Genomic DNA, 130,399 nt, shown 5'->3' with positions numbered 1-130,399 from the left:
TAAACCACTATTAAACTGGTGTTTAAATGTGTCAGTTAAACATCACTGGATACAATTACTTCTTAACAAATCATAAGACCTGATTTGTACCAAAGGAAAAAATTCTTGTGAGAGTCTGGTCGGATCACTGCAAGTGTTTGGGGTCTCTTGGATGTTTCACATTACTGAACTCTATATAGACTGCTGTCCAATACAGATGTAATGAGCCATATGTAATTAAAGGTTTTTTAGTGGCCGCGTTAAAGAGTAAAAGGAAACAGTTGAAATATTTTTAATATATTCTGCCTAACCTACCCCAAATATCTCAGCATGTGATTAGTATAAAGATTAATGAGACATTTTATGTTTTCTCATACCAAGTCTTTGAAATCCAGTGTATAAATTTACAGTACATCTCAATTTGGACTCAACACATTTCAAATGCTCAGATAGTTATCTGTGGATGGTAGCCATTATGTTAGGATCTAGATAGCTGGCCTACATAACCTTCAAGAGCAAAGTTTTCTTGTTAGTACATTCCCTCATCAGACGTTTGCTTAGCCCTTTCAGGATTCACAGCAATTTGAAAGATTATTTGCCAGTCAGAGTTGGGCAGTCTGAAGGACTGGGAGCAGGAAACTTCCAACCCACCCTGAGATGATGGGGTAGATTCCTATCGAGGTTGCCCCATAGTGCATATGCTCTTAACCTCTTTCATGTGGCTCTCTCTACCTCCCAAGATGGCAAGCAGGAAATGCAGGAATAAGAAAGAAAAATAAGCCAATGACAGCCAGGGATACTGAATGTCACCTTACAGTCTGAAGTCTGAAAATGTGCTGTAGAGTCAGTATGAATGTTTTCCTACTATAGAGGAAGTGAATGGAAGTGAATTGTTCGGTAAAAAGGAACCCATGTTCCCTTCAAGCCTCTGATTCTTGGTCTACACATGGAAGCAGTACAGTGGCTGGCTAATAAGACCTACAGCTAATACCCAATATCTGCCAGAACCCATCACCATGTACAGTAAACTTATTCAGAAGCTGCTTTCGTAGCCTCCCTTTCCCCACAGACCCTCCGTAAACTTAGAGATTTGCAATGTGGTGGCCTCTTTCTTCCCATTACCACAACCCTTTCGTGTTTGTATTATCCAACCTTATTGGTAGTTAATACTTCTAATAAAGAAGGGTTCTATAAATGTGGTAAGATACACTTCTGACAGTGTAAACTTTATCCTAGTAAAGATAGACACTTCTGTTGACAGTGCAAGTATATGATATCCATGTGTTCTAGTTGGTTCTTTTTCTCCCCTTCTGCTTTTGGACATGTTAATACTGGAATTAAGCTAAGTCAGAGGAAAATGACCTTGACCCTTGTACCAAAATAAGGCCAGCCTTCTAAAGAAAAAATTTAAACTATTTGGTGATTCAGGCTCAGACTGCCCTGGTTTTGATACCAGCGTGGAGGAAAATAGATGCATTTATTCTAATTCCAGAATTTCTAAAAGAAGGTTGGACCATTCTTGTAATCCAGACTGCTAGACTTTAGTTGGGGAAACAAGTCAGGAAGAAAAAGTGATGGGGCTCCTGCTGGCTCAGCTGGTAGAGCATGTGACTCTTGATCTCAGGGTCATGAGTTGAAGCCCCATGTTGGGTGTAGAGCTTTCTTTAAAAACAACAAAAACAATGGAAAAAGTGAGTTCAAAGTCAATTTCTTTTCCTTACAAAATGAGAGATTCGTCTTTCCTAAGGCGTGTTCACAGCCCCAAGGATGTGCTGTAAAGCTTCAATAGAGCACCAGTTTATGCCAGGCAGTTTCAGAATTGGGAGTTCATGTATTTAAAGTTTGTTTTTTTTTTTAATGTTTGTTCATTTTTCAGAGACAGTGTGAGCGGGAGAGGAGCAGAGAGAGAGGGAGACACAGAATCCAAAGCAGGCTCCAGGCTCTAAGCTGTCAGCACAGAGCTTGATGCAGGGCTCGAACTCACAGACCATGAGATTATGACCTGAGCCAAAGTTGGACGCTTAACCGACTGAGCCATCCAGTTACCCCAGGAGTTTTCAGGTATTTAGGGTTAGTTTCCTAGGACTACCAAAACAAATTACCACAAATTTGGTGGCTTAAAACAAATTCTCTCACCATTATGGAGGCCGGAAGTCTAAAGTCAGGGTGTTGGCAAGGTTGGTTTTCTCTGGACGCTGTGAGGGGCAATCACATGTGTCTCCGTGGAGTTTTTTGGCCTGTAGATACATAGCTCCACAATCTCTGTCTGTCTCTGCACGTGAGTCTTCACATTTCCTCCCTTGTGTCTGTCTCTCTGTGTTCTCAACTGAATGGAAGGCTCTGTGGCCCCACTTGGTCAGCTGTATGGGTACCTTAAGAAAAGCCAGATTTGTCTCATCTCAGGAAATTATTTGAATCTGCTCCAACAAATGAACTCAGAACTCCAGAATTGATTATCAAACATGGCCAAAATAATTTCGACCTGGAAAATGTCAAAGGCAAACTATTCCTTAACCTTCAACACTCAAACCACAGTGGCTGTCACAAATTGATTCAGAGTAGTTCGGCTTCCTAGTATATCCATGAAAATGTGTAAACTATGAAAGTTAACTATAAATATATCGTCAGGTAAGTGAGCAATTGGCACTGTCTTTTAAAGGGGAATGTTTACACTTTGACCATGATGGTTTCTCTGCTGAATCAAAATCTGATGAATCATGAAAACATGGTAAGTGAAAGAAGTCAGACAAAAGGCCACATATTGTGTGATTCCACTTATGTGAAATGTCAAAGGCAAATCTGTAGCAATAGATTATTTGTTGACCAGGGCTGAGGGGATGAAGGGGTCGGGGGTGACAGCTAAGGAGGCGTGGGGTTTCTTTTTGGAGTAATGAAAATATTCTGAAATTGTAACGGGTGTGCAATTGTGGGAATATATTGAAACAAATGCATGCACCAAAATGCATGTATGAGAATATTCATAGCAAACTATAATAGCCTCAAACTGGCAACAACCCAAATTTTTATCAATTATTGAAATGACAAACTATGGTTGAGCTTTACAGTGGTATTGTTATATAGCAAAGACAATGAACTACAACTACGCAGAGCAACGCGGATGGATCTTGTCAAATACACTAAATAAGACACAAAAGGATACATACTGATTATTCCAGTCATATCATACTCCAATTATAGTACGTTCAAAAACAAGCAAAATGGATCTATGCTATGAAAAATTACAACAGTGGTCATCCTTGGCCCTAGAGGTTGTAGTGAATAAAGGAGCCGAGGGCATAAGCAGGGGTCCATCTAGGCTGTCTGTAATTTTGTTTGTTGATCTATGTGCTTGATTACCCAAGTGCTTCAGTTTGAGAAATTTGCTGTGCTTTATGATTTGTTTAATTCTCTGTATATATAATTTTGTAAACTTTATTTAAAAAAAAAAAGGGTAGGTCCCCCTCTGTGACCCATTTGGTAGAAGCACATCTATACAAAACACATGGGCAAGTGAGTTTTTAACCAATTTAAAGGAGCCCTACTAGCTACATCAATATCCCTCCCCAATGTTGCATGTTGCATCCCACAAAACCTAAATAAGCTAAAACCTAAATCAGTCCCCCCCCCCCCCCCCCCCCCTGTGTAAGAGCAGGAATAATGTTTTGAGAGGATTGCCTTCTTGCTAATAAAAGATAAGTTTTTATGCATGACATCCACACCAGGGGGCACTGTTGTACATAGCCAAGTTCCAAATAAAAGCCTTTAAAATACAGGTCAGGATCGATGCGGTTATAAACATCCAAAATGTACCTTAATGTTGCTTTCACCTAGAAAGCATACATAGAAAATCTTTTCTCAGAATAGTACAGGATCACAAGAACTCAGAGACTCATTCCTTTCTGAGTAACACTGTTCCATACGAAGTGGGGTTTCTCACAGTGTAAATTTTTTTTTTAAGTTTTTTTTTAATGTTTATTTTTGAGAGAAAGACAGCAGGGGAAGTGCAGAGACAAGGAGACACAGAATCCTAAGCAGGCTCCAGGCTCTGAGCTGTCAGCACAGAGCCCGATGCGGGGCTTGAACTCACAGATGGCGAGATCATGACCTGAGCCGAAGTCAGAGGCTTAACTGACTGAGACACCCAGGTGCCCCTAAATGTTTTTAACGTTCAGTCTACCACTGGTTGGTTGGTTGGTTGGGGCTGTATTCTAAAATGTTTAAAATCAGGCTCCCTTTTATATTGATCCAGATCAATTCATAGGTATGAACTCCACTCCCATACTCCTTCCACATGCACACAGGTGAGACAGAGGCTACTGTATCTGCTAAGACCAGTCCCAAGTTTACCAGCAGCTTCTTAAATGTCAAGTCCAGTGAACACTGTCCAGTCTTAGTCTTGCTGGACTTCTCTCTGGTGTATGACACCGCTCATTTCTTAGAGCTGTGTGCCTTTGGCTTTTGTGATGCTCCTCCCACTCCGACCTTCTCTCGGTATCTCTTCTCTCCCGGCTCTCTTAGTTTCTTTTCTTTGGCCCGCCCCTTTCCTTTCCAGGCTCCCTAGGATGGTCTTCACCCTCTGGTTTCCCTACTCTGCACACTCTCCCTGCATACATTCCTCCTGTTGATTCAACGGTTGTCTCTCGGTTCTCGTGACTCACAGATTCACATCTCTTATCCCAGCTTCTCCCCTGCAGAGCTTCTGCCTGTGTTCCAGCTTCCTGCTGACCTCCCCTCCCTAATATCCCTCAGGCACTCAAACTGAGTGCCTCCAAATATAAACTCATCACATTTCCCCCCCAGGCTTGTTTCTCCTTCTGTGTTCTGTTTCCATTGCTGACCCCACCAACCACCCAAACACCCCAGCCAGAACCGAGAAATCATTTTAACTCACTCATCTCCCATCTCCCCCAAATTTAATCAGTTGTTCCTTTGTCTCCCCTTCCTCCTCCCCTGTCTCCCCTGGGTCAGTTTCCATCATCTGCCTTCTCAAGATCTTGCTTCCAGCTTTGCATCCCTCCCACCCACCCTCTTATTCAAACCTCTCCACAGCTTCCACTGTGAGCCATTCAAAATGCAAATCGGATTTCCTTCACCACCCACCTCCCCCACGAAGTCCCAAACCCTCAAATGGCTCTCCATTGCCTGCAGAGCTAAGTCCAGTCTTACTCTCCAACAAAAGCCCTCCTAAGTCGGCTCCTAATCATGGTTCCAGTCTCAATGCTCAAGACGCCTCCTCTCCTCCACTCTCTTCTCTCCTGACTCAATGCAGGCATCACCTCTTCCAGGAAACCTTTCCTGATCCCTGTGCGCTGGGTTAGACACTGCACTCCTCCTCCTGAACAACCCGATGTGTCACACTCGTTCTTGTGGTTTCCCCACTGGCCTCTGAGCGTCTAGAGCCTGTTCTGATGCCTGTCTTTACCTTTAGGGCCTGGCACAGAGTCTGGCACTGGGTAGTGGTTCAAGAAAGGTTTCTTGAGAGGAGGAATGGAGAATGACTCCTCAGCTTGAATGGTTAGGCGGCTGGAGGGAACAATCGCCCAAGGAATGAATCTTGCAGGAGGAGCAGGTTTTGACAAAAATGAGGACAGGAGAGGAGAGTGTGTGTAAAAGATGAGGACCTGGCCTTTAGACACCCTCTGAGGTGAACACGCAGGGGCGGATGGATACCCAGTACCCAGGTCTGGAGCACCAGAGAGAAGCTCCGGCCACTGAGTGTTAGAAACATTTAATCGTGTCAGCTAAGAAAAGGCGGACTTCAGGAGGCCTCATCAGGAAGTCTCCTCAGGGCTGACTGCGGAGCCAACGGCACCTTCTCCCAGATCTGGGCCAGGTTCCACATGGCTCTGGATGGTAGAAAATAAACACACTCTTTTTTTTTTTTTTTTAATTTTTTTTTTCAACGTTTATTTATTTTTGGAACAGAGAGAGACAGAGCATGAACGGGGGAGGGGCAGAGAGAGAGGGAGACACAGAATCGGAAACAGGCTCCAGGCTCTGAGCTGTCAGCCCAGAGCCTGACGCGGGGCTCGAACACCCAGACCGCGAGATCGTGACCTGGCTGAAGTCGGACGCTTAACCGACTGCGCCACCCAGGCGCCCCAAAAAATAAACACACTCTTTTGCTGACACGTGCCAGAGAGAGGCCGCCATGACTGTACCAGTTGCGGTACAGTGAACTGCCCTTCCTGGATTTGGGTAATGAATGACTTCAGGTCACCATTATCCCAGGCAGGACGAGAGCCACATCCCACTCGCCCAATACAGGTGGAGACCACAATCAGGAGGAAGACCTGGCCTGTGCGCGGAACCCAAATGCCATCGGCTCCTTGCCTACCCAGGGTCCAGCATTTGTCTAGAAAGGGCCTTGCTTGTCCCCACCCCGGGCTGGCTTTCATGACTCTTCTAGGAATCCACTGCCCACACCCAACCTGGAACCAAAGTCCACGCTGGAGGGAATGCCCCAGAATCGCATTGCACAGCAATGTGGCGGGAAACTCAGCTTCCAAGCGACCATTTCAATGAGGGTTCTCAATCCACTCTGAATTGCACGATAAACTGCTGTAGGGGTTTGGACAACAGGCCTGCGGAGAAAATAAAGAAGTGGGCTCAAAACTCGTTTTGCAGCAACCCACCTGCTGCTGTAAGCCCCTGACTGAGCACACAGAGGTTTGCTACCTGTTGCTGGTCCACAAAGAAAATACCGCTCCTGGGTTATGCACTCCACTCATCATGACCTTAGCTAGGGGGGCAGAGGAGTAGCCATTTTGTATAATGTCATCTATCCCCTGTGCCCATGTGTGTGCCACCTCCAGGATTTGGGAATTGAAGGAGAAAGAAGAGGACGGTGACATTAGTGGCATAGATGTCCCTGGCACAATGTGGAAGGGCGGGGGGTCCTCAAGGGTGTGGATGCCGGGAGGCCAGGATCACTGGGGGCTGTCTTGGAGGCTGGCTACCAGAGCAGTGCATGGAAAGATGTCCCTGGGTGCAGAGGACGATGGCTGTGCATCTCCTGGAGGTCTGGCACCAAAGTCCTAAACAGCTCACTACAAAGGAGAAATGTTCTTGACACCTCCTGACTTATCTCTCTTGTATTAAGTACTGAATCATTATGTTACATCCCCTTTTCGCCAAAACTTTTAAATGAATGTGACGCTGTCGTAGCCCCATGGCATACATTGGGTGTGTCCAGTGGTAAGCTTCTCCCAACTTGAGAAGCAGGGCAGGGGGTTAGATGGTGACAAAATGACAAATGTTTATAAGAATCAGCAGCTAATATGGCACCTGGGTGGCTCAGTCGGTTAAGCGGCCGACTTCGGCTCAGGTCATGATCTCACGGTTTGTGAGTTGGAGCCCCATGTCAGGCTCTGTGCTGACAGCTCGGAGCCTGGAGCCTGCTTCTGATTCTGTGTCTCCCCCTCCCCTGCCCATGCTGCATCTCTCTCTATCTCTCAAAATTAAATAAATAAGTATTAAAAAAGAAAGAAAGCAAGCAAGCATCAGCAGCTAATTTAAAAACCTGCCTGAGGTAACTTGTGAGCACACACACAAAACAACCCAATGTCCATCATGAAATAAATAAACGATGGCATCTGTGACTGGATATTAAGGCGGGATTCTTTGTGTCTATGTTTCAGCTGAGACCCCAAAGGCCAAGACTACATACACAATGGATGCTTAGTTCCCCTACATCCCAAGGGAAGGACTGCACCACATATGTGGATCATGCTAAGACATCATGAAACACTCTGCTGGCATCAGTGCTCACTCCCAGCCAGCCTGTGGAGTGCCAAGGCCTCCCCTCCCCTCTCCATCACCCAGTGGGGAGGAGAGATGCTTTCCCCTCCCCTGAAGCTGTGCCCCTGGACTTCGGGGGACAGAAGGGATGACATCTGATGCCTACCAGAGAAGTGGGGAGGCAGAGGGTACGGGAGACTGAACAGGGCTGCAATGGCAACAGTGACTTCTCACTGGCCAGGGCTGGATAGCAGGTGTTGGGGTAGCAAGCTACCTGCACTTGAGTGTCTAGAAGGATCAGAACCAGAATATTAACAGTGACTGTCTGCAGAGGGGAGTGGAATTCAGGGTTGAAAGGAGTGGAAGGGAAGGAAGGCTCTGATGTTTTAATCCAAACACTTTTACACTGGTCAAATAAAATGTGCTTGTATGCTACAAGGACCAAAAAAAAAAAAAAAAAAAAAAAAAAAAAAAAAAAAAAAGAGAGAGAGAGAGAAAAGAAAAGGAAGACAAAGGAATAAAAAAGTGCATACAATAAATACAAGACAGTAAATTGTTTCTCCTAGGAGGCAGTTCTGGGAAAACACTTGAAGCGATTTTAGATTTTCATTGTGTTTGAAATTTTTACAATGAACACATTTTATTCTTAGAAACAGAAACATATCCAAAGACAGAACTTAATAAATGAGTGAGTGAGTGAATGCATGCATGCATGAATGAATGAATGGAATAAAAGCCACCACACTGGCCAGTTGCGTCCCTCTTCTCTTCATTTCAACACACAACTCAGACCGGCTGGGTGGGGCTGCCGGTCCCCTGTCGTGGAGGCCGTTGGCACCTGTAGAACATTCTCTCCTTTTCTCAGACTGCCCACACCCAGGGTGGGGGCGTCCAGCCAGGACTGCGGGTGGGTTTGTGTTTAAGAGCAGCAGTGGTTAACTTTCCGATATGGGGAAACCGAGGCCCACTGGGAAAAGGAAGTCAAGCAGAAGGTTAGAGAGAGGCAGGGCCAGGGCTGGGACCCAGCTGTCCTAGTAGCTAGTATCATGTTCTTTCCATGAGTGGTGTTTGTGTGGGTGGTGGTGAGCATGGCGACTTTTTTCCTCCTTCGCCCTCTCCCAACCGGCAGCGCAACAACTCACCTATTTGCTCTTTGGCAAGTAAATGAGATTGGCTAGGTTTTTTGTTTGTCGTTGGTTTTTTATCTGTACAGCACTGGATTCCTAGGAAAAACAGAGCATGCTTTGCTTACCGTGCCTGCCCCTGCAGAAAGCTCAGCATTGCCGGATAAGAAACCTGGAGGCTCTGCGGTGACTGCAATTACCTTCCCACACTCTCACCTCTCCTTACCTACACCTTAGCTGGGGCTAACCAGGGACATATTTCTGGGGCAGTCACTCTAATAACCCTCCACAGCCTAGAGCTTTGCTATCCCCAGAGGCTGCTGCTTAAGCCACCCATACCAGTTCCCACAGAGCCTTTCTCCTCCCTGGTCAGAACCCCTTCCTTTTGGCTCCTGGCCATGCCCCTCCATCCCCGGGGACTGACTTGGAGAAATGGGCTGTCCCCAGAGTTAATGTGTCCTTGACGCATGGCCAGACTCTAAAATAGCCTCCTTAATGAAACAGAAAAATTAAGTTCAAGTGGGTGTTTAGCACTGAACTTTGGCTCGTACACTCAGTGACCAAATGGCAGCAGAGTCACCAAACAAAAGACCATAAAGTCCATCTTGACCTTCTTGAGGCAAGATGTTTGGAGTCTGAGAGTTCTTCAATAGGCAGGGCAGCTGGCCAGCAGGTGTTAGGAGCCAGCTGGGAGTTTTAAGCAGACAGTTGCTGAGTCTGTAAGGAGCCAGCTGATGCCGCAGAGTAAGAGACACTTAAGGGGCCAGGGGCCCCAAGCCTCTGCTGATTTCCGCTCTAACTTAGGTGCTTAGGCTCCGTCGTACAGTGTGTTGGGGGATGGCGGTGGGGAATGTCAGCCGTGACTTTCCTTTCCTTCGTGTCTCCGGGGGCCTCCGCCCATTTTCTCCCACGTCTCCATCCTGTTCTCTGTTTGCCCTTGATCAACTTTCCAGGGCACGAGCAACAAAGAGCTTTGTGTCTTCTGAAAAGGATGTTGAAACGGAACTAAACACTTCTGTATTTTCAGAACCTCCCCTTTGCTGGCTGCTGTTCTGAGTTCTTAACCTTTCTGTGTGCCATGAGCTCACGCCTTTGGCAGGCTGGCGAACTCTGGACTGCTTTTCAGAATGCTGTTTCTTAGAATTAATTAATTAATTTTAATTTTAGAGACAGCGTGTAAGTGGGGGAGAGGGGATGAGCCAATCTCATTTACTTGCCAAAGAGCAAATAGGTGAGTTGTTGCGCTGCTGGTTGGGAGACGGTGAAGGAGGAAAAAAGTCACTATGCTCACCACCACCCACACAAACACCACTCTTTCCCCCTCTTTCCCCTTCTCTCAGAGAGAGAGAGAGAGAGAGAGAGAGAGAGAGAGGACCGTAAGCAGGATCCATGATCAACGTGGAGGCCAATGCAGGGCTCAGTCTCACAACCATGAGATTATGACCTGAACCAAAATCAAGAGTCGGAGGCTCAACTGACTGAGCCACCCAGCTGCCTCTCAGAATGCTGTTTCTAGCTAAAATAACTGTGAAGGGAACTGATCATATTGAAATATAGTTACCAAAATATAAACAAACTTGTGATGTGGAAAATAAATGTTACTTTATTAACGCATTGAAGGACAAAATCTAGGGGCGCCTGGGTGGCTCAATAGGTTAAGCGTCTGGCTCTTGATCTTGGCTCAGGTCACGATCTCATGCTTCATGAGATCCAGCCTCATGTCAGGCTTGATGCTGACAGTACAGAGCCTGCTTGGGATTCTCTCTCTGCCCCTCCCCTGCTCGTGTGTGCTCTTCCTCTCTCTCTCAAAATAAATAAATAAACTTAAAAAAAAAAAAAGGACAAGATCTAGCAGTAGGTCTAATAACGATTATGCTTTTGAAGAAGTGATGAATGGGGGCACATGAGTGGCTCAGTTGGTTGGGCATCCGACTTTGGCTCAGGTCATGATCTAATGGTTCATGGGTTCAGGCCCCACATTGGGCTGTATGCTGACAGCCTGGAGCCTGCTTCAGATTCTGTGTCTCCCTCTCTGCCCCTTCCCCACTTGCACTCCTCTCTCTCTCTTTCTTGCTCTCTCTCAAAAATAAATAAGCATTAAAAAAAATTGAAGAGGTAATGAATGTAAGTGCTATTTCAAGGTCTCTGCAGCAATCATGTGACAGTGAAAACATATGTAAGCCTAGCTGGGGCAAATGCCATGGTTTGTTGGCTACATTCTTAACTGAAGGCAAGTCTAAATTGTAGTTAGAGGTTAGTGAAAATCAGAGTGTAATTGCTTCCTTACTGATTGTACAGATGCTCTCAGTTCTATCTGTGGACATCTGGGAGCCCCCAAGTCAAGGCTTCTGCCTGTAACAGGCTCTTTGGTAGTGCTGGCCGGGGTCTTGCAGCCAGGCTCCCACCTTTATTCTCACCCTGTCCTTAGCCCCCCATCCCCTTCAGCCTCTCCTCAGCACTCTTTCCTCAGGGCTAGGAGTTAACATTTTCAGATTTAGATCCATTCGGCAAGAGCCAGGCGTTGTATCCCCCAGTGAACCAGCTGATAGGCAGGTAATATCAACCTCAAAATCCAGGTCTGCCAGTGCTCAAAATAATGTTTTTTCCCACTAGGTCTGTGGCTTTCCCAGTCATCCATGAGTGTTGCCCCCCGAAAAGCAATGACTGTCTCTGCTTCCCTTTAACTCTGCAATGGTTCCCATAAATAAAGGGCAGCCAGTCAGACCTGCAATAAGAGAACTTTCAAATGCTCCCATGCACAGTGGGGCAGGAGAGCACTCATCTGGTTTTGCCTGCCTGTTCTTCAAGGGCTCCGGCCTGTGCACCCCAACATGATGGTGTTTCAAAATGTTGTTCGGTAAATGGGGCGCCTGGGTGGCTCAGTCGGTTAAGCATCCGACTTTGGCTCAGGTCATGATCCCGCGGTTTGTGGGCTCAAGCCCTGTGTCGGGTTGTGTGCTGACAGCTCGGAGCCCGGAGCCTGCTTCAGATTCGGTGTCTCCCTCTCTCTCTCTCTGCCTCTCCCCTGCTCACACTCTGTCTCTGTCTCTCTCTTTCTCTCTCAAAAATGAACATTAAAAAAAATGTTTTAATGTTGTTTGGTAAAGATCTCCCTTTATAGTCTCTATTAAAACTGGGGAAAAGGATCCAACCCCAAACCTCTCCCTGCCAAAGCCAGATACTTGTTTGTGTTTACTGCCTCTGTGTCCTACAGACGTGAATCAGAAAGCCTCTTTGACTGGACACAGGGGAAATGAAGGTCACACTACCCCCTGCACACATTGCTCTGAGGCTGAACAAAGGCTTGCCCACAAAAGGCAAGTGTCTGCTTCTGCTTTCTTTGCAAAGGATTTAAAGAGCTGTCTACCAGTCAGACCTCTTTTTGAATGGCTCATCTGTCCCCCCAACTCACACTCTGTCCCCCTCTTCCATTCCCTTGATGGAATCAAGACAGCCTTGCATATTTCATCCATTTATTTATTCACCCATTCACTAGTCATCACTTGATGAATATACAGATAGGTGCCTGAAGCCAGTCTCACCAAGCTCACGATCATTGGATTAAATTCCCTCTTAAAATGGATGTAACACCGTGTTCTTACATTGCTTTTTATTTTTTCTAGAAACACGTTCAAAAAGAGGATAGTGGTATCCGAAAGCAATTTGTACATAAGCCTATGGATTATGGCTGGTTGTTAGAAATACAGAAGAGACAGAGCTTTAGTTCTGACCTGAAGGCCTAAAGGATGGACATCTGTCCTCCCTCCTCTGATAGCCAGAACCCTCTGGATGGCCATAGGGACGGTCCTAACCTATCTTCTCAGCACCATCCTGCGTAAACCCTTGGCTCTAGGAGCTCTGGTCAGGCTTAGATGCTTCCACAAAGCATCTCCCTGTCCCTGCTTTGGCCCTGAGACCTTCTGTCCTCCCTTGAGGCCCCGTGGGTACCACACGTCCTCTGCGGGGGGCCTTTCCTGTTCCCATGAAGTGAATGCCTCTCCTCCAAACGGACACGCTGCTGTCTGTGCTTCTTACCTGATGCTGGCCACGTGAGTTCTAGGACCTCGCGTGCATGTCATGTTTCTGTGTTACGATCAGCCGTGTGGCACCTTCCCCTCCAAGTTCTCGAGATGCTGCTTCATCGTGTTCCTTACGTCTGAACCTTTTTGTCAGTTACCTCCAGCCCTTGTCACTTCATCCTGAATATAACCTTTTATTTAGCGTCAGGTGCCTACTTGAGGCCACGCTCTGTTCTTTTTTTCAGTTTTATTGAGGTGACAAATACAATCGTAAGGTATTTAAATGTACATGATGAGTTGATATATTCACATTGTGAAAGGAGTCCCACCACCGAGTTAATTAACACACACATTATTACCTCACATTTACCGGTCTTCTCTCTTTCTTTCCCTTCCTCCCTTCCTCCCTCCTTTCCTTTATTCCTTCCTTCATTTCTTTCTTGTGAGAACATTTAAGTTCTACTCTCACAAAGGGCAGAAGTCTGCTTCTGCTTTCTTCACAACTGATTTAATGTGGGGTCTGTCCTTTGGGGGGCAGCTGCGAAAGTTGGGGCCCTTGATGTGTGGACAAGCTCCTTCTAGGAAGATAAGTGACTGGGGGTTACTGTTGGAACAGGCTGGAGGGAGAAGGCAGGAGGATTTGAAGGACAGCAGCCAGTCCCTAGCTTAGAAGCCAGGCCCTCAGACAGCATCTTGAGTAGTGTCTGCAACCAAACCTCTGTCAGGGAGGGGCGTCTGGGTGGCTCAGTCCGTTAAGTGTCCGACTTCTGCTCAGGTCATGATCTCGTGGTTCGTGAGTTCGAGCCCCGCGTCGGGTTCTGCGCTGACAGCTTGGAGCCTGGAGCCTGCTTCGGATTCTGTGTCTCCCTCTCTCTCTGCCCCTCCCCCACTCATGCTCTGTCTCTCTCTCTCTCTCTCTCTCTCTGAAAAATAAATAAATGACATTTTAAAAAATTAAAAAAAACAACCCAGCTTTGTCAGGGAAAGACAGGGCATTCTGGCCTTCTCTCCCTGTGCTGAGCCCTGGGGAGATAGCAGCAGTGCTGAGCACCCATTGATAACTGTTTCTTTGTTAGCTACAGTCCTGTGAGTCTTTTGAAAGCCAGTTTTTCACGTGGGAGTCTTTTGTTGTTTGTTTGTTTGTTTGTTTGTTTTTACATCCAAGTTAGTTAGCATCTAGTGCAATAATGATTTCAGGAGTAGAATCCAGTGATTCATGCCGTATGTATAACACCCAGTGCTCATCCCAACAAGTGTCTTCCTCAATGCCCCTTACCCATTTAGCCCATTCCCCCCACCCACAATCCTTCCAGAAACCCTCAGTTTGTTCTCTGTGTTTAAGAGTCTCTTTTGTTTTGTCCCTCTCCCTGTTTTTATATTATTTTTGCTTCCCTTCCCGTATATTCATCTGTTTTGCATCTTAAATTCCACATGAGTGAAGTCATATGATATTTGTTTTTCTCTGACTAATTTTGTTTAGCATAATACCCTTTAGTTCCATCCATGTTGTTGCAAATGGCAAGATTTCATTCATTTAAAAAAATCTATTTATTTATTTTTGAGAGACAGAGACAGAACATGAGCCGGGGAGGGGCAGAGAGAGGGAGACACAGAATCCGAAGCAGCCTCCAGGCTACGCGGGGCTCGAACTCACAAACCGCAAGATCATGACCTGAGCTGAAGTTGGACACTTAACCGACTGAGCTACCCAGGCGCCCCTAGATTTCATTCTTTTTGATTGCCGAGTAATACTCCATTGTGTGTGTGTGTATTTATTTTCTCTGAGTGAGAGATAGAGAGTGGGGGGAGGGGCAGAGGGAGAGAGAGAATCTCAAGCAGGCTCCACACTGTCAGCATAGACCCTGACAAGTGGCTCAATCTCACGCTTCAGGAGATTATGATACGAGCCGAAATCAAGAGTTGACACTGGGCCAAATGAGCTACCCAGGTGCCCCTATTCTAACACTCTCTATCTCTTCAATCAATATTTATTTAACATCTAATTAAACGCCTGTTTAAACACCTAATTTAAGACCCATTAAATATATATTTAACATCTAGTATTGGGTGGTGGTAGAGGGGAATAAGTTTCAGCTATCAAAGAAGTACAACTTAATTGAAGACACAAGAAGTAACAATTTCTAAAACTGTAGACAAGTTAAATGATATGATACAAGATAGTACATGATAGTTCCAAGGTGATACATGATGAATTGTTTGCCAAACCACACAGTTTTGCAAAATTCAGGATGTATTGATTCTCTCTGGCTTGGCTTGAGAGCTTGCAAGGGCAAAGTAGGAGCGTGGCATGGGAAGCCTGTTGGGGCAGCAAGTGGATGGAGGTCTTAAAGAATGGAGCTGCACATACAGCTAACCCCTGGGCTACCAGCTGGAGGAACAAAATGGTGGGTTTTGGAACTGGCTGTCCAGGCACACTGTCTCTAATCCCCATCATGCCCCAGAGAGAGCAGGATTCCTGTCGTCAGTGACTGGGAATAAGGAGTTGGCTATGGCAAGGGCCTGCCTATCTCGATCTAGGCTGTTCTCAGCTGACTTTGTGGTCCCACAGTTCAGAGTGAGAAAATGGCAAAGCCTCCCTCCCCGGCCACATCCTAAATTAGGTGTAGGTTCTGTTAGGAAAAACTGTCCAAGATGGAAATAGGCAAAAGTGATTACATACTAGGTTTCCTTTCATTAGAATGCTTAGGGGCGCCTGGGTGACTCAGTGGGTTGAGTGTCCGACTTCCACTCAGGTCATGATCTCCCAGTTTGTGGGTTCAAGCTCCATGTCGGGCTCTGTGCTGACAGCTCAGACCCTGGAGTCCACTTTGGAATCTGTGTCTCCTTCTCTCTCTGCCCCTCCCATGCTCATGCTCTATCTCTCTGTCTCAAAAAATAAATAAACATTAAAAAAATTTTTTTAAAGAATGCTTATCACCACCTCTTAGAATCTCTGTCATTTTCTTTTTTTTTTTTTTAATTTTTTTAAATGGTTATTTATTTTTGAGAGAGAGAGACAGAGCATGAGCAGGGGAGGGGCAGAGAGAGAGGGAGATGCAGAATCCAAAGCAGGCTCCAGGCTCAGGGCTGTCAGCACAGGGCCTGATGCGGGGCTCGAACTCATGAACTGGGAGATCATGACCTGAACTGAAACTGGACGCTCAACCAAGTGAGCCACCCAGGCACCCCAGAATCTCTGTCATTTTCTGTTTCTATAGATTTGTGCAGCTTGACTGATTTCTTGGTGGTTGAGCTATTTTCCAACTCTGTAGGAATTGAAGCAAACCTGTGAAAAATGGCTCAGTCAGTTTAGTGTCTGACTCTTGATTTTACCTTAGGTCATGATCCCAGGGTTGGGATCAAGTCCCAAGTTGGGCCCTAAGCTGAGCACTGAGCATGGTGCCTGCTTAGGATTCTCTTTCTCTCTCTCTCTCTCTCTCTCTCTCTCTCTGCCCCTCTCCCCCACTCCAATACTCTCTGTCTCTCTCTTTCTAAAAAACAAAACAAAAAAACCCACAAAAAAACAACCTAAAAAAAACAAAACAAAACAAAACAAAACCCAAATTGTTAGTAATGCAAGTAGTTCTTATCCATAGCAATACAAATGAATGTTGTCTGGTAAAGATACAAGCGATTTGTTCTCTGCAGAAAAGATAATCCCAAACATGACATTCTATTGCACTAGGATATTAATTAGTTTTGCATGTATTAGCAAAACCATTTTATCTTTCCTCATTGCCTCTCTGTTCCTCACATTCTCCTTTGAAACAGTCTTAACATCTTACTGGTACCCTTATGAACTGATGGGTTTGATTAAAATCTTTGACCCCTGTTCGTGTTATATTTGCCCGGGAGTCAGATTTTTACATTTTTGAAAACATCATACTTGAACACTGTTAATTCCTGCAGGTTAATCAGAAGAAAAGATCTGCCACAATTTCCATTAATGAACCAGAAGTAGTTTCCAGAAATTCTAACTGTGGAGCTTATTGGCAACACTTTGAGAATGCTAAGCAGAGTTTTAAACAGATGCTTTATGAGCAATTAGAAAAGAAGGGGAAAAAACATTTACTTCGTATATTGCCAATTGCCACGCTAGGTGATTTACATATATTATCTCACTTAATCCCCAGCAAATCTCTGAAAGAGGTATTATTGTCCTAATTTTGCAGGTGAATGAGCAGGAAATATTTGAGTAAGTATGGTAACACCCATCGGCAGATCATGTTATGTAAGTGGAAAATTACAGTAATGGTTCATGAACCCCAGTGGTTAAAAGGGAACACCATAGGGACGCCTGGGTGGCTGCATTGGTTAAGCATTCAACTCTTGATTTTGGCTCAAGTCATGATCTCAACAGTTCGTGGGTTTGAGCCCTCTGTTGGGCTCTAGATGGACAGTGTAGAGCCTGCTTGGGATTCTTTCTCTCTCCCTCTCTCTGCCCCTGCTCTTTCTCTCTCAAAAATAAACTTTTTTTAAAAAGGGTATACCATAAATAAGGGTGCAAATGCAATAAATATGTGAGTGAGCGGATAACCAGCAAGATTAAAGTCATGAATGAGTAAAACCGGTGCCAATGCTCAGCTGTGCTCTTAGTGACGCGGGTAGAGATATTTACACATCCTGTTTCTTTACACCTCAGTTAACAACAGATCTTCCCACATATCCACCTTCTGCTGTCTGCTTCCCCTTCTGAGCAGGAAAGAGCGAATTTAGGGTCTACTTCAGTGCCTGCCTTCGAGTACCAAGGGACGTGTGCTCCTCTGCCAGAAGGCATCTCCCCCGACAAGAAGCTGAAGGAAATGGAGTCGCCCCTTAGAAACAGGAAGGGCGGACCCCTCTGTGATATTATCTGTGATATTAATCTCATTACAAGACTTACTGCAAAATGGCACAATGCCAACATTGAAAAGCTAGGCAGTTACATTTTTCTCTTTTCCTGCCTCTGTATTTCATTAAAAAAAAAAAAAAGTTTATTGTTAAGAGGGAAAAACATCAGGCGGGAAAAGGTTTAAATTATTCATTTTGATTCTGGCCCACCCTCTAACAGCAGAGAGATGAGGGGGCCGAGGCAAGGCGGGGATGAAGCCTGGTGTTCTCAACACCCCTGGGGCCCCTGTTCTACCCCTGCTGCTCCCAGGCCATGGGCTCTTCCTGTCCGTGTCCGACCTCCCTGGTCCATAGTCCTCTCTGTCTTCCACGTGATAGATGCCTCTTCCTCTGGGACACCATCTCTTGGAAAACGCAGGCCAGCGCTGGGAGATCCCACACTTACAAGATCTGCTGGCGGAGGCCGTGAGCGTCTGTGGGTCTCATGCCTCCCCTGGCTCCAGTCTCCTGGCTTCAGTTCTCACCCAGCCCCGCCCTCTGAATCTTCTGCTCCTCCTCTCTGTATCTGTGTCTTTTATTTTATACTCTCATCAATATATCCCCCATCCAACACACACACACACACACACACACACACACACACACACACACACACACACAGGCCCAGACCAGTGCGTTACAGGTGCTGCAACTTCACAACAAACACCTGTTGATAATAAATCAGAGCCTGGGGGGTGGGTTCCTGCCTAGTTTTGCCTGAAGCCGACCCGTCCGCTCTGACTCTGGGAACCACTGCTGTAATGGGGTGGACGGGGTGGCCCGCCCGCTTCTTCTTGTTTTTTTTAATTTTTTTTAATGTTTATTTTATTTTTGACAGAGAGAGACAGAGTATGAGCAGGGGAGGGGCAGAGAGAGAGGGAGACACAGAATCTGAAGCAGGCTCCAGGCTCCGAGCTGTCAGCACAGAGCCCGACGCTGGGCTCAAACTCACGGACCGCGAGATCGTGACCTGAGCCGAAGTCGGACACTCAACGGACTGAGCCATCCAGGCGCCCCAATCCCCTCATTACACTCTGGCAGCTCTGCCCAAGTCATTGGGAGGACCTGGGGCTCACATTCCAGCAACACGTGAGTACAGCTCTAGGAAAACACCTGTCACCCCTCCCCAGGACACCTGTTTCCCCGCTGGCAGAGAAGCCGCTGATGTTTTTGAAAGAGGTTTCTGCCACCGTCTGATAAAAAGGAGTGCGTGTAAGGGCCTCCAGGTCTCGGCAGAGAGCACTAGGTGGGCTACGGGGTGCTGAAGGAGCCTGGAATCGCAGCAGGGGAGGGGGCTGCCCCCGGGCTGTCACAGGAACACTCCTCAGGCCTTTGTTTTCCTGACCTTACCTGAGTCTCCGGTCGCTCTGACACGGTCACGGTGCCTCAGGGGCTTTTCCTTCTCCCTAAGTCCCACCCACAAGTCTTTACGGTAAATGGTCTTACTTCACTCTCACCTGACCCCCGGGTCTCCCTCATGACAGTAAGTCTATCCTGACCAGCTCAGACTGACACCCATGTGGAACCAGGGGCCCCTGTCTACACAGTGCCCCAGGCAGCTGACTAGTTTGCTTCCTGTCAACAGAAAGCAAGGCGGCTGGTCTGCTATGTCTCATTCGTTATGAATCTTCTTGTTCTTCTGAACCACCTGACTCCCCGTGGATCATGCTTCCTTTCTGAAACCCCGGGTTTTTCCTAATGACCTTCTCAGAGGCCTTGTCACGTGGCTTTCAACATTTCTATTTTTAGTTCTGGGCTCTGAGGGGACATGAGAATGGAACGTGAGAGAGAAAATGTCTCATGAAGGCTGAAGGTACACTGTGTGGAAGGGCACCTCGGCCAGAGCTGCTCTGAGAGGGTTGATGAGTGCAGGGAGACAGGGAAAGAGACCAGAAAACAGCCCCCTGGCTGCCCTCATCCGGGAGGGGGGGGGGCAGAAGATGAGTCAGGAAAAGCCTTGAAAAGGAGCCACACAAGGCCCCCCCGGTGCCACAGCCAAAGGAGGGTCAATGCGCCATCATAGGCTGCCGAGGTGGACAAGGGTGCTGACTTTTCAGATGGCGGTTTCAGGAGAGCGGTGGGGCCTGAAGGCAGACTGGACAAGTTAAGGAAGAGCGGGTGGCTGGCGAGTGGAAACCCTAAGTGTAACCTGTTCTCACAATATTATGTCACGAGAGGAAGGAAGGAGATGCCCCTCCCCCCATGCAAAGTGGCTACAGTATCGAGAACTGGTTTGGGTTGATTGTGTTTGTTTTTGTCCTAGAGGGACACGTTGGTACACAGACAGGAAGGCCTGTCGGGAGAGGAGGGGACTGAAAAGGCAAAAGACGAGGGGGATGATTGAGCAAGGCCCAGTCCCAGTGAAGGAGGAGCCTTGAAAAATCAGACTGAGGTGAGAGTCTGTTGTGTTGAAGCAGCACACACATCTGACAGACAAAGCCGGGTGGAGCTCTTGGCCTAGCATAGAGCTAGCATCTCCCAAACCACCCCCATATCCGAACCTTGGCATCTCAGCGCATGGACCTGGAGCCCCAAGCAATGTTATGAGAAGGATGTAGGACCCTGAGGAAAAGATAAGAGGATAAGTGTGGCTGGCTTACCCAGTCGCCGTGGCCCTGAGCCAATTTACTCTGCAACGGCCCCGAAAGAGGAACTGAAGGCAAAGAGAGAGAGAGAGGAACACACACACCCAGAAGATGGCCAAACCCACACAGCAGGCTTGAGTCGACTGTTTGTGGCACTTACCTATAAGGAAGACTTAGATGAGAAAGTAAGAACAAGATGCTAAGGCCTTCAAATAGACCTTCCAGCCCCCAGCCCTTTCAACTTCCCTCCGTTCCACTGCATCGAGGCAGTGGAAGGGCAAAAGAAAGCCTCCCAGGGGCGCCTGGCTGGCTCTGTCAGTAGAGCGTGCAACTCTTGATCTCAGGGTTGTGGGTTGGAGCCCCACATGGGGTGTCGTGATTCCTTTAAAAAATAATAACAATAAATAAACTTGAATGCAAGAAAGCCTCCCACCCAAGGCCTGGGATCGAGTGCACTCTGCCTGGGCTTCTTGGTAAACACATAACAGACCCTCCTAACCAGTGTGGCAAGTCATGGATCTTAGTCCCAGGAACAAGGGGGGTCTGGGGCCGACTGCCTCAGCATGGGTCCTTGAGGGCCTAGATTTGTGCCAGGCTGTTCTAACTCTACTATCTGCTAAATGAATGGCTACATGTATTCATTATCATTTGTATTGGAAAAAAAATCTATTAACTGGCATGGTAATCTATGGAAAGCATAAAAGTCACTCCATATCTTTAAATTTTTTTTTTCAACGTTTATTTATTTTTGGGACAGAGAGAGACAGAGCATGAACGGGGGAGGGGCAGAGAGAGAGGGAGACACAGAATCGGAAACAGGCTCCAGGCTCTGAGCCATCAGCCCAGAGCCCGACGCGGGGCTCGAATTCACGGACTGCGAGATCGTGACCTGGCTGAAGTCGGACGCTTAACCGACTGCGCCACCCAGGCGCCCCACTCCATATCTTTTAAAGATCTGTGCGTTGGAAAAATATATAATTAGTCAGTTAAACCCATGATGTCACAAATATTATTCGCTAGTACAAGGTTAAGTAAAGAAAAACAAAGAGTCGATTAAAGTTGATTTCAGGAAAAATAAAAGTAAAACAATATTACAAGCAGATAGGGCAGTCATCAGACTGAGACACGCGGTCTCTCCCATTGCCCTCCGCCCACGAGCGCCTGTGTCCCATTCTGCCCGGGCCTGGGGAGAGGAAGGAGCTCACTGGGTGACACTCAGTGTCACTGAATGTCAGGTGCTGGGTGTGCATTTTGCATAGAGGTCCCCTTCGACCTGGCAACAGTCTTCTGAATATTCTCCCTTCGGAAGTATCATCAACCTTAGAAAAGCCCAAGGTCAAGCAACTACAAATGGCAGAGGCAGAATTCAAACACAGCTCTGGCTGACTCCTCCGCCTGGCTCCTTTTGCTCTCTGCCAGGCACGGAGAAGAGGGTGAGTCAGTGTTTAGAAAACATTCAGCTTAGGGGAGGAAGCATGAGGGAGTTTCCTTGGGAGGTTCTCTGTCTCCACGAAGTCGTTGGTGAGGCCACTGTGGGGGATGTGATAAGAAATCACGCTGACTGAAACTTTCATCTTGATATGATCGAAAATTAAAAGAAATACAAGCCCTGGAAAAGGAAAGCCTTCAGTAAGTTTGCAACCACCCATGGCTCCTCATGCTGGGAACTACTTAGGGATTTACCTGTGGCAAGATACTTTTACACTCATCCCCATATTTGAAGGGCCTCAAAGTTTCACAGTCCCCCCTTCACAGGGATCTCTAGCTCCTTACTGTGCGGTCCGTTGGACCAGTATTAGGGTCGTCAACCAACTCGGTTGGCTTGGGGCTGAGGGACAAGGGGACAAGGACATTTCAGCGCTAAAACTGGGATAGTCCTGGGACACATTGGTCACCCTGACCGGTAGCACCCGGAAGCTTGTTAGAAATGGGCAATCCTGGGCCTCATTCCACATCTACTGAATCAGAATCTGCACTTGAGCAAAATCACGTGCCTATTCAGGTCTGAGAAGCAGTGTCACAGAAGGGATATTGGTATAGTAGATCTAGTGATGGTCGCCTGGATTAGTCAGGGTTCTCCAGAGAAACAGAGCCGATACACAATATATGGATAGATAATAAAGAGGTTTATTTTCATGAATTGGATCACATGATCGTGGAGGCTTGGCAAGTCCAAAACCTCCCAGATGGAAGGGGCTGAGAGGCTGGAGACTCAGTAAAGAGTTGTTGTTTGAGTCCAAAGGCAGTTAGGCTGGAGGCCCAGGAAGAGCCAATATTGTAGATGAAGTCTAAAGGTCATCTGCTGGCAGAATTCCCTCCTGCTTGGTGGAAGTCAGCCTTTTGTTCCATTCAGACCTTCAACTGATCGGACGAGGCCCACCCACATCGTGGAAGACAGTCTGCTTTACTCAAAGTCCACTGATTTAAATGTAAATCTCATGCAAAAACACCCTCACAGAAATATCCAGAATAATTTTTGGCCACATATCTGGGCACCATGGCCCAGCCAGGCTGACACATGAAATTAACCATCACACCCCCTCAAAAGATATGTCCACGTCAAACCCTGGGAACCAGTGAGTAAGTGTTACCTTACTGATAAAAAAAGAACCTTTGCAGGTGTAATTATGTATCTTGGGATGAGAACATCCTGGATCCTCCGGCATAAACCCTTAATCCAATGACAAGCATCCTTACGAAAGACGGAAGAAGAAAAGGTCATGTGAAGATGCACAAGAGGTGAGCGTGACGTGGCCACAGCCAAAGAAACCAAGGCACATCTACAGCCCCCAGAAGCTGGAAGAGGCAAAGGAATCTCCCCTCGAATCTCCGGAGGGGGCGTGGCCCTGCCGGCACCTCCATTTTGGACTCCTGACCTCCAGAACTGTGAGGGAATACTTGTCGTCGTTTTAAGCCCCCAGTTTGTGGTAACTTGTTGGCTGCCATAGGAAACGAATGCCACCGGGAAATAGCCAGAGGCTCCCTCTCGCCCACCTCTCTGCTGTGGTCCATCACCTGCACATTTGCCCACCTGTGAGAAAAGGCTAGAAGCAGTCCTTCCCTCCTACTCCCGGCTTCTGCTACTTGGGTGGTTTGAGTCCAGGCCCCCATTCCACGTCAGGACCCTTCGCCTCTAGTGCCCTCGAACCTCCTGCCCACCCAGCCCTGCAAGCCTGCCCGCCTCAGGCCTCACAGACTGCCCGTCTGTGAGGATGCGCGGATGGTGTCTTTCAGGCTCTCTGCTCGGCCTTGGGCCCCCACGCTGTCACCGTCTCAAGTCAGCAAGCGTGTGTTGTGTGTCTGCTCCTGATGCCCCCAGAAGTCCTACCCTCCATAGGTTTACTGTCAGCTCAGTCATTTCCCACCCTCTCACCTCTCCGGATACGTGGCCCGCGGCCACCAAGGCCCAGGAATCCTCGAGGTGCCTGCTCCTCGGTCTCCCTGGGTACGAGCACACCCCACACCCCCGTGTGGGGCAGCGGGACCGAGGGAACTGTGGAGCCTCTTTGGAATGTGCACTTCACCTGTTGGCCTTTGCTGGGGAAGAAGCCAGGTACCAAACGAAAGGAGGGTGTGGACTGACTTCGACCCATGGAGTCAGAGATTGTTCTTTCATGAAAGCCTCAGACCCGATGCTCAGGCATGTTTGTATAAGAAAAGATAGGGAACAATGAGGGTATGTTTTCCAAACTAGAATAGTTAAAATTTACATAACCGTTACCACAGCCGCTGGAAAAATGTAAGGGCAGGCCTCATTTCAAATCCTGCATCATGAAAAGAACTTCACACTGTAAAATCCACTCACTTCAATAATCAAGATATTTCATCAGTAGAGATTTGTATTTATTTATCAATTTATTATACTCTTTGAGGATGGGAGCATATACTCTCTCCACATCTGATTTTCTTTAAAAAAAAAATCTCTTTCATATCTTTGATATAGTTGTCACTTTAAATAATCCAAAATGTGTTTAATTACTTAAAAGTTTTTGTTTAATGTTTTATTTATTTTTGAGAGACAAAGAGAGACAGAGCGTGAGCAGGGGAGGGGCAGAGAGAGAGGGAAACACAGAATCTGAAGCAGGCTCCAGGCTCTGAGCTGTCAGCACAGAGCTGGACGCGGGTCTCAAACCAGGAACCGTGAGATCATGACCTGAGCTGAAGTTGGACGCTCAACCGATTGAGCCACCCAGGCACCCCATGTTTATTTACTTTTAATCGATCAAATAATCTACTCTAGACATAAAATCATGAAGATTAAGACTGAACTGACCTTCAGCACCAAAGAGACCATTCTTGTCTTTCTCAGCATTTTTTTTTTTTTTTAGCGCTCTTACCCCCATTTATATCAGAAATCATGGGGGTAATTATAGCAGAAATTATCTCACTTTCATTGAACTATTTACTTATTTGCTGAGTGTCTACTATGTGCCTGGCATTATACAAGATTTTGGAAGCACAAAGATGAAGAAAACGGCTGTGGCCAACCCTAATGGAGTTTAGTCTACCGGAAGTGCCATAGCATACACCGAGCGGTGGTTCTCAAAGTATGGTCTGGGGACCCTGGGGAAGGGAGAGGGGCCCTGAGACATTTGCCAGGGCTGTGTGTGAAGCCCCAACTATACCCCTATATTCACAATAATGTAGCCTGTTCTCGTTACTTGCAGTAGTTATGTTCTATGAGGTGGCTGGGGATACTGAATCAGTGAATACTATTGCTCCCAAGGGAAATGTAAGGTTATGTTCCTGCACATCTCTGGTCACAACGTTTTTGTCAATGGATCAATAGAAAACCTTGTTTTATGTGTGTTTATGTTTAAAGGCACCTTAACATGAGGGGATGGGAGGCTTGTGGGCCATCTCTCCCCTCCCCAACTTCTCTGGGAGGATATCTTGACATGATTTCTTTTTTTTTTTTAAGCTTTATTTATTTATTTTGAGAGAGACAGAGACAGCGTGAGTGGAGGAGGGGCAGAGAGAGAGAGAGAGAGAGAGGGAGAGAGAGGATCCCAAGCAGTTTCCACACTGCCAGCACAGAGCCCGATGCCGGGCCCAAGCCCACGATACTCTGAGATCATGACCTGAGCCGAAACCAAGAGTGGGACGCTTAACCGACTGAGCCACTCAGGCGCCCCTGGTGACATGATTTCTTAAGACCTTCTAGGTTCTGATGCGGTGAGGGGCCTTCTGCCTCAGTCCCCTCAAAATAGACCTTCAGAGCATTAAACTGCTCAGCTGCAGCCCAGAATGGGCTCTTCAAAAGCGGGTGTCCTACCTCTCCACAGAAGCAGCCAGCTGGCTTCTGTATTGTCCTTTCTGGTGTGTGGGACGAAGACCAGGGGAGCTGGCCCCCCAAAAGTGGCTTGTTGTATCTTTACCCAGTCGGGCTCATCCTCAGCCTTGTGTGTACTTGATAATCAGGGAGACCAAAGGGAGGATGTAGGAGAGTTACTCTGTTCACAGCTGAGTCATCTGACTCGCAGACCCCAGCCTGCAAGCCAGCGATGAGAACATTCTTTCAGTTTTAGCCCTCACGGCTGAACCTTCGTGACAGAGACTGGAAAAGGAGGGAGGGGAGAGGAGGACTTTTTTTCCCCGAGAGGTTTTAGGTAAGTGAAGAGGAACAGACTGGATGTGAGGAAATAGTTGGGAACGAAGTGTGGAGATTTAACGCAAGAGTGTTGCTGAGGGTTTTGTATACCCTTAGTCATTTTTGGCAAATGTAAGAAAAAAAAATTGAGTTATTTAAAAATCCTCTTTGGTGGCCCAGCTGGTTTCTCTGATTGCAACACTGCTTTTAAATTCAAACCATGGCTTGCTTCATAATCTGTCAATATATAATGGTTAACTAGGAATTTCTGTGCCCGGGGGCAGGAGACTCATGAGGCATGACACCCTTGAATGTCCCGACGAAATGGCAGAAGACATTTCTATTATTTTCTGTATAAGTACAAATTCCTTAAGCTTTCTACGTGTGGTGAAAACAGAGTGGGCGTAACACTTCAGCAGAATTTCCCAGTGGGAATGGTCCTGCCTTTTGGGACAGGAGAATTTCTTGTTGGGCAAGAGAGTTTCTGGCATTGACAAAAGTTCTCACCCAGTGAAAACCAAAAGCACCCACTCCCCCTTGTGACAGTGGAAAATAACACCCCTCCTCCACACACATTGTTTTAAGTTTATTTATTTATTTTGAGAGAGACGGAGAGAGGGAGAGAGTGTGTGCAAGCATGCACAGCAGGGGAGGGGCAGAGAGAGGGAGAAAGAGAATCCCAAGCAGGCTCCACACGGTCAGCGTGGAGCCCGACATGAGCCTCAATCCCATGAACCATAAGATCATGACCTGAGCCCAAACCAAGAGTCAGATGCTTAACTGAATGAGCCACCCAGGCCCTCCCCGCTCCATTTAAAAATATACCCCCTTGGGGATGGAACTGCATCCCTTGAGAACGAACGTGAGTCAAGAGTAGATGAGAAAGATGAGAACTTCAGGCACTGGGTTAGGTGCTAGGAGCGCAGTGAGAACAAGACAGACATGGCCTCTTTTCATCAAAGAGCTTGAGAAATTTCATCAAAGAAATCTTTGATGAATTCTTTGATGAACTTCTGAGAAATTCAGCTCCAGCCTTCTTCTGCCTAACTGTGCCATATCATTTATTTCACTCCTGTAGCCTCCCCATGTTGATGGGGCAAGGGAGAAGGGGGCCCATCTTATGAGGCATTCTTGGAGACCAAATGTTTGTGTCTCCCCCAAAACTCATATGTTGAAACCATCCCCCCCCCCAAACGTGATGGTAGGAGATGGGACCTTTGGGAGGTAGTTCGGATTAGATGAGATCATGAGGGTGGAGCCCTCAGGGATTAGAAGAATTAGCACAGTGCTGGCTTTCACCAGAACGTAGCTATATTGGTACCCTGAGCTCAGACTTTCAGTCCCAGAATTGTGAGAAGTACATTTCTCTTGTTTACAAACCAGTAAATTATTTAACTATAGACTAAAACTTCTTCCTGTAATTAACTATACAGTGAAGATAAAAATTTAAACTCCCACAAAACATTTTATGTTGAGTAATTATGCTATTATAGGTCATTCATTCATTCATTCATTCATCCATCCAAGCATTCTACAAATATTTATTGAGTACTTACTGTACTTCAGGCACTGGGTTAGGTGCTAGGAGCACAGTGAGAACAAGACAAACATGGCCTCTTTTCATCAAAGAGCTTTCAGTATACAGGGACAGAAAAAACTTAAAAATTAATTAAACCAATAAAAATCCCAGTTGGGTTTCTCATGAAACTTCACAAGTTGATCCTAAAATTTATATGGAAAAGCAAAAAAGAGAAGAAAAAGAATAGTCGAGTGTATCATAATACTAAAATAATTAAATAGTAAAGACTATATATCTGAATTTTATAAATCTATAATAGGTTTAAGTGAAGACTGGAAATCCTATTTGAATTGTGCTTTTTTGAATGTTACATTGCTTTGGAAATAAAATGTGATTTCGTGACTACAATAGTTATTGACATATGTATACATAACTATCAAGTGTATAGAATATAGTTTAGATTTCTTTTTTACATACATGGGATCATACTATTCATATAGTTTTGATGTTCCTTTTTCTTTTCTTTCCTTATCTTTACTTTCCTTTTCTTTTCAAGTAGGCTCCATGCCCGGTATGGAGCCTAATTTCGGGCTTGAACTCATGCCCCTGAGATAAAGACCTGAGCTGAGATCGAAAGTCTAATGCTTATCCAACTGAGCTACCCAGGCATCCCTGATACTCCTTTTTCATTTAACAGTGTGTCCTAGAAGTGTTCCACGTGTGTTCCTTTTTTTTTTTTCAGATTAATTAATTTATTTTTTAATTTACATCCAAGTTAGCATGTAGTACAACAATGATTTCAGGAGTAGATTCCCTAATGCCCCTTACCCATTTAGTCCATCCCCCCTCCCACACCCCTCCAGTAACCCTCTGTTTGTTCTCCATATTTAAGTGTCTCTTATGTTTTGTTCCCCTCTCTGTTTTTATATTATTTTTGCTTCCCTTCCCTTATGTTCATCTGTTTTGTCTCTTAAAGTCCTCATGAGTGAAGTCATATGATATTTGTCTTTCTCTGATTGACTAATTTCGTTTAGCATGATACCCTCTAGTTCCATCCACATAGTCGCAAATGGCAAGATTTCATTCTTTATGATTGCCAAGCAATACTCCATATATATATATATATATATATATATATATATATATATATTCCATGATATATATATATTCCATGATATATATATACTCCATGATATATATATATCACATCTTCTTTATCCATTCATCCATGATGGACATTTGGGCTCTTTCCATACTTTGGCTATTGTTGATAGCGCTGCTATAAACATTGGGGTGCATGTATCCCTTCGAAATAGCACACCTGTATCCCTTGGATAAATACCTAGTAGTTCAATTGTTGGGTCGTAGGGAAGTTCTATTTTTAATTTTTTGAGGAACCTCCATATTGTTTTCCAGAGTGGCTGCATTCCCATCAGCAGTGCAAAAGAGCTCCTCTTTCTCCTCACCCTCGCCAACATCTATTGTTGCCTGAGTTGTTAATGTTAGCCATTCTGACAGGTGTGAGGTGTATCTCAGTGTGGTTTTGATTTGTATTTCCCTGATGATGAGTGATGTTGAGCATTTTTTCATGTGTTGGTTGGCCATCTGGATGTCTTCTTTGGAGAAGTGTCTATTCATGTCTTTTGCCCATTTCTTCACTGGATTATTCATTTTTTAAAAATGTTTATTTATTTTTGAGACAGAGAAAGACAGAGCATGAACAGGGGAGGGTCAGAGAGAGAGGGAGACACAGAGGCAGAAGCAGGCTCCAGGCTCTGAGCTGTCAGCACAGAGCCCGACGCAGGGCTTGAACTCACAGACCGCAAGATCATGACCTGAGCCGAAGTTGGACATTCAACTGACTGAGCCACCCAGGCGCCCCTGGATTATTCATTTTTTGGGTGTTGAGTTTGATAAGTTCTTTATAGATTTTGGATACTAACCCTTTATCTGATATGTCATTTGCAAATATCTTCTCCCATTCTGTCTGTTGCCTTTTAGTTTTGCTGATTGTTTCCTTCACTGTGCAGACATACGTGTTCCTTTTAACAATTACATGGTATTTTATAGTATGGATATTCTACATTTATTTACCTAGTCTCTTATTAGAGTTATTTAGGGTATCTCCAGTTTATTTAAAAGGTACAATGATCATGATTGTACAAGTATCTTTGTATGCATTTGCAGGTACATAGGTGTAATAGATGAGTAGAAGTGGCAGTGATTAATCAAATAGTATATATATTAAACTTAAAAATACCGCTAGATGATGAGGTGCTTAGGTAGCTCAGCTGGCTAATTGATGGACTTTTGGTTTCAGCTCAGGTCAAGATCTCATGGTTGGTGAGTTCGATCCCCTCGTCGTGCTCCACGATGACAGCAAGGAGCCTGCTTGGAATTCTCTCTCTCCTCTCTCTGCCCCTCCCCTGCTCAAGCATGCACGCATGCGCTCTCTCTCTCTTTCTCAAAATAAATAAATGAACTTAAAAAAAAAAACGGATAGATATTGCCAAATTGTTCCCCAGGAAGGATGCAACCATTTATACTCTTATCAGCAGAGAATGAAAGTTCTTGTTCTGCCAACATCATTGCCATCATTATATATTATCAAATCATTTTATTTCATTTTATTTTTTATTTTAGAGAGAGCACACGAGTAGAGAAGAGGGGCAGAAGGAGAGAGAAAGAATCTTATGCAGGCTCCATGCTCAGCCCGGAGCCTGATGGGGTGCTCAATCCCAAGCCCTTGGAACCATGACTTGAGCTGAAATCAAGAGTTGAATGATCCACTAACTAAGCCACTTAGGTGTCCCCAAATCAATTTAGCTTTGGAAGATTTGATAGGCAAAAGATAATTACTCTGTCTTTGTTTTCATTTATGTTTCCCTGAGAACTAGTGAGGTTGAAGATCTTGTCAAGTATTTACTTGAATATTTGTGGGTTTTGTTAGTTTTTTTTTTTTAAGTTTTTTCAATTATTTTTATTCTTTTAATTTTATTTCGGAGAGAGAGAGAGAGTACAAGCAGGGGAAAAGGGCAGAGGGAGAGAGAAGGAATCTTAAGTAGGGTCAACATGAAGCCTGACTTGGGGATGGATCCCATGACCCTGGGATCACAACCTCAGACAAAATCAAGAGTTGGAAGCTTAACTGACCAAACCACTTAGGTACCCCATCAAATATTTACTGGAATATTTGTGTTTCTTCTTCTAAGAATTATCTGTGTTTCTACTCTTTTTTGTCTATTAGCCTTATTTTTAATCCTGTATTTATAGAAATTCTATATATTACAGTTAAGCATTGTCTATGGTATATGTTGCAAATATGTTTTCTAGTCATTTACTATGAGGAGTTTTGAATTTCTATTTAATAAAATCTGTTTTTGCTTATGAATACTGATTCTTTTTCATCCCATGGTTATAAAGATACTGCCCTGTGTTTTCTTTTAGTGCTTTCATAATGTAGGTCTTGAATCAGTCTGGATTTATTTCTGAGTATGGTATGGGGTAGGAATTCACTTCATTTTTTGTTCTTGTGGCTCTTTTATTGTGCCAGTACTATTTCTTTCTTTCTTTTTTTAATGTTTATTTTTGAGAGAGACAGACAGACAGTGTGAGCAGGGGAGGGGCAGAGAGAGAGGAAGATGCACAGAATCCAAAGCAGGCTCCAGGCTCTGAGCTGTCAGCACAAAGCCTGATGTGGGGCTCGAACTCATGAACCCCGAGATCATGACCTGAGCCAAAGTTGGATGCTTAACCAACTGAGCCACCCAGGTGCTCCTCTTTCTGAATACTCTTTCATTTTCCTACTATTTAGAAATTCTGCCTTTACCATATGCTAAAATCCCATGAGTACACAGATAAATTTTTGGACTCTATCCTCTTTCATTAATTTATTAGACAAATAAATTCCCACTCCAGTACTGCATTGTTATAATTACTGTAGTTTTATAGATTGTTTTCATATCTGTAAGTTCTTCACCTCATTTTTTTCTGCAAACTTTTTTTCATTAATTTTGTTGGCCCCACCGGCTTGCATTCCCACCAATAGTGCACAAGGGTTCGTTTATCTCCACATCCTCGCCAACACTTGCTATTTCTTGTGTTTTTGATTTTAGCCATTCTGACAGATGTGAGATATTGGATTGTGGTTTTGACTTGCATTTCCCTGATGATGAGTGATGTTGAGCATCTTTTCATGTGTCTATTGGCCATCTGTATGTCTTTGGAAAAATGTCTACTGTTAGTGTCTCCTGCCCATTTTTAATTGGATTATTTGGATTTTTTTTTTTTTTTGGTGTTGTGTAAGTTCTTCCTATTTTTTGAATATTAACCCCTTATTGGATATAGCATTTGTAAACATTTTCTCCCATTCAGTAGGTTGCCTTTTTGTTTTATTGATAGTTTCCTTCACTGCACAAAAGCTTTCTACTTTGGTGTAGTCCCAACAGTTTAATTTTGCTTTTGTTTCCCTTGCCAAAGGAGACATATCTAGAAAAATGTTTCTATTGCCAATGTCGAAGAGATTACTCCCTATGTTTTCTTCTAGAAATTTTATGGTTTCAAGTTTCATATTTAGGTCCTTAATCCATTTTGAGTTTATTTTTGTGTGTGGTATAAGAAAGTGGTAGTTTCATTCTTTTGCTTGTAGCTGTCCAGTTTTCTAGCACTATTTGTTGGAGGACTACCTTTTCCCCATTGTTTATTCTTGCCTCCTTTGTCATAGATCAATTGGCCATATAATCACGGGTTTATTTCTGGACTCTCTATTCTGGTCCATTGATTTATGTGTCTATTTTTGTGCCAATACATACTGTTGTGCTTACTACAGCTTTGTAGTGTATCTTGAAATCTGGGATTGTGTTGCTTACAGTTCTGTTCTTTTACATGATTGCTTTAGCTATTTGGGGTCTTTTGTGGTTCCATACAAATTTTAAGATTATTTGTTCTAGTTTTGTGAACAGTGGTTATTTTGATAGGCATTGCATTAAACGTGTAGATTGCCTGGGATAATATCGACATTGCAACATTATTTGTTCTTCCAACTCGTGAGCATGGAAGGTCTTTCCATTTCTTTGCATTGTCTTGCATTTCTTTCATCAGTGTTACTATAGTTTTCAGAGTATAGGTCTTTCACCTCTTTTGTTAAGTTTATTCCTAGATATTTTTATTGTTTTTGGTTCAATTGTAAATGGGACTGTTTTCTTAATTTCACTTTCTGCTGCTTCATCATTAGTGTGTAGGAATGCAACACATTTCTTTTTTTTTTAATTTTTAAAAAATGTTTATTTATTTTTGAGAGTGGTGGGGGAGGGCCAGAACAAGAGGGAGACACAGAATCTGAGGCAGGCTCCAGCCTCTGAGCTGTCAGCACAGAGCCCGACACGGGGCTCAAACTCACGACCCGTGAGATCATGACCTGAGCCGAAGTCTGACGCTCAACCTACTGAGCCACCCAGGCACCCCGAATGCAACACATTTCTTACGGTGATTTTGTATCCTGCAATTTCACTGAATTCATTTACCAGTTCTAGTGGTTTTTGGTGGCATCTTCAGGATTTTCCATATATGGTATCATGTCATCTGCAAATAGTGAGAGCTTTACTTCTTCCTCACCAATTTGGATGCCTTTTATTTCTTTTTGTTGTCTGATTACTCTGACTAGGATTTTCAGTACTGTGCTGAATAAAAGTGGTAAGAGTGGATATCCTTGTCTTGTTCCTGATCTTAGGGGGAAAGTTCTGTTGTTACCCACTGAGGATGATGTTAGCTGTGGGTCTTTCATATATGGCCTTTATTATGTTGAGCTATGTTCTCTCTAATCCTACTTTGTTGCGAGTTTTTCTTATGGTAGATATTGTACTTTGTCAAAGGCTTTTTCTGCATCTACTGAAATGGTTATATGGTTTTTATTCTTCCTCTTGTTAATGTGGTGTATCACATTGGTTGATTTGTGAATATTGAACCAGCCTTGCATCCTGGGAATAAATCCCACTCGATCATGGTGAATGATTTGTTTAATGTATCATTGGATTCAGTTTGCTAATATTTTGATGAGGACTTTTGCATCTGTGTTCATCTATAGTTTTCTTTTTTTGTAGTGTCTTCGTCTGGTTTTGCTATTAAGGTAATGCCAGCCTTGTAGAATGAATTTGGGACCTTTCCTTTCTCTCTATCTTTTGGAATCGTTTGGGAAGAAAAGGTATTAACTCTTCTTTAAATGTTTGGTAGAATTCATGTCTGAAGCCATCTGGTCATGGACTTTAGTTTGTTGATAGTTTTTTGATTACTAATTCTATTTCATTGCTAATTGATCTGTTTGGATTTTTGGTGTCTTCCTGATTCAGTTTTGGGAGGTTATATGTTTCTAGGGATTTCTGCATTTCTTCTAGATTTTCCAATTTGTTGGTGTATAATTTTTCGTAATAGTCTCTCTAAAAAAGTTTTTTTTTTAATAGTCTCTTATAATCTTTTGTAGTTCTGTGGTATTGGTTGTTATTTCTTCTCTTTCATTTCTGATCTTATTTGTTTGATTGGGAGTCTTTAAACCAATTTCTTTTAAAAAAAATTTTTTTTTTACATTTATTTAATTTTGAGAGACAGAGAGAGACAGAACACAAGTGGGGGAGGGGCAGAGAGAGAAGGAGACACAGAATCCGAAGCAGGCTCCAGGCTCCGAGCTGACAGCACAGAGCCCGACGCGGGGCTCGAACTCACAAACCGTGAGATCATGACCTGAGCCGAAGTCGGAGGCTTAACCGACTGAGCCACCCAGGCGCCCTAAAACCAATTTCATTTTTGATTTGTGCTAGCTTGCGCTGGTTCAGTAAATGTGCTAGCCTATGCTAGTGTATATGCTTCCCGCTGTTCATTGTTTTTTAAAAAATTTTTTTTAAATGTTTATTTTTAAAATTTTTTAAATGTTTATTATTTTTGGGAGAGAGAGAGACAGAGACAGAGAGCAAGCAGGGGAGGGCCAGAGAGAGAGGGAGACACAGAATTGGAAGCAGGCTCCAGGCTCTGTGCTGATGCAGGGCTCGAACTCACAGACTGCGAGATCATGACCTGAGCTGAAGTCAGCCGCTTAACCGACTGAACCAACTAAAAATAAATGCTTATTTATTTTTGAGAGAGACAGAGTATGAGCAGGGGAAGGACAGAGAGAGAGGAAGACACAGAGTCTGAAGCAGGCTCCAGGCTCTGAGTTGTCAGCACAGAGTCTGACACAAGGCTCGAACTCACAAACCATGAGATCATGGCCTGAGCTGAAGTTGGAAGCCCAGTTGGCTGAGCCACCCAGGCACCCCTGTTCATTGGTTTTAAAAACAGCGATATAAAGTATTCCAAAGTAGAATGTAAAGTTGTGTAGTAGATAAGGCTAGGCTGGTGATGTGTTCAAATGAACACACACCAATGAGATGGAAATAAGCAGATGATCAGCCTATACCCTTTGCCACCAATCTGGCTGCAAGGGTCCCTGAGCACCAAAAGTGCAAGGTACATCCTTGCTAAAATGTTGCAATAATTTTCTATTCTACCTAGCTTAAGTAAAATGTAACAGTACTGATTTTTCCTTCAATCTCACGAAACTAAGGATTCTAAATCTGTTGAGGTCTGTGACTATTAAAAACCTTGAAACCCTCCTTGAATTTTAGTTTAATGTTTCAATTATTTTAGTTTTAATTTAATTTTAGTTTAAGTTCTTTGCTTTATTCCTTTGCTCAAGTAGTACATCAGTTGGGATTCTGATAGATTTTTGTTTCTACCTTCAATAAACTCAGAAGAAAATACTTTTTCTAGTGGAACCTAGAATCAAGTGGTAGAAACAGAGAAGTAACAGACACTGACTGTTCTCATACTTTCAAGCTACTGTCCAGGAATACAGGAAGAATTTAGAATCTTTTTTTTTTTTTTTTTTTTTGGTCTTCCTTTTCAGAGAGGCGGGGCTCCAGATTTAGTCTGGAGTTCAGATGCCTATTAATGACTGCTCTGTGGCAGCTAAGCCAAGAGAACAGACAGCTGCCCTGTTCATTAATTTGAACAACACCAGGTCCAGAGCTTGTGCTACAAAGCTTTTTGCTCCGGGATGGAAATCAACGTGCATCCTCACTGGAAGTTATGTTTTCAAGGACCTCATGTAAGTAATTTGGCAATTCGGTAGAGCTTCATCATGAAAATTGCAGTTAGAAAAAATGAGGACATTACAAGGAAGAAGAGGAAAGCTTTGGTTTTAAGTCTGTCCCAGCCATGTTTTTTTTTTTTTTTTCTAATGTCTTCTTTTTACTGCTAACTCAGGTTAGTCATTCTGTGGTTCCTATTTATTTCTCAGTTACTGTGCTGAAATCCCCAGTCTCCTTAGCATTTCTCAACTGAGCTGAAAATGAACTCTTTCCCTCAGATTCCTAATGTCTTCATCAGATAAAGTGGGTTTGCTTTTACTTTATGAAACTCTGCTTCATAAATGCAGTTTATTCCCCAAAGTGTGATGTTTGTTGCAACTATTTTTACTTTCTCCTTTGTTTTTGGTACATGATGCATAGAGGGGCCCAGCTGATACTCCTTTCTCTCCCAATTATTTAACTATTGACTAACCACATGGGGGAGAAGAGTGTGTTTACTCTGAGTTAATTAGTATCCAATGATAATGGAAATTACCATGTTTATCAAAATATATCTATGTCATATACTGTAGTATATTATAATGTAACTTATTTAACTTCAATTTTTTATTAAGGTGTATGGAAATCCAGATGTTTTAGGAATTATCACATTTCAATTTGGTGATTAAACAACAACAACAAAATATATATAGTTTGTTTTTAAGATCACATAGGGGCACCTGGATGATTGAGTCTGTAAAGCATGAGATTCTTGGTCTCAGGGCTGGCAATTCAAGCTCCACATTGGGTATAGAGATTACTTAAAAGAATAAAATATTAAAAAAAATAAAGATCATCTACAGTTAAGGAATGGTTTATGAGCAGTTTTCAATCAAATAACATCATTCTTGCAATTATTGTCCACACAGTCGACTTCCAGCTATGTATCATTAATGCCTAATTTCAATTTGCCTTCCTCACTGAGAATTTATTATCTTTATTTTTTGGTAGCAGTTGCACTTACGTTTAGGCTCAAGGTCAGATTTTCTGAGTTCTGAGTTGGAACTTCTTAGGTTTTTTTTTTTCCCCCTGTCATGTCTTCAATGAAATCTAAGAAATGGTTGTCTTTAGTTAAAAAGGTAATGGTTGTTCTGACTCCCATTTTTCGTGGGACTGATTTTTTTTTTGATGCGCCTTGAAATTACCATTTCACCCATCTGCCTAATGTCTGGTGGTTCTACAACCACATCAACTCTGAAATACTGTATGTAGTTTCTAAGCTCCCTTTCAAGATACTCTTCCCCTTAATACTACACCCATATTTTCCAGTATTCCTCAACAAAACTTCTCTCCTGTCACGCTAGTCTCCTCTACATATTATTGTCCCTCCCTTCTTATGTTCAACCACACCATGTTCTCTTCTCGAAAGATGCCCGTCTAAAATGTAAAATTAATAGGATTTCATGACAGAGTGAATTTGAGAGCTAATGGGGCAGGAGTCGAAGAAGCCTCCCAGTTACTGGGTGGAGGATGATACCCTTCACGGAGAATTAGAGTAGAGAAAGCCCAAGTTTATGGAGGAGAAGAGAATTTCTTTGGGGCAAGTGGATTTGAAGTGCCGGTGGAACACAGCCAAACGCAGATGTCCTGAAAGGAGTTGGTTATTTGGGTTTGGACTGAGAAGACCGGGCTGGAGGTTCACATTTAGCAAAAACTTAAAATGCTGGTTTGTGAGGCCATGTAGGTGGATGAGGTCACCTGAGGTGTATAGGGAAGTGAGATGAGGGTAAGCTAAGAAGGGAATTCCTAGAAAACATGAGCTTTGGGGGTTAGCGGTTTGAGGAAGGATAGCAGCCAGAGAGGTTGCGGGTGGGCAGGAAATCAGGTGTCATGGAAGCCTGGGAAGCACAAAGTTGGAAGAATGAGGCAGTGACCACAAGTGTAAAGAAGGGGTTAAGAGAAGAGCCGCCGAAGGGCAGAAAAGACTAAGAGCCCGGGCAATCGGAAAAAATGAGTGGGGAAAGAGGGAACTGGCCAGGAAAACACCACTGAATGTTTGACACAGCACGCAACACACTGAAGTCTCTGGGTCTCCACAGAGTTTTATACCCTGATAATGTCTAAGAGTCTAATCATCTAGGACTTAGAAAACTGTTATATGTAGAATATCAGAAAAAGCGTGCTGAACCGGCCAGGAGTAAAAGTATAACAAACTGGGCTGGGCATCAGGGGCATTAAAAACGTCTGGCGAAACAGGTAGAACAAGAAATGTAGTTGGGTGCCTTGGGCTAAGAGTGTGCCGGGCGGTGTATTTCAAAATAGATTTGAATTTTGTTGGATGAATTACGCGTATCACAATAGGTATCTCCGACCCATATCATTCTCCAGGTCCCCAATCAAAGGAAAATGCCCTTTAAGCACTGTAAATCAACATATCCAAATCAGAGATCCTATCTTATCACCGCCTCCAGCCCATCCCGGAACCTGTTCCTTCTCTGTTTCAGACGGCTCTGCTGGCCACCCAGCTGCTTGAAATAGAAACTTCAGTGGTTCTCCTACATCATCAGGCCTCCCATCTCATCTCTGCCATCAAGTTCGGTCCGTGCTTTCTCCACATTCTTTTGATTCCATCCTCTAAATTCCCACACCACCACCTTAATTCGGGTCCTGAAATAGGATTCCTGACTGGTCTGCCTTCTTCTAGTCCTTCCCCCTCTTCCCGACCCATCTTCCACAATTGTAATTAAGCAAATCTGTTCACGTCACTCCCCTGATTTACAAAACCTGCCCGTTCTAGCGAGGAGAAAGAAAGCCTGACCTCCTCAGCAAGACATCCTACAAAGCCCTCACTGACCTGGCTTTACCCCATATCTTAGCTGCGTCTCGTTGCTTTCTGCCTCCACATCCAGCGTATAACACCATTAAGTTTCCCCTGTTCTTCAACTCACCGTGCTTTTTTACACTGAATCCCCTGCAAAGTCCGAGCATCGGTGCTGTACTAGTAAGATCATAAGCTTGGGTGCTGGAGGAGGGGAGATGGGGAAGTTGAATCCAAGTGACCTGGACTAGCCATAGAGAAAGGAACAGGGACTTTTTTTTTTTTTAAGATTTTCTTTCAAGTAATCGTTACACCCAACATAGGGCTCAAACTTACAACTCTGAGATCAAGAGTCACATGCTGTACCGACTGAGCCAGCCAGCTGACTGGCAATGACTCTTTGATAAGAGATAGGATCCCCCCCATTTCACTCAATGCTTATTAGATTGTATTTCTTTTTTAAAATGTTTATTTCTTTATTTTGTGAGAGGGAGAAAGAGTGCGTGTGTGGGTGCACCCACGAGTGGAGGAGGGGCAGAGAGAGAGGGAGAGAGAATCCCAAGAAGGCTTCATGTCATCACCGCACAGCCTGATGACTGTGAGATCATGACCTGAGCCTAAATCAAGAGTTGGCCACCTAACTGACTGAGCCATCCAGGCGCCCCAGATTGTATTTCTTTTAAAAGGTTTTTTTTGTTGTTGTTGTTAATGTTTATGTATTTTTGAAAGAGAGAGAGAAATAGTGCAAGGTGGGGAGGGGCAGAGAGAGGGAGACTCACAGAATCTGAAGCAGGCTCCAGGCTCCGAGCTGTAAGCACAGAGCCCGATGCGGGGCTTGAACTCACGAACCAGGAGATCATGACCTGAGCTGAAGTCGGAAGCTCACCCAGGCACCCCCCAGATTGCATTTCTTACATAAGTCATGGTTCAAGGAACTATCAGGGAGACAAATATACCCAACAGAACAAACTTCAAGGAATTTCTGATCTGATGAGAAAAATGGGACATAGAGAGTGAGTAACTAAAGTGACCGATTTTCTTAGGTTCCTTATAAAAGATCAGATCCATTATTTTACAGTCATAAATATATACATTCAAAGATACCAGGTAATTAAGTGTGAAATGAGTAATCAAGACAAATGCTACAGGCATTTAGAAGAAGAGATTATTTTGGGATAGGGTGTTCCGATTAGGTTTTAAAACAGAGATAGGACCTGAAGCATGAGTAGGCATGTAAGTAGCTGGAGGGATGATGGCCTTCTCATTGTGGGCAACGACACAAAGTGAGGCAGAGAAGGATCTGTTCAGGACAAAAGGATTTGGGTAGGACAAAATGTGGGTGACAGGAAGAGGTCAGGGTGTGACTCTGGGGGACCTTCAAAGCCAAAGTTGATGTCCTAGGCATACCTTGCCTAGCAGGGAATGGGGAGCCACTGAAGTTTTTCTTAAGCAAAGAAATGACTTCATGAAAGCAGTCCTTTAAGGGGGGATTGACCAGGCGGTAATGTGCAGGACAGATTACAAAAGCAAGGGAACACAGGCTGGGTGAGCAGGTAGAGGCACAGTAATTTAGGTCTAAGATGCCATGTTTTCCTAATTCCAAGACACTATTGACATAACAGAGTTTGTAATAAAAATAACTCTACATGAAATGCACACATTGATTGTAAGATAAATCTTGATTTTAGGTATGAAACATCATAAAAATGTAGGCAATTTGGAATTAAGGAAATAAAGGCACCTAGGTGGCTCAGTCAGTTAAGCATCAGACTCTTAATTTCTGCTCAGGTCGTGATCTCACAGATCATGGGATCGGGCCCCATGTGGGCTCTGTGCTAGGCGTGAAGCCTGCTTGGGATTCTCTCTCTCCCTCTCTCTCTCTCTCTGCCCTTCCTCTGCTCTTTTTCTCTCAAAAAAGAAAAAAAGAATTAAGGAAATAACAGGATGAACTAAGATGGTGATGGTAGGAATAGGAAGGAAAGAGTAGATGCAAAAAAAAGCAGGGGTGGGGGTGCCTGGGTATCTCAGTTGGTTAAGCGTCCGACTCTTGATCTTGGCTCAGGTCATAATCTCACAGTTCGTAAGATTGAGCCCCATGTGGGCTCCACGCAGACAGCATGGAACCTGTTTGAGATTCATTCTCTCTCTCTCTCTCTCTCTCTCTCTCTCTCTCTCTTTCCTCCTCTGCCTCCCCCCCACCAAACACAAACACCCATGCTTGCTGTCTCTCTCTCTCTCTCAAGATAAATAAATAAACTTTAAAAAACAAATCCAAAACCATTTTGAAGAAGTTGAGACACTGGATGTTAAAAGTCAGAGAGAAGATTACAATGACACTGTGCTTTTGAGTCTGAATGCAAGTGGCAAGTTGGTACCATTAAAAGACATGGGGAAGTCAAGAGGAAAAATAATGAACCAAATTTTATATATTGAGTTTGAGGTAAGGAAATACCTAGCAGGCAATTGGGACATGGGCCTAGAACTAGGAAGAAAGGTCAGGCTAGAGTGTGCATCCACAGAATTATCTACACAGAAGTCAAAATGGAAGACTTGAAAGTGAATAAAACTGAAGGATGGAGTATGTAGAGGACAGGGGGCAGAGGTGTAATCCTTAGGAAATACCCACATTTGGAGACAGGAAGCAGGGCAGGGAAGAAACACAGAATGATATGAAAGGTTGGATTGGATTCGTTCCAGGGTAGGGGCATGAAAGTCATGAGAAGGGAAAGGTTGAGGCTTTATGCTCATGCTTAGGATTTATAGACGTTAATTATGTGTACTTGGATGTGTCTCAAGCATTCACACAAGTATGAAGAAGCCCACTTCAGTCCAACGGAATGTCCATGTGGGACCCACCTTCATCCTTAGCTGCAGGCTCACTACCAGGTGGGGGCTATTCCTCAGCTCCAGGGGGTTTGGACCAGTATCTTGGCTGGTTCCTCAGCCTATGCTGAGAAATCATGAAGTTTCCCCAAAGGCTTGTTGCTGGTATTGAGCGCTGTTGATTTTAGCCAGCTCCTCTTAGGTCCAAAAGAATATCCTTCTCTCAGAAGTCTTTAATAAGCAGGTATTTTAGAATATAATTTTGTTGATCTAACTTTTTATAACGGAGCCAAAGTTAAAGACAAACTAGTTTTTAACACTTTTCCAGTTCTTCTGGAAGAGCTGTGCAAATTAAACTTTGTGAACTCCGATTGGTCAGGGATGGCTGAGCTGTCTCTGGCTTACCACATTCCCTGAGCAGACAAATAAAATTATTTACTGGTTTGAAATATGATCCTTTCATAGCTCATAAAGAAAGGTACATTTAGGGCACCTGAGTGGCTCAGTCGGTTGAGCATCCGACTTTGGCTCAGGTCATGATCTCACAGTTTGTGAGTTTGAGCCCCAAACCAGGCTCTCTGCTATCAGCGCAGAACCCCGCTTCGGATCCTCTGTCCCCTCTCTCTCTGCCCCTCCCCTCCTCGTGCACTCTCTCTGTCTCTACTCTCCTTCTCTCAAAAATAAGTATTAAAAAAAAAAATAAAGATAGACTTAAAGATCCCAAAAAAGGGCAACATTTCACAAAAGCAAACACATGGTCATTGCATTTATTTGTACTTTTCTTCTATAATTGGGAAAACTGGCCCAGGGATGGCTCACAACCACAGGTGCTCTAAAAAGCTGATTGGCTGACATAATACACTGATTAGCCATTGGGGATATGAATAGTGATTAATGAATAGTCATGAATACTGAAATATGAATTTCAAAAGGCCTCTCTTCTTGTTATGAATACCTTAATCAGTACCTTTGTAAGCATATCTTTCCAGCTCATGCCCTTGCAAACCTGAAGTTGGCATACAGTTTAGGACGTTACTGAATTATTTTCAGTCAATGTAACCTTAATCCTTATGTGATTTTCCTAAAGGGAAAAGAATTGTTTTTCCCCCTATGTAGTGTGGCCTCGTCAGAGCAGTAAGAGAAATCCTCTCTGTTCTATGAAGGTGCCTATATGACTTGGTTAGGCTATAAACAATCTTACACAGTGATATCTGGTTTGTAAGATGTGTTTTATCTCTTTTATATCCTCAAGAGATTCCGGCAATTAAAAGTGTTGTGCCTGAGATACAGAGTAGGGTGAGGGGAACGGTTAACGAAAGGATATTTATTAAAGGGGAAATATCCAGCGTAATATGGTGATTAGTTGCTCAATTTTTTCCACGTCTTGATTTCTTCATGACACTGGCTGAGGGCAGGAATGGCAAGTACGTGGCACCGTCCCTGCCTTCCTCCCATCCTACCCCAAAACAACATAACAGATACCAGAAGACTCTTTTCCATTGAACACAGTCTTTTCCATTTTCCACGCAGTTTTCTCAGCAGCCACTACCAAGTGGTCAGAGTTGGGAACTGAAGTGATGGGGTTGGGGATTCTTCCCGGTTTACGATTTTGACGTGAGTATCTTCTGATTGCAAGGAAACAGGGCACCTTAAGAAAAAGAGGATTTATTTTACGGACACACATGGATTGAAGTTGTTCAGGATCCAAGGCAAGTCAGGGACTGGATTCTCTCCCTATGGCCCACCTGTCCTACCTTTTATAACATGTCTGCTGTGACTATGATTTGTGCCTCATTTTCCAATCCACTACAAACTGGCCAATCCTCCCAGTATTCCACAGTCTAAGTGCTTCCAAGAGCTAGTATAGCATGCTTAATCAGTACCCTAGTGTCTATTAGTAAGCATAGCCTTGGTGCTAGGTCTTTTCATAGGCCATGGACAGGCAGTCCTTGGGTACACAGCCCACAGACACCGGCGATGTTTTCTTTCTTTATTTGAGTGGTAGTTATCCAGGTATACTCACTTTATGAAAGTTCAGAATTCAACACATACTTATTATGTGCAAGTTTCCTTGTTATATTTCAATAAAAAGTTGATTTTTTTTAAAAAAGGGCCAAGCCAATCTCATTTTCTTTTTTGAAGGCTTTATAAAACTTGAATGGCAGAAGACTGTCATAGACATTGTATATCTTGATTTTAAAGGAGATATCTTTAAAAGTCTCTCAAGACATTTACGTATGCAATTCAGAGAGATGTGGCTGGATAATAGAAGAGTTATGTGAATTCTTTTTTTTTAAGTTTATTTATTTAAGAGAGCAAGAGAAAGGGAGAACATGGGAGGGGCAGAGAGAGAGGGACTGATAGAGAATACCAAGCAGGTTCCACACTGTCAGCGCAGAGCCCTATGCAGGGCTCGAACTCACGAACTGTGAGATCATGACCTGAACTGAAATCAAGAGTCAGATGCTTCACCGACTGAGCCACCCAGGCACCCCAAGAGTTATGTAATTCTTAACTAGTGGAACAGCATACCCAAAGATTGATGAGCAAGTTCAACCTGAAGATAGGTTTCTGTCATAAGAAGGACTCTGTTTAGTATAAAGAGAAAATATAGGGTAGTGGCTAAATATGTGGGATCAAGGCCTGGGTTCTTCTGTATAACAACTGTGTGACCATAGGCAACTTTCCCTTTTGTGGTTTCCCCCATCTATAAAATGGGGGCGATGAAATCTACAATTTTGTTGTTAGGAGTACTGAGGGAATGTAAATAAAGTCTTTAGAATAGTAGAGTACTAATACATGGGCAGAATTTATAGAGAAGCAGAGTACTTTTTTAATTAAACCACCAAATAAAAGAGGAAAATAAGTCCCTATTAGAAGAAATGTTCCCAAAGTCAGATGAACGTCTGTCGGGGATGATTTAGAGAGGTCTCCTCCTTCAATGAAAAGGGTGGGTTAGATAATCTTTTAATATTAAGGATACTTGTGGTGCCTGGGTGGCTCAGTTGGTTAAACATCTCTGACTCTTGACTTGGGCTCAGGTCATGATCCCAGGGTTGTGGGATCCAGCCCCACTATCGGGATCTATGCTGGGTGTGGAGCCTGCTTAAGATTCTCTCTCTCTCTCTCTCTCTCTCTCTCTCTCTCTCTCTCTCCCTCCCTCCCTCCCTCTGTCCCTACCCCGCTCAAGGTCACTCACTCTCTTTATCTCAAAGGAAAAAAGATTTAGGATTCTCTGATAACCTAATTATGCCATAAATGCTTAAAGTTATTCTGTTTATGGAGTAATCTATAGAAAAATATGATTTTATTGTATTATAAAGCCATAAAAGTACTTTTTTATAGCTTGTAGAGCCCTCAGATTAAAGCCAAAGGAAGCCAAACCAAGCATACAGAATGTAATGACTTGGGAAGATTTTTGATATGTTAATTCACTCTGTTAAATAGCAAAGTAACAGAGATCCAGAATTATAATATTACCTATAGAAATGTGATCTCAAAAAGCCAGAGGGAAATGCTCCTACAGCTCCTTGCTACAACTACATCTTAAGAGAATATAGGGGAAAATTCTAAAAAGAGGGCCATTTCATTCATTTCATTTTCATTTCAAGGTGAAATGATTCCATGAACACAGAACTACTAGACTGTATATGGAAATATACAGTTCTCAATATTGGTCAAGCAAACATAAAATCTACAAGTGGCTTAATAAGGCACAAATTCTCAAAATTGTATTATCTTTACAAAATGTATTTATATTTCTAGTTACATTTTTTCCTAGCTATCATCTTTTTTTTAATGTTTATTTATTTTTGAGATACACACACACACACACACACACACACACACACACACACATTTCGAGTAGGGTAGGGGCAGAAAGAGAGGGAGACAGACTCTGAAGCAGGCTCCAGGCTCTCAGCTGTAAGTGCAGAGCCTGAGGTGGGGCTTGAACTCATGAACCACGAGATCATGACTTGAGCCGAAGTCGGACACTTAACCAACTGAACCACCCAGGTGCCCCTGCATTAAGTATTTTAAAAAAACATTGTACTTGGGAGTACTTCGTAGCTCAGTTAAGCATTGACTCTTGATTTCAGCTCAGGTCAAGATCTCACGGTTTGTGCATTCAAGCCCTGCATGGGGCTCTGTGCTGACAGCGCGGAGCCTGCTTGGAATTCTCCGCCTCCTTCTCTCTCTGCCCCTCCCCTGCTCTCTCTCTCTCTCTCTCTCAAAATAAATAAACATTTAAAAATTATATTGTATTTATACATAGAAAAAAGTGCAGATATCTTAAGTGTACAGTTTGAGTTCTAATAAACTAAACACACCCATGTAATAAGCACCCAGATTTTTAAAAACTGAACATTTACATTGTTTTTTAAAAATAATTTTTTGTAACTTTCAAAAGAAAAAAATTAGTGTTCTTTTCTGGATATTTGCTGCTGTGGCGTGTAACTTTATTTATTTTAAAATGTTTTATTTTTAAGTAATCTTTACACCCAACATGGGGTGAACTCACAAACCCGAGATCAAGAGTCACATGCTCCACCAGCTGAGCCAGCCAGGTGCCCCTGGCATGTAACTTTAAAAGCAATATGCCCATCTTGAACATCTCCTGGGAGTTTCAATAGCACTTGTGGTAGGCAACATAATAGTTTCCCAAAGACAGCCATGATCATCTAGCCATGATCCCTAGAATTTGTGAATGTTTCCTAATACAGCAAAAGAGATTTTGCAGATGTGATTAAGGATTTTGAGGGGCGCCTGGGTGGCGCAGTCGGTAAAGCGTCCGACTTCAGCCAGGTCACGATCTCGCGGTCCGTGAGTTCGAGCCCCGCGTCAGGCTCTGGGCTGATGGCTCGGAGCCTGGAGCCTGCTTCTGATTCTGTGTCTCCCTCTCTCTCTGCCCCTCCCCCGTTCATGCTCTCTCTCTCTCTCTCTCTCTGTCCCAAAAATAAATAAAAGTTGAAAGGATTTTGAGATGGGAAGATTATCCTGGACTATTTAAGTGGGCACAATGTAATCACAAGAGTCTTTTTAAGTGAAAGAGGAGGAGAATCCAAGGAGATGTGACAAGGAAAGCAGAGGTCAGAGGGCCACAAATCAAGGAATTCAGCCCTATGTAGAAGCTGGAAAAGGCCAGGAAACGTTGTTACTTGCTCCCTAGGGAAGGTAGACCCACTGAAAGTTTTTGTTTTTTCCTAATTATTTTATTTTTGAGAGAGACAGAGACAGCATGAGCTGGGGGCTAGAGTGGGGGGCGCAGACACAGAGAGAGAAAATCCCAAGTAGGTTCCGTGCCGTCAGCACAGAGCCCGACGTGGGGCTCAAACTCACAAAACTATGAGATCATGACCTGAGCCAAAACCAAGAGTCAGCTGCTTAACTGACTGAGCCACCAGGTACCCCCCACGGATACCTTTAAAAAAAATTGACATATATATTATATTTTATATATATATTACATTAGTTTCAAGGGTACACCATAAACATTTGGTATATGTATATACTGTGAAGTGATCACCACAATGTCTAGCTAACATCCATCCCCGAACATAGTTATAATTTTTTTCTTATGATGATACCAACATTGCTACTTTGATTTTAGCTGGGTGAAACCCATTTCAGACTCCTAACTTCCAGAACTGTCAAGATAATATATTTGTTTTTAGTCATTAAGTTTGATGTGATTTGTTATAGCAGCAATAGGAAACTAAGACACCCTCTGGTGAATCCGTGTCCAGACTCATGTATCTTACTGCTCACTTAGTAGCTTCATCTGGCTACTTCATAGGCATCTCAAACATATACCAAATTAAAGCTTCCCTTTTAACTCCCCAAACCTGGTTCCTGCCTCAGCTTTTCTCTCATCTTGGTAAATGGCACCCATCAACCAATTACTAATGCCAGATACCTGGAAGTCACCCTTGTTTCTTTTCCTTCCTTTTCTCTCATTCCCTCATAGCCAATCCCGAATTTTCAGTTCTACTTCCAAACTCAACCTCATAGCCATCTGCTTCAGTTGAGTTTCACTGCCACCATTATTTTTTTTTTTACAATTAATTGTATTCTCTTTAATATGAAATATGTATATATATTGCAAAATACACAAGATATTATAAATAGGTATTCCCTGGAAAAGTCCATCCCCTTGCAGCCTGTCGGTGTTACCAGTTTTTTACGCATCCTTTCAGTAATTTTTTTTTTTTACACTGCCACTATTCTTTAAATGCTAATCCATTCTCTCCATAGTAGCCCAAGTGATATTTTAAAAAGAAATCTGATGGCACTTCCTTACACAAATCCCCTTAAGATCTCTCCTTTTGTGTCTGATATGACCTTCTAGTAGCTCCAAGCTAGTTGCAGGGTAACTGATAGTACATTGAGTACTCTGCAAATTAGAGCTTCATTATTAATGTTTATTTTTGAGAGAGAGAGAGAGAGAGAGAGAGAGAAAGCGCGAGCACAAGCAGGGGAGGGGCAGACAGAGAGGGAGACACAGAATCCAAAGCAAGCTCCAGGCTCTGAGCTGTCAGCACAGAGCCCCAATGTGGGGCTCTATCTCCCAAACTGTAACATCATGACCTGAGCTGAAATTGGACGCTTAACCAACTGAGCCACCCAGGCACCCCTAGAACTTCATCATGAATTGAAATACACGATGTGCAAAAGTTTGATTAGATTTGAAAAAAAATTTTTTAAGTGTTTATTTATATTTGAAGAGATAGTGAATGAGCAGGGGAGGGGCAGAGAAAGATTGAGACAGAATCTGAAGCAGGCTCCAGGCTCTAAGCTGTCAGCACAGAGCCCTAGCTGGGGCTTGAGCTCAGGAGCTGTGAAATCATGACCTGAACACTTAGCCAGCTGAGCCACTCAGGTGCCCCTGAAATTTGCTTTATAGCAACAACTCTGGATGGGTTGTTAGATTATTTAAATAGTTTTACCTGTGGTAAATTACTTAAGGATTGTAAAAAAAAAAAAATGTTTTACTGTTTTGTAACACCAACTCATTCAACGTTTGTCACTGGTGCCTTAGCAATTTGAAAAGATCACTAAAAAGTCTTTATTAGGAGCTGTGGGAGCCTTTTCCCTGACACCTTTTCTGCTGCTGCCAAGTTCCCTGACCGACGTCCCTGGGGCAGGGCTGGTGGGAAGTTTCCTAAAGAGGAGGCCTAGGCTGAGCGTCTTATAAGGATCAGCCGGTGTGTGGCTTGTTTGGGTCATCAACACTCCATCAGAGCCTTCGAGGAGACACGGTCCTGGAGCGACAAGGGTTTCACTCAAGAGATGGCTCTGTGGCTGACCGGCTGCACGGCAGAATTGTTTTGGTGACAGCCTATAAAATGCCCGAGGGAATACAAGGCCTAATTCCCCCTGGGTGCAAGGCCAAAACCACTACCCTGGGTGAGGACCCGGGCTCCCGAGCGTGCGTAGCGGCGCAAGAGAAGGCGTCGGGGCGGGAACAGAGCGAGACCAGCAAGACCCCGACCGCCACGACAACGGAAGGCACCCGGCGCCCCCGCACCGGCCCCCTCCAAAGACCGTTTGGCCAGGGGGTGGGGCACGGGAAGGCGCAGCCAATCACAGGGTCGCTCTCAGGTTACGTAAGGGCGCGTTCGCCGATTCGGCGCTCGGGGTGGGCGTGCAGGGGAGTGCGTGGCTGGGATCTAGACCCGAGTCGTCCGCGCGCTCGGCCGACGTGCGGAAGGCGCGGGGGCGGTCTTGGGCCGGCCCGCTTGCTGGTGCTGCGTTCGGCTCTGCCCGCGAGGCGGGGCGGCGGCGGCGTGCGAGGGAGCTGCGCGCCAGCGTGTGGTGAGAGCCCCGCGTCGGCCGGGACTCGGGAGACGGGCCGGGGAGAGCATCCTTCGGACCCCCACGGCCTCTTCCCCCGGCCCCCGCCTCGTGGCCCCCGCAGCCCGGCGGCCGCCCGGTACCTCTCCGCGTCCCCAGGCCCGCACAGACCCTGGCCTCGCCCGGTCTTCGCAGGCCTACGTGCCAGGGCCCCTCCGTATTCCTGTTACGGGCTCCGTCTTGTGGCCCGCGGAGCAGACCGCTTCATTGCGGGCCCCGGGCGGGTAGCCGGAGGCCTGGCATGATTCCATCCCCCGGGCAGCGCTGCCCAGTAAGGAAAGGGGCTGTCCTGGGAGATAGTGAGGGTTCTGTTACGGGGGTGTGCAAAAGAGGGCGGAGAGCTCCTTGACAGACAAGTTGCCCTGGGGTGTAAAGGGTTGGATTAAAAGATGAGTTTGAAGGTCGGCGCCCAACCCTGCCATTCTGAGTCTGGGCTTCCGTAGTAGTTTGATGCGCGTTTATTTTCCTCTCCAATCTTGAGCACACCTGTAAAATTGTTAGAGCACGAACAAGTATTCTGGGCTCCTCGGAAAGAGAGGAGTGCCGTGTAGCAGTCTAGATAATTGGCTAACCCAGCTAGAGAAGCTCTGGAAGAGGCCAAACCAAACTACAGCTCGGGAATAGGCTTCAGAAATTTCAGGCCGCTTTTACATAGCTCCTTCCGTCTTAATTGTAAGTCGCATCCCCGCTGCACCGAGGGAAGAGTGGTGTGTCATGTTCTCTTAATTGCTATGGAGCCTGGCAAGACCTGCCACGAAGAAGGCCCGTGGATGTTAAGGAACAGACACTAGGCAAACACTCGATGTGTAATATCCTGCGTGCTGGGTCTGATTTTTAGTTCTGGCAACAAACTGTACTTTGGGGCAGGTAAATTATTTTGTCTGTACCTCAGTGTCCCCGTCTGTAAAATGGGATTGGTGAGAGGGCTCTCAGGATGAGATGGTTAATGTAAAGCTCTGAATATAGTTAGTGCTTAGCACCTCAGAAGTACTTAGCAGATGCTTACTGTCACTGTTTCCTCTGCTCAGTGACTACTTGAGCCAAGTGCTGGTGAGTCTTTTTCCAGCAGTTCAGTTGAGAGGTCCAGAGGAATATTTTTCTGGGAAGTGTTGATCATGTTGATCACCTTTTGTTAGTATGTAAAATGGTCACTCTTGAGAGAATGCAGGAAGTGGGCTTTAAGAATTGGGTTTCTCAGAGACTGCCAGTGAATTCGAGATGAAAGCATACTTCTCTGAAATTTAGCTATATTTTAGTTACAGTTCTGGAATTAATAGGTGAAATGGGTGTAAATATCCAGCCCCTCCTGACTTTCTGAGCCTTAGGCTTGAGGGAAATGTGGACAACATACCTACTTCACAGTGTCTATTTAAAAGATTCTTAAAAAAAAAAAAAAGATTTCTTGTTTTGATAGTGACAATTTCAAGTATGCTGAAAAGGACAGAAGACAATATGACACCCTCTACCAGTCACCAGGATTTAACACATATTAATATGTTACCGTGTTTGTTTCACATCTCTGCCTGTGGTATGATTTAAAAAAATAAATGTTACCTAAGCCTTTTCAGCCCCATTTTTCTTTCCCTTCTCTCCCTCTCCAGAGATAATAACTACTTTCCTGAGTTGGTGTGTAACTTTCCTGTAGAGAAATAAACAACATATAATGTTTTATACATTTAAACAGTACATTATACATTAAGACATTTACAAAAAAATGGTACCTTATGTATCTAAGATTTTAGAATTTGTTGTTGTCCTCTAATGTTCTGTTGCTGAGATTCATAAGTGTGGACAAATATAGACATAGTCCATTCTTTTTAATTGCTGTCTGGCATTCCAGAGTGTAAACGAGTTTTATCTTGTTTCCTTTACATCGCACTTTATGCAACTTAAATCATGCTGGTATAGTTTAAGTCCATTTTGCCACATTTACTCATTCTATACTGGTTACGGGGACTCTGGTCACAGTTCTCAGTATAAAAATGTATCTTTGGGTATGACCTCTTATGCAGGATAAATGTAATGTATACTGGGCTGAAAAAAAATGTATTTTGTTTCTGGTGCTCCTATTTGGGAAAGTGAACTAGTTAAGATCTATTATGTGGCCTGGTGTCAGGTATTAGATTTAAGTTTCTAAAAATCAGAGACTAGGTCTTTCTCAGCTCTGTGTCTGTCTCAGCTCTCTTCATATAAGTTCATATAACAACTGTTCTCAGTTCTCTGCACATAAATGTGACATTGATTATTTTTACTTTTGGGGTTCTCATACCCTTCATATATTTGAAGAGTTGATGGTGCAATTTTTAAAACTTTTTGCACCTTTAGGTTTAATATTTCCAGTGCCTTTTAAGTTTTCCAATTTCCCCATTCAATTCAGAAACAAAATTAAAAGCATTTTATTTTTTTAAATTAAAAAAATGTTTTTATTTATTTTTGAGACAGAGAGAAACAGAGCATGAGCAGGGGAGGGGCAGAGAGAGAGGGAGACTAATCTGAAACAGGCTCCAGGCTCTGAGCTGTCAGCACAGAGCCCGACGCGGGGCTCGAACTCACGGACCATGAGATCATGACCTGAGCTGAAGTGGGATGCTCAACCGACTGAGCCACTCAGATGCCCCCAAATTAAAAGCATTTTAAAAAGCAAGGTATGAATATCAGTTTGTAGAATGTTACCAGTTGCATAATATGTGCTGTATGTATTTGTAAGCAAATACATCTGTATTTATATATGCATATAGTTTACTTATAGAAGTATAGATAAGAATATAGTAACTCATAGCATCCAGTGAGAAGAACTACATGGCTGGGGAACACAGATGAGAAGAATTTTTGCTATGTAGCCTCTTGTGACTTCTCAGTTTTAAACCATGCAAATGTATTACCTAATCAAAAAATAAGTTAAAATTATATATATATATATATATATATATACACACACATATATATGTATATATATAAAACTTCTCCCCTTAAGCCATTTTACCATATTTTTAAGATTTAACTTCCTTTCCTTAAAGCTTTGGCCTTAATAACATTTTTGCCTTTTTCATTGTTGGTTTATTTAGCTAGGTTACTCTCAGTTTTGTTAGAATAACCTTTGACTTACTTGGTAAATACTAAGTATTTTAGTATTGCAAAATGGAGTTTACTGTTCTTCTAAAATGAAAACAAATTAACCAACCATGAAAGATTTGCTTTGCCCCACCCAGCAAGTTGAATATCACCAACAAGTTATTCAACTCAAATTTAATCATCAGTGAAAGAGGGATAATGCACAAGAACATTTAAAATAACCATTTTTGGAAAAATATTTTTGCCTTTAACGATATTGGTAGTGCTTAGAGCTTATGAATACAACTGTCTTGACAGATGCTTATTTCATTATTTTATAAATGATTTCTGTTGGGTGACATTAGCTTTTACCAGAGATTGTGAAGTTCAGAATGGGCCTAATGATGGGGCAGTTCGTGTGCTCACAGAAGTTCTAGCCCAAACAGAGGTGGGATGGCCACTGATGAGATTTCCAGCGGGTTTTAGGGTATCCTGGTCTAAAAGGCAGCTCCCCTTTTACTGGCACCTTTACTCAAGCTTCTCTGTATTACTGATTGCAAGTTCTAAATATTGACACACTTCCTGAAGCAAAAGTGTTGCATCCGTGAGGTGGAATTTTACATTGATATAGAGAAGTTTAAAATGCTCCATAAAACATCTCTTATCCCTTGCCACCAATTTTTACTTTTGAATGAAGGGTGCAGATGGCAGGAGGGCAGAGGAGTTGAACAAAAGTATGTATGTGTATGGTAAGGCCATACTGCTCAGAGGAAGATAGCAACTAAAAGGGGTGAGGTGGAGAGGGACCAAAGTTTATGTCAGGGTTTTCAGGAAGAGGCAACCCTGAGACCGGGTTTTGAAGAATGGGGAGGAGGCTGGGCAAGGGGAAAAGGAAGTTTTAGGTAGAGGTACTTCTATCTAGAAAGGCACAGAGATTTGAAGACTCACTGGTTGAATCGCAGGCACTTTGGTATGGCTTTGGCACCGAGTACAGGTAATTGTAGGTCGAGGAGAAGTGGTTGGAAAGATGGGCTAGGCCCAGATCAGCAATTCGTACTTCATCCATAGGTTATGTATTCTGTCGATCATGGTAATCAGATTTACAAACTTTGGACCGATCACTCTGAAAGCCTGTGCGAGGCAGGCAAAGACTGGCAACAGGCAAATTCCTGTGGCAGCTCTTAACAGTAGTTCAAACCTAAAATGAGAGGTTGGGCTAGGAGATGTCCTGGTGGGGAGGAAGAGGAGGAGCTAGATTTGAAAGCTGTTGAGGAGGCGGAATTGACAGGGCTTGGGAGGTACAAAGTAAGGAACAGAGAAGACAAGGATGTCAGAGCATTTGGATGAATGGAAGTTCATAACTGACTTACATAACAAGGAAGGAGGAACAGAAATGAGGGGAAAAAAAGTAAGTTTGGGTTGGGCTACTGACTTGAAGGTGTGTGTATAAGACAAGAGATGTCTCGTAGGCATTTGGAGTTGTCAAGTTTGTAGGCACTGGCTGTAGGTGCTAATGAGGCTTTGAAGGTAGGGGTTTTTATTTTACCGTTCTCTTCCTCAGCACGAATCACAGTGCTTTGTATATAGTGGGTATTTAGTGTGAGGGTGAATAGATCTTATCCCTTATAAAATGTCATCTTGAACCTTGAGTTAATTTCCTCTTTCAAGACCTGTGTTTCCCTTTTTGTAAAAGAGAGAGTTGAACTAGATCAGTTATTCTCAGTCACAGTTTTGTAGTAGACCGGTATGTTGGGATCAGTTGTGAGACATCGAAAGTAGTTTCTAACTAATTAAGAGCTGATGGTTGCTTGCCCTTTAAAGAGGAGTTGATTTCTATCACTGTTTCTTAATGGCATTCCAGTGTGTTTTCTTAAGTGTCACAGAAAGAGGTGGAATTAGTCAGCTGGAATTTCTTAGCTCTGGGTGTACCAGTGGGTGTGTCACACAGGAGTGGGGGTGGAAAAAAGGTTAAGAAGCACTGTGTTAAATGTTGGTTAAAGGCTTATTAGAACTGCAGGATTCTGTGTTTATATCTAGGACCTTCATTCTGGTTATAAATAATTTGTTTTTGCAACTTTAGGAACTCTATTTTAAGAATCTCTCAAAGCAAAAGAAACAAGTCATGGAGAAGAATGGGAATAACCGAAAGCTTCGGGTTTGTGTTGCGACTTGCAACCGTGCTGATTATTCGAAACTTGCCCCGATCATGTTTGGCATTAAAATGGAACCTGAGTTCTTTGAACTTGATGTGGTGGTACTTGGCTCTCACCTGATAGATGATTATGGGTAAGATGAAAGCATTTTCTTATGATATTCTTAATTGCAACAAGGTGTGCAGAGAGCTTGGCTCTTGGCCTCATGTGGACCTAGCTTCAAATCCCAGTTGTGCCATTTAGTTTTTATATGGCTTGGAGAAGTTGCATCTTCAGGTTCCTCAGTTATAAAATGGAATGAAAACGTATGTTGCACGTTACTGTGGAGAACGGAGATTGTGCTGTAAAGCGTCCATCACAGTGTTGCTGCTTAATAGGTGCTTGATAAATGAAAGCCATAAATATTTTTATTGTTACATTCAGGAGAAATGCTACTTATAAATCTATATTGTGTGACTACAATAATGTAACTACCTGTAATGTATTTTGTGACTTGTAATGGTACTTTGTTAAAACTCATGTATAGATTGACAGCATCCCAAGTAGTAGATATGGAATAAGATTTTAAAAATCTAATTGATCTACAACATAAGGTAGAATGTTACATTACCATTGGTATTTATTTTGGTGATATTAGGTTTATTATTGATCACAGTCTAAATTTGAAAAAATGACAGTTGGGAAATCTTGGAATAGAATGTCTAAACCAGAGATAAACATTCATTGTGTTCTGTGTAATAAAGTGGCATTTAGTGCACTCTTGTGGCATAAAAATATTAATGCAGTTTCCAAAGATATCAATAATACACTATTACATGTGAGAGAACCTTGTGTTAAAGTACAATTGCCTTTTTCAGACTATTCTTTAAAAGCAAGACAACAACAGCAAAAGCAAACAAAAACCTGTCTCTCAAAACCAGTCCGCTCTAGGTAAATACATAAAGTAGAGAAGAAACTTATGGCTAGCTCAAAAATTCATAGGTTTTAAACATGTCAAATGAATTCTGGCTATCTAAGAAAATCCACTGGGTTTTCGTATGTACATAGAGCAAAGTAGAAGAGAAATTTTAGCCAGAGCCTAAGATGAAAGTCTAAGTGGTTCTTTTACTTCTGTGAGAAGAATTTGACAGGAAGACTAGTGGAAGAGAGGCTGTGAAGGAACTTGTGCTAGGTTTCTTATCTGCCAGCCACTATAAGGTTAGAAAGGCAGTATTTGTTTGGTGAGACTGATAGATAGGAAACTTGACTGGTACTTAATGGAAATGTTGTATGAAGTACACTGACATAAGTTTCTGGGAGAGGAACTGGATGACTGGGAAACAAAAGTGAGAAGGTAGCCTTTTCCCTGTAGAACCTTTTGTATCTTAAATTTTAAACCATTCGAATGTATTATATTAAAAGACATTAAAACAACAGAAAAATAAGCTACCTTCTATTTCAACTACCTGGGTACTTTTTTTAAAAACAGCATTTTTAGGGGTGTCTGGGTGGCTCAGTTGGTTAAGTATTTGACTCTTGATTTCGGCTCAGGTCATGATCCCATGGTTCACGGGTTTGAGCCCTGCATGGGGCTCTTTGCTGACAGCATGGAGCCTGCTTGGGATTCTCTCTCTCTACCCACCCCCTCGCCCCCCCCCCCCCCATCTCTCTGCCTCTCTTGCTTGTACCCACGTGTGTGTTCTCTCTCTGTCAAATAAATAAACATTTTTTAAAAACATAGTATTTTTATACTCCTAAGAATTGGGTGAAAAAGAAAATCAAATAAGTAACAACAGACTACTTAGAAATTCATTTGTTCATTCATTTCCTAGGAGTTGGTAATAAAAAATTTTTTTAAACTTTAGAGCAGTTTTGGGTCTACAGCAAAATTGAGCAGAGGGGTCTGCCTCCACACATGCATAGCCTTTCTCATTTTCAACATCAGCTCTCCATCCCTAGTGGTACATTTGTTACAGTTGAACTTAAATTGGTACTTCATTATTATCGGAAGTCCATAGTTTACATTAGGGCTCACCGTGGTGGTTTAAATCCTATATGTTTGGGCAAATGTATAATGACACACATCTACCATTATAGTATCAGAGTCGTTTCCTTTCACTGCCCTAAAAATCTGTTCTTTAACCACTGTTCCTTTTACCATCTCCATAGATTTGCCTTTTCCACAATGTCATAGTTGGAATCATAAAGTACACAGTCATTTCAGATTGGTTTCTTTCACTTAGTAATATGCATTTAAGTCTCCATGCATTTTCATGGTTTGATATTCCTTTCTTTTTAGCACTGAATAATATTCCATTATCTGGATGTACCATAGTTTATTGATTGATTCACCTACTGAAGGGCATCTTAGTTACTTCCAAGTTGAGGCATTTATGAATAAAGCTGCTGTAAATATCCGTTTTGCAGATTTTTGTGTGGACATAAGTTTTCAGCTCCTTTGGGAAATACCAAGGAGCATGATTGCTGGATTGTGTGGTAAGAATATGTTTAGTTTTGTAGGAAACTACTGAGCTGTCATCCAAAGTGGCTGTATCATTTTGTTTTCCCACCATCAGTGGGTGAGTGTACCTGTTGTTCCACTTCCTTGTCAGCATTTGGTGTTGTCAGTGTTCTGATTTTGGCCATTCTAATAGGTTTGTAGCAGTATCTCGTTTTAATTTGCATTTCTGTGTTCTATGATGGGGAGCAGCTTTGCATATGCTTATTTGCCAATTTTGTATCATCTGTGATGAGGTGTCTGTTAAGGTCTTTAGCTCATTTTTAAATCAGGTTGTTTTGGGGCACCAGAGTGGCTCAGTTGGTTGAGCATCCAACTCTTGATTTTGGTTCAGGCCATGATCCCCGGATCGTGGGATTGAGCCCTGTGTCAGGCTCTGGCTGAGTGTGGAGCCTGCTTAGGATTCTCTCTCTCCCTCTGCCTTTCTCCACTGCTCATGCACACTCTCTCTCAAATTAAAAAAATGAGGTTGTTTTCTCTTACTGCTGAGTTCTTCTTTTTTTTTTTTATTTTTTTATTAATGTTCGTTTAAAAAAATTTTTTTTTAAGTTTTATTTATTTTTGAGACAGGGAGACACAGAGCATGAACAGGGGAGGGTCAGAGAGAAGGAGACACAATCTGAAACAGGCTCCAGGTTGTCAGCACAGAGCCCGACGTGGGGCTCGAACTCACGGACTGCAAGATCATGACCTGAGCCGAAGTCGGCCGCTTAACCGACTGAGCCACCCAGGCGCCCCTATGTTTATTCATTTTTGAGAGAGAGAGAGAGAGCGAGAGAGCATGACAGCAAGTGAGGGAGGGGCAGAAAGGGAGACAGAGGATCCGAAGTGGGTTCCAAGCTGAGGGCAGAGAGCCTGATGCAAGGCCAAACTCACAAACTGTGAGATCATGACCTGAGCCAAAGTCAGATGCTTAACCAGCTGAACCACGCAGGCACCCCGTTCTTACTGTTGAGTTCTAAGCCTGTGGACCAAGTAAGTTTTAAGGGAAATTGGAAAATCTTCTGAACTGAATAATATTACAGTATATCAAAATTTGTGGGTACAGATGAAGGAGTGCTTGGAGGAAATTTATAGCTTTAAATACTTAGGTAACAAAGGAGAAGTTTCGAGTTAATGGTCTATTTTCACTTTCTTAAATGAGAAAAAGATGAGAAGACACCTAAGTAAGTAGAAGGGAGAAAAGAATGAAGAGTGGAATTCAATGAAACAGAAGTAGGTTAAGCAATAAAAGAATTATATTTAAAAATATTAAGTTGACAAATTCCTAGCAGAGCATAAGAAAAAGAGAACACAGAGATTACCAATTTAAGATGAGAAAGAGGATATCACTACTGATCTTCTAGCCATTAAAAGAATAAAAAAATATTAGGCCAATAAAGTTGGCAATCAGTGTATATAAAATGGACAAAGTCTTTGAAAAAAAACACTGCTTACCAAACTGACACAGAAGAAATAGAAAAATCACAATAGTCCTGTATCAAAGAAATTGAGTTCATTATTAAACACTTCCTATGAAAATAATTTCCTACAGAGATGGGGTCACTTATGAAATCTATCAAACATTTAAGCAAGAAATAACACCAGTCTTTTTAGTTTTTAATTTTAATTCCAGTATAGTTAACATACAGTGTTATATTAGTTTCAGGTATATAATATCATGATTGTATGCATTACCCAGTACTCGTCATGATAAGTATACTCTTTAATCACCATCACCTATTTCATGTATTCCTGCCCCCCCCCCCCCCACCGCCGTAACCATCAGTTTGTCCTCTACAGTTAAGAGTCTGTTTCTTGGTTTGTCTTTTTCTCTTTTTCCCCCTTTGTTTGGAAATAACACCAAAATTCTTCTATATTAAAAAAAATTTTTTAAGTTTATTTTTCAGAGAGAGAGAGAGAGCATGCACAAGTGAGGGAGGGGGCAGAGAGAGGGAGAAGAATCTTATGCAGATGATATGCTGTCAGTGCAGAGCCCGATACAAGGTTCAGACTCACAAACCGTGAGATCATGACTTGAGCCAAAATCAAGAGTCAGATACTTAACTGAGTTACCCAGGCGCCCTGGGAATAACACCAATCCTACATAAACTCTTTTAGAAAATAGAGGAGAGGGGAACTTTCCCAGATTGTTTTATAAAATCTGCATAATCTTGATAATAAAACCTGACAGAGACATTGTAAGAAAAAAAAATTACACCAGTATCCCTTATGAACATAGATATAATTTTTTTTTTTTTTTAATTTTAGAGAGCATGTGGGTGGGGGTCGCGGAGAGAAAGAGAGGGAAGACCTTAAATGATCAGCACGGAGCCCAATGCAGGGCTCGATCCTGTCACCCTATGATTCATGACCTCAGCCAAAGTCAAGAGTCAGATGCTCAACCGACTGAGCCACCCAGGTGCCCCCATAGACATGAAATTTTTAAACAAGATATTAACAAATCACATTCAGCAATATAAAAAACAGCTAATACATCATAACCAAGTAGGTGTATCTCAGGAAATCAAGACTGATAGAACATTTGAAAATCAGTGTTATTCACATATTAACAGAATAAAGGGGAAATACCTGATCATCTCAAGAGAGGTCAAAAAAGCATTTGACAAAATTAAATCAGTTATGATAAAAGCTCTTAACAGACTTTGAATAGAAGGGAAATTACTCAATCTGGTAAAGACTGTTGTTAGAGACAACATGATGGTTTGTGTAGGAAAATTCCAAGGAATCTGTAAAATGACTATTAGCACATGCACATGATGTAAAATGATGTATGTAAAGAATCTTTCATGATCAGAGAAAGTATTGTATGAAATGGATTAAATAGATTATAAAATTGTGTGTGTTCTCCCCATGTTATCATGCATAAAATGGCAAGAAAAAAGAAATAAAAATGATTACACTGATATTGCTGAGTGGTAGGTTTAGGGAGGATAATTTTCTATATTTTCCAATTTAAAAATACAGATTTTGAAAAATTATACAGAATTACATTATTATATGTTTATTAAAAACCATATTTTTTTAAATCAGCCATAACAGACAGGAAACTTTGAGGCACTGAGAATTGCTATTGTTACTAAAGCATGAAACAGACATGAAATTACATTTTATAGCCAATTTAATGCTGTAAAACCTACATTTACACCCCATTCAGAATTATGCTGCACTAATGGTACAGTACAAATTCAGAAGAGAATTTCCATCATTCAGAAATTTATAGTATAGTGACATGTCAGGGATCCTGATTGCCTATTTTTTTTTAATAAAAAATGAGCTTTTCTTTTATAAGTAACATTTTTTTAAAATTAGGTAGTGTATTGTTTTTAAAAAAAACTTATAAAAAGAGGAAAAGTCAACCACCAAAAACTTTGGTTTCTATTTTAATAAAAAAATTCTCCCCCAATACCCTGAGTGCCCAGGTATTGGCCAGGACACTAGTGAGACACTAGTGAGACACTAGTGAGACACTAGTGAGGGTGCTGGATATGTTATATCTTGATCTGGGTAGTAGCTATAGGGGTATTTATGTAAGATAATCAAGGGATCTGTACATTAATGATCTATGCTTTTTAATTTTTGTGTGTAAGTTACACCTCAGTTTGTCTATTTTAACAAGTGCATTTTATAAAATATTTCTCCCTTCAGGGTTGCTCTTAGATTGGTTTTTCATATGTTTTTATGGTCCTATGTTGAAGAACATGCTCTCATATCTTTATTTCTCTCCTGCTTTAGGAACACATATCGCATGATTGAACAAGATGACTTTGACATTAACACCAGGCTACACACGATTGTTAGGGGGGAAGATGAGGCAGCCATGGTGGAGTCAGTAGGCCTGGCCCTAGTGAAGCTACCAGATGTCCTTAATCGTTTGAAGCCTGATATCATGATTGTTCATGGAGACAGATTTGATGCCCTGGCTCTGGCTACTTCTGCTGCCTTGATGAATATCCGAATCCTTCATATTGAAGGGGGAGAAGTCAGTGGGACCATTGACGATTCTATCAGACATGCCATAACAAAACTGGCTCATTATCATGTGTGTTGCACCCGAAGTGCAGAGCAGCACCTGATATCCATGTGTGAGGACCATGATCGCATCCTTCTGGCAGGCTGCCCTTCCTATGACAAACTTCTCTCTGCCAAGAACAAAGACTACATGAGCATCATTCGGATGTGGTTAGGTACGTATCAAACTATTCACTCTGATGGTTGTTTTTGTCGGTGTTGGGTATGTTTCAGTTCTTTGAGAAACCATTGTAGGTAGAATATTCCATTAGAAATCGGAAGGCTAAAGTTTTAGTTCATAGATCTTACCTTATGGCATGACTTCACCTCTCTGAGACTTCTCAAGTTTTTATTTTTATTTTGAGAGAGAGTGCACACCCATGTGTGAGCAGGGAAGGGGCAGAGAGAGAGGGAGAGAGAGAATCCCAAGCAGGCTCCGTTCTGTCAGCACAGAGCCTGATGTGGGGCTCGAACTCATGAACCCTGAGATCATGTTTAGCTACACCTTAAAGTAATCTTGAGTTTCATCGATTCATTAAACTGCTGGTAATTTGCTAGAAACGGAGAAGATTTACATTTTTCTAATGCTTTGAAATATTTTGGATTTTATTTAATTTATTTATTTTTATATTATTTTTTAATGTTTATTTAGAGCAGAAGCAGGGGAGGGGCAGAGAGAGACGGAGAGAAAAAATCCCATGCAGGCTCCATGCTGTTAGTGCAGAGCCCAGTGTGGGGCTTGATCCCACAGACTGAGATCATGACCTGAACTGAAACTAAGAGTTGGATGCCCAACTGACTGAGCCACTCAGGTGTCCCTATTTATTTACTTTAAAGTTTATTTTGAGAGAGAGAGAGAGAGAGAGAGAGAGAGTGCAAGAGTGTGCATGTGAGCAGGAGAGGGGCAGAGAGAAGCGAGGAGAGAGAGAATCCCAAGCATGCTCCATGCTGTCAGTGCAGAGCCTGACTTGGGGCTTGATCTCATGACCTGAGTTGAAATCAAGGGTCAGATGCTTAACCAGCTGAGCCACCCAGGTGCCCCTGAACTATTTTGGGTTTTAAAACAATGGGTTCTAGTGACAGCTACTTAAAGTTAGATATTTTGTTTATGGTAGCAAGCACCTTTATAAAATTTGCTGGATTCTTGGACTTGGTGCTCTAAATTCTTTTTTATTTATTTTTTTATTTTTATTTTTTTGAGAGAGAGTGCACAGGGAGGGGCAGAGAGGGAGAGAGAATCTTAAGGTCCACATCCATTGCCAAGCCCAGCTTGGAACTTGATCTCAGGACTGTGAGATCATGACTTGAGCCAAAATCAAGAGTTGGATGCTTAACCGACTGAGCCACCCGGGTGCTCCAAGTTCTTAGTGTTTGATCCTATGTCCAGATACTCTACCTGGAATGTGACAAACTGTTTTTTCCTTAGAACTTTTGAAAACACAGACTTTGGGGTCTTACGTTTTAGAATTTGCTTCTTCCTCTTTAAGATTCTTAACTAATGAGGCAACGTGGTTTGATTTTCTTTAAACAGGTGATGATGTAAAATCTAAAGATTACATTGTTGCGCTACAGCACCCTGTGACCACTGACATTAAGCATTCCATAAAAATGTTTGAATTAACATTGGATGCGCTTATCTCATTTAACAAGCGGACCCTAGTTCTGTTTCCAAACATTGATGCAGGTAATTGGAAATGAAATTATGCCACCTCCTTTTCTGATTTTATGTTTCTATTATGTCCCCTTTTGACTGCCCCTCCTATCTTATCATTGAAGGCCACTGTATTCTGAAATGCATTCCAGTTTTTAGGGGGTCACCAATTTTGTAGTAGATTGAAGTTTGTGATGTTTTTGCCAAGTCTGATAGAAACTGGGTAGGAAAGAAAGAAATACTTAAAGTTTTCTCTAATCTCCACTGTAGTTCCAAGTTTAGTCTCTGTCCCCCAGTTTCCACCAATGAGAAAATGCAATAGCTAAAAGACAAACCTTAGAAAGTGAAAGGGTATCTCTAGGAAAGTAATGATCCGAGTGAGTGCAATAAAATAGCCCTTACTGTTATTTCTTGTTCTCTTATTTATATTAGCTATACCTTAATCTTGAGCACAGGCAGTTTAGATCCGGAGTCCCCAACCAGTTTGTCCTTAAGCCTGACCTGGTTGATCACCTACTGGTGGATGGTACTGTAGCCTTTGGTGCTAGTGAGACCTTAGGCATGTTAATGGGAATGTGAGCTATAAGTGAGAAATGCAGAGCAGGGCCTGGTGCTACAGAATTTTCAAGTACTGGTTTAGCTGACACCACTCGTTGCTGAGCTTTTAGGCATTTTTTGGTAAAGGAGGCAGGACCCTTCTCTGCAGTACCAAGATGTCAGCATCTTACTCTGAAAGTATCCTTCTTAGTGTCTCTTGAATAATCTTTTCTATTAGGGGAAACAAAGTAGGATGTTAGTTGGAAAAAAGAAGAACTCCCAACCCAGGTTTCATCCAGGTAACATATTAGTATTTCAAAAATGTTAATATTGATTCTTCTAACCCTTTAAATTTTCTATAAATATTTGGTAATGTAATTATATATCTCTGATTCAATATTCATTGTCCGCGATACTCTGTTTATAATATACTTTCCTGATTGTACACACTTTAGAATTAGAGATATTTTTCCCCAGTGAAAATAAAGGTCCCAGGAATGCCCAAATCATGTCTGCTACATGCCCCTCTCCTCCTCGCGGGGCTTTTGATAAAATTAACACAAGGAAGTTTAGGGAAGTAAGAATCACGGCATCCATTTATCATTATGAGGCTTAGTGCCCAATTCCCCAATGGAGGAGAATAGAAGTAGTGTCTGTGGTTTAGGCTTAAGGCCAGAGAAAGCCTTCAGTGAGCCTAAATCTGAATCTCAGAATAGTACTACCTTCTGGCGTACTAAATACTACAATAATTATAGTTGATGACTGACGTGCTCTGGCAGAACTGGATATAGAGAGGGGTGGCCAGGTCTGCAGTAGGGATTAAACCTTGAGTCTGTCACCTACCTTGCCACATAGAGAAAGTTAAAAAGAGAGAAAGCACATGTGTGCCCAACTTCTGTTACGTCAATGGCTCCGCCCACCATGAAATATGGTGTGCTAACACAGTTTGGTGCTCACGGTCTTGTCTAAGTAATAAGATTAGCAACCTTATCTCCCTTGTTAGATGCTGGTTAGGAAAGGGTGAGTAAAGAGGCAAGCAGAGAGGCATTAATTATTGCCTCCCCCTTCATACACCTGTACCATTTTAAATAATCCTGCATTTAATATAAAATACCAGCCACAATATCAGGTTCTACATGCATTTTGTTGGAGTTTAGTCCATGTAATCAGGGATGCTATCCAGTTGAGCAGTTGTTAGGGTAAATATGAGCATAGCTAAGGCAGAGGCTCTCTAATCAGCTTAGTGTGTGGAGCCCGAGACCTTTCAATTTAGGAACTCCCAGCTTAAGAGAGAGAGACTGTTGGCCGGTCTTGCTTCTTAGTTGTTGTTTAATGTAAAGGCTTTTATTGGGGCATTAGTAAGAGGTATTTACTTTGATGAATGCTGTTTAATGTTCCTAGATGAGTTGAAGCAGAGAGCTGACCAGACATTTTAAATATTCATCATTCCTGGAAAGATCAGTAATTAAAATTATTATCTCCCTAATAACCATTGTGCATCTGCATAGAACAATTTCCTTAAGTGGGGCTATACTTGCCAGTGAAAATGGTTTTTTTAATCTCATAAACCATTTAACAGTTGATTTTCGTTTTCACAGGGAGCAAAGAGATGGTTCGAGTGATGCGGAAGAAGGGCATTGAGCATCATCCCAACTTCCGTGCAGTTAAACACGTCCCATTTGACCAGTTTATACAGCTGGTTGCCCATGCTGGTTGTATGATTGGGAACAGCAGCTGTGGAGTACGAGAGGTTGGAGCTTTTGGAACACCTGTGATTAATCTTGGAACACGTCAGATTGGAAGAGAAACAGGTATTTACCTTTGTCCATGTCTCAGCTATCTAGAGATATATATGAAAGCAGTGGCTCTGGCAAGCACAGTGTGGTCATTGCCCTGCTGTCTAACCAATCAGATTAGTAACTTGGCCTCCCTTGGTAGGCAGTAGCTAGGAGAAGGTGAGAGAAGAGACATTCAGTATTGGCTCCCCCTCATACATTTGTAACATCTTTAAAATTCTGTATATGAATTATTACAAGGCAGTGCTGGCATACATTTTTATGAATCAGTGAGTGAATGAGGTTAATGACCAGTTGTAGCCTAAAATCTATAAATAGCACAAAGTGATTACCAAAATTTTTTAGGGCTCTACTTTTTTTTTATTGTCTTTGTAATATCAGAGCTAAGCGTTTCTTAGCTGATTATGGTCTTTGATGGCTGTGGGTAAGTTAGAATGGTTGAATGTATTATGAGTATATGAATGCTAGTCTCATTTTTGGGTACAGTAGAGTACTTTTAGTGAGTAGTTTAGAGCATGAAAACTCTAAGATGCTCCCTTAATAACTGAAGGATAAAGAAATTTTATTATTAATTTGCTAATTGAGTTAGATCTTGTTTTTAATAGTAGTCTAAATTCTAATACTATACATGGAAATATATTTCTGTAGCTAATGGAAAAATGTATGGACTTTGTGAAAAAAGAACAAGACTAGAATCAAGGAGGTTAGTTTCAGCTCTGCTTTTTCTCTATTTGTAATTGCTACCCTAATTTTCTGTTGTCTTTAGGTCTTCTTTCCCTTACGTTATTATTATTTGTTTTTAATTTACATCCAAGTTAGCATATAGTGCAACAATGATTTCAGGGGCAGATTCCTTTATGCCCCTTACCCATTTAGCCCATCCCCCCCCCCCACAACCCCTCCAGTAACTCTCTGTTCTCTATATTTAAGAGTCTCTTATATTTTGTCCCTCTCCCTGTTTTTATATTATTTTTGCTTCCCTTGTGTTCATCTGTTCTGTGTCTTAAAGTCCTCATATGGGTCATATGGTATTTGTCTTTCTCTGACTAATTTCACTTAGCATAATACCTTCTAGTTCCATCCATGTAGTTGCAAATGGCAAGATTTCATTCTTTTTGCTTGCTGAGTAATACTCCATTGTGTATATACACCACATCTTCTTTATCCATTCATCCATCGATGGACATTTGGGCTCTTTCCATACTTTGGCTATTGTTGATAGTGCTGGTATAAACGTTGGGGTGCATATGTCCCCTTGAAACAGCACACCTGTATCCCTTGGATAAATACCTAGTAGTGCCATTGTTGGGTCGTTAGGTATTTCTGTTTTTAATTTTCTGAGGAACCTCCATACTGTTTTCCAGAGTGGCTGCACCAGTTTGCATTCCCACCAGCAGTGCAAAAGAGATCCTCTTTCTCCACATCCTTGCCAACATCTGTTGTTGCCTGAGTTGTTAATGTTAGCCCTTCTGACAGGTGTGATGAGATGGTATCTCAGTGTGGCTTTGATTTGTATTTCACTGATGATGAGTGATGTGGAGCATTTTTTCATGTGTCGGTTGGCCATCTGGTTGTCTTCTTTGGAGAAGTGTCTATTCATGTCTTTTGCCCATTTCTTCACTGGATTATTTGTTTTTTGGGTATTGAGTTTGATATCCCCTTTCATTCTTAACATATTACCTTGCTCCCCACTTCACAGAGAAAATACAAACCACTGAATGGAAATTCTTTTGACTCCATTCATTAAGAAAATATTTAATAAACACCTAGTATGTGTAGGCACTGGGATTTGTCAGTAAACCAGACTAACAAGGGCTGAGCTCTCGTGGAATTTCATTTTAGTGGGAGGGGAGATAGATGATAGACAAAAAAGAAAAAAAAAAAAGAAGACTGTCAGAATTTATGTGTGGTGTGCAGGGTGTAACCTGCAGGTGATGTGCCGGGCTACATTAGACTGCATCAGGGAAGGCCTCGTTGAGGAGATGACACTTCAGCTGAGATCTGAGTAACAGTGAATCTGCTGTGTGAGGATCAGAGAGAAGCAGAGGGAACAGTCAGTGAGAAGACCCTAAGACAGGAACAAGCTTGATGTATTTGAGCAGCAAAAGGCCAGTGTAGCAGGAGGGTACTGGGTGGGAGGAAGAGCGATACAAGATGATGTCAGAGAAGGAGGCAGACCTTTGTAAGCCAGGGTAAAAAATCTGGGGTTTTTCCCAAGTATCATGGAAAGCCATTTATGGGAGGATGACACGATGTGACTTGCATTTTGGAAAAACCACTCTGCTGCTCTATGAGAGTGGAATGTGGTGGGACAGGAGTGGAAGCAAGTAGACTACGTGAGAGGTTATTTCAGTTGATATGAGAGTTGATAGTGGCTTAGAGTACATGATAATAACAGAAATGGACAAAAGTTAGATTTGGGGATTGTTATAGGACTTGCTGCTGCTTGGATGTGAGCAGTGAAAGGAAGAAACTTGCAGATTTTTGGATTGAGCAGTGGGGGCACTCTTTGCTGACATAGGGACATCGTGGGAGGAACACATTTGGGAGGGGTGCAATTAAGAGTTCTCCAATAGCTGTGTTAAGTTCGAGATGCCTATTAGATATCAAAGTGGACATGGCAGACAAGCAGCTAGATAGTTCCAGGGAGAGTCAGAGTTGGAGATAGAAGTTTTAGAGTGATTGGCATGTGGATGTTTAGTTAGGATATTAGTTCATCTGCTGTAACAGAGAGAACCAAGATAATAGTGCCTAAGTGGGATTTTCTTTGTTTCTCATTGGTATAACTCCATGGTTATCAGAAATTTAGCTTCCATCTGTCTGCTTGAGGGATGCTAATCTTGCTATCAAGTCCACATTTTAGTCATTGGGAAGGAAGAGGAGGGAAGATGTCCTTCTTTTAAAAGCACAACCTGTAAATTTCAAATATTTCTTCATGTATCCTGTCAGAACATAGTCACAGGGTCACAGCTAGCAGTAGGGGAAGGTAAAGAATATAGTCTTGAGCTGGATTATCAGATGCCTGGCTAAAAATTCTGATGCTAGTACAGACAAAGGATATGGAGATAATGGTGCACCCTGCCAGAGATGTCTTTTTTTTTTTTAATTTTTTTTTCCAACGTTTTTATTTTTATTTTTGGGACAGAGAGAGACAGAGCATGAACGGGGGAGGGGCAGAGAGAGAGAGGGAGACACAGAATCGGAAACAGGCTCCAGGCTCTGAGCCATCAGCCCAGAGCCTGACGCGGGGCTCGAACTCCCAGACCGCGAGATCATGACCTGGCTGAAGTCGGCCGCTTAACCGACTGCGCCACCCAGGCGCCCCGAGATGTCATTTAAAATGAAGGGATTGGGGCGCCTGGGTGGCTCAGTCGGTTAAGCGGCCGACTTCAGCTCAGGTCATGATCTCGTGGTCCATGAGGGCTGTGAGTTTGAGCCCCGCATCGGGCTCTGTGCTGGCAGCTCAGAGCCTGGAGCCTGTTTCAGTTTCTGTGTCTCCCTCTCTCTGACCCTTCCCCGTTCATGCTCTGTCTCTCTCTGTCTCAAAAATAAATGTTAAAAAAATTTTTTTTAAATAAAATGAAGGGATTATAGGAGATTAACCAGGGTAACACGTAAATAGGGAAGAGAATGGAATCCACAACCAACTGCCGAAGCTAGTCAGCATTTAGAGTTCTGGTGAGGAGGAGGGGACCAGTGGGAAGACTGAAAAGGAGTTGCCAGTGAGTCCAGAGGAAACCCAGGAGTGTGATAGCATTAAAGCCCAGAATAGAAAATGTTTCCAGGAGATGGTGTTGAACGCTGCTCAGAGTTCAAGGACATTGTGAAAAAAGAATTGAACACTGGATCTGGCATCGGGTCTTTAGTCAAAGGCAGTCTTGTACTTTGTCATTTGTCACCACACTTCTATAAACACATGTCCATCCATCCTTTCCTCCATACCTCTTTACATTGGAAGGGTTGGCATCTCTTTCCTGCCCATTGCTCAGCCTTCTACCCGTGTTCTAGATCCGTACCCTTCCTGCCTTCTCAGGGACCTCAGGGGTATCCTTTCTCTACCATGATTCTTTAGCCTCCTCATCATTTAAACATGCCTTCGCCTCTCACGTCTGAAAACCAACCCCTTCCTCAACCCCATGCCTCTTTCCAGCTCTTCTCTTCTTAGCTAGGTCTGTTGAAAAATATGGCCATTTTCACTGTATTTACTCCATTGCACTGGTCAGAAAATATATGGAGAAAAAGTGACTGAACACCTGACTGGCTGATAGACTAATGGAACGACCTGGCCTGACTGCTGATGAACACCTGGCCGAGTAGATGGAAAGCAGGGTGGATTGAAAGAATGGACGCACTGAACGATTAGATGAGGGGTGGGGGGTAAGTGGGTACTAGATTAATGTACATCATTTATTTCAGTAAATCAACAAAAACTTGATTTATTCTTTTTGGGAATAAAGGATCCTAGTGTCCTTAAGTATTTGGTACATGGAAATCTTGTTGAAAGTGCTTTAAAGGTATAAAGGAGAAAAGTCGATGTTTCTCTGATAGACTCATTTGAAGTCCTCTGGGTTTCAGGGTTAATAATGAGCACAACACATTGCTAATTTCTTTATTCTTTGGATATTTCCACTTCCAAATCATTGTAATGTGTCACTGGGTTCATCTAGGGGAGAATGTCCTTCATGTCCGGGATGCTGATACCCAAGACAAAATACTACAGGCACTGCATCTTCAGTTTGGCAAACAGTACCCTTGGTGAGTATATACCCTTTCTAAAGAAGTGATTTAAAAGGGGGAGCTGTGGGCACCATTTTTAAGCTGTGATCATTCTTCAGTCACTTTAACAGAGCTTTTGTTATATATCTCTAGAGGTCCCTAGCTGTCAGGGAGACAGGGCTTGGCAATAGAACCCCTATTACTCTACCAGGGGTTCAAATGGAGGATAGCTGTTTTTTATTTGTCTCAGTTAATTAATATAGCACTTCTGCCAGGAAATACTTCCTTAACCTACTTTGACTTTTTATAAATATTAGAAAATAACTGATTTTCTTTAAAAATAGTCTAGTTCAGCATTTTAATTTAGACTGCTCACCTTTCTGTTTCAAATTAATGAGATTTTCCTTTATTTGGATGTTTGAAATGTTTGAATTCTGAAAATAACTTTTTTTTCCTCACGAATGTAAAGGTTTAAAAAGCAATAAATAAATAGATTCATTGTCCCAAATTATGTTATATTCTGAAATTGGCTTAACAAAGGTAATTTGTCTTTGATGATAGAGACATTTGTTAATGGTATCCCAGTCTCTTGTAGTTGTGTTTCAACCAACAGTGGAGTTAGACATTCCGTTGATAATACACTGAAGATATCAGATGTTATTTTAAAATGAAAAAGCACAACTTTATTACCTGAAGTCTTGGTTTCTATTAGTACCGTGTCCTCCATACCATTTCACATGTATGAGAGAAGCATTTAATTTGACTTTTTTGATACTGCAGTTCAAAGATATATGGGGATGGAAATGCTGTTCCAAGGATTTTGAAGTTTCTCAAATCTATTGATCTTCAAGAGCCACTGCAAAAGAAATTCTGCTTTCCTCCTGTGAAGGAGAATATCTCTCAAGATATTGACCATATTCTTGAAACTCTAAGTGCCTTGGCTGTTGATCTCGGTGGGACAAACCTCCGAGTTGCAATAGTCAGCATGAAGGTAAAATAATTCCTAAGTCTTAACTTCATACCTCATATAAATAATTGATCTTTTCTTTAAAGTATGGTTGGAAGGTAGGACTAGAAACATACAGTAGAGTTTATAATCATTTGCCCACAGGATTGACTTTTAGATCCATTACAATGTTTGTCTCGCAATATTTTACAAATTATTGACATTTCAGAGAAATAAAATTCTCCGGGAATCCAAGTTAGTGAGACTTGAATTAACCATGGGAGACCCCTTAGGTACCAGAGAGGGCTCTTGCCACCCAGGAGACCTGGAATTCTGTATTTGGTAACAGCATGTAGCATGTTGATTACGGTCATTATCCAGAGGACGACATCGGCAAATGGGGAAGGGAATTGCATCTCCTCTAGAACATGATTTTTAGTTGAGTACAGCATACTTCAGTCCCTTAACCAAAAAATCAGCAGTGTTGACAGAGACTGAGAGAGCATCATAAAAACACTAAATTGTTCATGTTAAAAGATCTCTGATGACTTAAGAATAAACCTACCAGAGGGGCACCTGGGTGGCTCAGTTGGTTGAGCATCTGACTTCGCCTCAGGTCGTGATCTGAAGGCTGGTGAATTCTAGCTCTGCGTTGGGTTCTATGCTGACAACTCAGAGCCTGGAGCCTGCTTCAGATTCTGTGTCTCCCTCTCTATCTGTCCCTCCCCTGCTTGTGCTCTGTTTCTCAAAAATGAGTAAAGATTTAAAAAAAAAAAAAAAAGCCTACCAGAGAAGGTTCTGAAATCTTGTGGATATATAAAATTTTAGGAGTCCATGAAAAATAGGTCTGAAAAAATAAAGTTGTTTAGGGGCGCCTGGGTGGCTCAGTCGGTTGAGCGTCTGACTTCGACTCAGGTCATGATCTCGCGGTCCGTGAGTTCGAGCCCCACGTCGGGCTCTGTGCTGACAGCCCAGAGCCTGGAGCCTGTTTCAGATTCTGTGTCTTCCTCTCTGACCCTCCCCCGTTCATGCTCTCTCTGTCTCAAAAATAAATAAACGTTAAAATAAATAAATAAATAAATAAATAAAAGTTGTTTAGATCAAATAGAGCAAAACAAAACCTAATTTTCTCAAAAGAAGTGGTGGTCTCCTTTGTAAATACTCTTTAAAAAGTATTAATAGAATGGGCACCTGGGTGGCTCAGTTGGATAAGTGTCCAACTTCGGCTCAGGTCATGATCTCACATTTGTGAGTTTGAGCCCCCCACTGGGCTGTCTGTTGTCAGTCTAGAGCCCACTTCAGATCCTCTGTCCCCCTTTCTCTCTGTCTCTCCCCCGCTTGCATTCATGCATTCTTTTCTCTCTCTGTCTCTCAAAAATAAACATTCAGAAAAATATATTAATAGAAGATTTTCTTAACCTGAAGATGATCTATTCTGTATCAGTGGTCAGCACCCTTTGTAGTGGTGAAATTCTAGAGACATCCCTATTAAAATCAAGAAGAAAAGAAATGTTTTCTGCAACATTATTTCACATAATTCTGAGGGAATCACAAAGGGATAAAGCAAGGAACAAACAGCACAATCTCTCCTCTCTCTCTCTCTCCCCTGCTTGTGCTGTCTCTCTCAAGATACATAAATAAAATTTTAAAAGATCAGTAACTTTCTACTTACATGAAATTTTAGGCAGATTTTTGAGTTTTCCTCTTGGTGAGTGTTTGTTAGCCTGACTGCCCATTAACATTACCTGGAAGCTTTAAAAAAAATACAGATGCCCAGGCTATTTGAATCTCTGCAGGTGGGGTCCAAGGCATCACTATTTGTTCACTATTTGTTGAAGGTTGAGAAACACAACTTTAGGTTTACTTTTTAAAAAAATATTTATTTACTCTTGCACATGTGTGTGCACAAGTGGAGGAGGGGCAGAGTAAGAGGGAGACAGTGAATCCCAAGCAGGCTCCTCGCTGTCAGCGCAGAGTCTGATGGTGTGGATCTCAAATCAAGTCAGATGCTTAATCAACTGAGCCACTCAGGCGCCCCACTTTGGGTGTCTTTTTTTTTTTTTTAATGTTTATTTATTTTGGGGACAGAGACAGAGCATGAATGGGGGAGGGGCAGAGAGAGAGGGAGACACAGAATCGGAAGCAGGCTCCAGGCTCTGAGCCATCAGTCCAGAGCCTGACGCGGGGCTCGAACTCACGGACCCGCGAGATCGTGACCTGAGCTGAAGTCGGACACTTAACTGACTGAGCCACCCAGGTGCCCCTTGGTGTCTTTTTAATGACAATCATTAGTGATTGCTTTAACCCTTGTAAATGGATAAAATCCATTAATAACAAACGATTGGGAAAGAGCCTATTCAGAACAACAACCAAAATTGTAAGAATCATCTAAACTAACAACTTACGCAATCTATCTATATGAAGAAAAGTATAAAACTTCAACAAGTAATGTAAAGGCTTGAAAAGTGTCCTAGATGGGAATGCTGAGTATTTTTAAAATGTCAGCACTTTTCCAAATTGAATTACAAGTTTAATACAATTCTAGTCAACATTTCAGTGGGATTTTTTTAAAGTTTGGCAACATTATTCTGAATTTACTCAAAATGATGCACAAGTGAGAAGAACAAAGAAAAAACTTAAAAACCATAATTGGGAGAGACTCTCCTTGACTGGGTTTAAAACAGATCACAAAGCACAGTAATTTAAACATTTTGGAACCATGCCATTATTGGCTTCATTTATGGGAGGTGATCAGAGCTTACCTCCCTAGGATATATATTTAGGTGCCTCAGTTTTTAAGCAAGGAAGTTTTTTCAGCCTGAAAGAGTAAACTACGACCTTTTCGTGAAGATTGTGATTAGCCAGCACTGACTTTATGCGTAAGAGGGGCGCCGTGATTTGCTGTGAGCTGTTGTTGCTTCAGTAGCCATGTGCCAGAATGGTTTCTCAGGAAACTACTTGGACATACTCCACGGCCGGCCCACATCAGAGCAGCTCCCTTCCTGAGCAGTCCTCTAAATCTACAGTACTCTCTATCCTATAGTGAATTCTGATGTATCGTGAAAAAGGTCAGAAGATTCACAGGCTGCTTCTTAGCTTAGATCAATGAGACAGGGCTTGTTTTTTTCTCTTTTAGGGTGAAATTGTCAAGAAGTATACTCAGTTCAATCCTAAAACCTATGAAGAGAGGATTAATTTAATCCTACAGATGTGTGTTGAAGCTGCAGCAGAAGCTGTAAAACTGAACTGCAGAATTTTGGGAGTAGGTGAGATTGTGAATTACATATTCAAGAAATGTTCGTTTTTTTTAATATGAAATTTATTGGCAAATTGATTTCCATACAACACCCAGTGCTTATCCCCACAGGTGCCCTCCTCAATGCCCATCGCCCACCCTCCCCTCCCTCCTACCCCCCATCAACCCTGTTTATTCTCAGTTTTTAAGAGTCTCTTATGGTTTGCCTCCTTCCCTCTCTGTAACTTTTCCCCCCCTTCCCCTCCCCCATGGTCTTCTGTTAAGTTTCTCAGGATCCACATAAGAGTGAAAACGTATGGTATCTGTCTGTCTCTGTATGACTTATTTCACTTAGCATCACACTCTCCAGTTGCATCCACGTTGCTACAAAAGGCCGTATTTCATTCTTCCTCATTGCCAAGTAGTATTCCACTATGTATATAAACCACAATTTCTTTATCCATTCATCAGTTGATGGACATTTAGGCTCTTTCCATGATTTGGCTATTGTTGAAAGTGTTGCTATAAACATTGGAGTACGCGTGCCCCTATGCATCAGCACTCCTGTATCCCTTGGGTAAATTCCTAGCAGTGCTACTGCTGGGTCATAGGGTAGGTCTATTTTTAATTTTTTGAGGAACCTCCACAGTTTTCCAGAGTGGCTGCATCAGTTTGCATTCCCACCAACAGTGCAAGAGGGTTCCCGTTTCTCCACATCCTCTCCAGTATCTATAGTCTCCTGATTTGCTAAGAAACGTTCATTTTGACATACAGAGTTTTCCAAGTTCTGATGCATGACTGACTGTCAAGTCACTGCTCTGTGTACAGATGGCTCCAGGGCCTATCTGTGGGCCCCAAGCGTGAGGACTTCCTAGAACCCCAGTAATTGTTATGGGTACATTGGTGGGGAGCTACAGATTTTGCTCAGAATTGCCTGACATTTCCTTGCAATCTTTGGTAATGCTTGTCTTAGGAGATCTTGGGTGAATTAATTTGTGTTTGAAACCCAGTAAGTTGGCATACTTTCTAAGGTTGCTTATGAGAATTATTTTCCTTGTGTGTGTGGTGGAGCTCAGGTATTTCCACGGGTGGCCGGGTAAATCCTCGGGAAGGAATTGTGCTGCATTCAACTAAACTGATTCAAGAATGGAACTCTGTGGACCTCAGGACCCCCCTGTCTGACACCTTGCATCTCCCTGTATGGGTGGACAATGATGGCAATTGTGCTGCCCTGGCGGAAAGGAAATTTGGCCAAGGAAAGGGCCTGGAAAACTTTGTGACACTTATCACAGGTACAGGTAAGAGGAGTAAGAGGTTGTTTGAGGAGCTAGAATGGGTGTTGGGGCATGCCTTCAGCACCAGCAGGCAGCTTGTGAGTCTTCTTTAGTGTTCACTTCCTGCCTGAGTAGAGCCAGGAGGTGAGCCCCACATGAGAACTTAGGGCCTTCTCAGTCTTTCCTGGGCATATGCCCTGCCCTGGGCATGTGTGTGGACCTCAGATTGCTAGGAACTTGTCAGAGCTGTTCAAAGCTCTTATTCCCCAAAGTTTCTCATTCCCAGCTTTGCCTCCCAGTCTTCTTGGTTAGTATATTATTTGCCTCATCTGTCAGCTGTCGCCCTAGGCAGCAGAGACGAATAAATATATTTTGCCTTTAAATGTTTTTGACAAAGACCACCTGAGTGCCTCCCCAGCTCTAGGGGAGTTCTGAGGTCAGTGACACAAAGGTGAGCTGAGCTGAGCTCTTCGAGTTGGTCCTCCACTAGCCGCCAAGTAGGTCAGAACAAGCAACCACAGGTTTTCGAGAATGAAGTTGGTCCTGCTTCTTCCAGTACTGCCGTCTCTGTGCAGGATGTGGGCTGGTTCAAGGCCACCAAACTGGGGAGTGGGTGGTGGGACGAGAAAATGCCAGAAGGAGCTCTTAAGACTCAGTTGTTTTTTTTTTTCTTGAGTAAGCATTCCCTGGTTGTTACAAAACCTGTGATTAGTTTCCAGAGTTCCAAAAAAAATTGGTTCTGAGAGTTTGCCAGTTTATTCATTGCTTTGGTGGAGGGATGGACTTTTGGAGTCGCCTACTTTGCCATTTTTGCTGATGTCCTACTTTTGGAATGAAAAACAGACTGAGCTAGTAAGTGATTGAGCCACCATTTATCCCAGATATATGTAACTTCAAAACTTGTGTGCTCTTAAACTCTGAATTATGCTACCTTCTCTTGAAGGTCAGGCCCTTCTTCTCTTAGTTGCAGATACAGTTTTAGCAAGCTTGGATATCATTTCTTAGTTCAGAGCAGGTAATTTGCAAATGAGAAGGGTGGAGTTGAAGAGTAGGTGCCACAGGAAGTAACTGATGGCAAGAGAGCTCTAAAAATAGTCTTCTCAGGCTTTCCTCCTTAATAACTCCTAAACTTGGTAACAAGAGTCATTGATATTCATAATCATTGAATCATAGATTTTTGGACATGGTGGCATTAAGAGGCAAAATCTTAATATTCTCTGTTTAAGGAAGAAAGTGGTGTGTGAAAGGTGGTGTGCGATACATTTGGGAAAGATGGTCTTATCTTGGGTTTCTCCCACAGCAGAGCCCAAGACGAGGACTTAGGTGTGAGAATTTTATGTTGGAGATGATCCTGAGAAGCAGGAGTAAAGGAGTGAGAAGAGTAGAACAGAGTAGATGGAAAACTGTTATCCAAGTTGCCTTGAGGGCAGTGGGGGCTGAAATCTACCAGAACCTCTCAAGAAGCCTGTGGAATATCATCCAGAATTGTCCACTGGAATCTGTTGGCTCTTACCTTGCTTGGTTGAGGATGCCCTGTGCTCACATGGACAGTTAGGCTCTAACGTTAGTGTTGGAGATGGCCTTGGTGAGAACAGGCATTGTGAGCTTGAGGTGGTACACTGGCATCACACGGTGAGTCTGAGCCTGCATGGATCTGTTCCCCACAGCTGTGCTTGAAATCACAGTGAGCCACGTAGGTGCGACACAGGGCATCAGGGGATCTGCTAGATAGATTTTCCTCCAAAATGCTTCCAGGTGAAGTGTTAATACTTAGTAAGTTTCCGCTATTTGGGAAAAGGGGCATCATAAAGAATCACACATTCCAAAGCTTTGCTAAACACATGAGGCATTGCCATATTCCAGCTTTCTGTTTCAGGGGAAGAGCCACCTCAGTGATTATTGTCTCTCGCTGTAGGAATTGGCGGGGGTATCATCCATCAGCACGAATTGATCCATGGAAGCTCCTTCTGTGCTGCAGAACTTGGCCACCTTGTTGTGTCTCTGGATGGGCCTGATTGTTCCTGTGGAAGTCATGGGTGTATTGAAGCATATGCCTCTGGAATGGCCTTGCAGAGGGAAGCAAAAAAGCTACATGATGGTTGGTTTCTTTCTCCTGAGGGGTTAAATAGCTAAATTGTAGACAAGTATTTCAAAGTACATATTCCAAAAAGAGCTGAACACTGAAGCCAGAACTTCTACCCTTCTCACTTCCTGGAGGAAAGATGGGGTTCCTCATACTAAAACTCCCAGGTACCCTTAGTCTTGACCCATATTAACACTTTTCTCTCCAATGCTGGGGGTGGACAAGGGTCTTGAGCTCCAGGAGAGCAGGGAGGATTTTTTTAATTTTTGTTTCCTCAGCCTCTAGCACAGGGTGGGTGCTTAATACACATTTTTAAAACTTTCTTTTTTTAATGTTTGTTTATTTTTGAGACAGAAACAGAGTGTGAGCAGGGAAGGGGCAAAGAGAGAGACACAGGATCTGAAGCAGGCTCCAGGGTCTGAGCTTTCAGCACAGAGCCTGATGTGGGGCTCGAACTTGTGAACCATGAGATCGTGACCTGAGCCAAAGTTGACGTTTAACCGACTGAGCCACCCAGGTGCCCCCTTAATACACATTAAAAAAAAATTTTTTTAACATGTATTTATTTTTGAGAGACAGAGGCAGAGCATGAGCTGGGGAGTGGGGGGAAAGAGAGAGGGAAAGAGAGAGAGACAGAGAGAGAGAGAGATACAGAATCTGAAGAAGGCTCCAGGCTCTGAGCTGTTTGTTAGCACAGAGCCTGGCACGGGGCTCGAACCCACAAACTCCAAGACCGTGACCTGAGCCGAAGTCAGGTGCTCAACCAACTGAGCCACCCAGGCGCTCCCCGTCCCCCCACTTAATACACATTTTAATGAAGAAGTAAATGGATTAACATACTACAGTTGTGAAGTCTGAGAAGTCTGTTTGAGTTAAAGCTATTTCTGGACATGTTAATAAAAGGATGGTTTCTAGCCTAAGAAAAAGGAGTCATTTAATATCATTATAACATAGTGTCAAGTGCACTGAGAATGATGGCCAAGGAATGTAGACATATAGAAGGACACCAGCATTCTCTCCCTGCCCTCTTCATATGGGGAAGGGAGTGTTAGGGTGCTGTCTGGAGGTTGAGAGAGGGTAAGTAGAATTAGCAGGGCAAGTTGGGATGAGCCAGGGATGCTTCCAAGCCTGGGAAACAGTGGTATGGGTACATAAAGGGCAAGGTAGGATAGAGTGTAGCAAGAGGGAGGCCAGGACCAGCAGCTAATGAAGCCATTGAGAACTTTTAGGGTAAAAGCATGGTCAGATCTGAATTTTTTTCTGTTTTCTGGGAGAAAAATAGTAGTTGAATGGAGTGGCTTTATTTTTCAAAATCTTATTTAAATTCTAGTTAACATACAGTACAGTATTGGTTTTAGGAGTAGAATTTAGTGTCTTTTTTCCATTGGATATTCTTTTCTGCTTTGTTGAAGATTAGTTGACCCTATAGTTGTGGGCCCATTTCTGGGGTTTTTATTCTGTTCCATTGATCTATGTGTCTGTTTTCATGCCAGTACCATACTGTCTGGATGACTACAGCTTTGTAATATAGCTTGAAATCCAGAATCGTGATGCCTCCAGTTTTGTTTTTTTCAGGATTGATTTGGCTATTAGGGATGATTCCATAGAAATTTTAGGATTATTTGTTCTAGCTCTGTGAAAAACGCTGGTGGTATTTTGATGGAGATTGTGTTAAATGTGTAGATTGCTTTGGGTAATATAGACATTTTAACAATGTTCTTCCAATCCATGAGCAAGGAATGCTTTTCCATTTCTTTGTGTCCTCTTCAATTTCTTTCAGAAGTGTTCTGTAGTTTTCAAGAGTTTTACCTCTTTGGTTAGGTTTATTCCTAGGTATCTTACGGGTTTTGGTGCAATTGCAAATGGGATCGATTCTTTGATTTCTTTTTCTGCTGCTTCGTTTTTGGTGTATAGAAATACAACCAATTTCTGTATGTTGATTTTATATCCTGCAACTTTGCTCAGTTCATGTATTCTAGAAATTTTTTGCTGGAGTCTTTTGGGTTTTCTACATAGAGTATCATGTCGTCTGCAGATAGTGAAAGGTGGACTTCTTCCTTGCTGATTTTGATGCGTTTTATTTCTTTTTGTTGTCTGATTGCTGAGGTTAAGACTTCCAGTACTATGTTAAATAGTAATGGTGAGAGTGGACATCCTTGTCTTGTTCCTCAAGGAGAAAGGCTCTCAGTTTTTCCCCATTGAGAATGGTTAATTAGCTGTGGGTCTTTCATATGTAGCTTTTATGATGTTGAGGTATGTTCCATCAATGCCTACTTTGTTGAGGGTTTTTATCAAGAATGAATGCTGTATTTTGTCATCTATTGAGAGGATCATATGGTTCTTATCCTTTCTTTTATCAATGTGGTGTATCACGTTGATTGATTTGCACATATTGAACCAGCTCTGCAGCCCAGGAATAAAAAATCCCATTTGATTGTGGTAAATAATTCTTTTAATGTAGTGTTGGATTCAATTTGCTAGTATCTTGTTGAGAATTTTTGCATCCATGTTCATTAGGGATATTGGCCTGTAATTCTCCTTTTTATTGGGGTCATTGTCTGGTTTTGGAATCAAGGTAATGCTGCTGGCCTTGTAGAATTAGTTTGGAAGTTTTCCTTCCATTTCTGATTTTTGGAATAGTTTGAGAAGAATAGGTATTACTACTACTTTTTTTTTTTTTTTTAAGTTTGTTTGTTTATTTCTGAGACAATGTGCATGCGCAAGCTGGGGAGGAGCAGAGAGAGGGGAAGAGAGAATTCCAATCCATGCTGATAGCATGGAGCCTGAGAGAGGGCTCAATCCCACAAACCGTGAGATCATGACCTGAGCCAAAATCAAGAGTCAGATGCTTAACCTACTGAGCCACCCAGGCACCCTAGTATTAACTCTTCTTTCAAGGTACGGTAGAATTCCCCTGGGAAGCCATCTGGCCCTGGACTTTTGTTTGTTGGGAGTTTTTTGATTACAGTTTCAATTTCTTTGCTAATTATGAGTCTGTTTAAATTTTCTATTTCTTCCTGTTTCAGTTTTGGTAGTTTCCATGTTTCTAGGAATTTGTCCATCTCTATGATTGCCCAGTTTGTTGGCATGTAATTTTTCATAATATTCTCTTATAATTGTATTTCTGAGGTGTTGGTAGTGATCTCTCCCCTTTCATTTGTGATTTTATTTATTTGGGTCCTTTCTTTTTTCTTTTTAACAAGTCTGGTTAGGAGGTTATCAATTTTATTCTTTCAAAGAACCAGCTCTTAGTTTTGTTGCTCTCTTCTTTTTTGTTGTCGTTTGTTTGTTTCTGTATCATTTATTTCTGCTCTGTCTTTATTATTTACCTTGTTCTGCTGGCTTTAGGCTTTCTTTTATTTTCCCTTTTCTAGCTCCCTTATGTGTAACGTTAGGTTGTGTATTTGAGACCTTTCTTGATTCTTGAGGTAGGCCTGTATTGCAAGATACTTCCCTCTTAAGACTGCCTTTGCTGCATCCCAGAGGTTTTGGACTGTCGTGTATTCATTTTCATTTGCTTCCATGTACTTTTTTTATTTCTTCTTTAATTTCCTCATTAACCCATTCATTCTTTAGTGTGATGTTATTTAACCTCCATGTATTTGTGGTCTTTTCACATTTTTTCTTGTGGTTGACCTCAAGTTTCATAGCGTTGTGGTCTCAAAATATGCATGGTTGATCTCAGTCTTTTAAGGGCTGATTTGTGACCCAATATATGATCTATTCTGGAGAATATTCCGTGTGTACTCTAAAAGAATGTGTATTCTGCTGCTTTAGGATCAAATGTTCTGACTATATGTGTTAAGTCCATCTGGTCCAGTGTGTCATTCAAAGCCATTGTTTCCTTGTTGATTTTCTGCTTAATCTGTAAATTGGTATAAGTGGGGTGTTAAAACTCCCTACTAGTATTGTATTTCATCAGTGAGTTTCTTTATGTCTGTTAGTAATTGATTTGGGTGTCCCAGGTTGGCATAAATATTTACAATTAGAACTTGATGGGTAGACTCCTTAATTATGATATAATGCCCTTCTTCATTTCTTTTTATGGTCTTTGGTTTAAAATCTAGTTTGTCTGATAGAAGTATGGCTATTCCAGCTTTCTGTTAGTATCCATTATCATGATAGATGGTTCTCTATCACCCCACTTTGAATCTGCTGATGTCTTTAGGTCTAAAATGAGTCTCCTATAGACAGGTTATAGATGGGTCTTGTTTTTGTTTTTTGTATCCATTCTGATACCTTGTATCTTTTGATTGGAGCATTTAGTCCATTTACAGTCAGGGTGATTATTGAAAGAAAGATAGGAGTTTACTGCCATTATGTTACCTGTAAAGTTGGTGTTTCTGATGATGTTCTCTGTTACTTTCCAGTCTTCGTTGCTTTTGGTCTTTTTTTTCCCCCCCAGAGTCCCTCTTAATATTTCTTGAAGGAATGGCTTAGTGGTCACAGATTCATTCAGTTTTTGGGGAAACTCTTTATCTCTCCTTCTATTCTGAATGACAGCTTTGATGGATAAGGTATTCTTGGCTTCATGTTTTTCCCATTCAGCATGTTGAATATATTCTGCTATTCCCTTCTGGCTTGGCAAGTTTCTCTGGGCAGATTTGCTGCGAACCTGATCTGTCTTCCCTTGTAGGTTAAGGACTTTTTCCCCTTGCTGCTTTCAGGACTCTTTCCTTGTCTGTGTATTTGGTGAATTTGACTATGATATGCCTTAGTGATGACCAGCTTTTGTTGAATGTAATGAGAGTTCTCTATGCTTCTTGGATCTTGATGTCTGCATGCTTCCCCAGATAGGGACGTTTTCAGCTATAATTTGCTCACTGAAACGTTCTACTCCTTTCTCTCTCTCTCCGTTTTCTGGGACTCCTATGATAAGAGTGTTACTCCATTTTAATAAGTTGCTGAGTTTCCTAAGTCTACCTTCGTGATCCATTATCTTTGTTTCCCTCTTCAGCTTCATTATTTTCGATAATTTTAACTTCTGTATCACTGATTTGTTTCTCAGATTCACCCATTCTCACTGTTGTGACATCCATTCAGGTTTGCAGTTTGGTTATAGCATTTTTAATTTCAGCCTGACTAGGTTTTAGCTTTTATCTCTGCAGTAAGGGATTCTCTACAGTCTTCTAAGCATTTGTCGAGCCCAGCTAGAATCCTTATAATTGTTGTTTTAAATTCTAGTTCAGACATATTACTTATATCTCTATTGATTACTTCCCTGGCTGTCATTTCTTCCTGTTCTTTCTTTTGGGGTGAATTCATCCATCTTGTCATTTTGGAGGGGAAAAAATAATAATAAAATGGAATTTAAAAAATAATAAAGGAAGCTAGATCCTTGGTATATAGCTTGAAGCTTGACAGAAAAAAAAAGATTAAGAAAAGGTAAAAAAATTTTTTTTAATTAAAAAAAATAAAATACAATAAAAAATAAAAAATTTGCTTTCTGTATCCCAGGAAAAAAAACAAACACAAAAACAAATAATAGAAACAAAGCAAAGAAACAAAACCCAAAGGAAGCTAGATCCTGTTTCCCCTAGAACTGAAGCTTTGCAGCATTCTATGATCTTTAGACCTAGTGCATGGAAGTGGTTTGTGTTGGTCTTCTGGTTGAGGGGCCTACTACTTTGATTCTCAGGCCAACTTGCTCTACCAGAGATGTGCCTGGAGGGTGCAAGGGGGCGGGGCATGGTGTATTGGCTCTGTTCTCCACTTGGTGGCTCCATTCTCTACTTGGTGGCGCTGTTTAGCTCACTGAGGTTGATCAGTGCTGATGGGCTAGGGGTGAAAATGGCTTCACCCCACTCTGTAGTCTCCAGAGAGGGAAGTTTGTGCCCCCACAGATGTGCAATCAGTCATCCTCCTGTGTCCCCAGATTCTCTCAGCTCCCCACCTTCATTCACCCTGTGTCTGCGCTGTCCACCTGCCATATGGCGCCACCCTCCTGGGTTTTATCTCAGACACAGCTGTGTTTCAAAACCCCACACTTCAGAGACCCCTGTGGCTTGGGACCTGCATTGAATCCTGTGGGACCGCATTTTGCTGCACTGTGGCTGGTGCCGGCTTGTCCTAAGCAACAGTTGCGCGACCGTGCAGCAGCAATGGCTTAGAGTTTATGGTAAATTGCAACACGCAGCCAGCATCTTTGTTCCTGTACTGGTGAATGGGGCAGCTCAGTGGTACCCACCAGGGCTTTTGCCTGCTTGAGAGGCCATGTCGCCTCTACCAAATGCACTCCAGGGGATCCTCAGACCACACTGCCCGCTCTGGGGCTCTGCCCTGCTTCCTCGAGGGAACTGACCTCTAAAACTTCAGACTCTGCACTCCACCCTCTCCTTTTTCCCCATCATTGGTTTTGGGGAACAGTTTTTTTTGTGTGTAGTCCCCTGCATGTATTTTCACTCTTTTATTTTTTTTTTCTTCATTCTTATCTCCCCTCCCCCTGATCAGGGATCCCTCCCCTTCACAGTGTCAGCCATTCTTTTCTTCCAACGACTCAACCTTCCACAGTTCCTACCTTGCATAGGTTGTTTTTCCTGTTCGTAGACATGCAGTTTTGTCTTCTAAGACTTCCAGTCGATTTCTTAGGTGTTCAGAATGATTTGATACTTTTCTAGCAGTTTGGGGGAGGAGGCAAGCTTGGAGTCACCCTACTCCTCTGCCATCTTGCCTTAATCCCTCCAAATGGAGTGGCTTTAAATAGTACAATTCTAGGGTGACTTCCCGTTTTCTAGTCGGACAGCTGGGGGTTGAGAATATGAAAGGAGGAGCAAGTTGTGGCAGAAGATGATGGTTGGGTGCTTATGGGACATAGGGTGGAGATGTGTAGGCAGAGCCTGGCTACAGGAGTCTGGTGCTCGGGAGAGAGGACTAGAGGTGGGGATTTGGGAATCATCAGTGCTGAGGTGGCAGTTAAACCTTTGAATTGAATGAGATTGGAGTGAGGCAAGAGTTAGAGTGGCACCTTGCAAAACAGTGTTTAATTTTTTTTTTTTCAACGTTTATTTATTTTTGGGACAGAGAGAGACAGAGCATGAACGGGGGAGGGGCAGAGAGAGAGGGAGACACAGAATCGGAAACAGGCTCCAGGCTCTGAGCCATCAGCCCAAGCCTGACGCGGGGCTCGAACTCCCGGACCGCGAGATCGTGACCTGGCTGAGTCGGACGCTTAACCGACTGCGCCACCCAGGCGCCCCGCAAAACAGTGTTTAATGGGCAGAAAGGAAAACCAGGAATGGGTAAAGTCACAGAAGCCAAAAGGGAGAGTGCTTCGGGGAGGGAATAGTTGGGAATGTCAAGTGCTGCTTTTGAGAGAGAAAATCAGAAAAAGGTATTGATTTTGGCCATGAGGACGATATTTGAAGCCCTGAAAACGATTTTTCAACCTCATTTTTTACATTCAGCCCCCCTTAGGAGCCTGTTCAGACTTTTCTTAGTCCTCCCCCCGCCCCGTAATACTTTAATACCATATATCTGTTGATCTGTTTGTATTTATGTACTATTTGTATAAGAAGAATAAGCTTATAAACTGCCCCCCCCCAAGAACCAGTTTTGGTCCCCATCAGGGCAAATGCATGTCTTAAGAAAGAGCACATTCGGGGCGCCTGGGTGGCTCAGTCGGTTAAGCGTCCGACTTCGGCTCAGGTCATGATCTCACGGTCCGTGAGTTGGAGCCCTGCATGGGGTTTTGTGCTGACAGCTCAGAGCCTGGAGCCTGCTTCAGATTCTGTGTCTCCCTCTCTCTCTCTGACCCTCCCCCGTTCATGCTCTGTCTCTGTCTCAAAAATAAACATTAAAAAAGAAAGAGCACATTCAAATCACAGGAGCAGAAACTTGACTATGCTGAGAGGGAAGAAGTGCTTTGAGGACATGGAAATTGTGACCACCTGCCAGTGGAAAGCAGACAGTAGGAATGGAAGCAAGGGTTGAGAATGCGGGAGGGAAAGGGCAGTTGAGTCCCTACTATAAAGCTCCTGGCGAGGGGGTAGGAGATGAGCTGCAAGGCCTCGACAGAGGGCCCAAGAGAGGGGAAGGATGAGTGAAGGTGTGCAAACAGACGTGTTTATAGGTGGGGGCAGAAAAGTGAGGGGACTGCTGCCTGTTGGTGTCCTTTAGCAGAGAGGCCAGCAGGACGGAAATCCTGTGGTAGGAGGTGGGGTATAAGGTGTGAGGTGGTGGAAACTGAGAAGAGCCACAGGGGGAACGGGAGAGCGCTGGCAGGGGCAGCTGTGAGAAGAAGATCCTTGGATGGGGTCTAGGCGGCAGCCTGCATGGCTGGGATTTTCTCTCATCAGCACACAAGTATGACAGCAGACGAGGAGGCAGATTGACCTGGGTTGATGACGGGCAGGGTGAGGGGCAGAAAAGACCAGGACTATAGATAATAGACGTGTTTAGTGAGCATTGACTCTGGCCAGCACTTAACTGAGTACTTGATATCTGTTACCTCATTCAGTTCCTCACATAATCCTGCCAGGGTACATGGTGTTACCCGTTTTATAGAGAAAAGAAGGGTCTGCAGGTGGCGTGACGTGGACAGGGTTGTGCAGCTGGTAGTGGCCGAGCGCCAGCAACTGAGAACCCCTGTCAGCGTCAGTTCTTCAGGCCCTGCCGTGGAACGTGGGGCACTCGCAGTAATGTGACCTGCATCTGGGGTGGATGAAGGAAGGAGATAAATACAGAAGAGTCTGATAATTTGGGGAAAAAAACACGTTAAGGACTCAGTTTCACGTGGCGGTGAGAAGTAAAGAAACTAGAGAGCCGGATAGGAGGCTGTGGTTGGAGTTGAGGATTTTCCAGGTGGGGAAGTTCTGGATGATAGGTAACCAAGACAGCAAGAGGACAGCGGCCTCTGGAAAACGTATGTGGACATTTGTGCATGGTAAAAAGCTTTGCAAATGTGAAAAGAAACCATGTCTTCCCACTTGGGGGCTTGCTGCCCGCAGGCAAACTTAAAAGCTGTGGCAGGGCTGCCACAGCTCAGTGATGACTGCTGCCTCTTGCCTCTTCTCTAACAGAAGACCTGCTCTTGGTGGAAGGGATGTCAGTGCCAAAAGACGAGGCCGTGAGTGCAGTCCATCTCATCCAAGCCGCAAAACTTGGCAACGTGAAGGCCCAGAGCATCTTGAGAACAGGTGAGCATGTGGCTCTGGGCAGCTGTGCCCTAGAGGGCCCCTCAGACCGCCCAGGGCTCCGACACGTACCCAGCCCCCCTCGGGGCTCTGGAATGTGTGTTCAGGGCCGTTTTTCCCTGCTTTCTGAGAGTGAAAAAAAAGGAAATGGCATTCAAGGTATTTGGCAGCATTGCTTTATTAAACAAGTTTTTTGTTTTGTTTTAAAACCATGAATAAACTACTTGTTCATTTTATAGGAGATCTAGAGAAATACAGGAGAGTAGGAAAAAGTATCCCTTTGGGGAGCCTGGGTGGCTCAGTCAGTTGAGCGTCCGACTTCAGCTCAGGTCATGATCTCACTGTTTGTGAGTTCGAGCCCCACGTCCGGCTCTGTGCTGACAGCTCAGAGCCTGGAGCCTGTGTCAGATTCTGTGTCTTCCTCTCTCTCTGCCCCACCCCCACTCTCTCACATGCGCTCTTTCTCTCTCATTCAAAAATAAACATTAAAAAAAATTGAAAAAGTATCCCTTCAAGTTTTGCTCTTCAGAGATAGTCAACTATTAGCATTCCCTTCCAGTCTTTTCCAGTTTTTTTTTTTTTAAACATAGTTGAGAGCATATGGTGTAGTATTACCATATCTAGCTTTTTTTAAATTTCGAAGCATAACAACATTTTCTCATATTAAGAATAAATCATGAGGGCGCCTGGGTGGCTCAGTTGGTTAAGCATCCGACTCTTGATTTGGCTCAGGTCATGATCTCACAGTTTGTAAGTTTGAGTCTGCATTGGCAGTGAGGAGTCTGCTTTGGATATTCTCTCTCTCTCTCTCTCTCTCTCTCTCTCTCTCTCTCTGTCTGTCTCTCTCTGCCCCTCCTCCACTCAAGCGTACGCTTTCCCTCTCAAAATCAATAGGAGTGGGTGGCTCAGTCAGTTAAATGGCCAACTTCACCTTAAGTCATGATCTCATGGTTCATGAGTTTGAGCCCCACATCAGGCTCTCTGCTGTCAGCACAAGCCTGCTTTGGATTCTTTGTACCCCTCTCTCTCTGCCTCCCATCTCAAAAATAAACATTAAAAAATAATTAATAAACCTAAAAAAAAGAATAAGTCACAAACAGCTTTAAAAGTACCACTTTCTCTTACGTAGTGTGAATGTAGTGAGCATTCTGGACTGCTGACCTTTCCACTGTCCTCTGGTGTTTTTGATTTGGCTCTCTCCTTGAGACTTACTTTCATTTTTGTTTTCTTGTAGCTGGAACGGCTTTGGGTCTTGGGGTTGTGAACATCCTCCACACTATAAATCCTTCCCTTGTGATCCTCTCTGGAGTCCTAGCCAGTCACTACATCCACATCGTCAAAGATGTCATCCGCCAGCAAGCCTTGTCCTCGGTTCAGGATGTGGACGTGGTAGTTTCGGATTTGGTGGATCCCGCCCTGCTCGGTGCCGCCAGCATGGTTTTGGACTACACAACTCGCAGGATCTGCTAGGCCTCCCAGGAGGGGACATGGACCAAGACTCAGAACTTCTTCGTGGAATCAGGTTGTCTTTTAGATGAGCGTTTCTTACAAAGCAAATTTGGTATTTAGCAGGTGACTTCAGTTAAGTTTTTGCTTTTAGTCTCCTCTTCCAAAGTCACTTTTCCCAACCCGTTTTGGTAGATGCTGCTCTTTCTGGGGTCATTTTAGCTCAAACCCTGTAAGTACCAGTCACAATTTTCTGTGCCAAAGGAGCTGTGATAGTAGACAAGGAAGCCTTAGGACTCTGCTCACCAGACGTACCACTTAGACCTGCAGGCCTTGCTTGAGATGGGACCTTGATACTGGAGTTTGGATTATTAATCCTTCCTACTCTGACCTTAAACTCAGATTGCAGAAAGGGATCCAGTCAGGAAACAGAAGGAAATCTCACCGTGAATGGCTAAAGTAAACTTTTTTAAAAACAGCTTTACTGAGATATTTTTAAAAGTGTACAATTTGGTAAGCTTTGACATATGTATATACCTGTGAAACCATCACCACAATCAAGACATTGGACATACCTGTCACCCCCAAATGTCATCTGCTTAAAGATGTTATTTGCTACTACTCTTGGAGAGTCTTGAGCAACTTTAGGGATCTGAATTACAGTGGCTTTAAGTGACCTTGTCCTTATCTTCTTAAGGACAGCTGAGAAGCCACTAGGACTTAACAGCCTCTGAAAGGAGATTAACCATCCCCAAAGGATCTTCGCTATGGACAAACACCTCTCCCTTGAATAACTTTTCATGCTAATGTTGAGTATGACCCTGGAGTATCTCCTAAGGCAGCGTTTGTGGAGCCCGTATCTGTGAATCTGGATTCTGGCGAAATACGATTTTGTGCTTTCATTGGTGTCTAGATACAAAGGCTAGGGTTCTTGCTATCAATTTCAACCTGGAAGAAATATGAATACCCACCATTTATTAAGTGCCTACTGTGTGCCAGGTTCTGAACTAGGTGCTCCATATACGTTATTCTGAATTCTCACAACCTGGGAGGTAGGTGTTTTAATTTCCATTTTATACAACCGCAAATTAAGTCTTGGCGCGTTTAAGTGATGGCACCTAAAGCTGTGTGGCTAGTGACTCTCAGAAACAGGATTTGCTCCCAGGTCCATCTGTGCTTTTCTGCTAAGCCACACAACCCCTCAAATAAAAACCTTGCAGAAGGTAAATATATCCTAATTTAGTTCAGACTAACAACAGCTTTAATAAGACTATCTCATTAGCAGATGACTCAATTTGTCTTTGATGCTGTCCCTCAGTGATAAATTTAATCAAATATTCTTCTCTGCTGTGGACATTTTGCCAATATTGCCAATACAGGTTTTTATGGGTACTTTCAGATGATCTAAGAAAGCATATGCATGTTTTTCAGATTCTTATTTTAGGAAAACCAGAAAGTTTCTATTGTTTCAGTGTTAGCATACAAAATAAAGTGTGAAAGTATCACTATTGCATTTGAACTACTTCCTTCCTGGTGGGTTAATGTGAATAGATAGGTTGGCTGATTCCAAGAACTCCACCGGCCCTGAAATAATCTCCAGGTCCTGGTTATTGTTGAAATATTCCACCGTGATTCCTAGGAAGGAAGCTAGTTCTGCTTGGCGTCAGCGTCTGGGGTGAGGTGGTGTCCTGGGAAGGGACACCAGTTGTTCCTGGGCGACATCTGTAACTGCTCTGGACACCAGACGGTTGCATTGCTACCAGGCTTCATACCAAATATTTGGAAGGATGGTTCTAAATCTAAAACCAAATCTTAGTTTTTATTGAATTCACAGAAAGGATAATTAATATATTCCAACATAATTATTACTGACAGTTAAATCACATATTAATTTATTTTAGTGTAAATATTTGTATGTTACTGTTCTGAGCCAAATTCTAAAGAAAAAATAAATATATTTGTGGAAATCCTAACATTTTTGCATTTTGTTTTCTTAATTAACTGTCTAGCTAAAATCCCTTCCCAGAAGAAATTTATGTTGTTGCACTGCTTACTTTTTGAAGGTCATGTAACTTCTTAAGGCGTCTAGTACAGATTTCTTAACCAAACAAATAATAAATCTTTAATACGGAGTACTGCTATATAATATTTTTATATATTGCAGATGATCACCACAGTAAGTCTAGTTAACAGCCATCACCATACCTACAGAACTTTTTTTTTCTTGTAATGAGAACTTTTAAGATCGACTCTTGTAGCAACTTTCAAATATATGGTATTTGAGGTACAGGCGTACCTCATTTTACTGCGCTTCACAGATAATGTGGTTTTTCTTTTTTGTTTTTTTTTTTTGTTTGTTTTTTTTACAAATTGAAGGTTTGTGGCAACCCTGTGTCACACAAATCTATTGGCACCATTTTCCCAACAGCATCTGCTCACTTTGTGTCTCTGTCACTAGTTGGTAATGATCGCAGTATTTCAAACTTTTTCATTATTATATTTGTTGTGGTGATCTGTGATGTTACTGTTGTGTTTGGGGGCACCATAAGCTGCACCCATATGAGATGGTGAACTTAAACCAAGAAATATGTGTGTTCTGACTGCTCCACTGACTCACCGTTCCTCCATCTGTCTCCCTCCCTATTCCCTGAGACACAATATTGAAATTAGGCCAGTTAATAACCCTACAACGCCTTCTGTGTATTCAAACAAAAGGAAACGTTACACATCTCTCACTTTAACTCAAAGGCTAGAAATGAGTGAGAAGGGCAGGCCAAAAGCCGAGACAGGCCGAAGCTATGCTTCTCACGCCAGATAGCCAAGTTGTAAATGCAAAGGAAAAGTTCCTGAAGGAAATGAAAAGTTCACTTGCTACTCCAATGAGCACACATATGGTAATAAGGCGAAACACCCTTATCATTGGTATGGAGAAAGCTTCAGTGGTCTGGATAGAAGATCAAGCCAGCCACATTTCCTTAAGCCAAAGCCTAATCCACAGCAAGGTCCTAACTCTCTTTAATTCTGTGAAGGCTGAGAGAGGTGAGGAAACTACAGTAGAAAAGTTGGAAGCTAGCAGAGGTTGCTTCATGAGGTTCAAGGAAAGAGGCCATCTCCGTGACATAAAGTTGCAAGGTGAAGCAGCAAGTGCTGATGTAGAAGCTGCAGCAAGTTATCCAGAAGAGCCAGCTAAGATCATTAACGGAGGCGGCTACGTGAGACAAGAGATTTTCAATGCAGACAAAACAGCCATATATTGGAAGAAGATGTCTTCTAGGACTTTCACAGCTAGAGAGGAGAAGTCAGTTCCTGGCTTCAAACTTCAAACGATAGGTTGACTCTCATTAGGGGCTAAGGCAGCTGGTGACTTTAAGTTGGAACCAGTCAGTGTTCATTCATATACCATTCCAAAAATCCTAGGGCATTTAAGAATTATGCTAAATCTACTCTGTCTGTGCTCTGTAAATGGAACAAAGCCTGGATGACAGCACATCTGTTTACAACATAGTTTGCTGAGTATTTTAAGCCCACTGTTGAGGCCTACTGCTCAGAAAAAAAAAAAGATTCCTTTCAAAATACCACTGCTCGTTGACAAGGCACCTGGTCACCAAAGAGTTCTGATAGAGAGGTGCAATGACACTAATGTTATTTTCAAGCCTGCTAACAAAACATCCACTCTGCAGCCCATGGGTCGAGAAGTCATTTCAACTCTCAAGTCTTATTGTTTAAGAAATACCTTTCATCAGGCTCTCGTGCCATATATAGTGATTCCTTTGATGGATCTGGGCAAAGGTAATTGAAAATCTTCTGGAAAGGATTCACCAAGTCCGGTGCCATTAAGAACACTCATGATTTATGGGAAGAGTCAAAATATCAACATTAACAGGAGTTTGGAAGAAGCTGATTTCAACCCTAATGGATGACTTTGAGGGGTTCAAGACTACAGTGGAGGAAGTGAGTGCAGATGTGGTGGAAATAGCAAGGGAACTAGAATTAGAAGTGGAGCCTGAAGATGTGACTGAATTGCTATTACTGTCATGATAAGATTTTAATGGATGAGGAGTTGCTCCTTATGGATGAGCAAAGAAAGTGGTTTCTTGAGATGGAATCTACTCCTGGTGGAGATGCTGTGAAGACTGTTGAAATGACAGCAAAGGATTTAGAAATTACATAAACTTAGTTGATAAAGCAGTGTGGGGTTTGAGAGAATTGACTCCAATTTCAAAAGAAGTTCTGTGGGCGAATATCAAATGGCATTTAAATGCTACAGAGAAATTGTGAAAAGAAGAGTCAATCAATGTGGCAAATTCATCGTCTTATTTTAAGAACTTGCCACAGCCACATCAACCTTCAGCACCCACCACCCTGATCAGTCAGGAGCCACCAACATTGAGGCAGGACCCTCCACCAGGAAAAAGATTACAACTCACTGAAAGCTAAGATGATGGTTAGCATTTTTTAGCAATAAAGCATTTTTTAATTAAGATATGTTTTTAGACATAATGCTGCACACTTAACAGACTACAGTATTATAATGTAAACATTTATTTGCACTGGGGAACCAGAAGATTCACTTGACTCACTTTATTGCAGTATTCCCTTTATTGCAGTGGTGTGGAATTGAACCTACAATATCTACAAGGTAGGCCTGTATTATTTATTTTTTTGTTTGAGAGAGAGGAGACAGAGCATTAGTAGGGGAGGGACCGAGAGACAGGGAGACACAGAATCTGAAGTAGGCTCCAGGCTCTGAGATGTCCGCACAGAGCCCAACACAGAGCTCAAACTCACCGCGACATCATGACCTGAGCTGAAGTCAGACACCCAATCGACCGAGCTACCCAGGAGTCCCGGTAGGCCTGTATTATTTAAAGGTATTTTTTTTTTCAACGTTTATTTATTTTTGCGACAGAGAGAGACAGAGCATGAACGGGGGAGGGGCAGAGAGAGAAGGAGACACAGAATTGGAAGCAGGCTCCAGGCTCTGAGCCATCAGCCCAAGCCTGACGCGGGGCTCGAACTCACGGACCGCGAGATCGTGACCTGGCTGAGTCGGACGCTTAACCGACTGCGCCACCCAGGCGCCCCCGGTAGGCCTGTATTATTAACTATAGTTGCCACACTGCATTACTTCCCCATGACTCAATAAATGGAAATTTGTACTTTTTGACTCCCTTCAGCCATTTCACCAACCCCTTCCCCATCCTGCACCTCTGACAACCACCAGTGTGTTACCTGTTCTCTATGAGCATGGTTTTTGGAGGTTTTTTTTTTTTTTTTTTAAGATTCTACTTGGATATTTCATATGGTATTTGTCTTTCTGACTTTGCCCTCAAGGCCTATCCATGTCACAAATGGCAGTATTTCATTTTTTATGGTTGAATAACGTGTGTGTGTATGTGTGTGTGTGTACGTGTATGTGTACACAGATACCACATTTTCTTTATCCATTTATCCACTGATGTACACTCAGGTTGTTTCCAGATCTTGGCTATTGTAAATAATGCTCTAGTGAAGACGGGTGCATTTATCTTTTCAAGTTAGTCTTTTCATTTTCTTTGTTAAAATACCCAGAAGTGCAATTGAACTATACATTGGTTCTATTTTTAAATCCTTGAGGAAACTTCATACCATTTTCCACTGTGGCTGCACCAGTTTGCTTCCTACCAACATAGTACAAGGAGTCCCTTTTCTCCACATTCTCCCCAACCGTTTTTTTTTTTAATGTTTTTATTTATTTATTTATTTATTTATTTATTTTAATTTTTTTTTCAACGTTTATTTATTTTTGGGACAGAGAGAGACAGAGCATGAACGGGGGAGGGGCAGAGAGAGAGGGAGACACAGAATCGGAAGCAGGCTCCAGGCTCTGAGCCATCAGCCCAGAGCCTGACGCGGGGCTCGAACTCACGGACCGCGAGATCATGACCTGGCTGAAGTCGGACGCTTAACTGACTGCGCCACCCAGGCGCCCCTGTTTTTATTTATTTTTAAGACAGAGACAGCATGAGCAGGGGAGGGGCAGAGAGAGAGGGAGACACAGAATCCAAAGTAGGCTCCAGGCTCTGAGCTGTCAGCACAGAGCCTGACGTGGGGCTTGAACTCACGGATTGTGATATCATGACCTGAGCTGAAGTCAGATGCTTTACTGACTGAGCCACCCCGGTGCCCCCTGTCTTTTTGATAATAGCCATTCCCACTGTGGTTTTGATTTGCATTTCCCTGATGATCAGGGATATTGAGCATCGATGCATCTAGCTAGCTGTTGGCTATCTGTATGTCTTTGGAAAAATGTCTGTTCAAATCCTTTGCCCATTTTTCAATCGGGCTTGATTTTTTGTTCTGCTGGTATAGGAATTTTTACATATTTTGGATTGACCCCTTATCAGATATGATTTGCAAATACTTTCTTCCACTCATTAGGTTGCCTTTTCATTTTGTTGGTTTCCTTTGTGCACAAGCTTTTTATTTTAATGTAGTCCCACTTTTCATTTTTGCGTTTGGTGTCAGATTCGGAAAATCACCAAGACTGATGTCAAGGAGTTTATTGCCTACTGGTTTCATGTCTTATATTCAACTCTTTAATCCATTTTGAGCTAACTTTTGTGTATGGTGTAAGATAAGTGACCTAATTTTCCCAACAGCAATTATTGAATACACTGTCTTTTCTTGATTATATATTCTTGTCTCCTTTGTCGTAAATTAACTGACCATACATTCATTGGTTTATTTCTAGGCTATTCTGTGCCATTAATCTAGGTCTGTATTTATGCCAATACTCGATTACTATAGCTTTGTAATAATATAGTTTGAAATTAAGGAGCATGAGGCCTCCAGCTTTGTTCTTTCTCAAGATTGTGTTGGCTGTTTGGAGCCTTTCGGGGTCCCATACAAATTTTAGGGTTGTTTTTTAAAAATGCCGTTGGAATTTTAAGAGATTGCATTGAATCTGTAGGTTGCTTTGGGTAGTGTGAACATTTTAACAATATTCGCCCAATCCCTAAGCATGGAGTATCTTTCCATTTATTTGTCTGCAGTTTCATTTATGTCAGTTTTCAGTGTACAGGTCTTTCATGTTTTTGTTTAAAAATCCCTGGGTATTTTGTTTTTGATGCCGTTTTATAAATGGGATTATTTTAATTTCTCTTTCTGGTAGTTATTAGTGTACAGAAATGCAAGATGCCTGTGTATTGATTTTGTGTTCTGCAACTTTACTGAATTTATTAGTTCCAACAGTTTTTTGGCCTTTGGGGTTTTCTATATGTCATTTTATCTGCAAAAACTGACAATTTGGGTGCCTTTTGCTTGCCTAATTGCTCTGGCTAGGACTTCCAATACTATGTTAACATTTAAAATTTGACATAAAAAGCAAAGTGGTCCAAAGAAAGAAGTTTGAAACTAAATGTTGAACACTCTACTGAGTCCATGGACCAAACTCCCTCCTTTTTATGAAACCCCATGTGGGTGATGCAGGTTATCAGGAACAATTCTAAGTTACTACAGCTTTGTCACAAACCACCCTAAAAACTTAAGAGGTTCAAACAGTAATCATTTCTCTCTCGGATTTTGTGGACTAGGAATTTAGGAAAGGCTCTACCTGGCAGTTCCGACTCCAGGTATCGGATGTATTTGCATTTACAGCGGCTAGAGCTGGGCTAGCAGGAAGTTAGAACACGAGGGACTGGCCAGACGTTTCTGCTTGTAGTTTCAGGATCTCTCTGTGTGGGCTGGTCTGGGCTTCCTCACAGAATTGGCTTCAGGGTGACTCAAGGACTTACCAGCCTGTGTAGCTTTGCGTGTTCCAACAGACCAGCTGTAAGCTGTGTTGCCTTTGATCTAGCTTTGGAAGTCACAGAGCAGTCCTTTTGTCGTATCAACCAATCACCTCTTGATCTGGGGAATGTCAGACTTTATGGATCTTTTACAACCGCCACATCTCCCCTCAGGAAGCCCATCTGGTGTGAGAGAGGCAAGACCAGCCTAGATACTGCCACCAGGAGAATACCAAAAGGTAAGCTGCCCCATGTAGAAGGCCATGGGAGCTCACAGAGGGGAGTAAGGGAAAGCATTTTGGAGGCGACCTTTGAGCCGGTTCTTAAGATGGATTTTGACATTTTGAATGGCATTAGCAAGGTCCAGAAGTAATAAATGGTTGAACAGCGAGTGATTACTTGACTGCAATCAAAAGTGGCTGAAGGAGGAGTGAGCAGAGGCCAGAAATGTGAGCCAGATCAAGGAACGCCCAACCTAAGCAGCTTCGAGAGAGGTAGGGACATGGGCAGAAAAGTAATGAAGGTTCCTCTCCCCTCCAGATACAATTACCATGGGAGAGATGGTGAACTTTCCTTCTTGGCAATATCTACTACCCCTCCTGGGTGGTATTACAGGAGTTTACAGCAGTCTCCAACTTGGAAATAGTATCAGGTAACTATAAGCATGTATTTCTGATTTGGCTTTATTAGTTGCTTGAACTATCACCTAAAATGTGACAGGCTGAAAGGCATATAACACGTGTTGAAGCCTGAATGGAGTACACAGTCTCTTAGTGCTACCTGTCGTGTAGATCAGTATGGTCCAGAACTTTCTGTGACGATGGCTGGGATGCTACCTAACCACAGGCAGCCATTAAGCATATGAAATCTAGGGCTGGAAACGTATTTTAATTAATTTAAGCACACGGGCCTAGTGTGTTGGTTAGCCAGGCCTACAGGAAGGGTTTGGCAAGTGCAAGAGTGGAGTCCTAGGGCTGGCACAGACCCCAGTGTGTGCTGTGGAAATTCAGAGTAACAGGGCTAGCCACAAAGTAATGCCATCCTGATTCAGGTTTACTGGGTCAATCCAGTGGAATAATATATACCCCAGAGAGACCCCTGGTGAAAAATACTACCCAAGCCCCTAGAGTAGGGGGCAGTGACAAGAGCCGGCTGGGAAAAATATCTGGGTTGGTAAGGGGATTCACAGCTCTCTCTCCGGGGAGCAATGGGAGGTTAATTTCCAGCCACGGGACTCCCTTTTTTCAAATAGAAACTTCCACAGCATCCTACTACATACAGATGGCAGTAACTTGGAGCTCTTTCAGTTCAGAGCGGGGGTGGACACTCCGTGGCTGTGCCTCCTCAGTGCTAGAAGTGATAAAAGGAAATCCATCATCCTTTCCAATCTTACTCCAACGTGCAGTGTATCTTGAGGTCAATAATGAGACTTCATGGTTGTTTCTGAAACAAATTTATTCTCAGAATAATGCACAAAAGTAGAGGTTGAGGCTACCTTTGGGAGGCTTCCTCCCCCTCCTCTCTGAATGCCAGGGAGAACACAGTTGAGGGAAACATGCAATCACAAACAATGATCAACTCTAAAGACAAAAAGGTTTGGTCCAAAAGAACTCAACATAATTAATCCAATTACTGTGAACAGCTTCACTGAGTAGGATTAAGATATTGCAGATGTAGTGTTTCCACAGGGTGGCTCTTCAGTGCACCAGGGGGGCCTGCTTGAGGGAGATGAGGACAGAGCGCATGCGGGAGACGTCTTTGGCCTGCTTGCTGGACTTGGGGTTAAAGTCACACAGCCGGGCCACCCGTTCCCACTCAGTGCCTGGGGACGACTCGTCTATGTCGTTTACAAAGGCTTCTTCTGCTGCCCTGGAAGCAACAATGAAATATGTTGGTTTAATGTAGAACCCCTTGTGAGCTACCTGGTGGCTGCCTCTTCGTGCCTGACTGAATGGCATCTGCTTTTCCAAAGAGTAACAGCCCCTGCCTGGCTCAGGTCAGATTCAGGAGCAGACACGTGGCCAGTTCTCCCAGGCACAGGGGCCCGGACTGCTGTGTAAAATGTTGGAATACAGGTGTTTGGTGCAGGGCTCACTCTCTCTCTGTCTCTGTTGACACAGAGCATTAAAAAAGCAAGTCCTTGGCCAGCTATGCACTGCCTTCATTAACAGGAGCAAAGCAGCAGGCTGGTCAAGAATGTGAACGGTGGTTTATGTTGGGCTCTACTGAGTTTCAAGTAAATTCAGAGACTTCTAAAAAGCCCACCGGTCATTGCACGATAGCCTCTGGATTTATCCCTAAGACCGGAGAGAAACAGGGCAGATCAAAAGGAATTCAAGACAAAGCTCCCATGCGAGCAGGCACTAGAGACTTAAAGCCATTCTGGAAGGGGGTTTGTTAGGACATTGTCCAGTTCAGCTCAAAGTTGGCCATTTTCCCTCCAGCCGGGTGCCTTGGGCCACTCAGGGCACTCTCTGGAAGGGGTGGGCATCTGATGGCTGAACAGCCAATCAATGTCAGTTGCTTTTTGCTAGGATGCTGCTCCAACGATCTTTCACGTCAAGGTCAGCCCACCCCCCAGTTGGGAACTGGTGGGAGCTACAGCCTGAAAGGACAGCGGAAGGAGGAGGGAAGACACACTATATTCATCTACTCCGACAAGCATCACGGGCAAAGCAAAAGCAATGGAGATGACTGGTCTGTGGGGACGGGGGGTGGCACTCTCACAGGGATGGCCGTGGCAGACACTGCTGAAGCCCAGAGCCACTACAACACTGCGACTTCATGGCACACACAGTTAGGGGCAGTGAGAAAGGTTTACTTAACTGTTCTAGGCTGTAGCAAGGATGGTTTATGTTTGTGCTTAAAGGTGAAGAGAAGAAAAGAAACAAGGAGAGAAACTTTAGGTCAGATATAGAAAATGAGAATGAGCTCAATGCAGATGGTCAGTAAGCTAGACATGCCCTTGCCACTCTAGCTACACTTGGGAACGTGCAGCTGGCTTTGCTGGGCCACCCTGCTGCCCAGCAAACCCAGACTCGACCTTTCCAGTCTCCATTTCTACTCCAGAGAGAATGTGCAAAAAATCAATCCAACACCACCTGTAAGTCCAGCATTTCACAAATCTCATTGCAAATGCATCTGGGGACCCAGGGAACCCTGCTCTGTATTCTAAAGGGATGAAGGGGTAAAGGTCACAGGCCCTAAGAGGCTCTACAGCCATGAGCCTATTATCCACCCTTCTACCCTCATCTCCCTTGTATCAAAAGCTAGTCCTAATTCTTAAGGAAACAGCAATACTGCTCTGAAAACAAGAATCCTTAAGTACTTTTCCAGAGAAGATGTAGTTTTCTTTGGAAGAAGAAACCACAGTGGCCCACACCAGACAGCTTTGGCCATCTGGACCTTAAAAAGCTTGGGGCCTCTTTGTGCCACACTAGGGGGATAGGGCATCAGAAGGTGGCCACTGAACAATTTCCAACATATAAAACCATAGAGAAACAAATACAGAGCTCCCCCCCTTACCCAATGAGACAATCTCCTCTGCTCTGGACTCTGCTGCCCCAAGGGAGAAGCAACCAACCCCACATGTCGTTCTATAGAATTAAATGTAGGAAATCCTGCCTCCCTCCCTCCTCCCCAATAGCTCCCAACCACAGAGCTTCCACCTGTTCCAGGTGGGGACACATCCCGTCCCCACCTAGGGCAGGTAGGTAGCAAGAAGTTAGAGCCCACCCCCGTCCCACAGCCTTCCCAGACAAGGTCACAAATGACCCACATTTTAAAAGGGAATCTGCTTCCTTCTCTCCAAAACCCTGGATGTGCAAAAGGGCTATCGGAGTTAAAGGGAGTCACGATTCTGCAAGACAAATCGATGGGTCATACCCCCAACCTTATAACTCTTAGGCAATCCCCAGAGTGCCAATCTGAAATAATTCAGAAAGCAAAGCAACTTGTGACATAACAGGAACATTAACTCTAAACAAAAAGTAGAATCAAAACAAGAAAAGGAATTAGTTTTGCAACATACACATAACCAATCACGTCAGCGAAGGGTTGTTTGTAGAAAGCTTCATCTGCCACCCTAGACAGCAAGAGGTCCAAAAGGCAGGCAAGCAGGCAGGAAAAAAGAGAGAACATTGAGAAGCAGAAACATCTCAAATCCACAGTAGAGGCATGACTGTGCTCCAGGGCGCTGCTCCCAAGGCTCCGTCCTCACCCAGCAAGGCTTCAAGTGCTGGAGACCAGCAGGCAAGGTTCTCCGCTGGCCTTCCCCAGGGGCGGGTTCTCCCAAAGGAGCCCTGCCAACTCCTTCCCCACCTTCTCCTGACAACGGCCAGCCTTTCTCAGCACCCGCTTCCAGGTAAGCCCTTTTAGAGACTCCGAATCCATCCGATCCAATCCTCAACCCCAACGACCTAGGAGAACACTACGACGTGGTCTCACCAACACTTTACAGATCAGGTAACAGGAGGCCTAGAGACGAAGCAACCTGCTCAACCCCAGGCGGCAGAACTCGGAAGCAGGCCGGCCTGGCTCTCTGCACTGTGCAGTAAGGCTTCTTCCCCGCTGGCGGATGACCGGGAAGCCACGCCGCCTTCCCGTCAGCCTCAGGGAGTCTCGCTAGGCACGAACACTGCCAGCTGCCCGACACCAAACACGCTAGGCCCCAAAGCCACTATCCAACTACTGCTTCTGAACCACCCTGGCTCAATGGGATCAGTTTTCAGTATTCTGGGAACAGATGAGGAAAATAGTTGCCGGACACAAGTGGTCTGGCGGAAAGGACTGCAGCCCAGGGTCCTGGCTCTGGCACCGTCTTCCTGTGTGTCCCCGAATAAGCTGGTTCGTCCGCTCAGTCCAGCCAGACTGGACTGCCACCACAAGGTGCAGTCCAGAAACCCCAACTTCACTTCCCCTCTCACTCACACCAGGAATGGATCAAAGTGGCAGGGCTCTACGGGACAGAAAGGGAAGGGGGGCATGCTGGGTGGAGGAGTTTACACCCCCACAGACAGGCTGGCTTATTTAGACGTTGTTGCCCCAGGCTGAATCCCTGGGCCCAGCCAGCCCACCCCATCTATTGTGGGTGGGCAGGGAACCTCCCTGCGGAAATCTTACCCTGTCCTTTGCCAGGCTGGTTTTGGGGCACAGGAGCGGGAGGGGCATTTTGAAGGAAAATCATGCCTGTTTATTAACCTAGGGTCACTTATTTATTTAAAGGGAAATTCTAGTAATTTTATTTCAGTTTATTTTTAGACTCACCCACAGCCTGCCTTCTTTCCCATTTTGGTTTATACATAGGAGGTGTTTTGTGGAAATTTGATTGTAACTCTCAGTGAGTCAGCAGGAAAACAGAGTTGTTTGTGGGCAGAATGAGTGGGCGGGAAAGGAAAGGCCAGACAGCTTGTAAGCCCATAATCCTTTTAGTTTACACAAAGGGCTAAACCTAATCAATTTCAGTTTGTGCTTGCTCCTACTGGAAGAAAATAAAGGTTTAGTGACTCCAGTGGAGGCATCACTAAGACAACAAAAGCCTGAATGCCAGGCTTCTGTTCCTTTGCAGTTAGCCCCAAGACTAAAGAGCTTGTTAGTGACAGCAGAGCCCCATCCGGGTCGGGTTACAGACAAGCAGGACAAATGGAAAATCATCATCTAAGTGGCCTGTTTGTTCTTCACACACCAGACAGAAGGGCCTGAAAAGAGCAATCCTCATGGAAGCCTGTGGGAAAGGGGGCGGGGGGAGGGAGGAGGAATGCCTTTGGGCCTGACCACAGGGTGCTCAAGAGGTGACCCACATCAATAGCCCCAACGGGGCATGGGAAAAATGTCTGCCAACTTTTAGAAGTCTTGAAAGAGGGGAAAAGTTAGCACCAGAGACCCCTGTAAAAGGGGAAATGTTTCTGTCAGTTTGGAAGGGAACATGGTCTGCGGCTGGTCTGGAGTACACACTGTCCTGACTGGCTCCCGTGGAGGAGGAATTTGTTTCCACAGGCTGTCACTAATAATTGATGGCTCTTGTGCAGTGGCATCTGCACCCTGACTTGGGATAAAAGCAGGGAGATGCAATCTGAGGACGGACACCAGTCTACAGATGCAGTGAAGACAAGATCTGCGGTCATCTACCCAGCACCACGCCTGGGCACCTAGAAGCCAGGAGGCCTGACGATACACTCAAATACAGGCCCTCGCTACCCACCGCATCTCTTCTTTCAAACTACTCTACCTATCTTTGTGTTCCCCCTTAAAAATCCAGCTGCTACAAAAGTCATCCAGAGAGAAGGGCACATGCTTGAAACGAACACTTCGTTTTCTCAAAATACTCACTCTTCACCTACGAACAGAGTTCCTTTACATATATAAATGGGACTTAGTCCCACAGGATGCTGTTTAGAGAATCAAACACGGAGGGGGAGTGGTCACCAATGTCACAATCTCGAGGAGGGGGTATGTGCCATTGGAAGAAGTTCCCCACGGTGGCTCTAAACGGCTCCCATGCTAGTCCATGAAAACTGGAGTAAAATGTAAAAACCACCCCTTCTATCCTGGAACCCTGGTGACAATGGCTCATGTGCCTCCAGTTTTACACACTCAGAGTCTGCCCTGCGCTTCGTGACCTGGTTTTGAAACAGCTACACATTCTCCATGAGTGGCAAGTTTAAGTCTTTTCCCCTCTCTGGAACTTGGGAAGTTCACCTATGACATCATCCAACCCGACATTCTACGATTCTAAGAAAGGTACCAAAGCCCTAAACCGATGCCTGGAGGGACTAAACCTTAGAGACTGAGCTCCTGAAAACAGGAGTGCTTACTCCAAGGATAACTGATACTGTATACAGACAACCCCTTTCTTTCCAGAAGGGCTACAGTTTAGCAAAACTGGCCTGAAAAAATTTCCGCAATTAGAAGCCTATTCCCACCATAATAATTTTTTAAGTCTGAGAATCCGTGTTGTCAACTTGTTTACACATCAGGGACCCTGAACAGGGAGGGTCAGCCCGGTTTTACCAAGTACTTCAGGGCAGACGGACTCCCGGGCAACTTGCTAGAGTAAATGGGGTCTCACACGGTACTTGCACAAAGAACTCGCTCCTCTCCCTTTAGAGATGTGAACTTGTATCTGTGGTAAATCATCTGGAATGAGCACAGAATAAAGCAGCCTGGACCTGTCAGCACTTCAAAATGACCACAAGCTCAGGAGAAGCCCTGGTAGTTAATGCTACCCTGAGCAACTCAATGTGAAGACCAGAGGGCAGTCCCCACCGTATTAGAACCTCACTGGAACCTGAGAAGCATTCCTAGAAAATACCTCCCCCCAGGAAGGGGGCCAGGACTAGGCTCCCATTTGGCATTTAAGACACAGCCAACAGAACCAACTATGGCCAACAAGAGAAAGGTAGCCGAAGCCTACCGCACACAATGGTCCATCTGTTCTGCTGTAGGTGCCCCACGATGGCACAGGCTGGCTGGCAAAGCGGTCTGCGCCCTCTTTTCTGGCAGATTTCCAGCAAGAAGCTGCCAGAGACCAAAGCTAACCAACTTCTGCCTCTGAGGCAGGAACCTAAGAAGGCGCTTTACCCTGAAAATTACAACTATCCCCAGGCTCAGTCTAGCCTATCTTTCCACTGAGGTAGTGAAGTGACCGTGTGAGAGCTGGGCTCAGGATGCAGCAGGAAGGTGAGCCACTGGCCTACATCAAGGCCAGCAGTGCTGCCTCCACCTCTCTGAGCTACTTCCAAGCAGACTGAGCATGGAGACCACAGCTCCTGCTCGGCGGGGAGAGGAGGAGGCGCTTAGTTTCTCCCTCAACTTTAGGGAGTATATCATAAAGAGCACTTTCAAAAGGTCAATCTTAGGTCAATTTTCTCAGATGTACGCGGAGGACCCTTCGTTCTCAAGTCACCGTGTCGGAACATCCCTGGCTACTGAATTACAAAGCACATTTCTCTGCTAACGGGCCCCTCTGCCTAGCAGCTTTCAGAGAGCAAGGCTGTATTTAGGGGCTGCAACATGACCAAGTCTATAATCCCCAAAGTACTGAGATCCTGGTATATTCATAACGCAGCCCTTCATTTCAGGGTTACGTTTCTGCATGTGGACTTAATCCATGACATAACTTTCCCTTTTGCTGCTTCATACCGATACAAGCAACACATATTAACCAAACTCTTAGCTGAAGAGCTAAATCCACTACAACTGGGATGGCTAACGGACAGGCTGGATTAAGCTCATAAGACCCGAGAGACCTGCAACCTTTATGTTTCAAGTACTTTTTCCAAAACCTGCAAATACATTTCACACTAAAAGAGGCAGCACGTGAGAACTACATTGGCCACTGGAAATGAATTTGATTCCATCCTGGAAAGCAAGCAGTGCTGGTAGCACCGGGGACTGACCTGTTATTTGCTTTTGTTTTCTGTAGCTGCTCGTCCTGCCTCGCATACCACTCTTCTAGCTCCTTTATTGCTTTTTCTTTCCACTCTGCTTCTTGCTTCCGAGAATTGGCATCTTTGAAGGGAAGGAAAAGAAATAAAATGAGGCAAAACACAAATCGAAGTCTGCTCCATAAATTGTTTAGTCTTATTAAAACTGCTGTGTGCTGGCAGGAGACCAGGCAGGAGGGAAGACAAAATTCTGTTTTCCCTGTTTGTGCATCCAGTCTCTGATCTCAGGGATTCCATTCAAGGGGTTTCATATTTTATCTCAATCCACTGACATCAGTGGATTCACTAATTTTGGGATTTCTTTTGGGGGTGGGGTAGGGGAGGAATACTTTCTTTCTCTCTCTCTTTTTTACTTTTTTTTTTAATGTTTATTTATTTTTGAGACAGAGAGAGACAGAGCATGAACGGGGGAGGGTCAGAGAGAGGGAGACACAGAAACAGGCTCCAGGCTCTGAGCTGTCAGCACAGAGCCCGACGCGGGGCTCAAACTCACGGACCGCGAGATCATGACCTGAGCTGAAGTCGGACGCTTAACCGACTGAGCCACCCAGGCGCCCCAGGAATACTTTCTTAATACAAAAAAGCCTTTGGGGGCACCAACCAGGGAAAAAACAACTATGTACCATTCTTTAATAATGCTGTCAATATCAGTTCAGGGTGGACAATTAATATTACATCATCTAACAACATCTTCTCCCAAACTATATTTAACAGCCTAGGTTTGACAACCAATGGTTTTGTAAAATAAGTTGGCACTCTCTTTTAACTAAAAATGGTAGAAGCACCTCTATGAAGCAGGGAGCTGTTGTTAAAATTACCAGAGGTAGAGAAGATTCAGGAATATAGGCGGTAGAATATAGATGGTAAATGTTGAGGGGGACCACAAAATAGCTATTCCTGCTTGGACTGCAGAGTGAGTCTGTGGCAGAGCTAAGACAGAAGTAAAAAAAGAAACTAATGGAGGATTGCTGGGGGTTGAGGTGGGGTAGGGGATCACTAACAGTTATCCAAAAGGTTCTAGAAATTAGAAGACGCAAACTTAGCAGGTTTGCCATACTGGATTCTCAAACATTAAGTTTCTCAGCTAAGTATTCACTAAGACATTTAGCTAAAAAGACCAAGTCAGTAGAGAGGGGGAGACAGAAATGCAGGTCACATGCAGTTGACATCTGAAGTTACTCTGAGAGTTCACTTTTAAACATGTTCTTAAGGAAATACTCTCTGGCAGGTGTTTTTATTTAAAAAAAATTTTTTTTAAGTTTATTTATCTTTGAGAGAGAAGACAACAAGTGCGCACACACAAGTGGGGGAAGGGGCAAAGAGAGAGAGAGGGAGAGAGTATCCCAAGCAGGCTCTGCACCGTCAGCAAAGAGCCCAATGTGGGGCTTGAACTCACGAACCGTGATCATGACCTGAGCCGAAGTTGGATGCTTAAGCGACTGAGCCACCCAGGTGCCTGTCGCAGGTGTTTTATAATAGACCCCTCATTTAATCTTTATAACAATCCCAAGAAGGTAAACTCTAGACCCATGCTCAGCACTGAGACAAACTATAGCTCAGAAAGTTTGAGTAACTTTTCCTAAAGGTTAAAGTCAGTGGCAGAGCTAAGATTCAAACCCAGATTTCCCTCTAAAGCTTACACGTTCTTACTTCGTTAAGCTGCCTCCAAAGGGAAGGATGGAAAGGAAAGCAAGCCTAGAAAAAAAAAATCACAAGATGTGACTAGAAGGTGCTCACCAGTGCTCCAGAAAAGAGTCTGGACAGCACAGAGCCAGAGCCCGACCTGTAAGCAGCATCCTCGAGGAGGTTACAAAGCAGCGGTGGTGGCCAGTCACCCCCTGAAGGAAAGAAACTGAGCATTTGGGAGCATTTTTGGGGCCTTTGCAAGCACATTTTATAGTAACAACCTACAGAAAAGGCTGTGTCTGTAACTACTAGAAATAGCCTACTGGCACCTAGAAACTCTCCAAAAGTTTCGGATTCTAAAGCAGCTGTTAGCCTGTAGCCTGTTGTGTAAGTGAAATGGAGAACGCCACGATGCGACGGGAAATGCTGTGAGCTGGCAGTGCGTGTGGACAAGAAACCAAAGAGTACCAAGGTTAAAAATTGAAGGTCACCTTTTCAAGAGTGGTGAAATCACTTCTAAAACATTACTTTTTAAGTGCAGAGTATTTGCCTTTGTGTGTAGTCTAATGATTTTTTTTAAGTTATTTCTCTGAAAAATTAAATAAAAATTGTGATCTGCAGATTGTAGTCGCTGCATAAAACCACCTCTTTAAATCTACTTGCTTTTACAGATTTATGAAGGGACACTAGCAATAAGAATTTAGAGTTCTTAAATGCTTAGTACAACAGGGCAGAGATCTAAGCTGCAATACAATCTTTGCATCTCGGCAGGAGAAGAGGGAGGGAAGGATGAAGTCCCCTTAGAGAGCAGGGCACATGGACGGCTGTCTTCTCTGGCAATCCCTATTACTGCTCATGGAAAGGAAAATTATTTGAGGACACAGCCAACAGCTAAGCTGAAAACAACTGACATGGATTCTCTATTTTTAGCATCTGTGCTTTCTCACAGTTCTTGCAAGGAAAAAAAAACAAGACAAAACAGAAAAAACACCTAAGGTTCACAGACCAATTTAATTCAGCTGCAAAGCCACATGTTTGACTTCCTTCATAAAAACATCCTAAGGGGCCACCTGGGCGGCTCAGTCGGTTGAGCATCCGACTTTGGCTCAGGTCATGATCTCACAGTTCGTGGGTTCGAGCCACGCGTCGGGCTTTATGCTGACAGCTTGGGGCCTGGAGCCTACTTCAGATTCTGTGTCTCTCTCTCTCTCTGCTCCTCCCTTGCTCACCCTGTCTCTCTCTCAACAATAAATAAAGATTAAAAAAAATTTTTTTTTTTAAAGCATCTTAAGAAAACTACAATTCACTGAACATTCCCAAGGTGCCCAATCTGATAACTGAAAAAACACAATTCTTCCAGACACCAAAAGTGTACTCCCTCCATGGAAGACAACTTTACTAAACTTTGGGGAAAGGGAAAAGATAAAGTTGGGTTCTGAAACGTGAAAAATACTAATACCAGCTAAGTCTTGCCTCTCAGCTTACTCAGAAGCAGCAGCCAGGACCAAGGCTGCCGGCACCACGAGGACAATTTTCATCTTATCCGATGCAGGAGCTACTAGCTACACGTGGCTGTTAAAATTTAAAATTCGGTTGCTCAGTCACACGAGTCACATTTCCCGTGCTTAACAGCCACATGTCGCTAGTGGCTACCATCACTGGAGAGCAGAGATAACGTAGTAGTTCCATCATCAAAGAAATTACTACTGGATAGTGCCATAAAGGTTCAAATAGAAGTGTGTCCTTTGATCTCAAAGTCACATAAATTGGACTGGAGAAATAACAGACTCGGTCCTACTTCCAGGTGTCAACTACCCCAACCGAAGAATAGGACTCACGTGTTTACTAATTCAGTGGTTCCCAAGAAAGAATAACGCTGACATTGTGGGTACACAGAAGAACATCGTTATTTCTAGATACACAATATTTAGGCATAAAATACGTGATGTATCTGAAAGTGGACCAGAAATGTGTGTGTATAAAACATACACACACACACACACACACACATTACATTACATTTATATAAAGATAACCCAATATGACAAAATGTTAATTACTGAATCTAGGGGGTACACACAAGTTCATTTTACTCTTCTTTCAACTATTCCGTTTGAAATTTTAATGAAAAGTTGAGAAGACTGCCCCATGGCTTTATGTCCACACTGTGCCATACCTCTGCAACTCCCAAGTACAGATACCAAGCCTCCCAATCCTGACCAAAAGCGACACTCCATACACAGATCTTCACCGAAGGCCAGGCCAGCTGGCACTGATCTTGGGCTGGGCCTGCCTGGTGGGATAGTGTTCACTAAATGCAATGTGACCAAGGGACAGATGGGTCTGGACTATGAAACAGGGCAGACTTGAGCTGAATTGTGACTCCACCACTTCTTAGCTAAGTGACTCAAAAACTTATCCTGGGATTCTCCCATTCCTCACCTACCTACAGAGGTAAAAACGTACCTTACAGAGCTATCAGAACAAGAAAACAAAACTGTACGTGTTTCCTACAATTTACATTTTCCTCTTAAAGCATTACCTTAAATTCAGCCTTCAAATGATAAATGGACTCTGGAGTCTCTCACATGGACAAGATACCTACAAGTTTATACAATACCCTTATAAATACCACCCCGGACTACCCTTGGGGTTGGTAACACTGATCTTATTCCACAGAGGAAGTTAACAGACACTGGAAGGTTTGAGCAACCAAGTGCCCAGAGCTGGTAAGAGTTAAGCCTGGGCCTTGAACCTAGTCTTTTACTCCAAGCTCAGGACTCTTTCCACAGCACTGCTCTGCTCCTCCTGAGAGGATGCACTCGGTGGCCGGTGGCGACTCTCCGAGCTGCCCTAATCCTCACACAATGGCCTGTGATCAAGCGTCTCCATGCGGGTGGCCTTGGGGCCTTTATTTAGGTTGAGAAAGAGATCTTCCCAAATACGAGACAAGGACATTATGGCTAATTCTAGTTAAAAAGGGTTAAGAGTCAAGGTCAACTATCACACTGAAAACAGACACCCAAAGACATAAAGGGATTCCTTACCAAGGGCTTCCAAGCGTTCCGTTTGCTCTTCTCTCCACTTACGGATACTTTCAGGCTCTGACTGCAAGCGATCCACTTGTGAAATAGCTGCGTAACTGTCTGTTGGACCATTACTCTCCTTAACACAAAACACAATTGTGTTCTATCAGTACCAGACGTTCCTTCCTGAAACACACTTCATCCGTGGCAGAACCCCTGGTTATGTACAGCACGGAGGCTGTTGTAAAATGTTAAAGGATTACCTTTAAAAGCAACAACACAACCTCACGTGCCAATAGGGAGCTTTCAACATTACTGCACAGAATCCTTACAATCTACAAGAGAGGTAGTTTTTATCCTACCTGTTAATAAATGGGACGTGAGTGGGAGAGAGGAAAATTGGGGAGGCGGGTAATAATGGACTTCCTAGGAAACAGTGTTAATGGTTTTTGTTTTCCCACTTGACACACAACTTCTGTGGAATCTTCAAAGTAACAAAGGTAAATACACAGCCCAGAAAGGCCTAGAACCTAAGGCTTCTAAATGCCATTATACAATGTAGGAAAAAGATCACTTAATGCCACCTAACCAAAATGTGAGAACTCTGGGTAAAAGAGTCCAAAAGAAAACGTGCAGTCCCTACAGTCACACCAAAGAAAAGGATAAAAAGGCAAGCAAATATGAGTCACAAGTGGGGGGTAGGGGGGCAGGTTCTTTTACAGTGGCTAAGGTCTGACAGCTGATACACTGATAAAGACTCAAACAGAATTTAATCTTTAAGAGATTTATCTTTTAGATTTTTCACCTGTTGAACTAGGAAGTAAATTCCAAATTAACCTAACCAGACCATAAAAGATGGAAGGGGAGTTACTTAAAATATTAGTAACTAAAAAACAAACAAACAAAACTTAGTAACACTTTCCATGTGTCAGGCACATAAAAGCTTTATCCCCCAAGCAAAGTTTTTCTTCCCATTTCACAGCTGGAGAACTGAGACACAGAACTGACATGTCCACTTCACAGCTAGTTAGGGACAGAGCCAGAATCTGAACGCTGTTGTGTCTCACTCTAAGGATTAAGCTCTAAACAGGGATTGGAAACTAGAGTCCGTGCCAGGTGCCTGTTTTTGTAATTACATTTTACTGGAACACAGCCATGCCCATTCACTTATGTTCTGTCTATGGACGCTTTCACAGCACAGCAAGAGTAGTCTGACAGAGACCTTCGTGACAAAGCTTAAAATGCTTATGACCTGGTATTTAACGAAAAAAATTAGTCCATCCTTGGTTTAAACCAATTAGACTAACATCCTTCTTTAATTGGTTGAGGGATGGGCAGAAGAAACCCAGGCATAAGCAAAGCATCATGCTATTCCCCCAAGGCTATAGTGACTACTTCCACTTGGTCCAGAAGGAAACACACAACTCTTGTTGGGTGCTTGGGAGAAGAGGAGAAACCTCCACTTGTTCTAGATAAAAGGACATGCACACGTGAAGCCCAATGTGCCCTGTGACCACCATTCGACCACCATGAAAAAAGCTAGAGCACAAAAATGCATGCTTGGCGGCCAGAGTCCAAGAACACTTCAATTACATAAACTACTAAAACTTCGCTGTGTTTAAGGTAATCCAAGTTGGGCTAGCAACTGAAAGCTTAGTGAGGAAGAGGTAAAATAATGGTAGTAACCAAAAATTCCAGCCCCCCCACCCCCAATATCATCTCAAAAGTTCAAATGCTGGCCCCACCACATACCAGCTTTGTTACTTTTAGACTACTCTCTCTCTGTGCCTCAGCTTATTCATCTGTAAAATGGGAAGGACAATAAATAGTACAGGTTCCCCAGGTTGTTGAGAAAATTAGAGATTAAGTAGAAACACTTGACACAGTACGTGGCACATAGTGTTTAGTCACTGCTACCATCACCATCACGAAGGTTCATTTCCGGAGAATAAAACTGGTAACACTAGGGCCAGGTCAGTAACATTTTAGAAGAAGGCTCTATCAATGTCACTTCTCTTCAAACCCTTCCATTCTAGCAGGTAACATACCCAATACTAATACATCTAGGAAAGTCAAAAGAGTGGAGTCCTTTCTAGATCAGTGAATTCAAATCACAGGAAAGGAAGCCTTGACCATTATCATTCAACATAATCAGAGTACTCTGTACCTGGTAGTATTCGCCATTCATCACTCCATCAACAGCATCTGCAAGACAAAATTCAGTCTATCAATCAGGGCTGGTCAAACGCTAGGCTAAAGCACTCTGGCATATAATACCATACTATATGCTGCAGGTACTGTAAGTTATACTAATACTATCCCTTGTTAGGCACTAGACAGAACAAATAACTTCCTGTTTAATGAAATCAAGATGTACTTATACACAAATTACTTCACCAAAATGTGGATAAAATCTGCACCAAGCCCCTAGTTCAAAACCTTTTGATCTTCTGGCCTAGAAAAAGAACACATGGACGCCTGGCAGAAGAATCTCAGAGAGCAACAGTGTCTATGAAAGTTCTGGAGAAGGCAAAGCAAAAGTGGTCCCTAGAATCATCCAGTCAGCAGTGACATGCAGCTTCATATTCAAACCAAGGTGCTTTCTTGGAGGTAAGAACTCTCCATCCTGTGCCTATAGAGACCCAAGGGTCTACACCTGACTTCTTGCTAATTCCTCCAGACTACCTGGAATTAGCCTGAGCTAGTAAGATTCGGGCATACCAAATTAAATCAGTGTTTTCAAGGACACAAGTTACAAAAAACTCAAAGTATGGTGTACCATCCAGTCTTGCACAATTAACTACTCATGAGCTAAATGAGAAAGTCCATCTGAGAAATGTAAAAAATGCCTTTTCAAGTAAGACCTAGAGACTATCAATCCATATGGTACACAATGGTGGTCCAAGGGTGCCTAGTGGCTCAGTCGGTCAAGCATCAGACTCTTGACCTCAGCTCAGGTCATGACCTCACGGTTCGTGAGGTGGAGCCCCGTGTCGGAGTCTGCACTGACTGCTCTCTAAATAAATAAATAAGCAAGCAAGCAAGCAAGCAAGCAAGCAAGCAAGCAAGGAGACATTAAAAAAATTAAAAACAAACAAAACAGTAGTCCACAAGCTAAACATATTTAAAACACAAGTAAGTACTAAGTAAGAAAATTTCCCCAAACCAGGATGTCCAGGTTTTGGGATGAAGGCAGGCAGACGGACGACCTGGCAATACTGGGCCTCTATGAAAGGATGGCCTTTACATACAGCGTGCTCTGGTCTATCTGCCGGGATCCCCGTCCCACTTTTTTTTTTAAACTCCATTCTGTATCTCACTAATTCAATTACCTGATCAGCCTGCATCCTAACCCCTGCCCTGACCCAAAAGCAGTCACTAAGAGGCAATCTACAGACTGAATGCCATTCCCGTGGAGTGGCTGCTCTGCCTTCCTTCAAAAGCCCTGATCCAGGCAACATAAAAATGTAGCTTCCACCTACACATTCTGCACTCTGTAGCTGCTGACCGACCTACATCTACATCTACTACTACTATGAAGGACTTCTATCATGTATACAATTTTTTCAAACTACAACGACCATCTTGTCGCCTGGGGCGAGAGACGGAAGATAAGAGATGAACCTAAAAGACACAAGAACCCACACAGTGAAAGAACGCCAAGCAAGCAGTTAGTGTGGGCCACCATCAACAAGGCCCTCAGAAGGCACTCTATGGAAACATCAGGGCTTTCCCCGAGGCCTGGGGCAGGATGCTCTCATCCTTCCCTCAAGAACAGGCAAAGATTTCATTAAACCACTCCTCTGCTCTTGATTCCTAACTAATTAAACCCAACTCGAACTGCCTGTTTTCCAAACCAACCCTAACATTTTATCCATTCTTTTGGTTCTCTTGCTTCTCCCAATTACTCTCCTTTTGGCTTTGAGTATTGAAAACTTTTATAGATTACTTCCCCAGCACATCTCCCTAAGACACTTTTTAAAAAAAAAGGAAAAGAGAGAAAGAAGAAAGAAATATATAATTTCAACACTCAGCCCATCGGCTTCTACCCTTTAGCACACACATGGCAACTGCTTTCAGTGAAACCAGACTCCTACAACATATGCTTTCTTGGAATTCATTCATCTATGTCCTTAAATTGTCATTTTTTTAGTATGAAAGAACCTACTATTGTTTCCAAGGTGCCAGGCACCATGTCCAACATTTTATACACGTTAAGTTTTAATCCTTACAATAAACCTAGATGTATCAGCCCTTCACAAATGACCTGAAAATAGGTGTAGGGTTCCCTGAAAGATAAGGTGTTCTTGAAGGGGCAAATAATTAATGACAGTATTTTCTCTCTTGACTTTTTTAAGGTATGTAAGAAAAAATAATAAATGCATGTTTTATGAGATAATCAGCTTTTCAAAAGTGGTGCAATACCTCAGCAGGCCAGGAAGTCAGAGGAAAGATCATCTGATACATGAATACAAACAGCCAGGATCTAAGCATTTACCTACCTTCATGGATTTTGATCTATGTTTCAACAGCTGGTTATGGTTCTTGCTTATTTCAACATAGTTCTCATATTTAATAAAGCTTGATTTTTTTTCCCTGTTTTCTTTTAGAGGGAGTGTGCAAGTGGGGGAGAGGGGCGGGGGAGGAGAGAAAGAGAAAGAAAGAGAGAATATCTTTATTTTTTCTTAACATTTATTCATTTTTGAGAGACAGAGAGCATGAGCAGGGAAGGGGCAGAGAGAGGGAGACACAGAATCCGAAGCAGGCTCCAGGCTCCAAGCTATCAGCACACAGAGCCCGACGCGGGGCTCAAACTCACAGACTGTGAGATCATGACCTGAGCCAAAGTCAGACACTCAACCGACTGAGCCACCCAGGCGCCCTGAGAATATCTTAAGTAGGCTTCACACTCAGCACAGAGACTGACACAGGGCTTGATCCCATGACTCTTTGAGATCATGACGTGAGCCCAAATCAAGAGTCAGAAGCTCAAGCCTGCTTAAGATTCTCTCTCAAAATAAAGAAGTAAACTTAAATAAACTTATATATATATATATATATATGTGTATATATATATATATACATATATATATATAATTGCTGGTCACAGGATGTACATTTTATTTTTTTAATGTTTGAGAATGAAAGAGACAACATGAGTGGGGGAGGGGCAGAGAGAGAATCCCAAGCAGGCTCCACACTGTCAGTGCAGAGCCTGATGTGGGGCTTGAACTCACAAAACCATGAGATCATGACCTGAGCAGAGATAGTCAGATGCTCAATGGACTAAGCCACCCAGGTGCCCCAGGATATACATTTTTTTTTTTTAAACCAACGTTTTATTTATTTTTGGGACAGAGAGAGACAGAGCATGAACAGGGGAGGGGCAGAGAGAGAGGGAGAAGCAGAATCGGAAACAGGCTCCAGGCTCTGAGCCATCAGCCCAGAGCCCGACACGGGGCTCGAACTCACGGACCGCGAGATCGTGACCTGGCTGAAGTCGGATGCCTAACCGACTGTGCCACCCAGGCGCCCCTCAGGATATACATTTTAACTAAACATTGACCAACTGACCCCTTTTAGTCTATTTCTATTACTACCATCAGCACATGACTGCCCCATTTCTCAGACTTTTTTTTTTCTTTTAATGTTTGAGAGAGCACTAGCACAAGCAGGCTGGTGGGCAAGTAAGCACAAGTGGGGGAGGTGGGGAGGGGGGAAAGAGAGAGGGGAGGATGGGGGGAGAGAGAGGGGGGAGGGTGGGGAAGGAGAGGGGGAGGGTGGGGAAGGAGAGAGGGGGGGAGGGTGGGGAAGGAGAGAGAGGGGGGAGGGTGGGGAAGGAGAGAGAGGGGGGAGGGTGGGGAAGGAGAGAGAGGGGGGAGGGTGGGGAAGGAGAGAGAGGGGGGAGGGTGGGGAAGGAGAGAGAGGGGGGAGGGTGGGGAAGGAGAGAGAGGGGACGGGGAGGGGGGAGGGGGGGAGGAGGGAAAGGGAGAGAGGGAGAGAGGGAGAGAGGGAGAGAGGGGGAGAGGGAGAGAGGGGGAGAGGGGGAGAGGGGGAGGGAGGGAGGGGGGGAGAGGGAGGGGGAGGGAGGGAGGGGGGGAGAGAGGGAGAGGGAGAGGGAGAGGGAGGGAGAGAGAGAGAGAGAGAGAGAGAGAGAGAGAGAGAGAGAGAGAGAGAGAAAGAGAGAGAGAGAGAGAGAATATCCCAAGCAGACTCTGTGCTAAGTGCAGAGCCCTTCATCTCACAATTGTTGAGATCATGACCTGAGCCAAAATCAAGAGTCAGATGCTTAACCTACTGAGCAACCAGGTGCCCCCATTTCTCAGACTCTTAATGACACTAAAGACTGAGTTTTGGGTTTTTAAATTTTGGCTAATTTGATAGCAGGGAAAGAACTTAAGGTGGCTGTGTTGTGTCAATCTTATTTCTTGTGAGGTAGTCATGTATCTGACGTTTGATTTTCTTCCTTACTGAATTGTGAGAATTTTGCCCATTTTTGTATCTTCTGATCTCTAAATATTCGCTTTGTATTATTTGTCCTCTTATTACAAATATTTTTCCCATTGTCATTTTGTATGATTTACAATATTTAACAACTAGAGCTACTTAACTTGTATGCGGACACTATCAATTTTTCCTTTAGGATTTCTGTATCTGCTTTTATGCTGAAGGACTTTTATACTCTGAGATAGTCACTTTTCTTCTGATACTAAAATAACAAAAATGCCTCTCTTTAATCCACCTGGAATTTAGTTTTTGTAAGACAGAAAGAGTGAGATGATCTTGACTCCTAGAGCTTATAATAGCTAGTATGGTCAGGCCTAAGCCTAAATTCTGGTTAATTTATTACATTTAACACACCAACTGTCCTTAATATATTCCAACCCAGGGCCATTCCCAACAGGAAGAGACTTTGATCGCTACTCCATATACAAAACTAGAAGCAACTGTCATCCCATACCTCCTCCTAAGTCACATGCTGCCTGTCCTTTAGGTCTGAAGTCTCATTCAAAACCCACTGGCAAGTGATCTGAGCTCGTTAGTTACTGTACAGACATTCAGCTGGCCCAAGTCCAAGAATTTCCTATTGCTACAAAAACATGCATAGAGGACATTTAGGGCCTTGATTTATTAGGGTAACTAAGCTAAGTAACCTGATGCTCCAGAAGGAAACTTCCTAGGGCATCTCAGGAACTCCAGAGAGAAACAAAGGCCAGAATTAGTTTCCAGAGAAGGAAGATACTTTGTCCCAAACCCACTTGACTCCCACATTCCCCATCCACTGGGGGTCAGGCACACATCGGTTTGAACTCCAGGGGAGACATGTATTAGCTTGCTACCTTAGGAAAACTGCTCAACTTCCCCCATGATCAGCTCTTACCTGTAATAGGACGCCACTACTTAGCCTGCGCTTACTGCATGGATGTGAAACCACAAAGAAGCTGGCATACATTAAGTAGGCAGTACTACTAATTATCATGCATGAGACTTCCCTGAATTCTCTCCTCCACTGCTACCAAGAAAATAACTCTCCTCCTCCAGAAAACTTTAATTCATGTGCCTCCCTCCCTCCTTCTCCAAGGATAGACTTGTCAGAAACAACAAATATTGCCTCACTGCCATAATCTCTCAGTAGCTCCTTACCCGCGGTCTCCCCTCCCTCCTTAGCCGTCACCATCGAGGCTTTTCCACAGGTCTAGACTTATGCTGCCACTTTCCTGACTACTTGCTCTTCAGTATGCGAGCCACTTCACTCAGCTGGTCACCCTCCCCCCCTCGAAACTAACCTCTCTTCTCCAGACCTCCTAACAACCGAGGGAGTCATCCAAGGCTCAGGACCTCCGGTTTGTCTGTTCCCATCCTTCATGGGAGTTTCCCCCAAGGCTGGGGAAAGTTTAAGTATGTTCCTCTTTCCTGAATCCGTTAGAGCATCCTGCCCATATATTTCTGTACGGTAACACATCCGATACAGGGCTTCCTCCTAAAATCTGTTTCCTCAGCACACCCCAAGGCCCATAAGCCTCGTAATGCCTCTCTCTCCCCGCTACTCCCAAGGAATAAGAGTACAGCCAGGTAACTGTGGTATTACTACCAAGTAATACCAAGTACAGTGTGTTAACGCTTTACAGGTACTGATGTAATCCTATCGACTCTGTAGATCTGTACAAGGCAGCGGTGGTTACGGAAGCTGCCTGAAACCACAAAGTTAAACTCGGGCTCAAGCAGTCTAGGACAGCACAGAATCTTAACCACTAAAGTGCCTCTTTGAAAGGAAAGAAAGCAGAGCCCAACTAGTTCTCTAATCCCCAGAGGAAGTGCTGACCACTACACTATTACCGATCTCAACTGCACTGTCAGGGGACTGGCTTCAAGTCCATGAACGCTTAGGTCACTAACAAAGTCCTTCCTAGAAACTAAGTCAGCAACCATCCCTTCCTTCCCTTTGCTGAAAGCTTAATGCACAGGGGACCTATCCCCTCCCTTTTACCTCTCCAAACTGCCCATCACCAACATTTGTCTTTCTATGCAGGACTCTCAGACCTAATATTTTTGTTCATTCCTTTGAGTATCTATTACGTGCTAGACACCCTGCTAGGCACTGGGGACACAACTGTGAGCAAGAGTAACACTGTCCTTGGATCAGGACAGTTTTCTAACTACGGGTCCGGATTCTCTGAACTCTGTCCTACCCAAGGCAGCCACAACTGCCTACTTCTGTACCTTTCAGAAATGACCACCTCTTATCCCACGAAACCCCTGCTGACACAACTGCAACAGAACATGGTACAACCAAAGGGCAGGGGGACTTAGGGCACAGAAATAAACTTGCCCTTTTTTCCTAAGCAAGTCATTGCTCTGTAGGACTCAAGTTTTCTTTTATTAAATGAGGGAAGTAAACTAAGGATCTAAAAAGTAAATTTATGATTCTCCGGCAAATGTTAACACCACCCAACCACAAAAACCTATTCACTTAAGGCCAACTTCATCTCCTGCCACAGCCCAGTTCACAGTTCAGTCCCACCTGCTTGCTGTAATTTGCATTTTCAAGTGTATCATATGTTCTCGTGTAAGTTTTTATTGGGGGACTGATTTGCTTAGGAGGTACCATGGTGCAGCATAAAAACTCAAGAGTCTGTAAACAAGCAGTCTCCCCACTCCTACTCACAAAGATGGTTCCGCTTGGCTGGCACAGTAATTTGAGAGTTCTGAGTCCCAATCCTTCCATGAAGAGCACAACTACAGTGCAACAAAATCTCGGTCTCCAATACTCCTTAGCGTCTCATTCCCAGCAGGTTTCTCTCATTTATGTTATCTGCATGGCCCTTTAAGGCTGTAGTACAAGCACTCCTATCTGCCCTACTGTGCCCTATTCTCCTTTCTTTTTTTTTTTTTTAAGTAAATGAAAACCCAGGTCTTACTTCTTCCAGCTAATTTCCTACTTCCCCATATGACTAGAAAGGTCTCTTCCACTCATCTCTTGCTTCCACCATAATTCCAAACATCACCCACAGCTAAGGCATTCAAAGGTCGGGCTGGCATCCTAAGGCTCGTTTTTTGGTTTTGTTTTTGCCAGACCTCTGGCTGGGAAAAGGCCACACAATATTCTCTCTTCACCTTTTGGAAGGCTAGTCCAGGCTAATCTTAAATTCTGCTTAGGCAACACTGCTTACCAAAGCTGTTCCTAGAGGAAGTAGAGCTCCAGAAATCCTGGCTGTAATCCGTCCGATAAATGGTAAAACTCTTATCCTTCTTTGGCTGGAGTTTCTTCCTCCAGGGCTAGGCCACCTTCCTCGAGTTCCCTACTCACGCCTCCTTTCGTCCCCATAATCCAACTCTACACCCCTGAAGTCCTTAAATGCTGAACGGTATTGCCACCTCTGTTGGTGTATATCCCCAAAACGACAGCACTATGCTCATTTTTTCTGCCTTCCCTTCCCAGTAACCGGTTCTGTGCTGGGTTCAGACTTGCCTTTAAGTCTAGCCAAACTGCGCCAATGCGGCTATGTTTCAGAGGCCAGGCTCAAAGCACAGCAAGTGCTCAATGAAAAGTTCCTGAGCTGAACCGGCTTCTTCAGGCTCGTCAGCCTGACAAGTACTCTATTTTCTTTGCTTTCTCGCTCTATCCCGTCCAGGAGCACTTAAACACACTCATACGACAGAGTAGGCTCACCGAACCTAGGTTTCTGCAATGACTGGGCCAGGGTCTCGTTTCCTCCTTGCACTCTTCCTTACCCTCCTCCCCGTTCAGCAAAAAACAAGTTACACAGAGCCCTTAGACCCACCCTGGGCCAAGTTTCTACACAAGTCCTCCCGCCCCAAACGCGCCCGCACTCTCACCCGGACCCCCCGGCGGCTCGCCGTGCGGCTGGGGCCCGGGGGCACCGCCGTCCAGGATGGCGAAGGCCTCGTCGTTCTCGATGCCCGCAATCTCGCTCTCCTGCTGCGCCAAGAAGGCCGCGGCCGGGTCTTCTTCGCCGGCACCGGCCACCCCGTTCCCCAGCGCGGGGCCGCCCGGGGCGCCGGCGGGGGCGCCGAACGGATCTAGTTCAGCCATGGCGGGCAGTTCAACGGCACGCACACCAACGTTGAAAGACAAGCCAACCGCCCCACCGACACCGCGCCCCGCAGCGGCAGCTGTGGCGGCGACCGCGATCCGACGACAAGCGGGAGGGAGAAGGCGGAAGCGGAAACCCTGCCCCTATATCCGGTTGGTCTAGGCGGTGTTGGGGTGGGAGCCGAAGGGCTAACAACCAATCAGAGGACAGAAATAGTTCAAGAACCACCCAATCAGCAGGAGGAGGGGAGGGCCTCCGAGGAAAACTCGTGACTCCGGCAGCGCGGGCTGTGAGGGTAGTGAGCCCAGTCAGGCCTGAGGAAGGCGGAAGTGGCTTGACTTGAAGCAGCCTTACCCACCTGGCCTTTGGGGCTGCTCTGACCCTGGACTACCGTCTCGGAGGGACTCTAGTGCTGAAGGCGGAGGTGAGGTGAAGTGAGTGCGACAACGATCGGTGGATTACGGAAGAGGCAAGCTACTTACGCTTTCTGAACCCAGGTTTCCTCGTTTGGAAAATGGGATCGAGAATCTTACACTGCCTCCCTCCCAGGCTCCTTGGGAAGGCTGAATCCTTTCAGAGCTGTTTACCGGCTTTACTAAAAATTTTGTATTTGTTCATTCATTCACCCAGCCTGGATTATTTTCACCTGTGGAGACGCCTGACTGAAACGTAATTCATTCAGGGCCGCCTGGCTGGCTCGGTCCGTGGAGCATGTGACTTTTGGTCTCAGGGTGGTGAGTTCGAGCCCCACCGTGGGTGTAGAGATTACTTAAATAAATTCCATTCATTCCGATTTTTCTACCCCACAGTATTTTTATAAAAAGGCGAAGATATCTCCTTTTATAAAGCCTTTTTGCAGCGAGTATGTCTTACCAGGGCTACACATACATTTCTAGAACTGAAAAACTCCTTAGGGATCACCTAGGAATTTCATAGGGAAACAGGCCCCTGTGTGGGAAGGGATTAATCACCCAGGAAGTGCTCAAAAGAAAACCCAGGTCTTCTGGGCACCTCAGAATTGGTACAACCTCTTGTATGTACATACCTCTGTCAGCGAAGGACAGCAGTTTTCTTTAAAATTCCTTCAATATAGGGGCGCCTGGGTGGCTCAGTCAGCTAGGCCTGCGACCTCAGCCCTGGTCTTGATCTCCCCGTTTGTGAGCTCGAGCCCCGCGTCGGGCTCTGTGCAGACAGCTCGGAGCCTGGAGGCTGCCTGGGATCTCTGTCCCTCCCCTGCTCACGCTCTGTCTCAATAAATAAACGTTAAAAAAATTTTTTTTTAAATTCTTTTAGTATTTAACATCAGGGGATTTTGTCTACACCATAAAAATGATAATGGGTGATTACATTTAACCCCCCACCATCCCCCCCCCAAAAGAAAAAAGCAAAACCCAACCAACCAGAGGTCAAAAATGCCTCCTGAGATGGTCAGCAAAGGACAGGAAAGTGGTTTCTTGAAAACTATATGTATCTTTAATGACATGGGGTGCCCGGTGGCTCAGTTGGTTGAGCGTCCGACTTTGGCTCAGGTCATGATCTCACAGTTCTTAAGTTCAAGCCCCGCATCCGGCTCTGTGCTGACAGCCCAGAGCCTGGAGCTGCTTCGGATTCTGTGTCTCCCTCTCTCTCTGCCACTTCCCCCCCCCCCACTTGTGCTCTGTCATTCTTTCTCTCAAAAATAAATAAACATTAAAAAAAATTTTTTAATGACAAAAGGAGGTAATTATTTGCTTAAAGCATGTATTTTTAACGTTATTTTTAGTAGGAAATGTAAGAAAGTTTTGAAGAAAAGCATTTAAGAAACTTAAAATCTTAGGCCTGCAATTCATTCAGTTTCTCCTCCCTCTTTTTGTTTAATGCTCATCCCTAGCATAAACTATCAACAACATAAGGAGTTTCACATTCGTCTTTTCCTTGAAACCATCTCTCCTGCCCCTGGGTGGAGGATAATGGGAAAAGATAGCCATGAGGGGGGCCAAGGAAGACAACTGTTGGATGCTCACAACAGTAGTAGCTGAGGGAGACAGCCTTCACTCTTGAAAGTAGATGGATACGGCTGAAGACGAGCGTATTAGAGTCAAATCAGGGAGGGCTTGAGTGCCCAGGTGAGGATTATTCCTGAATTGCAGGGGCTGAGAGGAGACTTTGAAGGACTTTAAGCAGGCAACAACTTAGAACCCTGTTCTGAAATCTGGCATCTCAGGCAATATAAACATGGAGGGTTCTGAGAGCAGAGACGACAGTTAGGAAAGGTGCTGCACTGAACCTACAGTGGTTCAGGAGGGAGACGAGGGGGACCGAGGATGATATTCCAGGGAACTGTGCAGCGGGCTCTGATGGAAGAAAAATAACGGAGGTAATGTACACATAACTTGGTAACTGACCACATTTAGGAGGCAGGGAGGAGATCCACAGACAATATTTATAGCTTAGAAAACCATGAACAGAAATAGCCACGACAGGAAAAGCCAGTTGAGTGCCATGAGGCAGGAGATGAGACAAATGAAGAGTTCAGTGTGGATTCTTACTGAGCACAGGGCACCTGTAACGTATTCAGGAGGCATTCAACAGGATGTTGGAAATCAGTCTAACATTCAGGAGAGGAGGCTTTAATTCTAGCAATGGTGGGTAGAGTTGCCTAGGGCCAACTTTTCTGCTGAGAATAACCAGAAAAGCTGGGGAAGCAGTTTTTTCAAAATCTCTCGGAAGGCATCAGAGGACTGACTGCCAAAGCAGTGAGGAGTTGCGGACCCAAGTCCTAGGAGAAGGGGGTAAGCCAAGAAAAGTGAGTCTAACATTCGGAGCCACTTTTCCTCTCAAGGAGATTGTTAGTTCTAAAAGCAGAAGCTGAGAAGCCAAGTAGAGCTCTCAGTAAACAAGGCTGGGAGGAGAAAATAGTTGAGGGCTTACCAAAAAGGAAGAACCCTGAAAACTGTACCAGGTTTTTATGTGGGGTCCAGGAGGGCTATGACTGTATACAGTAGGAATCAAGGTGAAGCTCTTCTAAAGCCCAGCCTTGAATCTTACAAATCCTTGACTGGGCTTTCTAGTGCCTTTAGCCTAGAGCTGCCTGCCAAAAGCAAAAGTAAATTCTAATAGAAAAACATTCATCCAAAAATAGCTAAGCATGAAAAGACAAAACATGCTCAGAGACATTTTCAGAGACAGACCTATAATAGAAATCCCAGAGGATTCAGATAATGGAGTTATCAGACCTACGTTTTAAAATAGCGATGATTAAGGACTTAGGGGAATTAAAATAAAATAGAGAATTTCAGCAGTTTAAACATTTGAGAACCAAAATTTATAGTATCTGTTGCTAACAAGTCAGTGGATGAATTTAATAATGGATTAGACATGACTGAAAAGAGAATTAGTGAGCCAGAAGATAGAGCAGAAAAGTATCCAGGCTGAAATAGAGTCAAAAGGATGAAGAACACAGAAAAGAACATAAAAAACATATGGGGTATGAGGAATAGGTTCTATAGACATAATTGTAGCTAGAAGGAGAGGAGACAGATTGGAGCAGTGTTAGAAGACAAAATGGCTGAGAATTTCCCAAACTCAAATTTCCCAAATCAAGCTACAGTTTCAAGAATCACCACGAACTCCAAGCATGTCCAAACAAACAAACAAAAAAAAAAAAAAACAACCTCCCTTAAACAATTAAAAAAATAAATCTACAGGCCTTGGGGTGCCTAGATGGCTCAGTTGGTTAAGTGACCAACTTGACTTCTGCTCAGGTTGTGATCTCATGGTTCGTGAGATGGAGCCCCGAGTCAGGTGCCATGCTGAGTGTGGATGCTTGGGATTCTCTCACCCTCTCTCTCTGCCTCTTCCCTGCTCATGCTCTCTCTCTTTCTCTCTCTCTCTCTCTCTCTCTCTCAAAATAAACAATAAAAATCTACAGGCCTCTTGTGCATTTTTAAATCGACATCTAAATTTTTTCATAACTTAATTAGTGGCAAGGATGTAATTTCTAATACAAATATTGATCCTTTCCAACGAAATTGTTGTATTGCTCTTTTAAATGTATCCAGTGGTATCTATCATGATTTGATGCTACCATCCATTAAAAAAATACATAGCAAAACTTTTCATTAACACTAAGAAATTTCAGATTCTTACTTTTGCTCCCTGAACACATACTACCATTCCAACACTTGCCCCTAAATTCTACCCCATTAGAGTGTTTTTGTGCTTGAAAGACTTATCGATCAATTTATCATACCTCTTTGTAACAAAAATATGTAATACAAATATAATTGACTATTTTTAATGTTTATTTTTGAGAGAGAGGGCACGTACAAGGGAGCAAGTGTGGGAGGGGCAGAGAGAGAGGGAGAGAGAATCCCAAGCAGGCTCTGGGCTATTAGCATGGAGCCTGATGCAGGACTCCATCTGGCAAACTATGAGATCATGACCTGGGCCAAAATCAAGAGCCAGATGCTTAACTGACTGGGCCACCCAGGGGCCCCTATAACTGACTTTTAAAAAATATCCCATAACCATAAGGCTCTGTGAAAATTTTGTTTTGGATTGACATAATTAGTAGTATACATTCAATCAAAGCAGCAAAATATACCAGAAAATGTCATAATTATTAAATATAAAAAGTGAAATTTTATTAGAAATTCCTGTCTTAAAGAGCTAGATGGGCTTGTATATTTATTGCTTATTAATAAATTATCTTAAAACTTAGCACCTTTAGGTAACAAACATTTATTATTTCACAGTTTCTGAGGGTCAGAAATCTGAGAGCTTAACTGGGTGGTCCTGACTCCGGATCCCATGAGGTAGCAATCTATCGGCAGTGGCTACGGTCATTCAAATCTTGATGGGGACAAGTTAACCACTTCCAAAGTCACTTACAAGGCTATTGGCAGGAGGCTTCAGTTCCTCGCCACATGGGCCTCCTCAAAATGTTACGACACAGAAGCTGGCATTCTCCAGAGTGAATAATCCGAGAAAGAATGACCGAGACAGAGGCATGGTATCTTTTTACAACTTTACTGAGATACAATTCACATCCCGTACAAGTCTCCCATGTGAAGTGTACAATTCAATGGCATTTAGCATATTCACAGAGTTGTGCGTCCATCACCACTGTCAATTTTAAAACATTTTCATTACTCCCAAAGAAATTTTACACTCCATCCTCTCAAATTCCCTAGCTCTAGGCAACCAATTTTCTACTTTCTGTCTCTATAGGTTTGCCTGTTATGGACATTTCATGAAACTGGAATTACGCAATGTATGGTTCTTTGTGACTAGCTTCTTTCACTTCACATAATAGTTACAATGGTCATCATGCTATGGTATATATCAGTACTTTGTTTCTTTTTATGGTTGAATAATATTTCACTGTATGGTTATATCTCATTTATCCGTTTATCAGCTGATTTGGGTTGTTTCCACTTTTTGACTATTATGTATGAACATTCACGTACAAGTGTTTGTGTGCATACGTGTTTTCATTTTCCTTAAGTATATATACCTAAAAGAGAAATTAGTGAGTATTTATACCCAGTACATACATTACTGGTCATATGGTAATTCCATGTTTAATCATTTGAAAATTGCCATACTGTTTTTCAAAGTGGTTACACCATTTTACATTCTCAGTAACATTGTATGAGAGTTCCATTTTCTTCACAGAGTCATCAATGCTTATTTTTTTTATTATTACAGTGATCCTAGTGGATATGAAGTAACATCTCATGGTTTTTTTGTTTATTTATGTTTAATTTTTTTTGCTGTTTATTTATTTTTGAGAGACAAATCATGAGCAGGGGAAGGGCAGAGAGAGAGAGGGAGACACAGAATCGGAAGCAGGCTCCAGGCTCCAAGCTGTCAGCACAGAGCCTGACACAGGGCTGAAACCCACGAACCATGAGATCATGACCTGAGCCAAAGTCAGATGCTTAACCAACTGAGCCACCCAGGTGCCCCTATTTATTTATTTTTAGAGAGAGAGAGAAGTGTGAATGGAGTAGGGGTGGAGAGAGAATTCCAAGCAGGCAGAATTCCATGCTGTCAGCTTGGAGCCCAACATGTGGCTCATGAGCATGTGTGCAAGCAAGTAAGGGAGGAGCTGAGAGGGAGAGAGAATCCCAAGCAGGCCCCATGCTCAAACCCAGGACCATGACTCAAGCCGAAACCAAGAGTTAGACACCCAACCCACCAAGCCACCCACACACCCTGAGGCACAATAGGTTTTAAATTTGATGATGGTTATTTGTGTTTTTGGAGTAATATCTAAGAAACCATCGCCTATCCAAAGTTGTAAAGACACCTATGTGAGAATGGTACTTTTTTGAAATTCAAAATCTGAAATAAAAAGGGAGTCATTAAAAATTTAAACACATTATAAACATCAAAAGAGGATATACAAACAACTGTATGTTAATAACACTGAAAAAGTAAATGAAAAACTCCTAGAAAATATAACTTGAAAATAACACAAGGAGAAATAGAGTTGGATATTCCTATAACTAGTAAAAACAATAAATCAGAAAGCTTCCCACAAATTCCATTTGCCTTCATTAGTGAAATTTCTTGTCTTCGTAGATTCTTCCAGAGAATTTTAAAAAGGAGGATATACTCCAACTCATTTTATGGTAAGCATAATCTTGATACAAAACCCAGTAGAGAAAGGAAAATTACAGGCAAAGTCATTCATGAATATAGTTGAGAAAACCATGAGTGGGAGTCAGATGGAGTAAGCACATTCCTCCTGTCTCTCCCACTGAATGCAGCTGTAAAACCTAGCCAGAATGCATGGAGCAGAAGCTATTTGAGGACTCCGAAAAGTAAATAGTGGCAGACAAGTTGGGGAAGAAGACCAAAATATGAAGCACTGAACTGGCAATGAATTCACCATTTTTTATCCTCTGGTTCTCCTGCCGCTTGGTCTCAGACACGGGTGCAGTTATGAAAGTGCATGGCAGGCAGAGTAAGCTAAGCAAAGCTCTAGCTTCCTGGTGGAGAACCAAAAAGAAGAACCCCAGAGACCTGAATAGTACAAGGGAGATCGTAGAGAAGGAGCACCTTGGAGAAGTGGCCCTATAAAATTGCTCACAAACTCCTGGGCTCAGCCCTGACCTGTACTTAGGTCTGGTCTTAATCAGCATGTAAGACTTTGAGAACTGCACTTTCCACCATCCAAGTCCCAGACTGTCCACTGGGTAGCACACATGTGGACTAGATCTGAACACCATTGCAAAGTGAGAAAATTAAAATGAAATTCTAACCACAGTCCACAAGACTGGTTTGGAACTTACAGCCTGAATCTAATTAGGTCAATTGCATACTAATAAAAAATAACATTCTTCATATGATTTAAACAAGAGCCAGAGTCTCCTAGCTTAACACTCAAAATGTTTAAGATACATTCTTAAACTTGGCAGATGAATAATTACTTGGCATACGAGTAACTAAGGAAAATCTCAACTCACAAATAAAGACAATCAACGTGTCAATATTAAGATGACTTAGATGTTGGACTCACGTGACAAAGACTTTAAAGCAACCATTATAAAAATGCCCTAACAATTGTAAACATCCTTGGAACAAATGGAAAACTTGGAAGATTCAGTAAGGAAATAGAAAATATAGTGAATAACAAAATGGAAATGCTAGAACTGGAAAATAAGAAAGCCCAGAAGTTAAAAACTCACTGGATGTATCCCAAAGCAGTATGGAGATGACAAAGGGAAGAGTCTGTGAACATAAAGATGAGTAAACATTAGTCTAAACAATAGTGAGGGGGGAAAAAAACCTGAAAAGATCCCAGGGAACCTGTGGAACAATAAAAAAAAAAAAAAGTCCAGCATTTGTTCCATTAGACTTCCAGAAATAGAGAAAGAGTGCAGAGCTGGAAAAATGCTTGAAGTAATAACAGCTGAAAACTTCCCAAATTTGGCAAAAGACATAAATCTACATATTCAAAAGGTTCTGTGAACTCCAAACAAGATAAAGCCAAAGAATTTTATACCCATACACATCATAGTAAAACTGCTGAAAACTAAAGAAAATAAATCTTCCATGTGGTCAGACAAAAATAATACATGCTGGCAGAGAAGCAATGATTTGAGTGAATGCTGAATTCTCATCAGAAACCATGAAGGCAAGAAGGGGTGACACAATATTTTTAAGGTGTTGAAAAAAGGAACTATCAAGCCAGAATTTTCTATCCAGTAAAAATAACCTCCAGTAATGAAGACAAAATAAAGACATTCTCAGAAGGAGGAAAAGTGAGAGCATTCGTGGCCAGTTGACACGCTCTAAAAGAATGGCTAAAGGAAGTTTTTCAGAGGAAAGGGAAATGAAAGCTAGAACATCAAGAATGAAGGAAGAGTGAAAAAATGATAAATATCTGGGTAAATATAATAGACCATTCTTTTTCTTTTGAGTTCTTTAAAATATGCTTGATATTTAGAAGCAAAAAAAAAATAGAACAGTGTCTGATGGGGTTTTCAATGTGTGTAGATGTAACATATAAGACAACTATAACATAAAGGGGGAGGGTAAAGGGACCTATATGGAGTAAAGTTTTTGATATTTCACTTGAAGTAGTTAAATATTAATTTTAAATAGACTATGAAGTTCAGTGTGGATACTGTAATCCCTAGAACCACTAAAAACTTTATACAAAGAGATATTATCAAAACACAATAGATTAAAATGGAATGCTAAAATATATTCAAATAACCCCAAAGAAGGTGGGAAAGAAAGGAGAGGAATGAAAAAGAGGGGCAAAATGGAAAATGAATAATAAAATGGGAGCCCTATATCCAAACATATCAATAAGTCATTAAACTTTTTTTTTTAATGTTCATTTATTTATTTTTAGAGAGAGTTTGAGGGAGAGAGTCTGTACCGTCAGCACAGAGACTGACTCAGGACTTAATCTCATGAACCATGAGATCATGACCTGAGCTGAAATCCAGAGTCAGATGCTTAACCAACTGAGCCACTCAGGCATCCCTAAATATAACTGTTTTCAACAAACCAATACAGGGGCGCCTGGGTGGCTCAGTTAGTTAAACATCTCACTCTGGATTTCAGCTCAGGTCATGATCTCATGGTTCATGGATTCAAGCCCTGCATGGGGCCCTGCTTGGGATTCTCTCTCCATCTCTCTCTCTTCCCCCTCCCTGCTAGTGTGCTCTTTCTCTCAAAAATAAATAAACATTAAAAATAAATAAACACACCAATATAAAAATCAGAGTTTGTTAGAATAACAAGACACGAACCAATTATAGTCTGTCTATAAGAAACTTCAAGATAATGAATGATATAGATAGGTCAAAAGGAAAAGGATGGAAAAAAGATCTACCATGCAAACACTAATATCAGGCAAAGGAGACTCAAAACAAGGAAAGTAACAGGGATAAAGGCATATATTATCCGATGATAAAAGGGTCAGTTCACCAAGAAAACACTAAAATCCTAAATGTGTATGTAAGTAACAACAATTACCTCAAAATACATGAAGAACAGAACCAAAAAGAAAAACACACAAATCCACAATTATAGTTGGGGACTTCAATACTAATAGAAAGAAGTAATAGAAAGAAAATCAAGGATATAGAAGGACTGAACAACACCATCTGCCAACTGGATTTAATTGACATTTATAGGACACTCTATTCAGTAATAGCTAAATATGTGTTTTTTTCCCAAGTGCATATGGGACATTCACCAAGACAGACATATTTGGGGTCGTAAAAAAAACTACAACCTGGGGTGCTTGGGTGGCTCAGTTGGTTAAACGTCCGACTTCAGCTCAGGTCACGATCTCACGGTTCGTGGGTTTGAGCCCTGTGTTGGGCTCTCTGTGCTGACAGCTCAGAGCCTGGAGCCTGCTTCGGATTCTGTGTCTGCTTATCTCTCTGCCCCCACCCAACTCATGCTCTGTCTCTCTCTCTCCCAAAAATAAATAAACATTAAAAAAATTTAAAAACAAACTACAAAAACAAAAAAAAATTGGGAAAATACAGTGACCATAATGAAACTAAAGTAGATGTGATGAACAGAAAGATACTAAGAAAATTCCAAAACTTTGGAAATTAAACAAAACACTTCTTTTTTTCCATAATGCATAGAAGTTATTTATTTATTATTTATTTATTTTTATTTTAACTTGTTTCATTTTTTAGTTTTTAAAATTTACATCCAAATTAGTTAGCATATAGTGCAACAATGATTTCAGGAGTAGATTCCTTAGTGCCCCTTACCCGATTAGCCCATCCCCCCTCCCACAACCCCTCCAGTAACCCTCAGTTTGTTCTCCATATTTATGTCTCTTGTGTTTTGTCCCTCTCCCTGTTTTTATATTAGTTTTGTTTCCCTTCCCTTATGTTCATCTGTTTTGTCTCGTAAAGTCCTCATATGAATGAAGTCATATGATTTTTGTCTTTCTCTGACTAATTTCACTTAGCATAATACCCTCCAGTTCCATCCATGTAGTTGCAAATTGCAAGATTTCATTCTTTTTGATTGCCGAGTAATACTCCACTGTATATACATGTGTGTGTGTGTGTGTGTGTGTGTGTGTGTGTGTGTGTGTGTGTGTGTATACCACATCTTCTTTATCCATTCATTTGTCGATGGACTTTTGGGCTCTTTCCATACTTTGGCTATTGTGGATAGTGCTGCTATAAACATGGGGGTGCATGTGTCCCTTCGAAACAGCACACCTGGTATCTCATGGGTAAATGCCTAGTAGTGCAATTGCTGGGTCGTAGGGTAGTTCTATTTTTAGTTTTTTGAGGAACCTCCATACTGTTTTCCAGAATGGCTGCACCAGCTTGCATTCCCATAAACAAAACACTTCTAAATAATCCATGAGTCAAAAAGTCTGTAGGGAAATTAGAAAATATTTTCACCTGAGTGAATGAAAATACAAATATAAAGTTTGCAGGATGTAAAGTAGTTTTAGAGAAAAGTTATTAGTATTAAATTCTGGTATTAGAAAAGAAGAAACGTCTTAAGTAAATAATCTAAGCTTTCACTTTAAGCAACTAGAAATAGAGCAAAGTAAACCCAAAGGAAGCAGTAGGAAAGAAATGATAAAGAGCATAAATCAATAAAATTGAAAACAGAAAAATAGAGAAAATTAATGAAATCAAAATCTGGTTCTTTGAAAAAATAATAAAATAAATCTCTAGCAAGACTGAAGATACAAATTACATGCAATACTCTGCAACATTAAAAGGATAATAACAGGATGTTATAAACAACTGCACATAAATTTGACAACATAAGTGAAATGGACAAATACTTGAAAGCCACAAACTACCAAAACTCACCAAAGATGAAATGGATAATCTGCACAGTCATATGACCACTTAAGAAATGGTCACCTCCCGAGGGGAAAAAAAAATCTCCAGAACTACCTAGTATTGTCAGCCAAATATTTAAGGAAGTAA

At 43.0% G+C, this 130,399-nt stretch overlaps 2 protein-coding genes and 1 long non-coding RNA gene across 16 annotated transcripts; 2 read left to right on the top strand and 1 right to left on the bottom strand.

Moving 5' to 3' along the window:
• Positions 1-48,814: 48,814 nt before the first annotated feature.
• Positions 48,815-89,516, top strand: GNE (glucosamine (UDP-N-acetyl)-2-epimerase/N-acetylmannosamine kinase). 8 transcript variants are annotated; one of them, XM_006939281.4, is made up of 12 exons: positions 48,838-48,977; positions 54,148-54,353; positions 60,453-60,904; positions 62,260-62,412; positions 64,515-64,727; positions 69,380-69,467; positions 70,209-70,419; positions 73,511-73,640; positions 74,686-74,907; positions 76,799-76,981; positions 85,984-86,100; positions 87,332-89,516. In XM_006939281.4, the coding sequence occupies exons 2-12, from the start codon at positions 54,190-54,192 to the stop codon at positions 87,565-87,567; spliced, it is 2,169 nt and encodes a 722-aa protein (XP_006939343.1). In that variant the 5' UTR covers positions 48,838-48,977; positions 54,148-54,189; the 3' UTR covers positions 87,568-89,516. The 8 variants fall into 8 exon arrangements, with proteins under 8 accessions (XP_006939344.1, XP_006939343.1, XP_006939341.1 ...); XM_006939279.5 differs by lacking the exon at positions 48,838-48,977 and adding an exon at positions 49,110-49,287; XM_045042631.1 differs by lacking the exon at positions 48,838-48,977 and adding an exon at positions 49,308-49,688.
• A 5,173-nt stretch (positions 89,517-94,689) lies between these two features.
• LOC109493855 lies at positions 94,690-98,157 on the top strand. Its single transcript, XR_002148319.2, has 2 exons — positions 94,690-95,964; positions 97,847-98,157. It is a non-coding gene; the product is annotated as an uncharacterized LOC109493855 (long non-coding RNA).
• Positions 96,749-119,102, bottom strand: CLTA (clathrin light chain A). 7 transcript variants are annotated; one of them, XM_011288550.4, is made up of 7 exons: positions 118,747-119,095; positions 110,576-110,613; positions 108,430-108,547; positions 103,709-103,820; positions 99,343-99,396; positions 98,139-98,174; positions 96,749-97,181 (listed from the first exon to the last, which is right to left on the bottom strand). In XM_011288550.4, exons 1-7 carry the CDS (start codon positions 118,961-118,963, stop codon positions 97,010-97,012), a joined length of 747 nt encoding a protein of 248 aa, XP_011286852.1. In that variant the 5' UTR covers positions 118,964-119,095; the 3' UTR covers positions 96,749-97,009. The 7 variants fall into 7 exon arrangements, with proteins under 7 accessions (XP_011286852.1, XP_019671750.1, XP_003995675.1 ...); XM_019816191.3 differs by lacking the exon at positions 98,139-98,174; XM_003995626.5 differs by lacking the exon at positions 99,343-99,396 and having other exon boundaries at positions 118,747-119,094.
• Between the last annotated feature and the right edge of the window lie 11,297 nt (positions 119,103-130,399).

Source organism: Felis catus, chromosome D4 (assembly GCF_018350175.1).
Source record: "Felis catus isolate Fca126 chromosome D4, F.catus_Fca126_mat1.0, whole genome shotgun sequence".
Classification (NCBI taxonomy): domain Eukaryota; kingdom Metazoa; phylum Chordata; class Mammalia; order Carnivora; family Felidae; genus Felis; species Felis catus.
Note: the sequence above shows the minus strand (reverse complement) of the source record. Positions and strands in the feature narration are given on the sequence as shown.

Coding starts and splice junctions, on each gene's coding strand:
- GNE (XM_006939279.5), top strand. CDS start 49,258: ATGATTCCATCCCCCGGGCAGCGCTGCCCA. Junction 69,468..70,208: donor TTTGGCAAACAGTACCCTTG/GTGAGTATATAC, acceptor TTGATACTGCAG/TTCAAAGATATATGGGGATG. Junction 70,420..73,510: donor TTGCAATAGTCAGCATGAAG/GTAAAATAATTC, acceptor TTTCTCTTTTAG/GGTGAAATTGTCAAGAAGTA.
- CLTA (XM_011288550.4), bottom strand. CDS start 118,963: ATGGCTGAACTAGATCCGTTCGGCGCCCCCGCCGGCGCCCCGGGCGGC. Junction 98,175..99,342: donor GCTGACGTGATTGGTTATGT/GTATGTTGCAAA, acceptor TTCACCTTTAAG/CACAAACATAAACCATCCTT. Junction 97,182..98,138: donor CCTTGCTACAGCCTAGAACA/GTTAAGTAAACC, acceptor TGTTGCTTCCAG/GGCAGCAGAAGAAGCCTTTG.